This window comes from Sander lucioperca, chromosome 8, assembly GCF_008315115.2.
Source record: "Sander lucioperca isolate FBNREF2018 chromosome 8, SLUC_FBN_1.2, whole genome shotgun sequence".
Classification (NCBI taxonomy): domain Eukaryota; kingdom Metazoa; phylum Chordata; class Actinopteri; order Perciformes; family Percidae; genus Sander; species Sander lucioperca.
Window position 1 is genome coordinate 41,402,741 of NC_050180.1, and position 144,179 is coordinate 41,546,919.

Sequence of the window (144,179 nt, forward strand, 5' to 3'; positions counted from 1 at the left end):
CGCCCAACACTTTCCCACTCGGCCGAACTCAGAGGACACCGAGCAAGAATTTCGATACGGAATCCAAGATGGCTGCGCCCTGTGTGACTTGTAAGTATGAATTGGTTTCATTGTTTTTGGACCGCTTTGGTTGTTTAAATGACGATTTCAATCACTCGTATTACTGCAATACCTTACTGCGTCCCTATCACTGCCTGTGGGTGTGGGAATCCGTCTTGTTGTGAGTGCAATATTGAAGGAAGACTTGTTTCAAACGGGTGTTGCTAAATGTGGCTAGCGTTGCTAACAGAAGATAAACTAAAACATGAAATAAAGTGAAAATTTTAGAAGTTCAAATGGCTGCGTTTTGATAAGGTGGGGTAATAGTCATAATCATAATCAAAAAATGTAATGTAAGTGCTAGAAGCTTGTAGGATTGTCTTGCACCTAATTTACTTTAACCTGATAGTTATATGTAGCCTAAACTACATAAACAAACTACAGTTTTACTAGAAAAGTGCTTTATGTGGATGACTCAATGTTGCACTGTGTGTTGAACTGGTATTTGACTTTGCAGTATGATAAAGTGTGATAGAATGATAACTGTGTATTTAAGCATACTGCCCAAAAGATAAAGAGATAATATACAGTGTTTCATTTTTAGTGTTTATTGATGGGGACATGGAGCTGTACTGGGACCAGGAGAGGACCTGTCCCTTTCCTGGGCCCTTGTTTCAACAACAAGCCAACCCAGCGGCTGGTTACTACTTGGACCAGGGGCTCATGACCTCGGTTAACTTGATGTGCAGACCTAAGGTCATTTTTACAATTCATTGTCTGTCTGGTTTTATTTTCTAAAAAAGCTTGTAAAACATCAACCCTGTTGTTCACAGTCAATCTACAAACATTTTCAGGAAAAATTGGGCTGTCAGAATATTTGTGTTGCATTGATGTCACTTGAATGTGAAATAAGTTATGGGACCATAAAGACAAATGAAAAAATAAAACGGAAATTGAATCACTCAGATATTTATTGAAATCGCACACAAAAGAATAAAAGCTAAGCATATTTCCTCTTTAAAACAGTTGTCTCATGTCTTTGGAGTCTTGGAGCTCAGAAATGAACATTATAACTTATACAGAACTAAAACTATTTACATCTTTCCAAAACAGTCCAGGCGTTTTTGCCCTCATGACATTTATTGATGCCAAGCCTCAAAACAGGTCCTGTCTGCAATAACACAGAGGGCCTCATCACATGCTTTGCATTTCCAGGGGGTGGCCTGTTTGACCTGCCTTGTCTGCCTGCAGTTCACACATGATCTTCTACCATGTAAGGCCCTCTTGCTGGTCTCTGTTTGCTCAGACGTTGGTACAGGTACATGATCACTGTTGCTGAGTGGGGCATCAACTGTGACACCACAGAGCTGGGCTGTCAGCTCCTCCAGAAAAGCCCTGTGGGTCATGGGCTGTTGCTGCTTCTCTGCACAAACGTCCTTGTGAAGCAAGTAGCTGTTGGTGGCAGCAATGTCCAGAAAATGAAAAAAACAATGTCCTGTACCATCTCATTGTTTTGTGGTGAACTGAGTAGTATTGAATGAGTTGATATATTCCATTCCATATACCTCCCATGTTCCTGTTGTATTCTGTGACAGGGGTCGGGCATGGAATGGATTTGGTGGTCCAGCCTCCATCCTGAGTTTTTACCCTTCTCTGAACTGTGCTGCCAGAGAATGCCAGGTGAATTGTGGAGCCATAGATATAGAACAATAGATATGACATGACGTCATAACAAATGGCATAACTGTCCGCCATCTTACTAGGGTACTGTTTACAATTGTCACCTATGGCAGCAAGTATGGTTATCAGCTGTGCAGCTCCTAACTGCTTTACCAGAAGGACCGAAGAGACCCAGGAGGCTGGCATCACTTTCCACGTGTTAGTAGGAGTAGATAAAGTATTTTTTTCTCTTCTTTTTTTTAACTATAAATACAGAAAAGTTGGTGAACTAGCTAGCTAGCTAGTTACGTTACCTAGCAACTGTTAACGGACCGGCTGAGATGTCAGTTATTGGTGATTGCTAGCTAGCTCTTAACAGCATTTATGAACAGCAAACATTGTTTTAGTTGATTGATTTTTTTTTAGTTGATTGATTTTTGACCTCAAATAAGACATTTAGTAACGTTAACGTTATAACAGGTTTTTTGAACACGTCGTTAATATTACCCCTACATTGACTGCTGCGGCTGATTTCACTCAATCTGTGTTATGTTTTCAGTTAAATTAAAGTTAACGACAAGTACTCTTCTTTACTCCTAAATCTCATTTTATAATATCTCAAGACAAATCCAGCAAGCTAACGGTACGTTAAAATGTAACGTTACACATAAAGTTACGTTACACAAATCAACATTAGCCACATCCAGCAACACGGAGCCCTAACCGACCAGCAGCACTTAACGTTACATTTTCACCAGCTAACGTTAGCTCCCCAAACATTAGCCATGTTGAATCCTGCTGTCACTCATCATATATTAACATCTAGTGTTGTCAACTTACCTCATGCCTTTACACGATTTTCCTTTCAGTAAAGCAAATTAAAACTTAATAATCCATGTCTTGGTGAGGTAAAGTAACTTCAATCCAGAAAGGATTCCTACTTCAGCAGCAATGTCTCCGCATTACTATCGTAAATGTAATTTCCATAACATAACGTTAGCGCAATGAAAATTGCGACAAGTCCATCAGCAGTTGTGGTGAAGTCATTCTAGTCTTTATCAACAAAAACTCATTGAAGCTAGCGAGGCTCTTCAACTACTCCACTCATCGTCTAAACTAACTCCATGCCGGCCGGTTGACAGAGAGAAAACAAACACTAAACAGGAAGTAGCGAGGTTGATGGGAAATGTGGTCTTATAGTTGAGATAAAATCTACACACATAAATAAATGGATTAATAAATTACAGTTGGATGTTTCTCTCATGTGTCTTATCGTAACTACCGCTCTATAGACCATAATACTGAATCTGTTTAGGATTTCTACGTTAAAAAATATTGTTTAATGTATATTAGCCATTCAGAATACCAAAGACAGTTTTTACATATTAAGTTCAGGCAAAATTGAAAAAATAAAATTATTACCTGCAGTATAAATGCAAAATTATGAGCTTATCTTTATAATCGAACGAAATACTTGTTCTCTTGGAGCTATATCAATCAAAATTCCACCCAAATCTCTATTTTTGTTTCTTTCTAGAAAGGCACAGTTGTCTTACAGTCATTACTTTAAATTAAAACCACTATTGATGTATTGGTAGAAAAATATAAGGATTATAAAGACAACATGAGCCATCCTGGAATGGCAAGTATGAATTACATGTCATATCTATTGTTCTATATCTATGTGTGGAGCAGACAGAGACTTCCCGAGTGTCCATCCACTTGACAATAACCAGAGGGCCGTCACGGATCCACCTGATGGTGCCCCTCAGATCCTTTTTCTTTATGGCATTTGTGGTTGTGCGGGGGGGGGGGGGACATCCTCGTCTGTTGTCCCTGTAGGTGCCGCATGCTCCAAAGTTCATACTGTACAGATCCTTGAATAACATCATAAACATTGTAGCCACTGCCTAGGTGTGGTTTGTTTATGACGGACATATGCCAGTCCTTCACCAGAAGCAAACACAGACTTCCCTGTGTATACAACAAAGTCCAAAGTGTACCCAATGCTGCTGTCTGCCAGTACAAACATTTTTGAAGCCCCACTTGGTTGGCTTCGCCTTCATGTATTGTGTCATGCCTGTGTGGGCCTTTGTTGCCACCGTCCTCTCGTTCACTGAAAGGTTCTGCCGTGGGTGGTAAAATGCTCTGCATGACTGTCTGATGTCATCTAAAAGGGGCTTCAGTCGAAACAGCCGGTCATAAGCTGGTGTCCCTTTCTTCCTGTCGTTTTGGACATCTTCATCAGGGTCACTCATGTGAATGTTCCAGGAAATGACCTGATACCTGTCACGTGCCAGCACTGAGTGGGGAAATTGTATCTTTCCTCCAGTAGTCCCGGATATTTGTAAGTCTCACCAGTGCAAAAAAGAAAGTGAGTCCTAAATATTTGAAACATTCTTGAACAGTGAGGTTTGTCCAAGAATATGTTTTGCCACTGGCAATGTTTTTTGCAGGGTGTGTGTTTGTGTTATTGCACAAAGTGTTTGCTACATTGTCACTGATAAAAAGTTTGAAAATGTCCGGTGGTGTGTAAATGGATGAGGTGCTAAGCTGATTTCCTGGCTTTCTTGCTGGGATGAACCTTTTGGGCACTGGAGAGATGTCTGGCTGTCTCTCAGTGTTCCATGATAGGGTTAGGGCTGCTGGCTGTGGTGATCTAGATCTAGATCTAGAGGATTAAAGGACAATTGCAGCGCAAAACAAACCTACGGATTAATAACAGATGAGTACCCACTCTGTCGTTCTCTGGGACATGTTTTCATGCTAATTGATTGTGTTTGTAGCTTGAACGAAGCTAGCGCGGACCGCTGATTAGTGTAGTATTCTGGGCACAGGGAAAGTAAAAATAAATCGCTATTTTGTACCACTAAAAAGGCTCAAAATATCACTAAACTTCAACGGTAGCATAATAAGGTCCCTACATGTTAACTGAAGCATTGAGAACTTTGTAAGTGTACAGACAGTTAAACGCTAACGCTAACTTCGTTCAAGCTACAAACACAATCAGTCAAATTGTCAATCAAACTTCAAGGACAATTAGGAAGAAAACAAATAAAAAGCTTTTATGTAACTCAAATATTACATTTTATTTCCACAAATAGGCCGATTTAAAAAATGTTTTTTTAATATAATATAATAATAATTGAATGAGGGCCCAGTTCTGCCCAGGGTTAGGGTTAGGGTTAGCCTGAGGGCTGTGCTAACATTTTTCTTTTCTGATTCAGATATCAGCCAGGTGGGAGCCACCTGCCACTGCCTTCATACGCCCCACTGCCTGCCACTGCCTCACTTGTTGCCAACGAGACTTTCTTGAAGGACCAAACCTTATTGCTAATTGACCTCATGCAGCTGCAAATAGAGGCAGAGGATAAGGGCCCTCCCAGGTCCCTCCAGGACCTGAACCAGCGCCTGAAGCTGTCCAGGAAGTCCAAGAAGCTGCTGTGGGAGGATATTGCTGGCAAGCTGAGCGATCATTTCAAGGAGACCTTTGCAGACAAGGTGGCTCGCAAATGTAACACGTTGGTGGAGGACTACAAAAAAGTAAAGGACAACAATTCGTCCACAGGGAAGGGCCCTAGTAGAATTCAGTTTTTTGCTGAGATGGATGACCTCTTGGGAGGTCACCATGATATAGTCTTCCCTGTTGTGGGAACAACCACAGGCCTGGATGTGCGCAGGCCAGATGCACTGCAGGTTAGTGTGTCTGCACCAGACATCTCACCTGCACAGTCCACAGCGCTGCCTCACCTGTGCGTCCGACCAATGCCCCCTCTCCAGCTCCATCCAGCCCTCCATCACCTCCTCCGTCCTCCTGTGTTCCTCCTCCCACTGTTACCACCATGCCCCCTGAGACCCCAAGGAGGCCACGCAAGCGCCAGAGGGAGGATGACCTGTTCGCATTTCTTAAGGAGTCCGAGGCAGCCTCCAAAGCAGCCTCCCAAAAACGCCACGCTTGAGACCCCTGGCACAAAATCCCAGGAGGGATTCCAGAGTTTGCTTGCCCAGGTGGTGGGGAAGATGTTTTTTTTGTTTTTTTTTCAGTCATGTTAATGTTAATGTATGTCGGTATGGGTTGAATTGTATACATGCCGTTATACAGTTTATTTACTTTACTGTTACTTCCTCAGAAAAGATGAGATTTTATGAAATGTAATATTATATACGTTTATGTTATATAAATACTGTCTATTTACTGTTAATATTTGAGAACACTGAAAAAACAGGAAAGTTGAGGCACCCCTGATAATTATATAAAAAGCCTTTTTTTTTTAAATTAGCTTCATGCCAACACGTTTCAACTATTCAGTTTTCATCAGGCCATGATAAAAACTGAATGGTTGAAACACGTTGGCATGTAGCCAATTTTGAATGAAAGCTTTATATTTATCAGGAGTGCCTCAACTTTCCAGTTTTTTCAGTGTTCTCCTGTGTTTTGTTGTGGTTTGTCAGTGGTCCAGACTGCCAGGATGTTATTTGTGAATGACCCCAAAAAAAGGAAACAAAGCACAGTTCTGTGTAATTTAAATTATTTCAAGTCATTTCAATAAAATATTGTTTCAATCTTAACCAAGCCTTGTCATGGTTGAATTTTACCAGTCTTTTCAGTTGCAAAAAACACCTCACTGGCCTGTGAAGCACAATGAAGCATTAAGCCCAAAAAAGGCCAATTTCTTTTTAGGAAGGACAACACTGTTGTGGCCAATTTGGCCTTTGTTTGTGGTGTGACTGATTCACCTCTAGTCTCTAACTCTAACTCTAACTCTAACCTGACTGACGGACGGTCTACGGTACGACTTGAGCTAACCTGAGTGCGGACAGGGCAGAGAGGAAAGACGACAGAGTGTTGCCTGAGTAGGCCATCTGCTCTTGGCTTCGGTTGCACAGAGCAGTTAGCCGCAAAGCTAGCGGCTGGCTGCGGAGCTAGAGGCTGACCAGGCGTCCATCCCTAACACCAGGCTCGGGATCCGGGAGCAGCAGGCTAACTACCACCACAAGCGGCAGGTTACCATCAGGCCCAGGATCCAAGGGCAGCCATCAGACACCAGGCTGGGGATTCAGGAGCAGCCAGCTAACATCAGGCCTAAGCAGCTCAGTGTTCCAACTGGGATTAAGGTATCAAGATGGCCACAAAAGAAATTAAAGAAGACATAGAAGAGCTAAAAACAGCCATGAACATGATGGGTGAGGAATTGGCGACCATAGCCAAACAACAGCGTACTTATAATTAATCTTATGAATGAAATCTCTGAACTAAAAAAGTCGAATGAGGAACAGCAGCTCAAGATTAACTCTTTGGAAGCTTGTGTATCTGACTTGGAGCAGTACACTCGGATGAATGATGTCTTGATAACTGGATTGAAGATTAAGCCTTGGTCTTATGCTCATGCTCTGAAGGGGGATGTGAGAGTCGAGAGCGCAGAGCATGATGATTCAACTGAGGATCAGGTAACAGCCATCCCTCATGACAAAAACATATCCATAAACAGACACAACATTGAGGCATGTCACATTATTCCATCAAGAAACCAGAATGACAATCACGTTGTCATTGTACGCTTTCCTAACAGAAAGCATGAAACTGACCTGCTCAGACAGGGCCGCAAATTGAAGGGCACAAATGTTTACATCAATGAGCATCTAACCAAAACGAATGCAGATATTGCAAGAAAGGCAAAGTTCTTGAAGAAACAAGAGTTTATTCAAGCTACCTGGTCCTCCAACTGCAAGGTGTTTGTTAAACTGAATGGCCCACCAGAGCAGGCTAAAGTTATGTGTATCAGAAGCATTGAGCAGCTCGACAAGTTTGGAAGTACCTAGTTCAAATTCCTATCAGTTGGTTCATGTAGCTTTTATATTATTTTATTTTTCCATTGTTAAAGCTTTAGCTGTTTTATATGTTGTTGTTTTTTACCCTTATAGTTCATCTCAAGACAGTGATCTGTTCCACCACTGCTAGGCTCCCCCGCACCCCACTGTTTGTAGTCGAATGTGGATCCATCAGACCACATCCACACCCCCTCCTGGAGGAGAAAGATTGGGTCAAAGTCAAAGTGAAATCAAAAGAGGATCCTCCTTTTTTTCTGTTTTATTTAGTTATTTTCCTCTTTCTGTTCTTCTTCATCAAATTTCATTTTCTCGATAGCTCGAGAGACGAGTGACATCACTTCCTGTGATGATAAAAGTCTCACCTGCACTGAGTCAAAGCCTCCGATCCAGGAAGTTTGGTTTTCACCGGTCACTTGGTTAATGAAGGTTCTGAGGAATACATGTTCCTCTTCTGAGTGGACTGAAGCCAGATTCCCACCAGCGGCCTTGCAGAAGCTCTAATGGAGACAATATAATAGGTTAAAAACATTTAAGAAAAAAACAAACCTAAGCCCAATTTAGGACATCTCATTTATATACTGACATACCTTTGGACAATGCAGGACTTTTACTGTAACAAAGTATTAATACTTTTAGAGACTGTCCTCCCCAAAAAACAGTCCCATAAGTTGTTTGTTCAATCAGCAATTAGGACTCATATTTAGGTTTATAGTGGCGGCGCCCTCTAATGGCCGTAGTAGTTATGACAGCAGCAAAGCAGGAAGTAAAGTGATTTATTTTTTGCTCCTGTCATAACTACTACGGCCACTAGAGGACACCGCCACTAGAAATCTAAATATAGGTCAGGACAGTCCTGATAAAACTGCTGTACCTCTGCATCGACCCAACTCTTTCCCTGGAAGTTGAAGCTGAAACAGCGAGAGCCGAACTGAGTCCATCCAGGAGGGCAGGAACCTTCAAGACAATGTTGGAAATAAGAGAAAGTTAGATTCTTGTTACGTAGCAGTTTGTATTTTTTGTTGTGTGTGTGTGTGTTTGTGCCTCCTCCCTCCCTTCTCCAGCTAGTTGGTTATTGCTTGTGCTCACTCAGCTCCCTGGATAAAGGAGGGAGGAGACCTTCATTGTGCCGGCCGGCAGCAGACTGCACTGAGTGAAGCATGTGAAGTTGATCGACCTCTGCCTGTCTGTAGCAAGCTCGCTTTAGTTTTTTAACTTCTGTGAGGCAGTGTTGAATGTCTTCTGTTTGTATTAGTAATACATTATATAGATAAGTTTGCTACAAGCTCCTCCCATCCTTCCTTCAGAAACCTAACATCATTTTTTTCTCCCTAATCCCTATCAGGACGTAATATATCTTTCTACGTGATGCAATCAGTCAAGAGCAGATGTTAGTTAACATCTGGGCGTACAGCCAGGGACAGCGAGGTCAATGGCCTTATGTGGTATCGTTAGCTAATGTTAAACGTGTGATGTACTGATATGGACTCCATCCTCCCAAATGTATAAATGACTGGCATGCTAGAGAATGTCTTCAGTTCCTCTGCAGAGTAACTCAGGTCTTTGGTTGAATTAAGATCTAATGTTTTGCAACATCTTGGTCTCCCTGAAAATACCTTGATTAGTAAAATCAAGAAGTTGAAAAATCCACAACAAACCAACATGGAGAAGAGAGGAAGGAGGCGCACACACACACACACACACACACACACACACACACACACACATACACACACACACACACAACAAGAAATACAAACCCCTACGTAACATTATATGAACAAACAAGTCAAATACAATCAGAGCAACGAGTCAGAGATACTGTACTGACCTGGGCAGGAGGTTTGTCCACAACACTGTGATCACAAAAAGACGTATTAAACACGAGCAGTCTAATTACAGGACTACTCAACTCAACTTTATTGATATAGCACCTTTGATACAAACATGCAGCCCAAAGAGCTTCACAGAACAAACTTATCTAATGTTTCAGCTTACAGTTTGCACTCAGCCTACATTAAAACTAGTAACATTATTTAATCACTGTCTCATAATCTTACAGGTTAGGAAACCACTGCATTATACTGCATGTGCAACACATTGAGTTGTTTTTTTTTAAATTAATAGTTGCATAGTTCTTACTTACAGATGGAGCCAACAGTCCGATGGACAAACAGAGCAACAAAGCAAACTGAAAGCCTGATGCCATCTGTGGAGAGACGTTAAACAAAGTCAACATACTGCAGACAAGGACATAAATGCAGACAATTAATGGAGAACTCCGGGCAATTCTTATGTCAATCTTGATCGCTATAAGTATGTGAGTACTGTCGATAGCAAAACAAATGAGCCGAATCGGTGCTAGCAATATGGAGCTGCTGCAGCTAATGCCGAGAGCTCCCAATTAGCTAAAACATCAGTTTTGGGGGCATATCATAAAGAGTGCCTTTGTCCACAAAATGCAATTAAAATGTATGTGCAACATGAACAGGGCCCTTACATGACAACAAGATGCGTTTTCAACTCAGACATTGTTTAAATTCACCTACCCTGTTAGCTGCCGTCTGGGATGATGAGTGTTCAGCCAGGCTTCGGTAATAATCATCACGCAGCAGTTCTGTGTGTATTTGTAGCATATATATCTATTTTGTGTGCGATCCATCTGGCGTTGGTGAATAGTAGTCTCTGCAGTGGCGAACTGTGTGTTAGTTGCCTTAGCCAGGCTAGCAGGCCAGACCGGCATTCTTATACTTCCTCCCCGCGGCCGACAACAATCCACGGGCGCCCGCTGGTCTGGTGGATGTCCTCCAGAGGACAGTTCATGCTTTCGCGGCAAAATTTTTGCAGCGAAAAAAGTTTATTTCCCCCTCAAAAATAGGTAATTGAGCACTGTAGTGGTTATGATCATATCAGTGACTATGTAACTACATGGAAACGGGCAAAATGATGCCTGTTTCTTGTACAGTAATAGCATTACTGAAGGCTGGCTCTAGCTCCATAGTAACGTTACTCCAAGCTTCTTCCCTTGTGAACACCTCCACTCTTCACTCTTCACACACTACGCTCCGATCTGTTTACCTTTTCCTGCTACAATTGAATTCCCTGACTACAGCCAGCCTCCTGTAACGCTGTTACTTTACAAGAAACAGGCATCATTTGGCCCGTTTCCATGTAGTTACATAGTCACTGATATGAGCATAACCACTACAGTGCTCAATTAACTATTTTTGAGGGGGAAATAAACTTTTTTCGCCGCAACAATTTCGCCGAACACTATTGAAAATGGCCCTTCTGAATAATTAGTACATTTTGCTGATAAAAGTTTAATATTTTTAATTTAGTTCATTTTTAATGCAGAAATATAATGAGTATTTATATTGATGATGTTAATGGCAGCTGTAGCTTGCTTCCTGAGCTGTATTGGCCTGTACAGGAAGCAAACAAGTTTAAGGTGGCCAAAGCCTGGCCAAAGCCATGCCTGTAAAAAATCAAATGGCATCTGTACTTCTTTGTTAAGCGCAAACTAGCACATAAGGGGAGGGTTGTGCCTCATTTTCAAATCATTTTGGAGGGTCATAGAAAAATTATTACTGGCGAGGGGAGGGTCACGTCTTTTTAGCCTAAAGGTCCCAAAGCTCCTCCGGTGGCCCCTTAAACAAATAACGAACAGTCCCTTAGGTAGCAGACAATTAAGCACACGAGTCAGTTGTGCGCCATGGGCCGCAGGTTTTCTACTGTCTACACCAGTCATTCCCAAACTGTGGTCCGCGGACCACTAGTGGTCCGTGAGGGTACTGCAGGTGGTCCGTGAAAAAGCAAAATAAAATATAAAATAATAGTTTTTTAACCTTCATTTTACCAGTAATATCCCATAAACAACTTTTTTATTTTTAACCAGGAGTAGGCCTACTGTATTTTTATTAAATGTGTATAGGGCCAGAGGCAAAGAATGTTGTCATGATCACATCACACGAATAACATACGGCCTACATTAAAATGATGTACAGATTAATGCTTCCACTAATTATAATCCAATATAAATATACATTGTTCTAAAATGGGACATTCTGCATAATGAGTACTTTTACTTTTTGTACTTTAAGTATATTGTTGTGCCGTCTTCAGTATTGCTCTATACACTGACAGCTAGCTAAACTCTCTCCTAACATCAAGACTCTGAAGACAGTCGTTCCCACGTCCACAGATTTAATGACATTGCAAGGAAAGTGTGAAACTGTAACATACAAAGACAGACTGATCAATTCGATGCTAGCTTTTAACATACAATATAGCCTAATGGTCAGAATGTAATTTCATCAATTCAAATATGTTACACTATATAATTCATGACTATTAAACTGATAGTGAGTGTGATTATACTGTAAACAATATTACGTTCATTCAACAAGGAATAAAAAGACATGACCCTCCCCTATTTTCCTCTGGTGGTCCATTCCATAAATACCGAACGGTCCCTTACCAAAACAAAATGTATTGATTTGTGCAGCGTCATCCAGTCCAGAAAGAGCTCCATGTGTAGTGGTTCAGGGAACCAATTCGCAGAACCAAAATAATATTTTTCACTGGTAGGCCTACCCGTGTCTTGGCATTTTGGAATCGGTTCTAATTTGGAACTGTGTTTCAGTTCCTATCCCCAGGCAGGACATGAATGAGGATCAAATGATTTAATCGTGCGACTCTTCCAGAGTTTGTTTACACGCAAGGTTGAATTTTTTTTGTTTCTTTGCCATTGAGATTACATAACATCCTGGACGTGCTGACTAAGTAAGTTTGTAGAGGTAAGTCAATACATTTTATAGTTTTAGTCTGAACTTTGTTGGTTGAGCATGCTGTTTAGACAGTGTTTGGAAAGTCAAATTGTTGCTGTTTTTTCAGTTTGTATGTTTGTCCTTTTTGCTACTTCTAATTTTTATGTCATTTTTTCATAGGAAAAGATGGCCCACTCACTTTTGTACTGACCACCTGAAATCCAATTTCTGCCTACACCACTGGGGTAAGCATTCCTTTAATACAATAACATAATTCTGAAATGGATTAATGAGTATCTTTACTTTTGGTACTTTAAGTACATTGTAGAGTCTTCATTCAGACCTACGTTAGGCCAATGAGGTGCTAGAAAGGAAGAATTTGTTAAACCAATAAACCAATGTCCAATACATTGAATGGGGTGACCCATTATTTAATGACGGTGCATGCTTACATGCTCACCGTAGCATAGTTATTTCAGGTTTGTCCATTTCATCTCAGGTAAGTTTCATTCATCTTTCCAGTTAAACATATCAAACAATACCACTGACACGATAAAAAGCTGTTTGCTTTCCCCTTTGCCACACACCTGTACATTTCCTGTGTCAATGCTCCACCCAGTGGTCAAACACAAAACTGCAATATAAGCAAAACTAAAAACAATGTTACATTAACATATTTATGTTTATTTATTTATTACAACAACATATAACATATTTTGATGCTGGGAGACTTCAACACGCACATGGGTAATGATGGAGACAGCTAGAGAGGTGTGATTGGGAGGCATGGCCTCCTTGATCCAAACCCGAGCGGTCATTCTTTGTAAGACTTCTGTGCTAGTCATGGATTGTGTATAATGTTCGAAATAAGGATGCTCATAAGTGTACCTGGTACCAGAACACCCTAGGCCGAAGGTCAATGATCGATTTTGTCATCGTATCATCTGATCTGAGTCCCCATGTTTTGGAAACTCAGGTGAAGAGAGGGGCGGCGTGGTCAACCGATTACCATCTGGTGGTGAGATGGGTTTGGGGGTGGGGGAAGACTCTTGACAGACGTGGTTAGCCCAAACGGGCAGTGCGGGTGAACTGGGAACATCTGGAGGAGGCCCCTGTCTGACAGACTTTCAACTCACACCTCCGGCGGAGCTTTTCAGAAATCCCTGTGGAGGTTGGGGGCATTGAACCCAAGTGGACAATGTTCAAAGATTTCATTGCTGAAGCTGGGGCAGGAAGCTGTGGTCTCAGGATCTTAGGTCCCTTAAGGGTTGGGAACCCTCGGACAGTATGGTGGACACTGGTGGTCAGGGAAGTCGTCTGACTGAAGGAGTCTTTGAGGGTATGTTATCCCAGAGGACTCTGGAGGCAGTTGCAGGGCACAGACGAGCACAAATGGCTGCAGCCTCCATCATGAAAGACGCAAAGTATGGGGGAACCTGCCAGGACATTTGATGCTCTTATACTTGCTCACCTTACTTACTGCTTTGCTCCCATCATAACTACTATGACCACTAGAGGGCACCACCACTAATAACGTAAATATAGGTCAGAATTGCTGCCTGAACAAATGACTTTTGTGGGCATTTTTGTGTGGGAAGACAGTCTCTTAAGAAGATATTTTGATTCAGTTTTGGTGCTGTTAAACGTGGCATTTACTTCAGTGCATCAAGATTTTTCTAGAATTTGGGGATTCTCCGTTCACCTTGGTAACATGAGACAAAAACCAAGATTTATCAATAATTCAGGACGAAGGGTGAGTAATGATATACAGATGATCATTTTGGGGGTGAAGTATTCCTTTAATGCATCAATAATCCACATATATCCAATAATATAATTCTGAAAGTACTTTAGATCATTTTAATGCAGATACTTTTCTACTTTAGCTATATTTTAAATCCACGTCTCTTTAGACATATCTGTGGTTCTAACCCGGAGTTATGAATGACGTCACACCCGAGTTGAATGCGTTCCACTTACAAGTTGGATTTTTCATTGTGGGGTTAGCTCTAGCCAGGTTAGCCATTGGTAGCAATACCAGTAGATAACAACACATTACGTTTTTTGTGCATACAAACAGCGTAACAACATGTCCACAGATAGAAGTTAGACAGGACTGTGTGTATGACTGATTTAGTGAGACACAAATAAGATGGAACAGCTAATAACTTACTACAGCTTTCACAACTGTTGATGCACAAAAAAGAGGTTGTCCGACTTCTGAGCTCTGTAATCTGAGAGCAACGCATTGTAATACTTTCTCACCTTACTTCCTACTTTGCTACTGTTATAACTACTAAGGCCACTAGAGGGCGCCGCCACTATAAATGTGAACTCATGTGGTTTCTCAGGGTAGGGCAGTCTCTTGTAAATGGATGTTTTAATTCAGTTTTGCTGCTGTTAAATATGGCCGTCGTTTACTTCAATGCATCAAGACTTTCTCCATTGTTTTTTGCACTCAAATGTTTTTATTCAGTATAGTCACATAGGGTGGCAGAGCAGCATCACATGGTGCACTTTCAACTTACAAACAATATGCTGAGACATAAGAATGCATCCCAGGACCACAAAACACAGAGAGGAAAGACAGGAAGGAGGGAGACATAATTTGAATTTTGAATTTTAGAGAGCACTTTCTCCATTTTTTATTTTTGGTTTCTCAGTTCACCGTGAAGGCATAAGACAAAAACAAAGTTGTCTTCACGAATTCAAGACAACAAGTGGTAAGTAAAGATATACAAATGATCATTTTGGGGGTGAGGTATTACATTAATGCATCAATAATTACAATCCAAGAGAGAAAATGCTTTATGATCTCATTATTTAATATATTTATCAATGTGTTTATTTGTATTTTGGATTAGTATCCTAACCTTGTTCTTTTGTAATTATTCAAGAAAAAAATATTCTTTGTCCCTTTAAAGAAAACAAGCCCTCATTCATGAAACGTGCGTACGACAAAAAACAGGCGTAGGACGGGCGTACGCCGATTCCTACGCAAAGCAAGGGATTTATCAATTTAAACATGAGCGTAGGCTGCGATAAAATCTCACTTCTAGGGCCTGTTTCACTAAAGCAGAATATATAAATCCAGGATAACTGATAAAGCGAGGCTTGACCTAGTCTAATCTGTTCATCCTGGCTTGGTGCGTTTCATGAAGGCCAAGCCAGGCTGAGGAGGAGAGACTAGGTGGAGCCAGGCTGAGGAGGAGAGACTAGGTTGAGCCAGGCTGAGGAGGAGAGACTAGGTCTAGTCAGGCTGAGGAGGAGAGACTAGGTGGAGCCAGGCTGAGGAGGAGAGACTAGGTTGAGCCAGGCTGAGGAGGAGAGACTAGGTCTAGTCAGGCAGAGGAGGAGAGACTAGGTTGAGCCAGGCTGAGGAGGAGAGACTAGGTCTAGTCAGGCAGAGGAGGAGAGACTAGGTTGAGCCAGGCTGAGGAGGAGAGACTAGGTCTAGCCAGGCTGAGGAGGAGAGACTAGGTTGAGCCAGGCTGAGGAGGAGAGACTAGGTCTAGTCAGGCTGAGGAGGAGAGACTAGGTTGAGCCAGGCTGAGGAGGAGAGACTAGGTCTAGCCAGGCTGAGGAGGAGAGACTAGGTCTAGTCAGGCTGAGGAGGAGAGACTAGGTTGAGCCAGGCTGAGGAGGAGAGACTAGGTCTAGCCAGGCTGAGGAGGAGAGACTAGGTCTAGTCAGGCTGAGGAGGAGAGACTAGGTTGAGCCAGGCTGAGGAGGAGAGACTAGGTCTAGCCAGGCTGAGGAGGAGAGACTAGGTTGAGCCAGGCTGAGGAGGAGAGACTAGGTCTAGTCAGGCTGAGGAGGAGAGACTAGGTCTAGTCAGGCTGAGGAGGAGAGACTAGGTTGAGCCAGGCTGAGGAGGAGAGACTAGGTTGAGCCAGGCTGAGGAGGAGAGACTAGGTTGAGCCAGGCTGAAGTAATTCAGATAGATGAGCGTCCACGGCTTTCCTCAAAAGACCACGAGGTCGATCCCAGATTTACTGATGCTAAAATGGAGAATACGCATTGTTCATACTTTATACAGAGTGAGCAGCAGCTTCTTGTGGAAGTATGATGACGTGAAACACATTATTTGTATAAAAAGAAAAGAAACACGGCCGCTGTAATGAAACCGTGAGAGAAAGCGTGACAGACGATCACGGACCGACTGAATGTGTAAGCAGCCTAAATATTACCTAGACATTAACTGACCACTGCTCTGAACTGAAACCGTCATAATCATTCCATTCAAGGATTAGGCTACTAATCATTTGCACAAATTAACAGTTGTACTCTTTGCCTTAAAAGTAAGCAGAAGATAATGTTACTCAGGAAATTTACCATGAAGATCAATTTTCTACAACGCTAGAATATGATGCGTAAATATCTCTTTCACTCTGTTCCTCCCTCTCTCTCATGGGCTAAAATATAAATTTCCTAAGTCATATTAACTTCCACTGCTCGCTTTTAATGCAAAGTGTACAACTGTTTGTTTTTGAAAATGACAGTGACTCATTGAATGGTTTCAGTTAGGAGCAGTAGTTCATAAATGTATATTTTTAGACTATCATTCAGTCTGTCCGCTATTATCTGCCACGCTTTTTCTCGCGTTTTTTTTTTTTTTTATAGAGGACGAGTTTCCTTCTCTACATATTATATGCCTTGCTCCCTTGTGGACATAGAAAATAAAGACACTGAAGAAATTGGACTCTAAAATCTAGAAACTATAAAGATAATTAAGTGATAAATTCCATGCACACTGTAAACATGAATGGAACAGAGTATATTCATCAGTTATTCCCCCCCCAGCAAAATATAAGGTCATAAACCATTGGGGTGTCCTCTCCCTGTTGTTACATGAATGTACAGTAGCCTACATCACTAGATAGTTACTGGTCCAGTGAACTAAGACTATAATTTGGGAGGATTGTACAATTAGGATATGTTCTTTAAATTGTACAATCCTCCCAAATTATAGTCCCAGTTTACTGGACAACACAAATTGTGTGCTAAGAATGCCAAATACAATGCACATGGAAGAGGAACAAACATGATCCTTATTGTTAAAGAATTAAAAAAAATGTATCAACTAAAATAATTCAAGGTGCATTGGTCAACTATAGAAATGTACAGCGTTGTATGTATTGCCCTTAGTAACAGACTTCATTTAAAATACATTTTGCAACTGTATCAGCCTTTTCTAATTATTTCAACAACTGCCATAATATATTCATCAATCTTCTAACAACAATATGAACAGCAGTCTTCATACAGCAATATAACAGTAACAATGACATAAAAAAAAAAAATATGGTCCCAACTAAATAATAACAGTACTTAAATGAACAGCGATATGCACCTGTTGTATTTTAATGCAGGCTGATAACAATAGAGTAAAACCACTGGGTGATCAGAAAAGGCTCCAGGATTAAATAAATCCTGGCTGTTAGCCTGGTCAGGGGCAGGCTAGCTGTTAGCCTGGCTGTTAGCCTGGTCAGGGGCAGGCTAGCTGTTAGCCTGGCTGTTAGCCTGGTCAGGGGCAGGCTAGCTGTTAGCCTGGCTGTTAGCCTGGTCAGGGGCAGGCTAGCTGTTAGCCTGGCTGTTAGCCTGGTCAGGGGCAGGCTAGCTGTACAGAATAAATCTCCATGGTGATTTATGTGCCACCACTTTCGTGAAACCGAGTCAAGGCTTAAATCATCCAGGATAACTGATAAATCCCGGCTTAATCCCTTATCTTGGTTTTGTGAAACAGGCCCCCGGTCTGAACTCGTGTACGCAAGTTTTCGAGTCAGTGTGGACTTGCGGTGCAGCATATAATCAGTTTAACAGGAGAAGGAGAAGTCAGCATCAGCAATGGCAGATCTGGCTCTTTTAAAAGACCTTTATTCGCCGGTACAACAGTGCACACGTACGCGCACGGGCCACGGCAGAGCGCCCCATCGGATTGATTAAGGGAAGATGGCTCATGGTCTTGCATCAGTGGGGGGACCCTACTATACACAGCAGAAAACGGCGGAGGACACGCACTCTCCCTCACAACTGTTGCCTGGCTGTGACTCATGAAAAAAACACGAGAAAAATAAAAGACACTGCATAAACTCCGCTACTGTGTGTTTAGTTAAATATAGGTACACCATGTAGGCCTAAGAGATTGCAATATAAGCCTGTATATTACTATGGGGACTATAGCATACATATGTCAAGGAGGTATAAATTAAATAAACTTCAGCTGGAGTCCGATTTACCACGGCAACACTGTTGACCACATCAGTGATCTCTTTCCATTCCGCATTCTTTCTACAGCCTTTAATACCAGTTTTCAGGCTGCCAAATCTACAAATGTTAGTGCAAGTTAACCTGAGATATCAGGGTTTCAATCTCCACCTCTGAAAAGTGCCGCTTCTCAGCCGGATTACGTCTCTCCATGTCGTAAATTGTAGGGGCGAGGCCTCAAAACCCAGAATATATTGGGGCGTGATATTTAAATTACGATCGTTTCCAGCCGCTGCATTTATCAATGTACGACCATTCTTACGCTCTGATTGGTGTGATACGAACGTTTAAGGAATCACACATGAAGCGTCGTAAGAGAATTCTGCGCTCATATCTCGCTCATTTTTGGCCTTTATTTTTGACAGGACAGCTGAAAACATGAAAGGGGAGAGAGAGGGGGGAATGACATGCAGCAAAGGGCCGCAGGTTTGAGTCAAACTCGTGCTCGCTGCGTTGAGGAGTAAACCTCTATATATGGGCGCGCACTCTACCAACTAACTATCCGGGCGCCCGCTATTTGGACATTTTGGATGAGAAGATCGTCACCACTCATGTCTGGTAGGTAGATGTTGTTACCTCTGGACAGAGCCAGGCTAGCTGTTCCCCCCTGTTTCCAGTCTTTATTGTTGGGACCATCGAGGAGGTTAAACATTATCTTTTTCAAGCAAAGGGTTTTCAGCCAACATGTGACTCAAAGACAAAAGACCCAGAGACCATGTGGTCTTTCAAACAAAGGATTTCCGGCCAACATGTGCTCAGAGACAATGGGCCTGAGACAAAGAAGGGCCTACCTGGAAAATTTCCGATCCAGGTCTCCTCAGGAAAGATGGTTCATCACCCATTTTCTAACAACAGCCTGCATGCAGACCTTGCAGCCTAAAAGTCGCATCCAGGTGCTACTGCACAAAATGGCCGAAACACCAGGAGGTCCTGCATTCCCATTGGCTCCTGGGACCATAAACACAGCAGGGAGCCAGGTCTGGTGGCCTGACCTATAAATAACCTCTTCACCCCCCACTTCTCGTCTTTTGCCCTGTGACTTTGTCACTACAGCATGACACACAGAAACAAATGCTTTCCACCTCAACTCCGGTTGACGACAGGTCAGGACGACAAGTTTGTGCTAAAACTTCCATTTTTGAAACAAAGTGGATTTAATTTCGGTGCTGGGAGCACCGTGGATCCTCTGAAACCACTCGCCAGTGTTTTCATATCTGCAGGAGAAGGAAACAACGTTTGTCTTCTGAAGTCGACTCTAGCTCCCTTCCTTCTGCTCTTTTTGGAAGGAGAGCTTCCCCTGATCTGCTGACGAGCAGACACGGACCCCCGTTTCTTTCGTGGAAACCTACGGACAAACGGAGTGAACACACAGTAAGAAGGCTTACGTCTGGGCAGAGATAAATAGTGTGTTTTATTAATGAGTAATTTGCTATTGCTGCTACTTTGTGTTACCATTAATGTGATCTGATTAATACAGCGCTACTGCTGTGCGTGTAATGTATTAATCTAGGATTGTGACCGCTGAGTCAAATCTATTCTGTGAATGTACTCTGATCACGGTGCATTGTTGATATGTTGTGTTGAATATAATGTAGCTAGGGTAACTGTAAATGCTGTATCGCTAGCTCCTTCCACGGAGTTTAGGTGCTGTACACCAGAGTGGTTATAATGAACGTCCCCTCAGTCAGACGAAATTCTCAGAGTCTGCGCCTAATTCCACTTTAGTCCAGACATGAGTTGACTGAGAGGGTTGGTCATTATCGGTAACCAAGATCCAAGTATATAAAAATATATCTCTTTCTCTAACCTTTCTCTCACACACACATATATGAACACATAGCTAGTTACACACACACGCTAAGGTGAACAGCTGGCCAAACAGCGAGTCACACAAACTGCAGACCGCTCCACAGTTCTGCGCTCCTGTGTGTGTGTCTCTGGTCAGCCACACGTGTGCAGACACGTTAGCTTAGCAGCTAGCCTATTGTTGGTAGCACATAGTTTAGCCTGAATGAGCTAACGGCTAATCTTGGGCCTAGCCTATCAATACCTCCCTCTTGGGGTGAAACAGTTTTGTGCAGCTCACAGGAGTAGCCATTTTTGTAGTCTTTGGCTAGACTACACCTCGTCAACCCCTCCTAATCTTTCACACCCACTCTCTCACACCTACACACACACACACACACACACACACAGAGGGTCTCCCCACATGCTATTTTGTTTTTGCTTTGTTTTGTTGTAGTTCATAAAAACGTATATTGGTTTTAATTAATCAAAGGATTATTGATTGGCCATTGATAATTTTGAAGTTAATAAATTCTACTATACTTTAATTAGCAGTTGTTTGTGATTATTTGTGTATTATTGTATTAATTGCTGGTTAAACACAGGTCAGTGCTCGGATTTCACCCTTCCACTGACAATGAGACTATTCCACAGTTCAATATTGGCCCCTGAAGTTTCAGGGTGGTGCCCCGTTTTGATTGTTTGTTGATTTGATAAAGTTATTAATAACCATATTCATAACTTTATTAATATTGATAAACATCTTTGATAATTTGCCAATAATTGAATCTGTACCCCTACGAGTACCCAACATTATGCTAAGCTAAGCTAACGTTTGCTCGAAGGGAACTTCATAATTAATGTACAGACGAGAGTTGTATTGATCAGAACATTATCTTTTAGGGAGAAACCAAATAAGTGTTGTAGTAGAAGTATTTCAGGGCAGCAGGTATAGATGTTTGAAAATAGGAAGGTGAAACAAAACAAGGACCGTCGAAGACTCAACCATGTTAGGTTTTTGTATTTTATTAAGTATATTTGCAAATGTAGGAGGAACACGATTTCACGAAATGCACAGCAGCCCCGTGTGGAAAAATGTCTTCAATGAGTGAACAGAAACACTGAGCTTATATACACAACAAGGAAATGGGAGTGATAACCACACATGTTCTGGTCTAAACATGACTTGGCATTTCTTACAGCCATATCTGAACACAGGATACAATCTAAATCATAAGCGACACCCTGGAGCCTCTGCGTCTCTTCCCTCTTGCCCCGCTATCACCCTGGGGGTCACATACCCCGTACATCTCCAACTGGAAGGGAGCACTGGAGCTTCACAGAAAGATAGTTTACTGTGACCTTGTACCTCTATCGGTTCAAACAAGGCCTGGACGCATTTGTCTCCAGACTTTGTGTACGCAATCTACATGTGGGAATGAGATAAACTCCCTTCCAGCATTGTGAGAGAAACACAAAAAGAATTTATACGAATAATATAATCATGCTTAAATGTAATTTTTGCCATTACAGTGTGTTGACGTTTTTCTTTTCAGATCAGTGGACGCTGTATATAACAATATTCAGGAAACTAAAATGGAAAAGATTTCTGAGTATTTTAATGTTTTCTGTATTTCATTTTGTGTTATTCACTAGATTAAAAGTCCAGTTACTGATTATGTTTTGGCCAGTTTATAGAGTCAGACTGTGCATTCTTACATGGACACAGGTATATTTCAGGTTTGTCCATTTCATCTCAGGTAAGTTTAATTCATCTCTACAGTTAAACACAAATCAAATAATACTGCTGACACAGTAAAAAGATGATTGCCTTCCCCTTTGCCACACACCTGTACCTGTGGCTGTTGATTACTGTAAGCATTTCCTGTGTCAATGTTCCACCTGGTGGTCACACACAGAACTGTAATTTTATCCCATAAGAAAAAATTCATGACTCAAAAGAAAAAGAAACGCAACCCTTTAAAATAAACCTTATGTCATTATTTAACTTATTCATCAATGTGTTTATTTGTATATTGGATTAGTATCTTAACCTTGTTTTTATTGTAATTATTTAAGAAAAGAAATAGCATATTTGTCACGTTCCGCTCCTATGTCAAGTTATTGTTTTGTTGTAGATTCTCATTTTTTCAGGTTGTTTTCACATTTCCTGTTTTATTTTAAGATTCCCTGTTTTCCTTGTGTTGTCTTAGTTTTCCTTCCTGATGTTTCCTTGTCCCGCCGTTAGTGATTACCTGTCCCCGCCCTAATGTTTTGCACCTGTGTCTCATTGTCTTCTCTGTTTTGTGTATTTAAGTTCAGTCTTCCTCTTACCCCAGTGCAAGATTGTCTGCTTCCCCTGTGTACAGCCTTCGAGTGATTTTCCTAGTGTCCTGAGTTATCTACCTGATTGTTTCCCTTGGATTTTGACCACTGACTGTATTTTGGATTCTCCCTTTTGCCTGCCGTTTTGGATACTGTTGCCACTAAGTTTATTCTGACTGTTTTAATAAACTTTTGGCATTCAACGTACCTGAGTCGTGTATTTGTGGGTCCATACATCTGTGAGCCAGATAATATTATTCACAATGATATAACTATTTGTCACTTTAAAGAAAACAAGAGGACCAGACACTGTGACAATATGTCTTTTATTTTTTAATGCTTATTGATTATATAGTGAAGTAAAACAGATGAATAAAGAACCCAACACACCAGAAACTCCTCCAGAACGTTCGGACAACATTTGGATTTTATTTTCTATTTGGACATTTTGGATGAGAAGATCGTCACCACTCATGTCTGGTTGGTAGATGTTGTTACATTTGGACAGAGCCAGGCTAGCTGTTCCCCCTTGTGTTATTTATAGATTATGTTTTTGTCCAGCTCAGACAGTCAGTTTCCTTCTAATGTTAAAATTCAAATGTGAACCGTTTCCTAACTCTTCAGATAATAAACAAGTGAGAGTGAGTCTGTCAGCAGAGAGCTGTTTCTGTCTGCAGAACAAACTGAAAGAGAATCAATGATAGAGATTATAGATGAGCTGTAGTGAGATCATGATGGAGGGAGGCCTCACAGCTTCTTGGAGCACAGGAAAGGATATATTATGTTGCACGGCGCGTCGTTCCAGTCCCTTTCTGTAGAGAGAGTTTCCAGAGAGTTTTAATCTCATAACTTTTTATCTTTCAGACTGGAACATACGACCACCTGCTATAAGTTTAGAGATCATTTTTGGATCATCATGTTTATTTAAAAGACAAGATGTTTCATATGTTGTTATTTTTTACCCTCATAGTTCATCTGAAGACAGTTCTCCACTCCACCTTTGTTGTCAGGCTGCCCCTTATCCCAGTGTTTGTAGTCGAATGTGGATCCATCAGACCACATCCACTCACCCTCCTGGAGGAGAGAGATTGGGTCAAAGTCAAAGAAAATCAAAAGAGGATCCTCCTTTTTTCTGTTGTTTTAATTAATTTTCCTCTTTCTGTTCTTTATTTCTTTCATCAAATTTTTTCTCGAGAGACAAGTGACATCACTTCCTGTGATGATAAAAGTCTCACCTGCACTGAGTCAGAGCCTCCGATCCAGGAAGTTATGTTTTCACCGGTCACTTGGTTAATGAAGGTTCTGAGGAATACATGTTCCTCTTCTGAGTGGACTGAAGCCAGATTCCCACCATCAGACTTGCAGAAGTTCTAATGGAGACAATATAATAGGTTAAAAACATTTAAGAAAAAAACATAAACCTAATCCCAATTTTAACAGATGTGATCTCAGGACATCTCATTTATATACTGACATACCTTTGGACAATGCAGGACTTTTACTGTAACAAAGTATTAATACTTTTAGAGACTGTCCTCCCCCAAAAAACAGTCCCATAAGTCATTTGTTCAAGCAGCAATTAGGACTCATATTTAGGTTTATAGTGGTGGCGCCCTCTAAAGGCCGTAGTAGTTATGATGGCAGCAAAGCAGCAAGTAAAGTGATTTATTTTTTGCTCCTGTCATAACTACTACGGCCACTAGAGGACACCACCACTAGAAATCTAAATATAGGTCAGGACAGTCTTGATAAAACTGCTGTACCTCTGCATCGACCCAACTCTTTCCCTGGAAGTTGAAGCTGAAACAGCGAGAGCCGAACTGAGTCCATCCAGGAGGGCAGGAACCTTCAAGACAATGTTGGAAAAAGAGAAAGTTAGATTCTTGTTACGTAGCAGTTTGTTTTGCTACAAGCTCCTCCGATCCTTCCTTCAGAAACCTAACATAATTTTTTTCTCCCTAATCCCTATCAGGACGTAATATATCTTCCTGTGTGATGCAATCAGTCAAGAGCAGATGTACAGGAAGTTAACATCTGGGCGTACAGCCAGGGACAGCGAGGTCAATGGCCTTATGAGGTACCTAATGTTAAAGGGGTGATGTACTGATATGGACTCCATCCTCCCAAAGGTATAAATGACTGGCATGCTAGAAAATGTCTTCAGGGCCCCATTTCAGGAAGGAGGTTTAACAAACTGTGAGTCTAACCCTGATGTCTAAGTTGATTTACCCTGAGATGGAAACTCTGAGTTTCCAGTTTCAGAACAGCTGATTCGAGTTGGTTCAATCAACTCGGAGTTAGTTCACGCGCGTGCACCACCACAAGAAAAAGGCAGCATGAATCGAGCCATGATACTACGATTCACCATGGTAACAACCACAAACAAACAGGTCGGCTGAAATACTCATGCGCACATACAGCGACTTAAAAAAACAACACAGCGGCTGCTGCAAAAGAGAGAGAATTTGCGTGGGAAAAAATTGCTGCTAGAGTAAATATTCCAATATAGTGTATCATATTTAATCATAAGTATAGCCTAATATTACTGTTGAAATGGTATTGAACCTATAATCTATTTCATTTAGGTGCAATACTATGGGCAAAAAAGTACTACGCCTACTAATCCCACTGAGGCTGCAGCACCATCATCAACAGAATTCATAATCTTTTATTTCAAAGGGTTTACATCATTCACCTGCAATACTGTGGAACTCCTTTTTAATGGCTCTTACTGGTTTGTGTCCAGGGAACAGGGGTGTACGATTCAGAAAATGTCACAATCAGAGGTGTCAAAAGTATTCACATTCATTACTCAGGTAGAAGTATAGATACTAGGGTTTAAAAAGACTTCTGTAGAAGTTGAAATATCAACCCAAGATTTAGTACTGGTTTCAAAACTACTTAAAGTGTAAAAGTAAAAGTAATGTAAGGGGGAAAAAAATGCCATTAAGGACAAAAGCTTAGGCCAAGCCACAGGGGCATATAGTGCACTACCCTACCTCCACAAAAAATTTTTTTCTAAAGGCCATAATGACTATAATATTAAAATGTTAATGTTGAAAAATTTGGGATGCACCTTTTTCAGCCGCATTTATGCCCATTGAAAATCGCATTTTAGTACAATGCAAATACATTAAAGAACCATATATGTGTACTACTGAGCATTAACGTGTTTCATGGAGTGGAAGATATGATGACTAGTTGCCTATAAGTATTGTAATGGTGCAAAAAGCCAAACTTCAGAGGCATGTTATCAATAGCCTTTATTGGAATGTATATGTACATCCAAGCTTAGCTGCAGGAATCTGTGAGGGCAACGGATGTAAGATAACAAAACTGGACAAGAAAATTGGTGTACCCAGGGCAGGCTTGGTAACAATTACCCTTGTATGGTTGTCTATATAGAAGTAATGACGCTATTTTTAAAATGTAAGGAGTAGAAAGTACAGATGATTGCATGAAATTGTAATGAGTGGAAGTAACAAGTCTGTTATGATTTCATTGTTTTTGCTTTGTTTTCTGTTCTAATTTGTATCTGGTATTTTGGTTCTATGTCTTGTCTCCTTGTGATTGTGTAATTTACGGTCTTGTTTTGTATTATGTTCTTTTTCCTGTTTTATTTTGATAGTCTAGTTTTACTTCCCGTTTTTCCACCTTTTTTTGATTACTCTGCCTCTCCTAAGGGACTGTTGGTTATTTAATTAAGGGGCCACTGGAGGAGTTTTGTGGCCTCTAACCTAAAAAGACTTGACCTCCCCTCATCAGTAATAATTTTCCTATTACCCTCCAAAATGATTTGAAAAACAGGAATGACCCTCCCCTCGCGTGCAAGTTTGCACTTAGCAAAGAAGTACAGATACCATTTGATTTTTACAGCCATGATGTACAGGAGTTAACCTCTGCATTCTCATCTTACACATCACTCTCCTCTGTTATGGTGTGCTGGCCATTTCAGTAGATTTACTCACTAATATTGTTGTGGAAACACAATAAGCATGGAAACTAAATGCACACTTCATGCATTACTGCATTACTTCAAATACTAAGTTCCTCCTCTAGTAAACTAGTATTCACATGAAATAAAACAAGAAAACATTGAGATCATTCAGCAAAGGACGCTGGGATATAACCAATTCAACACTGGTTGCTATGGACTCGTCACTAGGCTTCGTCATTGTATATTTTAGCACATAGGTAAAGGTGCCGAAGCTGAACATTATATTCCAAAACACATATGTTTATTTTTAAAGCAGATTTTAAGTTACATTGTAACAATTTAACAATTCGCCCTTATGAAATCCAATCGCAGCACGGCTGTTTTGGAACGCAATAGACAGACGCTTAAATTCAACTAAAATGTAACGGTGAACAATCAGTGTTGGACCTCCAGTCTGTTGAGATGCCTCTCCAAACGCAGAAACCAAGCGCAGTCACACCATAAAACGTTAAGACACGTTGAGAAAAAAGATCCGTATTTTGCCGTAATCCAATGACACGGAAAAAAAGTAATCCACAGCGATCAGTAGATCCACAACCAGAGTCACGGTGTATCCAGCAAGGCCGAGACGAGCGTCACATTCACCAGCCAGCTCTGAACAGGTGAACGAGGCCTAGAGCAACAGTAAGTTTCGTTTTTTGCGTCTTTTCTGCTGCTCCCATCTTCAGCCAGGTAATATTTTTTTTCCTAAAGCAGTATATGAAATCAGATGTATTACCTATCACCATTTAGTTGTTTTGTGTTATTTAAGATATTTATGAAATATCTGGTCATGCCAGATGTAATTATTCCACTAATTTTTTAAACAATGCAATTACCTTTTTTAGCCACCAGGGGGCAGTGCTCCTCCTGCCCCCCCAGCAAACTCTGCGTATACGGTCAGACCATCTGCTAGGGGGCCGAGACTGAGAGCTACATGGATAAATATGCACCAAACAAGCCACTTTGAAATTTTGCTCTTTTCATGAATAAAAAAGTTGGGTGACCCCCCCACCCAGACTAAAAAATGTTGGATGACCCTCCCCTCAGCAAAAAATAAAAAGACATGACCCTCCCCTATTTTCCTCCGGTGGTCCATTCCATAAATACCGAACGGTCCCTAATGTGTTTCACCTGTCCCTTATTTGCTCATTACCTCTTGTATTTAGCCTGTGTTCCCTTTGCTTTGTGTCAGATCGTTTTTGTCCTTACCCGGTTAGTTTGTGTGTGTTTGTGTCTCCCTGTGTCAGCTCTCATCAGTTTCTGTGCTCCCCTGGATTCCCTTTGTTCACAAGTTCCTGGTTTTTTGTACTTCTTTTTGGAATAGTTTTTTTGCCTGCTGAAGCCTCAGGACTCCCTTGGTTTATTCTTGTGTTTTTGATCAAATAAATCCTCCACTTCAACTCTCGCCTGCCTGCCAGCCTGCCAGCCTGCCTGCCAGCCTGCCTGCCTGCCAGCCTGCCAGCCTGCCTGCCTGCCAGCCTGCCAGCCTGCCTGCCTGCCAGCCTGCCAGCCTGCCTGCCTGCCAGCCTGCCAGCCTGCCTGCCTGCCAGCCTGCCAGCCTGCCTGCCTGCCAGCCTGCCAGCCTGCCAGCCTGCCTGCCTGCCAGCCTGCCTGCCAGCCTGCCTGCCTGCCAGCCAGCCTGCCTGCCAGCCTGCCTGCCTGCCTGCCTGCCTGCCTGCCTGCCAGCCTGCCTGCCTGCCAGCCTGCCTGCCTGCCTGCCAGCCTGCCTGCCTGCCTGCCTGCCTGCCAGCCTGCCAGCCAGCCTGCCAGCCTGCCTGCCTGCCTGCCTGCCAGCCTGCCTGCCTGCTCTCTGCGTTTGGGTCCTATTTTTCCCTGCCACGTAAAAAAGTCTGCTGTAAAATAATTACTCCCGTAAAGTATAGCTACCCAAAATTTCTACTTAAGTAAGGTAACAAAGTATTTGTACTTCATTACTTGACACCTATGGTCACGATTCGATTCCAATTTTTTTATTTATTTATTTTTTGCTCACGATTCGATTCAATATCGATTTTCGATTCAAAAACGATTCACAGTATGTACATGTAGTTAGTCTGTCATACATCCCTTAATACATTCATGTGGTTTTTTTATTTAGTATTTTTTTGTTGTCCATATTATTCATGTGGATTTGTTTATTTGTTATTTTAACATCCTGTTATGATGTATTTTGTGTGTGTGATGTCTGTAAGCTACTGGGACCTTGAATTTCCCCTTTGGGATCAATCATTTTTATTTATTTTTTTTTAAATATGAATCGATTTTGAAATGGTAGATTTTTTTTTTTGCACACCCCTACCAGGGAACACTACAAAAACATTTAAAACATGTTTCAGAGCGAGTCACACTCTCCTGACGGCGCTACAGTGACTTTACTAAAATGCTCCGCATCACCAATGTTGTAAAGAAAACTGCCGTTTTCAAAAATAATTAATGTGACACAAATAATCTGCTGGGATGTAGAGCATGAACAAGATGGGTGACGTTAGTGATATGAGGACGGATAATGTTATGTAGCCTAGGCTGAATAACAGACTGGGAAGAAAAACGATACCGTTCAAATAGGAAGTTATCTGAACACCCTGCGAAGTAAAGCAGCTTCATCAACGGGATCGTCGACACAAGGAAATGCCGGTAACACTTTACAATAAGGTACACAAAAAAATAGGTAGTTAATGATTAGTAGTTACTGTCTTTGAAAGAGTAATGAATGATTAGTTACTGTTTTTCAAAAAACAGTATCTTGTAATGGCGAAAATTCTGTATGCATGATTTTCTATATACTTTTCTTTTCTATTTCTTTCATGTTTCTATCACAAATGTGAAGGGAGTTTATTTCACTGACTGATCCCACATGTAGACTTTTAAATCTTCTCCTTATAATGAGCTGACGCCTGGGAGTCTGCTGAAATTTCTTCTCAGGGCCATCCAATCTCTGTACGACCAAAGCGAGAGCTGTGTCCGGGTTCTCGGCAGTAAGTCGGACTCGTTTCAGGTGAGGGTTGGCCTCCGTCAGGGCTGCGCTTTGTCACCAATCCTGTTTGTAGTATTTATGGACAGGATATCGAGGCGTAGTCGGGGTGGAGAGGGGTTGCAGTTCGGTGGGCTGGGGATCTCATCGCTGCTTTTTGCGGATGATGTGGTCCTGATGGCATCGTCGGCCTGTGACCTTCAGCACTCACTGGATCGGTTCGCAGCCGAGTGTGAAGCGGCTGGGATGAGGATCAGCACCTCTAAATCTGAGGCCATGGTTCTCAGCAGGAAACCGATGGAGTGCCTTCTCCAGGTAGGGAATGAGTCTTTACCCCAAGTGAAGGAGTTCAAATACCTTGGTGTCTTGTTCGCGAGTGAGGGGACAATGGAGCGGGAGATTGGTCGGAGAATCGGCGCAGCGGGTGCGGTATTACATTCAATTTATCGCACCGTTGTGACAAAAAGAGAGCTGAGCCAGAAGGCAAAGCTCTCGATCTACCGGTCAGTTTTCGTTCCTACCCTCACCTATGGTCATGAAGGATGGGTCATGACCGAAAGAACGAGATCCAGGGTACAAGCGGCCGAAATGGGTTTCCTCAGGAGGGTGGCTGGCGTCTCCCTTAGAGATAGGGTGAGAAGCTCAGTCATCCGTGAGGAGCTCGGAGTAGAGGCGCTGCTCCTTCGCGTCGAAAGGAGCCAGTTGAGGTGGTTCGGGCATCTGGTAAGGATGCCCCCTGGGCGCCTCCCTAGGGAGGTGTTCCAGGCACGTCCAGCTGGGAGGAGGCCTCGGGGAAGACCCAGGACTAGGTGGAGGGATTATATCTCCAACCTGTCCTGGGAACGCCTCGGGATCCCCCAGTCGGAGCTGGTTAATGTGGCTCGGGAAAGGGAAGTTTGGGGTCCCCTGCTGGAGCTGCTACCCCCGCGACCCGAGACCGGATAAGCGGACGAAGATGGAAAACGAAAACTTCCACCTCAATTCACCCTTCTGAAAAACAGTAACTACCCTTTTCAAAAAACAGTAACTACACTTCTGAAAAACAGTAACTAATCATTCGTTACCCTATCAAAAAACAGTAACTACCCTTTTGAAAAAGAGTAACTACCCTTCTGAAAAAGAGTAACTAATCATTTCATTACTCTTTCAAAAACAGTAACTAATCATTAACTACCTATTTTTTTGTGTACCTTATTGTAGTTGTGTGTTACCGAAATGCCATGTTTTTAGGAAAATAAAACGTGTTATAGTCTGCCTAACATGGTTAATAAACCAATACAATTTTTTTTATTCATGCCGATAACAAACTGCGCTAAAATGTGCCTGATACAGACTGAATGAATGAATGAGGAAATGGAAGAGGGCTGTGTCAGAGGGAGGAGACTGAGAGAAGAAAACCTGCTCCCGACCAGGTTAGGTTCACAGGCTCAGTTACCATAGTAACTGACTCTGAGGTTAAGTTACCTCTCTTTCTGAAACAGAAAACCCAGAGTTTCCCTCATCTCAGGGTTAACAAACAGAGTTTTCACTAAACCTGCTTTCTGAAACGGGGCCCAGTTCCTCTGCAGAGTAACTCAGGTCTTTGGTTGAATTAAGATCTTATGTTTTGCAACATCTTGGTCTCCCTGAAAAATCCTTGATTAGTAAAATCAAGAAGTTGAAAAATCCAAGACAAACCAACATGGAGAAGAGAGGAAGGAGGCGCACACACACACACACACACACACACACACACACACACACACACACACACACACAACAAGAAATACAAACCCCTACGTAACATTATATGAACAAACAAGTCAAATACAATCAGAGCAACAAGTCAGAGATACTGTACTGACCTGGGCAGGAGTTTTGTCCATAACACTGTGATCACAAAAAGACGTATTAAACACGAGCAGTCTAATTACAGGACTACTCAACTCAACTTTATTTATATAGCACCTTTGATACAAACATTCAGCCCAAACAGCTTCACAGAACAAACTTATCTAATGTTTCAGCTTACAGTTTGCACTCAGCCTACATTAAAACTAGTAACATTATTTAATCACTGTCTCATAATCTTACAGGTTGGGAAACCACTGCATTATACTGCATGTGCAACACATAGAGTTGTTTTTTAAATTAATAGTTGCATAGTTTTTACTTACAGATGGAGCCAACAGTCCGATGGACAAACACAGCAACAAAGCAAACTGAAAGCCTGATGCCATCTGTGGAGAGACGTTAAACAAAGTCAACATACTGCAGACAAGGACATAAATGGAGACAATTAATGACTGTGATCAGTGAGACATTTATCACATTAAAGTATCCTGCTAGTTATACGTGTGTTATATAATATAAATATGGTTTGATATTAAATAGATTAATATTTAAAATGTCTAAATATTAAAGTGTTCTCAAAATATAAAATGTCCTCTTGATGAATACAGGATTAGTTATTAAAAATAAAAAATGAAATGTGGTAATAAATTGAAATATAATTACCTTTGCTGAGGTGATGATTGGCTGAAACAGAACAACAAGCTGATGACTGTCAATGATAGAAAATGTCCAGTCTTTATAGTTTATCAAAGCGTATTGAAAGTGCTGCAAGATCCTTCAAGTTACGCCCACACTTACATAGTTACATAATACTTCTTCCAGTAAGAGGTGGAACATTCGGGTATTTCCTTTTTTTCACTGTATACTTCTACTCCACTAAATCTCAGAGGTAAATATTGTACATTTTACTGAACTACATTTATGTGACACTTAAAGTTACTTTTTACATTAAAAAACGCTGATATGAAGCTGTACTAACACTACTAATTTTGTATTAATTGTTTTTAATTCTGTATTCATTTCTAACTGTTTTAATGTTTTATGTAAAGCACTTTGATTTGTATTGCTGCTGAAATGTGCTATATAAATAAAATTGTCTTGCCTTGCCTTACTAATCTACCCAGTAGTATACACAATATAATTAAGTAAATTATACTTTTACTACAAAATTAAAATGCTCCTACTTCATACAAAAAAATATGATAATGAGTGATTTAATCATGCGGCTCTTCTAAACTTTCCAAATGTTATCGGACTGAATGGGTTAAATTCTGATAGTGAAATGAGCCGTGTCTCCACTTCCTCCCGTTGTACAAAGTGAAGCCAAAATCTCCCGGATGCATTATTATGGATATTATATTTATATATTTCATTTATATATTATATATTTTCAGGGTGGCAGTAGCTAAGTCCATAGAGAATTGGGTTGTCACCAAGGTTACAATCGTTAATGAAAACGAACGAAATAGCAAAAACTAGTTGGGAAAAAACATTGTCGTTAACTGAAATAAACATAAAAACGAGGCGTTACAAAAGATGATAACTAACTAAAACTGTAATGTCTGTTTGCAAAACTAACTAAAATAAAATGATCGAGTAAATGTCCTTAGTTTTCGTCTTTGTCCATGCTCTCATAGAGCAAATAACGTTATATCTTTCAGAGTTAACATTTGCGACCATAGATCTCTTTTATACAGTCTATGCTGTAGACATTTATAGTTTCCGACTGGGAACCCAGAAATTCTGACATTCAATGTCAAATTAAACACAACATAGTCCGTGCCCCTCGCCTGGCATCATGGCGTTACCAGTATCCCTCAACCTTTATCCTTTTCCTTGATGGGGTGTAATCCTCCTGTCTCCGGGCGGATTTTTCTGTTGCCACATACACAAACTCACAGACACTCACATGGTTGGATCCTCTGTCTGGTGCAACTTCCTCTTCTTGTTCTCGTAAACTTTAAACAATTCACTTTTATGCCATATAAAGCCTAAACTATTTTGATGACTTAAGCTTAACCTTCTGTGCATCAAGAGGTCACCAAGAGTACTTTTAACCACTTCCTCAATTTGACTGCACACAGCTCTTTTGCAATGAGCACATACACACATACTCTTAATACAATATTCCTACAATACTCAGGAGCGGGAGGAAGCGTGGTTTAATATGTGTATTGATACCGGGATGTGTATGCTTTTTTTGGTGAAGGGGGCAAATAAACAGAAAGCAGCACTTTGAAACTGGGCAAAACAACCAGCAGTACTTTATTTGAACAACTATGTATTTAAGAAGAGGAAGACAGTACGATACAAGATTCAAGTTACAAACATAAACTTGTAGAGTTTTTTTAAACTCTACATTTAGAAATCTTCTGGATCAATGTTTGTGAGTTAATCTAGGAACATTTGAAAACACATGTCTGACTTTTGTTTTATTAATTATGGTTTATTGACTTATCCTTTTAGCTTAGCTTGTACTGATTTAAGGGATATGAAGATACTCCAAGAAATGACATCACAATAAGTTAAAATACCAATTTAGGCACTGAAGGATTATCTCTATTACTGAGTTCAAAGGGTTCATTTCCCATCGACTCTCCGCACAGTTCACAAAGATACCAAGTAGATTTAACATCAAAATTTGTTATTGAAATTAATGAGACTTAACACACAATTCTTCACAATAAAAGTGTACTGTTGGACACATTGTACATGTTAGCATAGCATTGACCCTTTTGTCAGACTGTTTCCCAAATGGCAGGGACATTTCTGGACTCGGGTGGATAAAATGTCCAGAAATATAGGTGACTCTTGACTCCCCACGCAGGATTTAGCTTGCGGTGCAGTCAGGGGTTTCGGTGGCATAAAGCCTGCGTGTCCACCACATTGTTACCGTGTTCATTTGTTCATGTTCATTTTTGGTGTGCCTGACTCCACCTGCAGGTGGATCACTGACTTCCTGTCTGACAGGAAGCAGCATGTGAAGCTGGGGAAACACATCTCCGACTCACAGACCATCAGCACCGGATCCCCTCAGGGCTGCGTTCTTTCTCCTCTGCTCTTCTCCCTGTACACCAACAGCTGCACCTCCAGTCACCAGTCCGTCAAGCTTCTGAAGTTTGCAGACGACACCTCCCTCATCGGACTCATCTCTGATGGAGACAGGTCCACCTACAGGTGGGAGGCTGACCACCTGGTGACCTGGTGCAACCAAAACAACCTAGAGCTCAACGCTCTAAAGACAGTGGAGACGGTTGTGGACTTCAGGAAGAACCCAGCCCCACCTGCCCCCATCACCCTCTGTGGCTCCACAATTGACACTGTGGAGTCTTTCCGCTTCCTGGGAACTACCATCTCCCAGGACCTCAAGTGGGAGCTGAACATCAGAAATCAGACCTGCCAAAGACAATGATGGTACACTTCTACACAGCCATCATTGAGTCCATCCTCACATCCTCCATCACCATCTGGTACGCTGCTGCCACAGCCAAGGACAAGGGCAGACTGTCATTCGGTCAGCTGAGAAGGTGATTGGCTGCAATCTGCCGCCGCTCCAGGACCTATACGCCACCAGGACTCTGAAGCGTGCTGGAAAGATTGTGGCTGACCCCTCCCACCCCGGACACAAGCTCTTTGAGCCACTCCCCTCTGGCAGGAGGCTGAGGTCCATCAGGACCAAAACCTCACGTCACATCAACAGTTTTTTCCCCTCCGCCACTAGCCTTATCAACAAGGCCCGGAACCCCCCCCCACCCGACTCTCTCCACACCCCACCTCTGGCTCCTCATGCCACTGTACCTACTCTGCTGTAGCGTTCCTTTTTTACTACTGTTTAACTTATGTTACTATTTATTTAAATGTATTTTGTCGTTACTAATACATACTGTGTGTATATGTTTATACTTATATTGTTTATATTCTTTTATCCTTCTTATATTTGAATGTGTGACATGCTCCAACAACACCATGACAAATTCCTCGTATGTGCAACGTACTTGGCAATGAAGCCCTTTCTGTGTTATGGTTGGGGTCGGCTGGCTGTGAGTTTTTGTTTTCTCCTTTGTTTCTCAGTACCATTTTATTCCCACTGTCAGTTTCTGTTTGTTTTGCCTCTTTCTGTGTCTCCTGTGTTGTTCCCCTCCTCCCGCCTGCTCCGGCCAGCTGATTACACGCACCTGTTCGTCATTCCACCATCAGCCTTCCCGCTGTACACACCTGCCAGCCATCTACTATCAAGCCAGTATATGAACCCCGGACCCACTCATCATCTTCGCTTGATCGTTGCTTCAGCCATTCTGGTGACACGCTACACAAGCTCTCTGAGAAAGACTTTGTACTTACCTGTCCTTGTCAGTCATTAACCTTTTGTTTCCTCTCCACAGTCAGCCTCTCCACTCGTTTCCCGTACCTCCAGTCAGCTGGCCTCACCATTCGGTCCCCCTCTCTCGGCTGGCCTCACCATTCGGTCCCCCTCTCTCGGCTCTCCACCTCATCCTGCTCTGCTCCTGCCCTGCCCTGCCCTCGTTCCTGCATCCAGCCATTCTCCACCTCGACTCCCCCTTTTCCCCGGACTCCAGTGCCTTCGCTTCGGCTCCCTTGGTCCCGGTCCTCCCGCGCATTCCCGCTAGCTCCCTCACCATCCTACCCTACAGCCTCCCTCTGCCTTCCCTCACCATCCTAGCCTCACCGTTTCCCTCAGTCTTCCCTCACCATCCTATTCCAGCCCCAAGGCCCCTTCTCCTGTCCCCAGCGTCCGCCTCCACACTCTCTCCTCTTCCCTACCTTAATGAAACTTGTTTATCTGCTGAGCCTAGCGTTTGGGTCCGTTCTGTCTTCACCATCACATTCTGATTCTGATTCTGATTCTGCCGTGTCCCTATACACGCCCATTCATTTTGGCTGACATTTGGGAAAATTTCCCTACAAAATAAAATGTACCTGTAAATGAAGGGAATTATGTCAATAAGCTGGAATAATGTGAAACATCTGGGAAGGAATTGTTGCGTTTCATGGACGGTAGCTTATCATTGATCTTAAATAATGGCAGAATGGAAGCAAATATAAAAACAGAACGGCTGTGCAATTAATACAATTTTGCTCGCCATTTTGATTTTGGCTCAAAATTACGAAAAGTATGAATTTGAGAAAACCTATTATTTTACACATTACGTTTTGCAATTAACTAAAAAGGTATAAAGGGGAATTTTACAGTTCAAGGTGTTTTCACTGTTGATTTGTTTAACTGTTTCACTGTTTTTAAACATCTTTACGAGCAAGCTTAAAGGCGAGGTTAGTTATTATTTTCAATATACACTTTTTTTATATATTGTTTGAAATGGTCTTTACGCCCCGACAGCATAAATAACTTATGGGCTCTGAAAAAGGTTTGAAAAAGATCTGTCATCTGTGGCTGCTGTAATCTTGTAAAACGGCCACCAATCAAACCTTGCAGGGCGCTTGGAAATAACCAATGAAATGTCTCTTTGACCCGCTGCGCGTACTCTTCCCCTGTCGTGAACAAGCCTGAGCTTGAAGAACGTTGTCGCCGGACTTACTGCAAGTCTACAGGAGAACGGAGGACAAAACTCAGCAAAAGTTGCTGCTGCCGCAGTTATTTATCAAGATATCAAAGCTCAACTTGAATTGAAAGCCAATGCATAGTAATGGGTCTGGTCTTAAGCAAGGACTTGAACGTTCCAATGGTCCGAGCTGTTCTTACATGAATAGGTAGACTATTCCAGAGGTTTGGAGCAGCCACTGCAAAGGCTCGGTCACCTTTGTTTTTTAACCTGGATCTGGGCACATCAAGGAGCATATGATTGGAAGACCTCTGTGCTTTGACAGTTGTGTGGACATGTAAAAGCTCTGATAAATAAGAAGGCGACAACCCATTTAAGATCTTGAAGACAATTAATACAATTTTAAATTCAATCCTGAAACAAACAGGAAGCCAGTGGAGCGTGGCCAAAACTGGTGTAATGTGGTTGTGCTTTTTAGTCCCGGTTAAAAGTCGAGCTGCTGCGTTCTGGACCAACTGTAACCGACGAAGGGATGACTGATCTAATCCAACATACAAAGAGTTACAGTAGTCTAAGCGGGATGTAATAAATGCATGTATGACTCTTTCGAAGTCTTTGCGTAGCAGGTAGGGCTTGACCTTAGCCAAGAATCTCAGCTGGAAGAAGCTGGTTTTAACAACAGAACCAATCTGTTTGTCAAATTTAAAAGCACTGTCAAAGATCACACCCAGATTCTTGGTAAAAGGACAAATATGGGAACCTAAAGTACCAAGAGCATCTACACAGGCATTAAAATGTACAGCACGACCAAACACAACAATTTCAGTCTTATTATCATTGAGACAGAGAAAATTCTGAACCAACCAAATTTTGAGATCAAAATAAAAAGAAACACAACACTTTCAAATTAACTTTATTATCTTATTACTTAACTTATTCATCAATGTCTTTGTTTGTAATTTGGATTAGTATCTTAACCTTGTTAGGGCCCGAGCGCCGACAGCGGCGAAGGCCCTTTTGAAACTGAAGGAATTATTATTATTATTATTATTATTATTATTATTACACCAAATTAATTGGCTTTTTGAGGGGCTTAACATATTCAAAAACTCACCAAATTTGGCAGTCGCATCAAGTCTGGTGAAAATGTACGTATTTTAAGGGTTTCGGGAATAGGCGCACAAAAATGGCTCTCTAGCGCCCCCTACAAAGTTAAAAAAATTGAGCCTCACGAAACTTGGTACACATATGTATCATATCAAGATGTACAAAAAACGTCATTGAAACCATACCCTAAACCCAACAGGAAGTCTGCCATTTTGATTTCAAAGTTCGAAATTAGTGCAATTTTGGCCATTTCCACATGTCGTACTTTAACAAACTCCTCCTAGAGATTTCATCCGATCAACTTCAAATTCGGTCTGTGCCATCATAAGACGTTAAAGATGAAAAGTTGTTAAAAGAAAAACTTTTCGTCATAGGGCGTGGCCGTGGCGGGGCGGCCATTTTGTGCGTTTCGCTGCCGAAAGTGGGTGTAACTCAAGTGTACATTGTCCGATTGGCTCGAATCTTTTCAGGATTCATAAGAGTCCAACCCTGAGGACAAATAAAGGCCGATATTTACTTAAAGTCATAGCGCCCCCTAGTGGCAACAGGAAGTAGGCCTAAAAGTCAAGGTGCTATACTTTAACGAACTCCTCCTAGAGATTTCATCCGATGGACTTCAAACTTGGTCTGTATCATCCCAACACCTTAAAGATGAAAAGTTATTAAAAGAAAAACTTTTCGTCAGACGGTGTGGGCGTGGCGTGGCGGCCATTTTGAGTGTTTAGCGATGAACAAAGAAGTTGTTGTAACTTGAGTGTACGTTGTCGTATCTGCCCGAAAATTCTCACGATTGATAAGGGTCCAGGCCTGAGGACACCTACAGGCCATATTTGACTTTTGGTCATAGCTGGCAACAGGAAAATGCGCCTTATATGACAAACATCATCCGATTTACATGAAACTTAGAATGTGTGGTCTACATGTGATACTGAGCCGGCCCCTATAATATAACCACGCCCACTTACTCAGGCCACGCCCCCTTTCATAACATTTGAACCGTTTAAGGTAGAGTCTTGTGTGAGGTGTCATTGAACTCAGCAGAGAGTTGCTTCTTCATTGGTGATGGTTTGGCCCGCCCCCTATGCTTAAGCCACTGCCCCTTCATAACATTTGAACGATTTAAGGTTGACCATTGTTTGAGGTATCAATGAACTCAGCAGAGAGTTCCTTCTTCATTGGTGATGGTTTGGCCCGCCCCCTATGTTTAAGCCACGCCCCCTTTCATAAATGCTGACCCATCTAAGGTAGAGTCTTGTGTGAGGTATCAATGAACTCAGCAGAGAGTTCCTTCTTCATTGGTGATGGTTTGGCCCACCCCCTATGTTTAAGCCACGCACCCTTTCATAAATGCTGACCCATCTAAGGTAGAGTCTTGTTTGAGGTATCATTGAACACAGCAGGGAGTTCCCTTTTCATTGGTGACGATTTGCGGTGTCTGAGTGCCGCGCAAATGCACGGTCGCAAGGAGCGGCGATCGCCGGTAACCCTGACGCGCGCAGAGGAGCGAGGGCCCGTCCATCGCTGCTTGCAGCTTTAATTTTTATTGTAATTATTTAAGAAAAGGAATAAAATATTATTCACAAATATGTAATTATTTGGCCCTTTAGAGAAAACAAGAGTCAATAAGTCAGGATGAGACACTGTTTGTGACAATATGTCTTATTTTTGAATTCTTATTAGGGGCTTTCCGACCGGAGAGATTTTTGCAGTTCTTAGAACTAAATGTTCCTAGAACACTTTTTTCGTCGTGTTCCGACAGGAAAGATTTGGGGATTTTTACGTTCCTCTGGCTTCAGTAGCGTACTTTTTTAGCTCCTACTTCAGAGCAGGATCTTTTCCCTTTTCCCTTTTCCTAGGTGTACTTGATTGGTCGAACTTAGAAGTCACACCCACTGCCAACTCGGAACTTGCAACAACCAACAACGGGACATTTTTAACAATTTTCACCATCTTATTCATCATGAAATTCACTTCTGACAACGTTTTAGGCGAGAAATTAACTGTTTAGATTTCGAATATAGGCAGTCTTGCGAAAATTGATGCCGAATTGACAATTTGCTTCAAAGTTTTTGGAGTTCAGAAGCTCCATCAAGTGAGGCGACAGCCAGCAAGCGCCTGCCCCAGCCTCTAGCTCGTCGCTCGGCCAGTCACGCTCAGAGACCCCACGATAAGCTGGAGGTCTCTCAGACTGCTCTCGTAAATAAGAGGCTTTTATTTCGCCGTTGGCGGTTCGTTTGTTTAAATATCACAACACATGTCCATCATAAGATTAACGGGAACCTGTGGTTAACTGTCTTTTTGGAGTTAAACTCCACAAGTGTGTCCTGCGGCTCGCCGGCCGTCACACACACACACACACACACACACACACACATCCACAGCACTGCAGGCAGAGGCGGGGTCTGTTCCGAGTATAATAAAGCCCCGTCTGTGTTGAGCAAAACATTACGTGAATTACTACGAGAATGGACGTGCATTTAATATAGGAAAAGTGCACAAGTATTAGCATCATTTGTTGTTGTTGTATGTGACGCTAAGGTCTAGTGACGATGCTATAAAGACCGTTGCCGTGCTTGCATCACTCCCTTACCGCTCCTACCAGTCCCTATGGCCACTTGGCCAGTGGGAATGTAAACGGAGAAAAATATTTTGGGGAAGAGTAGTTCTTAGAACTGCTTAGAAGTGTACTTTTCCTCCAAAAAGTACAAGTACTATCCGGTCGGAAAGCACCTAATAATTATATAATGAAGGTAATCAGATGAATAAAGAACCCAACACACCAGAAACTCCTTTTGTATCACAGAACATTCTGACAAAATTTTGACTTTTATTTGCTATTTGGACATCTTTAATGAGTAGATCGTCACCACTCATGTCTGGTAGATGGATGTTGTTACCTTTGGACTGACAGACTTTCAACTCACACCTCTGGCTGAGCTTTTCAGAAATCCCTGTGGAGGTTGGGGGCATTGAACCCAAGTGGACAATGTTCAAAGCTTTCATTGCTGAAGCTGCGGCAGGAAGCTGTGGTCTCGGGATCTTACTTATACGACTATGACCACTAGAGGGCACCGCCATTAATAACCTAAATATAGGTCAGAATTGCTGCCTGAACAAATTACTTATGTGGGCATTTTTTGATTCAGTTTTGGTGCTGTTAAACATGTCTGCCATTTACTTCAATGCATCAAGATTTTTCTAGAATTTTCTCCGTTCACCTTGGTAGCATGAGACAAAAACCAAGATTTATCAATAATTCAGGACGAGGGGTGAGTAATGATATACAGATGATCATTTTGGGGGTGAAGTATTCCTTTAATGCATCAATAATTATGTCCAGTAATATAATTCTGAAAGTACTTTAGATAATTTTAATGAGATACTTTTTTACTTTAGCTATATTTTAAATCCATGTCTCTATAGATATATCTGTGGTTCTAAGCCGGAGCTATAAATGATGTCACAGCCGAGTTGAATGCGTTCCATTTACAAGTTGGATTTTTCATCGTGGGGTTAGCTCTAGCCAGGTTAGCCATTGTTAGCAATACCAGTAGATAACAATGCATTACGCTGTTTTTTTGTGCATACAAACAGCGTAACAACGAACAATGTCCACAGATAGAAGTTAGACAGGACTGTGTGTATGACTGATTTAGTGAGACACAAATAAGATGGAACAGCTAATAACTTACTACAGCTTTCACAACTGTTGATGCACAAAAAAGAGGTTGTCCGACTTCCGCGCTCTGTAATCTGAGAGCAAGGGTCATGTTTCCAACTTTGACCTGGAAAAATCACACTTCCGAATACTGATGGAACGCACTATAATACTTCCTCACCTTACTTCCTGCTTTGCTTCCGTCATAACTACTAAGGCCACTAGAGGGCGCCGCCACTATAAATATGATTATAGGTTGTAATTGCTGCTGGAACAACTCATGTGGTTTCTCAGGGTAGGACAGTCTCTTGTAAATTAATTCAGTTTTACTGCTGTTAAATATGGCTGTCGTTTACTTCAATGCATCAAGACTTTCTCCATTTTTTGTTTTTGGTTTCTCAGTTCACCGTGGAGGCATGAGACAAAAATGAAGTTTTCTTCACAAATTCAAGACAACAAGGGGTAAGTAAAGATATACAAATGATCATTTTGGGGGTGAGGGGTCCGTGTACTTTTTCGTTCATTCGATTTTCATTTCATAAACGGTATTAAAAAACAAAAAACGAATGGTTATTTGATTTTCGTTTTAAAATACAAAATTTGAAATTGAAATACAAGGCATTTTTTCCTGGGATGGGAGAAATTTAAAATATATTTTCATTTTCATTTTCTATTTCAAATAACAAAAAATAAAATCACTCGAAAATAGAAACTAAAAAAGGCTTGTTTGTTCATATTCAGAGAACGGATGTTGTCATTTCCAAGGCAACAGCGCCAGTGTAGCCTACCAGTGGTGCTTTCAGCCCAGGCTAAAATTACTTTGGAAACCCTAATGCATATGTTTATATGTATAAATAATAATATGCATTCATGTATTTCATGAAATGAAAATCGAATGACCAAAACATACACTAGCCTACCATATTTGCTTTAACTGAAAAAATCTGACCCAACGTCCAATTATTATGGACGTTTTCTGACTGATAACTGACTTATATCTGATTGATCATTGTTTAGGTACATTAAACCATGTTAAGCTTTTTCACGTTAAGCGTTTTAGAATGTCCCGGCTGCAGTTGAGGGAAACTGTAGCCTATAACTTCCTGAGCAACTGATCATCCGTTTTTTGTCCCCCTTTACATTAATATACATAAATATGGCTATGAAATAGATCATGAAATACATATACAATAGATGAGGCAATACATATGAACATACGCATTAGTCATTATAGTTCAATAGCCTAAATACATATGTTTTACTTGTATTTATTTCATGGGACTTTTATTTATTCCATCTATATTTATATCCGTTATATTCAAAGGAAGTTTTGTTATCTCACAGACTTCGACTAAAAGCAACTAGCAAGCCTGCCTGACATCAGTGCATCATAGCATATCACTATCTGCAAACAAAAGAAAATATGACTAAAACACGAGCGGGGCAGATTCCCAGCTCAGCTAGAGCGGTAACGCCAGCTCTGCAGACGGACCAGAGTCAGTCAGCACTGGGGAGCGAACCGCGGGGACCGAGGTCACAGGGCTGGAGGCTATCTGCTAGCTAGCTGCAGCAGCTAATATTAGAATATTAGACCCAGCACCGGAGGTCTGATCCCCATGATCTGATCCTGAACCCCCGGTAACTCTCTGCCAGATCAGCAAGCAACAGAAAGTTTGCTGGGATTGGTAATGGTGGCGTAACGGTAACGTTACAGCCGTGAACTGAAATTCTACGAGGTTCGACTTCGGGCGAAGTTGTCTGCGGCGGGTAGAGACAGAGAGTCAGAGGAAGGCAGGGAGAGAGGGTAATAAATAAATGTGACATTATGAAATAAAATTCCCCCCAAGCATTATCAAGAGTATAGGTTTCCAGAGTAATTTTAGCCTGGGCTGAAAGCACCACTGGTAGGCTACACTGGCGCTGTTGCCTTGGAAATGACAACATCCGGTCTCTGAATATGAAAATAACAGGCTTTTTTCATTTCTATTTTCGAGTGATTTTATTTTTCTTATATGAAATAGAAAATGAAAATCACAGCATATTTTTAATTTCTCCCATCCCCTTTTGACCATGAAAAGGAAAAAATGCCTTGTATTTCAGTTTCAAATTTTGTATTTTAAAACGAAAATCAAATAACCATTCGTTTTTTGTTTTTTAAGACCTGTTTATGAAATGAAAATCGAATGAACGAAAAAGTACACGGACCGTGAGGTATTACATTAATGCATCAGTAATTACAATCCAAGAGAGAAAATGCTTTATGATTTCATTATTTAATATATTTATCAATGTGTTTATTTGTATTTTGGATTAGTATCCTAACCTTTTTCTTTTGTAATTATTTAAGAAAAAATGATTATTTGTCCATTTAAAGAAAACAAGAGTCAATAAGTCAGGACCAGACAGTATGTCTTTTAGTTTTGAATGGTTATTGATTATATATTAAAGGAAATCAGATGAATAAAGAACCCAACACACCAGAAAGTCCTCTTTTATAACAGAAAGTTCAGACAAAATTAGGATTTTATTTTCTATTTGGACATTTTAAAGATTATTTTTTGGGCATTTTTGGCCTTTATTTTTGACAGGACAGCTGAAAACATGAAAGGGGAGAGAGAGGGGGGGATGACATGCAGCAAAGGGCTGCAGGTTGGAATCAAACTCGTGCTCGCTGCATCGAGAAGTAAACCTCTATATATGGGCGCGCACTCTACCAACTAACTATCCGGGCGCCCGGTATTTGGACATTTTGGATGAGAAGATCGTCACCACTCATGTCTGGTAGGTAGATGTTGTTACCTTTGGACAGAGCCATGTTAGCTGTTCCCCCCTGTTTCCAGTCTTTATGCTAAGCTGACGTTTGCTCGAAGGGAACTTTATAATTAATGTACAGACGAGAGTTGTATCGATCAGAACATTATCTTTTAGAAAGAAATCAAATAAGTGGGTTGAAGTTTTTCTTTTCAGATCAGTGGACGCTGTTTATAACAGACAGTATTCAGGAAACTAAAATGGAAAAGATTTCTGAGTATTTTAATGTTTTCTGTATTTCATTTTGTGTTATTACCTAGATTAAAAGTCCAGTTACTGATTATGTTTTGGCCAGTTTATAGAGTCAGACTGTGCATGCTTACATGCTCACCGTAGCACAGGTATATTTCAGGTTTGTCCATTTCATCTCAGGTAAGTTTAATTCATCTCTACAGTTAAACACAAATCAAACAATACTGCTGACACGGTAAAAAGATGTTTGCCTTCCCCTTTGCCACACACCTGTACCTGTGGCTGTTGATTACTGTAAGCATTTCCTGGGTCAATGCTCCACCCAGTGGTCACACACAGAACTGCATATCCATTCATGACACCAACCTGCAATATAAACAAAACAAAGTTACATTATGGCTCCAACATGTATTTTGATGCTGATACTTTTAAGTAATATTTTCATGATTGTCTCTAATAACTAGAAGTAGTATTTCTGCACTGTGGTTTCAGGTACTTTTAGTTCCACCGTGTGTCAGGATACCTCGATACAGACCTACATGAAGTTACACTTGTTTTGGGTTTGATTGTTTTTCTCTCAAACATTCCATAAAAAGTCAAAATAAACTTTATCATCCCGTATGAGTAAATTCATGTGATCTTACATGTTTCCTCAAAAGAAAACACTTTCAAATAAACGTTATTATCTTATTACCTAACCTATTCATCAATGTCTTTATTTGTATTTTGGATTAGTATCTTAACATTGTTTTTATTGTAATTATTTAAGAAAAGGAATAAAATATTCACAGAATTGTTTGTCCCTTTAGAGAAAACAAGAGTCAATAAGTCAGGACCAGTTACTGTTTGTGACAATATGTCTTTTATTTTGTAATGCTTATTGATTACATAGTGAAGGAAAACAGATGAATAAAGAACCCAACACACCAGAAACTCCTCTTGTATCACAGAATGTTCTAACAACATTTGGATTTTTATTTTCTATTTGGACATTTTTGAAGAGAAGATCATCACCACTCATGTCTGGTAGGTGGATGTTGTTACCTTTGGACAGAGCTGACAGACAATATTCACTAAACTAAAATGGAAAAGATGTCAGAGTATTTGAATGTTTTCTGTATTTCATTTTGTGTTATTTATAGATTAAAAGTCCAATAACTGATTATGTTTTTCTCCAGCTCAGAGAGTCAGTTTCCTTCTAATGTTAAAACTCAAATGTGAACCGTTTCCTAACTCTTCAGATAATAAACAAGTGAGAGTGAGTCTGTCAGCAGAGAGCTGTTTCTGTCTGCAGAACAAACTGAAAGAGAATCAATGATAGAGATTATAGATGAGCTGTAGTGAGATCATGATGGAGGGAGGCCTCACAGCTTCTTGGAACACAGGAAAGGAGACATTTTGTCACACCGCCCGTCGTTCCAGTTCATTCCTGTAGAGAGAGTTTCCAGAGTTTTAATGTAACTTTTTTAAATTTAACTTTTTATCTTTCAGACTGGAACATACGACTACCTGCTATAAGTTTAGAGATCATTTTTGGATCATCATGTTTATTTAAAAGACAAGATGTTTCATATGTTGTTGTTTTTTACCCTTATAGTTCATCTGAAGACAGTTCTCATCTCCACCTTTGTTGTCAGGCTGCCCCCAAGCCCAGCTTTTGTAGTCGAATGTGGATCCATCAGACCACATCCACACCCCCTCCTGGAGGAGAGAGAGAGAGAGAGAGAAAGGATCCTCCTTTTTTTCTGTTGTTTTATTTAGAGTAATTTTCCTCTTTCTGTTCTTTATTTCTTTCATCAAATTTCATTTTTTTCGATAGCTCGAGAGATGAGTGACATCACTTCCTGTGATGATAAAAGTCTCACCTTCACTGAGTCAAAGCCTCCGATCCAGGAAGTTTGGTTTGCACCGGTCACTTGGTTAATGAAGGTTCTGAGGAATACATGTTCCTCTTCTGAGTGGACTGAAGCCAGATTCCCACCATCAGAGTTGCAGAAGTTCTAATGGAGACAATATAATAAATTAAAAACATTTAAGAAAAAAACATAAACCTAATCCCAATTTTAACAGATGTGATCTCAGGACATCTCATTTTTATACTGACATACCTTTGGACAATGCAGGACTTTTACTGTAACAAAGTATTAATACTTTTAGAGACTGTCCTCTCCCAAAAAACAGTCCCATAAGTTGTTTGTTCAAGCAGCAATTAGGACTCATATTTAGGTTTATAGTGGTGGCGCCCTCTAATGGCCGTAGTAGTTATGACAGCAGCAAGCAGGAAGTAAAGTGATTTATTTTTTGCTCCTGTCATAACTACTATGGCCACTGGAGGACACCGCCACTAGAAATCTAAATATAGGTCAGGACAGTCTTGATAAAACTGCTGTACCTCTGCATCGATCCAACTCTTTCCCTGGATGTTGAAGCTGAAACAGCGAGAGCCGAACTGAGTCCAACCAGGAGGGCAGGGACCTTCAAGACAATGTTGAGTGAAGCATGTGAAGTTGATCGACCTCTGCCTGTCCGTAGCGAGCTCACTTTAGTTTTTTAACTTCTGTGAGGCAGTGTTGCATGTCTTCTGTTTGTATTGTTAATACATTATATAGATAATTTTGCTACAAGCTCCTCCCATCCTTTTTTCAGAAACCTAACATAATGGTTTTCTCCCTAATCCCTATCAGGACGTAATATATCTTTCTGTGTGATGCAATCAGTCAAGAGCAGATGGTTCCTCCTCGGACAAGACTGCCATCGGCTCCTCGGTTCGGTATTCGGGTTCCTCACACCACTATCAGTGTCTAGACTCCATCGGGGGATCAGCTTCTGGCTTTCTAACCCCCTAAATATATATATTTATATATAGGGCTGTCAAACGATAATTCTTTTTTTTAATCGCGATTAATCGCTGAAGTTCTATAGTTAATCGCGATTAATCGCATTTTTATCACATGATTAAAATTCTATTTTGCATTTCAGAACAGTTTTTAAGTACATATTAACAATCAAAAGCAATTTTTACCAATGTATCTTGATTGGGAATCAAATTAATGCAAAGAAAGTTACTTTATGAACTTGATTTTAAGATTTGTAATTATTTATTTACTGTAAACAAAAGAAAAATGTGTGAATCTGTCATTATTGCACAATTCCTCCAAGTACCTAACTAAAAAACTAAAAATCCCTATCCTTACTAGAGTCAATATAGTGTTTAGTAACTCCTAAATAATGTTGATTACTCACTGACGTCCAGTGATCACCGGTTATGAGCTGCTCATTTCTGCACAAGTCCGTGTTAACACAGCCCATCTCCACTCTTACCCGGCGATAGAGAAACAGGCTGGATAGTCCGGTACACTGTTGTTTCCACAACAACAAAAACACAGCAGTCTCTGAACTCGCGTTGGGAGTTTCGTTGAAGTTGGATGTAGTCCAGTTTGTTGTCTAATGAGCGGACACTTGCAAGCAGGATTGATGGAACAGGTGGCCGGCTAGCATTAGATTTCTACCTAGCTCGGTTATACTCCAGCCCCCATTCGTGTTTCACCGCTGAAGATGTCCCCCCATGATCGCCCGCTCCGGTCGCTGCCTGCTCCGGCCGCCGCAGCTGCTCGCTCCGGCAGTAAATTAATAAATGCCGGCATGCGATTAATGCGCTTAAAAATAAATTAATCGTGTCGCGTCGGCCCTTAATCGCATCGCGATTAACGCGTTAACGCTGACAGCCCTTATATATTATTTCATAATGATGGAGTCTAATCTCCAAAGACTGTACATGTCATATCATGCATTCGTACAATAAATCTTTGCATATCTGCAACAAAGTCTCTCCTGATTGAAATGGCCTTACGTGGTACCTAATGTTAAACGCGTGATGTCCTGATAAATGACTGGCATGCTAGAGAATGTCTTCAGTTTATCTGCAGAGTAACTCAGGTCTTTGGTTGAATTAAGATCTTATGTTTTGTAGAGCTGGGGGTAAACGATTATTTATTAAACGATTAATCGGGCGATTATTTTATCGATTAGTCGACTAATCTAACGACTAATTGGACGATTAATATAACGATTATTTTTCTGTTGCTCGATTAATAAAAAACAATGTATGTCAAATAAATACCAAAAAATTCTTAATATATTTTATTAAACAATTTTGCACAGCAAAAAATCTTCTGCTTTACACAAAATAAAATAATTATTTTACTGTTATACAAAATGAAAGGCCAGCCTGTTTACTCTTTTACAGTACCAACATAACTCTCTTGTTCAAAAAAATCAAGTTGTAGTGCAAAAAAGAAAAACACTGTGCAGTGAACAGTACAGACATTCCTGAGAGTGTTTAACACAACATAACAGTCCCAACATAAAACCTGATGCATAATCAAACTGACTCTCTTAACTGCTATTCTGTAGGTTTACATGTTAATGCAGCTGTGCACTTTGGTGGTGCTAGGCTAACCAACGCATCTTAGCTCTCTGTGCAGTTTGTTCGTGCTAGGTTAGTAGCTAACGTTCACGTTAGCTAACGTTAGCTACTATAGATAGCTGTGTTCTGCAGCCGTAAGCTAGCTACCATTCAAGCCAACATTAGATGATAACTAACGTTAGCTAAACACAGCTGTCTAGGCGCCAGTAGCTAGCTAACGTTAACGTTAGCTACTAACCTAGCACGAACAAACTGCACGGAGAGCTAAGATAGTTAGCTAGCACCACCTAAGTGTGCAGGCTACACAACACACTACACAAACATGAAATTAATTTAGCTAACGTTAGTACTTGGGACTATATTTGAAGTATTCCCATACCCTCGATGATTAAGGGCGAGCTGTTTTTTTAGGACTTTTTCTTTTCATGGGGCTTTTTGCAGGGCTTTGTTGGGAATTCTGTGAGGAGGTTGCTGTTTCGTCCTCCATCCTGCAATGTTTTGGTCTCCCACATGTGTGTGTGGCGAAGCGTCGACGCAAAAATACGACGTCGACGTAATTTTGACGTCGATGCGTCGACGTCATCGACGCGTCGCTACAGGCCTAATGTTTTGCAACATCTTGATCTCACTGAAAATTCCTTGATTAGTAAAAAAGTTGAAAAATCCAAGACAAACCAACATGGAGAAGAGAGGAAGGAGGCGCACTCACACACAACAATAAATACAAACCCCTACGTAACACTGTATGAACAAACAAGTCAAATACCATCAGAGCAACGAGTCAGAGTTACTGTACTGACCTGCGTAGGAGGTTTGTCCCCAATACTGTGATCACAAAAAGACGTATTAAACACGAGCAGTCTAATTACAGGACTACTCAACTCAACTTTATTTATATAGCACATTTGATACATAAGTATTCAAGTATTCAGCTCAAAGACCTTCACAGAACAAACTTATCTAATGTTTCAGCTTACAGTTTGCCTTACTTAGCCTACTTAAAACTAGTAACATTATTTAATAACTGTCTAAGAATCTTACAGGTTGGGAAACCACTGCATTATTCTTTATGTGCAACACATTGAGTTTTTTAAATTAATAGTTTTTACTTACAGATGCAGCCGACAGTCCGATGGACAAACAGAGCAACAAAGCAAACTGAAAGCCTGATTCCATCTGTGGAAAGACGTTAACCAAAGTCAACATACTGCAGACAAGGACATAAATGCAGACAATTAATGACTGTGATCAGTGAGCCATTTATCAAATGAAAGTATCCTGCTAGTTATAAGTGCATTATATAATATAGATATGGTTTTATATTAAATAGATTAACTAATATTTAAAATGTCTAAATATTAAATACACTAAGTGTTCTCAAAATATAAAATGTCCTCTTCATGAATACAGGATTAGCTTAAATATGATAATACATTGAAATATAATTACCTTTGCTGAGGTGATGATTGGCTGACACAGAGAGAACAACAAGCTGATGACTGTCACTGATAGAAAATGTCCAGTCTTTAAAGTTTATCAAAACGTGTTGAAAGCCCTGCCAGATCCTTCAAGTTACGCCCCTCTTTTCCAGTTCGCAGAGAGACCTCTTTGAAAGCGACGTGGCATCTGAAATATTGAAACCTGAGAACATGTTTGAATTGCTGGTGGTGCATAAAAAAAATGAGGAAAAATGTGTTACATAAAACTTCTTCCAGTAAGAGGTGGAACATTCGGGTATTTCCTTTTTTTCACTGTATACTTCTACTCCACTAAATCTCAGAGGTAAATATGGTACATTTTACTGCACTACATTTATGTGACACTGTCAGGTCTCGTCCAGTGTCAAGTTTCTGTGTTTAGTTGGTTTCACGTTTTCTGTTGGTTTTCCATTTCCTATTTTCTTTTGTGTTGTTTTGTTTTACTTCCTGTTGTATATTTTCCCACCTGTGTGATTACCTGTCCCCGCCCTAATGTGTTGCACCTGTGTCTCATTGTCTCCCCTGTCTTGTGTATTTAAGTTCCGTCTTCCCCTTGCCCTAGTGTTAGATTGTCTGTTTCTTTAGTGTGCAGCAATCAAGCGGTTTTTCCCTGTGTTCCCGTGTTTCTATGTTCCTGGTTTCTGGTTCCTTTGGATTTTTTACCATTGCCTGTTTTTGGACTTCCCCTTGCCTGTCAGTTTTGGATACTGTTACCCGTGAGTTAGTTTTTTGACCATTGCCTGTTTTTGGACTTCCCCTTGCCTGTCGATTTGGAAACTGTTGCCCGTGAGTTTTGTTTTTGCTCCAAATAAAACGTTTTTGAATTCTACTTACCGGAGTCGTGCATTGTGGGTCCACTGCTTTTTATGAGCATGACAGACACTCAAAGTTAATTTTTACATTAAAAAATGCTGATATGAAGCTGTACTAACACTACTAATCTACCCAGTAGTATACAAAGTATAATTAAGTAAATTATACTTTGATAAACTACAAAAATGTTCCTACCTGATACAAAAAAATATGATAATTTATGATGAGTGATTTAATCATGCGGCTCTTTACATCCTGCCACTCGGAAATATCATACACAAACATGGTCTTCACTTCCACTGCTACGCCGATGATGTCCAGATCTACATCTCTACCAAATCCATCACCACAGCTATATCCTCCACCCTGACCAACTGCCTCAACGATATTCAAACCTGGATGCAAACCAACTTCCTCCAACTCAACTATAATAAATCCGACTTGATGCTCATCGGCCCAAAAGCCCTCACAAAGAACACCCATAACTTCGGTCTCACTGTCAACAACTCCACCCTGTCTCCATCCCCACACATCCGTAACCTGGGAGTCATCTTCGACAGCAACCTCACTTTTGAAAACCACATCAACCAAATAACCAGAACTGCCTTCTTTCACCTCAAAAACATTGCCCATCTCCGCCCATCACTCACCTTCTCTGCTGCTGAAGCTTTGATTCACGCCTTCATCATTTACAGAATTGACTACTGCAACAGCAACCTCTATGGTTCACCTGCAAAAGTCTTAAACAAATTCATCCAAAACTCTGCTGCCCGTCTCCTCACCCACACCCTTTCCTGTGATCACATCACTCCCGTCCTTCAGAACCTCCACTGGCTCCCTGTTTCCCAACGCATCCAGTTTAAAGTTCTCCTCCTCACTCACAAAGCCCTCCATAACCAGGCTCCTTCCTACCTCATAGACGTGCTCCACTGCTACATTCCCCCCCCCCACGGAACCTCCGCCCCTCTGACGCAAACCTCCTCTGCCCACCACTCAGGACCAAGCCCTTACCTGGGGTGACAGAGCTTTCACCATTGCAGCCCCCTCCCTCTGAAACTCCCTACCCATACACATCCATGACTGTACTGACCTGGACACTAATCAAAACACACCTCTTCAGATTAGCTTTCCACATACAATAGTCTTACATTTCTCACCTGATAGTTACTGGTTTTATTGTTTTTAATTGCTTTTAATATGCTTGTTTGATGTGTTGGTTTTTTTGCTTATCTGTTTTTAATGTGACATATGTGCTGGTTTTACTGTAAAGTGTCTTTGAGTACCATGAAAAGCGCTATATACATAAAATGTATTATTATTATTATTATTATTATAAACTTTCCAAATGTAAATCAGACCGAATGGGTGTCTCCACTTCCTCCCGCTGTACAAAGTGAAGCCAAAATGTCCTGGATGCATTATTATGGATATTATGGCACCAAGGTTATAAACGTTAACAAAAACTAACGAAATAACGGAAACTAGGTGGGAAAAAACATTGTCGTTAACTGAAATAAAAATAAAAACGAGGCATTACAAAAAAACAATAACTAAAATAAAATGATCGAAGAAATGTCCTTAGTTTTCGTCTTTGTCCATTCTTACATAGAGCAAATAACGTTATATCTTTCAGAGTTAACATTTCCGACCATAGACCTGTTTTATACAGTCTACGCCGTAGACATTTATAGTTTCCGACATTCGATGTCAAAATGAACACAACATAGTCCGTGCCCCTCGCCTGGTATCATGGCTTACTGAAAGTCAGAAGAAAATGGCAGAGTCCTGTTTGATTATGACTTTGTCAGATAAAAGCAAGTTCCTCGCAGTGGAAGGTGGTAAAATATGTGGACAAATTATTAAAGGGAAAAATCCCACGAATTTGAAAGTACATTTGAGAAGCGCGGACAAGGAGACTAACCTAGCTTACCTTAACAAGGTAAAGGAGAACGAAAAGCCCCCTTTCCCCGAAACAGAAGCTAACCCCGGTACAGGGCATGGATGTATGGGTACAGGGCCAGGCAGCATAACGGAGACAACTGTAGGACAGACAAGAGTACAGGCGTGCTTTCACCGGCGACCCGATAGCTGCTGGTTTGTTAATACTGAGGAGAGGGAATTTCGGCAAAAAAGAAACAGGCCCGAAAGCCAAAATATTTGACTCCCAACTATTCTAATTCCCGCGCATTTGTTGATAGGACTTATGGATACCAAAACTCAAGGATCAACTCTGAGATGATAGATTCAGCTTAAGAAAAGTTTACTGAGTCCAGCAGATAAGTTAAAATCACATATGTGGGTTCACAAAAGACACTGAGTATCCCTAGCTTCAGACAAAGGAGTCGGAGCTCAGGCTAGCAAAGTCTCTGTTAAGTTGTGAGCCCCGTTCTGCAATATACCTCAACCTTTATCCTTTTCCTTGATGGGGTGTAATCCTCCTGTCTCCGGGCGGATTCTTCTGTTGCCACATACACACACACACACTCACAGGGTTGGGTCCTCTGCCTGGTGCAACTTCCTCTTCTTGTTCTCGTAACCTTTAAACAATTCACTTTTATGCCATATAAGAACTTAACTATTTTGATGACTTAAGCTTAACCTTCTGTGCATCAAGAGGTCACCCGGAGTACTTTTAACCACTTCCTCAATTTGACTGCACACTCTCCTGTTTTTTTTTTTTTTGGTGAGGGGTGGGGTGACCTTTTTTAATCTTGGCCCCTGACAAATGACCCATATTACAAAAAAAGACTAACACGAAAACTAATCAAAGCTAAACTAAAACTAAGCATTTTCAAAAAATAAAAACTAAACTAGCAAACCCGCTTTAAAAACTAATTAAAACTAAACTGAATTTGAAAACAAAAAGTCAAAATGAAATAAAAATAAAAACTAATGAAAAATGCAAAACTGTAATAACCTTGGTTGGGAACCGGAGGGTCGCTGGTTTAAGTCCCTGTACGGACCGAAGTATGGAGTGTGGACTGGTAGCTGGAGAGATGCCAGTTCACCTCCTGAGCACTGCCAAGGTGCTCTTGAGCAAGGCACTGAACCCCCCCCAACTGCTCAGGGCGCCTGTTCAGCATTCACAGCCCACTCATTAGCCCTTTCTGCATAACAATGTTCATTAATATAAAAATGTTACACACTAAAGCTGTCTTTCCACACCAAACTCCATTGAAAAATCTGGCATTTTAATGATCATTTAACATTTAATACAACCCCTCTACATGACTTCAGTCCTGTAGAAATGTTATAGGGTTTGAATGAAACCCTACTCTCAACTTCTCATAACACTTCACTTTAAACAGACAATAACTGGAAACATTTAAAAGTGTACAGGAGTTGGTATATTATATATATACTATATTAACTAAACTTACCAGGGTTTAACTGACCTGGCTGACTGACTGACTGACTGACTGATTAACTATAGCCATTAATGTTTTTACTAGCCTGTCCATGGCTTGTGCTACTTACTGATGAATATGGAAATGTTAAGTTGCACAATTTTTCATTGGTATTCGCCATTATAGATGGAAAACTTTTTTAATCCCATTGGTGAATTGCAAATTTAGCTACTCAATGATGAACTTAGGGGACAACACTATGAAAAAAGATTTTATTAAAATATGTATGTCAAACTTCAGCAGAAGACAGCTGATGAAAGTATTTTCAAACAAGTTCATAGAGACGTACATGTATGTTTGCTGATGAATGGGATTCACCATAACCAGAATCAGCTATAATAGTCAAGTGTGTGAGCACAAACAGGGAATATGACTTTGTTTTTTGTGTTGCTCTCAGTGTACTTGAACAGAAGAAGACATAGACCTAAAAACAGGGAAACAAAGACAAAAAAAGCTTTGCCAGAACACACCCACTGTCTGTTCTTTTAACAGTACCAACTTGTCCTCAATGTGACTTTTGTTTGACAGCTTTGGGGCCCTATCTTGCAACTGGCGGAGTGCGGCGCAAAGCCTGATGCAAGTGTCTTTTAAATAGCAAATGCACCTGCGCCCATCTGTGCGCCCATGGGCGTGCTGGTCTTACAGGGAGGTGTGTTCAGGTGAATTCTTAGCGTTGTTGTGGTTGTGTATATTTTGTTGTGTATATTTCTGTTCCCTGTTGTGTATATTTCTGTGGTGTATAGTTCTGTTGGTTCCCTGTTGTGTATATTTCTGTTCCCTGTTGTGTATATTTCTGTGGTGTATAGTTCTGTTGGTTCCCTGTTGTGTATATTTCTGTTGTGGTTGTTTATATTTCTGTTTCCTGTTTTATTTTGATAGTCTGTTTCTCCCCCTTGTCTTGTCTAGTTTTACTTCCTGTGTTTTCCCACCTTTTTTAATTACTCTGCCCACTCCTAATGTGTTTCACCTGTTCCCCAGCCCTAGTGTCACCTGTTCCTCATTTTCTCATTTTCCCAGTGTATTTAGTCTCTGTGTTCCCTTTGTCTCTTGTCAGATCGTTTTGTGTTTGTTTCTGTGTAGTGTTTTCATGTGTCAGTTTCAGTCGGGTTCCATGCTGCCTTGTTGTCCTTGGATTTTTCTTTCTTCTCAAGCTACTGTTTTTGGATTACCTTTGTTTTTTTGGATTTCCTGCTCTCTGGTCCGCTACATTTTGGTATTAGTTTTTGCCTGCTGCACTCAGGACTCCTTTTGTTGGTGTGTACTTTGTTTTTTGTGAAAATAAATCCTTCAGCTCAAACCACTCTCGCCTGCTCCCTGCTTTTGGGTCCTCAAATTCTCTGAGACGTAACTTTGAGGCAGCGGGAAGTGATCGTGCCATTGTCCGACAAAAACCTGGTCTAAGATCAATAATGCAGCATTTCATTGTTATTTTAACAATGAAATGTTTAGCTATTCCTCTGTCTCCTTTAGTGATAATGATACATGTAGTTTATTCGCTGCTCTGGAGGCAAGGCTTAGTGAGTTTGAGGCCCGGCTCCGGAACATGGAATCAAAATCTTTTGCTTCCGTAGCTAGCCAGCGCCCCGTAGCTGGTGCGGGCCAACCTACTGTAGCTTCTGTTAGCAATCCCCCGGCAGGCCCCGAGCAGGAGGGCAAGTGGGTGACTGTCTGAGGGAAGCGTAGCACTAGCTCTAGACTGGGGAGTGCACATGACGGCGGTCACTCTAAACTGGATCATCTTCGCCTTTCTAACAGTTTCTCCCCACTCAGTGATACACCTGCTGAGAAGCCAACTCTGGTTATTGGGAGCTCTATACTGCGAAATGTGAGGTTGACAGCTCCAGCGGCTGCGGTCTTTTGCGTCCCTGGGGCCAGAGTGGGCAATGTGGATCCTATCTAAAGCTGCTTTATCATATCTTGAAGAGCTCATAATACCTTATTGTCCCACTACAGCACTGCACTCCCAGAATGCAGAGTTACTTGTGGTTCCTAGAGTCTCTAAAAGTAGAATGGGAGCCAGAGCCTTCAGCTACCAGGCTCCTCTCCTGTGGAACCAGCTCCCAGTCTGGGAGGCAGACACCGTCAACACATTTAAGAGTAAACTTAAAACTCTCCTCTTTGATAAAGCTTATAGTTAGGGAGTGAGGAGTTGCAGCATTCACCTAGACCGGTGGGGGAGGGTGTATATATATGTACAGACACAGCACCCATTCTCTTCTCTGCTTCACTTCATAGTTGTCAAATGAATCTACCATATAACCATGATATGGTTATATGATATAATCAAAGTAGAGGAAGGCAGGCCAGTACAGTCCGATCCGGCAGGGGAGAGTTCTAGCCTGACCAGGCTCCTCTCCTTAACCTGTCTCTCACCTGTGACTTCCTTTGACATACTGAGTTTCTCTCTTCTCTCTCTATCCATCTGTGTGCATCCTTGTCCCAGAAATGCTTGTTACTAACTTAGCTCTGGGGAGCTGATTCCCTGGGGTCCTTATGGGTTTCTTTTGCCCAGCATGTTTCCTTGGATTAGGGTGGCACCTAAATCATGGTTGCAGCTGTCCCAGTGGTCCTGCTCTGCACCCTGCTACGCTCTGCAGTGCTCTGCTACGTCCTGCTGTGCCCTGCCACGTCCTGCTACGCCATGCAGTGCCCTGCTAGGCCATTAAGTACTACAACTACTATTTCAGCGCCCTGCTTCGTCCTGCTGCATCCCACTGCGCCCTGCTACGTCCTGTAAGGCCCTGCCTTGCTTTGCTGTGCCCTGCTACATCCTGTAACGCCCTGCAGTGCCCTGCTGTGCCATGAACTACTACAACTACTATTTCTGGTCATTGTTCCATTATCTTTATTGTGACTATTATTGCCATTGTTCATCACACCCCCAACCGGCACCGTCAGACACTGCCTACCAAGAGCCTGGGTCCGAGGTTTCTCCCTAAAAGGAAGTTTTTCTAACCACCTGAGGTTTCTTCCTAAAAGGAGTTTTTCCTCGCCACTGTCGCATTAATTGCTTGCTCTTGGGTGAATTACTGGAATTGTTGGGTCTTTGTATATTTATAGTGTGGTCGAGACCTACTCTATCTGTAACGAGCCTGAGCTCAAAGAACATCGTCGCTGGAGTTACTGCAAGTATTCAGGAGAACGGAGGGAAAAACTCAGCAAAAGTTGCCGCTGCTGCAGTTACTGCTAAAAAGGCAAAGAAAAGAAGGTCTGACGCTGAAAAAGCGGCGACTACAAAGGCTGCAGATGCAGATTGAGGGGATAGACGGAGCCACCGAGGAGATGCAACTTTCAAATCTTGCTAGCTTTTCAACATTCCCACTCTGCCTTTACCAGTGAACTCAGGCAAGTTCTGCACTTATAGGGAGCGTATTTTTTCTATTATTTCTAGGCAGATTTAAGGAAGTTTATTCACCAGAGATCAGAGATAATGACATCACCTGAACACAAATTTGTTTTTCATGTCTGTGTGTTCAGATTTGACCGAGTAATGACTCTGAGAAGAAGTGTGTTTTTGACGCAAGTGGGGGCACAAGGGCGCTAAGGGTTTTAAAGAAAATAAAGCAATATAGATGTAAACTGAGCAGCTGGTGTCTAGAGTCGAGAGTGCATCCATACCTTTTTTTCTTCTTTCTTTAGCCACAGCGGGGATATTTTGCCCAAAACTTTTTTTTCATAAATCCCCAAGAGTCCAAGGAAATGGAATATCCAAACCATTATATCCAAAACGAGCTGTTCGCCTCACAATCTTGAAGTGTCTGGCCGAATCGCAACGGAAAAACGCTAAGCATGTTTTTCATTTCCGCACTTGTATCGCAGATCGCTTCTCACCCAACACTTTTACCAGCTCGATGTGGCTTCACTGTATTCTCTAAGGTCTAAAGGCCCGGACACACATAGCCAACGGCCAAACGTTGGCAAAAAAGGCAGTTGGGCTGATCTGTCTCCCCAAATTGGTCAAAAAAGTGCCTCGGAACACACCAAAGTGACGAAACGTAATAAGTCTCCATAACAGCAGGTGGCGCTAATCTATGTCACCCAAAAATGAAAACCAGCAGCTGATTGGACGAACGCGTCACATGGGTGTTGTTTCTCCGGAAATTCAAAGACAGACTGTCAGTCATGGCGGCTTGTTCAGAATACGATCTCATATTGTACTAAAATTGTTCACCGAAACGTGTTTCTGGAAAAACATTTTAAGTGAGAAATAGGCCGTGCAGTTGCTGAATCTGTCTTCATTTCAGATCGACAAAGGTCAGTTTAAAAGATTTTCGTCAGATTTTGAGAGACTCTAGTCACGCTAATCCCGCTCCCCGTTTCCGGATTAGCACTCCACCAATCAGATGGGTCATTTGAGTCCAACTGCCGGCAGTGCCCGCCCCACCGATTATACATGTCAAATAGGCCAAAATGAAGGACGACGGCCCCTTGGACAGACAATGGCACAGAACACACCGAACATACTCGAGTCACTGACCTCGCCACACTGTCCAATGGCCGATTATCGGCTTGGTGTTTGTCAGCGCCTTAAGGTTTCCATAGATACCTTGTTTGAGCCAATATGTTCAGTTTAGCCTTTGATAGCCCTATGGGAAACTGATGATCTCTCTGACGCGATGTCAGGCCCACGTGCGGCTGATCGACATTTGCTCAGACCAGTTAGACTCCCGTGTTACAGGACCCTAATATCCTTATAGCCAATGAGCAGACGAGTCAATAGACACCAAACTTGACACTGAATTTTTAACCCTGTGATGGCTGTAGCTGTGTCAAAGCAAAACAGGGCCTCCAATAAGCATATCACACCCTGTGCAATTTATAATTACTCATTTCTATATATTTATGTAAATAGTTATTTAAGGTTTGTGTGATTGATATGGGTGTGTTTGTGTAATTGAGAAGTGTTTTATTTTGTACTTTATTGGATTTTTTTTCTTAAATGGCCATTTTTGAGTCTTTTGGCTTCTGGGTTTTTTCTGTTGTAAGCTGAGACATGTGGCTATGGCCTTGTGTTGTCTGTATCTCACCAGATGTGTTTACTGCAGTGTATTTTAATCATTTTACAGATGTATGACTTGGACGGAAATAAAAAAAACAACTCCATTCTAGCCTCTCTAACTCTGTGTCAGTAAGACCTAGAATCACCCTGACACGTAATAAAACGTGAGTGTTACCTTTCCAATGACGTCAGGCTCACCCCAGAGTGTCAAAGTATATGGGAGCTGTACCACTTTTACCTTAAGAGGTTAAAGTACCTTAATCGCCTCCATGAGTGTGTTGCAACTGCTGCTGCTGTTGCTAATCGGGCTGAATCCCTTTTTATCAGCTAAAAAATAGATATAGTAGAGTTGTTTTATGGTCACTCCACTCCACTGCTTAAGTCGACAGCTGCATTATATTTTGTGTTGACGACTGCTGTAGTTTGTAAATGACTGTCATGTTAGTCCCGTTAAGTAAAACATACTTTAACCCTTGTGTTGTCTTCCTGTCAACCATGCAACGTTTTGTTTTTCTGGGTCAAATTTTAAAATTCAAACTTATTTTCAACATTTTGGTCGACTTTTCGACACTTTTGTCGTTTTTGCTGATGTTTTAGTCACTTTTCCCGATGTTTTTGAAGATTTTTCCGACATTTTTGTCACCTTTTTCAACATTCTTTTATGAATTTATTTTCAAATGCTATAAAATTGAATAAAACACCCAAATTCAATGAAAGTAGTGAACTGATCATTTATTTTACTTATGAAGAGCGTTGTAGGGAACCATCCATGTTATTTTATTTGACAATTCGGTTGAAAGAAATCCAAATTTCTGATATAGATACTTTTTGAAAATGGGTCAAATTTGACCCGAGGACAACAGGATGGTTAAACAAACTTTTTGGGACTTAGTTCTTAATTCAAACATTTACTTGGTGCATTATAAAACATGTGTAAGAGTTGCTTCTTACTTGTAGAATTTACAGCAGAAGTTCTCTGAGAATCTCTTTGGTAACACTTTACTTGACAGTACCGACATAATCGTGACATGACACTGTCTTAACTGGTGTCATGATAGCCAGTCTTATCCTTCATGATATCTTAATGACAAATAAAAATGGTACCACTTTACTTGAGGTCAAAATATTTATTTGTTACATTGTCATAATAGTGTCATAACAACAAGTCTTATCCACGATATCTTAATGACAAATAAAAATGGTACCACTTTACTTGAGGTCTAAGAATCTATCCATTACACTGTCATAATAGTGTCATGACAGCCAGTTTTGTGAAATATCCTGTCACACATCTATTTGACCAAGTGCTAGAATTGGTCTCTAACCTTGCACATCTAATTATAATAATCATTATGTCAACATGTCATGAATACAAAAAGAGGTTGATTTTCTTTTATGTCAAGTTGTTATGACAAAGACATCCTCTGGTAATGTAATCCTGGTTAATGTCAAGTTGTCATTACAAAGACATCCCAAACAAATTTAATGTCAACTTGTCATGACCAAGACAACTTCTGGTAATGTCACTTTGATTAATGTCAAGTTGTCATAATCAAGACAACCCAAACAATGTCAACTTGTCATAAACGTTTATGACTTGTTTATAAGGTTTATGACACATTCATGAAAGTGTCATGTCATAGTTATGACAGTGTCATGTCATGATTATGCCGGTACTGTCAAGTAAAGTGTTACCATCTCTTTTAAATCCAAGATGAACTGGTATTGAAACAGAAATTTCCCTAACCTGATTGATACCTAATTTGAATCGAAATCGATTCGGGCAATCATTGGCGATACCCAGTTCTAGTATTAAACCTAACTGAATGTAATGTGTTTTCGAGCCAGAGGACAAAACCAGAGTTACTTCAAACCAGGGATGCACCGAATCCAGGATTCAACTTCGGATTCGGCTGAATATTGGGCTTTTTGACGGGGTTCGGTTTCCACCGAACCTAACCCTACGCTTGCACTACGCTCGCTACACTGGTCAACGTAATGACGGCGCCGTTGATTACGGGAAGGTGTTTACGTAGGTGGAGCGTTCAATGCAGTAGGCTGTGAGAAAGTGAAAATGGAAATCAGAAAAAGTGTAGTTTGGCAGTACTTTCAATCAAAAGAAGGCCATTTAAGTCCAGCTACATGTTCAATTGGCAATGCCGATTTGTCTTGTGGTGGCGAGGACCCTAAACTATACACAACATCACCGCTGTTACAACATTTGGTATGAAACATCTGAAAGAATACGAGTTGTGCATTAAGGAATCTACAGACAGCAGCTAAAATGCAGCAACTTCAGGTACAGCAAAGGAAGGACAGTCACTGTTTACTTCATTAATGTGTTTACTGTGTTCATGGACTGAGGATGGGACGAGGATTCGGTATTTGGTTTCGGATTCGGCAGAATCTTAACCAGTGGATTCGGTATTCGGCCGAACCCCAAAAATCTGGATTTGATGCATCCCTACTTCAAACACCAGATGAAAGTGGACACAGTTGAGTCCTTACTTTTACTGCTTAAAGCAAGGGTCTCAAACTCGCGGCCTGGGGGCCAATTGAGGCCCATGGGCTGATATTTTGTGGCCCCCCTACTTGACATCAAAGTTTAGTGTCAGTGCGGCCCGCGCGTTGTTCTGAAACGCACCTTTTTGCTAAGTCGTTGCGTGTGCCGCGCTTTTATTTTATTTGTTTGGCACTTATGGGCTACCATAGCTAGTCTCGTGACTGCGGCATTTGTTGTCAACGGTTGTCAAGCTAGCCAACCGTGAAGTACCTGGGGAAATATCAACGTTAGTCACTTGGTTGAAACGTGTTCCGGAGTGACGGAAAATATCTGCCATCACCCAGTTCCAGTCATGTCTCTCTCAAAACGTGCCGTGAAGAGAAAGGTTGGCGACGAGCTCAGGCAATTTCAGTGAAAGTGGGAGACGGAATATTTTTTCTATCGAGCACAGGGGCACCCCTACATGTCTCATATGCACAGAGAAAGTTGCGGTGTACAAGGAATATGACATCAGACGTGATTACTCAACTAGACATGCTGAGGAGTATACAACATACCAGGGAGATGAGAGAAAGAACCGGGTCGCCAATCTTAAAAAATGTCTATTGAGGCAACAAGATTTATTTAAGAAAGCAAACAAAGAATACTTTTGTTGAATACTTGACGCGGCCCAGCCTGACCCACACTCTGCCTCGAGCGGCCCCCAGGTAAATTGAGTTTGAGACCCCTGGCTTAAAGTATATTTTACTGATAATACTTTCACTTGAGCAGGATCATTTTGAATGCAAGACTTTTACTTGTACTGGAGTATTTTCTACTTTTGTTGTGTTGGTGTTTTCTCACTGACCGCTTGTTACGCCCCAGTCTAGGGGTGCCTAGGACGCAACACAAAAAGGCCCCATCTTCCCCGTCTCCCAAGTAGCCACAAACAATTAGGAGGTTAGGTATCAACAAACTTATTTATTTTACAGAGAACGAAACAATATATACATAACATATGTTTGTTTAAGGCTTCAGGGTGGCCTACCACCAAAATAACAAACAAAATAATTCTGACTGGGAGATAAGACTAACCTAACAAACAAAAGGGCAAAACAAATTACAAAAGACTTATCTCCCTAACTAACAAAAACAGGAGAAAACAAGATTGGAGGTCCACCCTTACTAAACAAACCAAAAACAATATCTAATCTAAAGCAACGTTACACAAAGCAAAAGTGTGGCCGGTTGGGAGATGAGGAGGACGAGGATACGAGATATGCAGCGGCAGCAAACTGAAACGAAAGTCCTAATGTAGGACGTTTTTGAGGTTTTTAAACTCTCTGTATTTTGTGAATGGGAGCCTTTAAAGAAACATGACAAATACAGCTGTCCCACAATCATGATTATCTTGGTCAGAATCATCTCTGCACATTATATTATCTTACCAAAATAGGAGGAATGTTTTCCAACAGTATTAACGTGTGCTGTAAGTAGGGGTCCTCTGCTCCTAGACACTGTATTGTACTGAATTGAGTTTAGCCAATAAAAAGGTGACCGGCCTGCGGCGATGACAGTTAAGTTTAGACACCAAAACCATTGGTAAGAAAGATCATGAAAAAAGATGGTGGTTTGGATTAAAACACTCCTTGGACACAAACTCCTGTTTCCTGGGTGAATGTCTTGTGTTATCTCCTTAACTACTTCCGGGACATGAACTCTGCTCCCCGGCTTGAAAGCCCTGAGTTTTAGGAACCAAACATCCCCCCCGACCTCCTCCCTATGAGGATCTTCACACTCTTATACAGCAGCAGTCAATGTGCTGCTGATAGTAATAAATACGTGGAATACATACAGATTACAGTGCTTTACTTTTCACAGCTCTATGTACAAATGCTTCATGAGAACAGCCTGGATTGTTATTGTTCTGAATATTGAATACAGTGAAAGTAAAGAGTGTGAATACTTCCTCCAACTCTGTATATATATACTCTGCCACGTACAGAAACACTGTGACTGGCTGGGTGTGTCCCTCTGACTTATTAGCCCCAAAACATTAGTATGAAGTTAGCATGAAGCTTCACACTTTGTGTGTGTGTGTGTGTGTGTGTGTGTGTGTGTGTGTGTGTGTGTGTGTGTGTGTGTGTATAAATAGTCTGGCCTTGGATTTTGTCTCTACATTTAGAAATCTTCTGGATCAGTGAGATAATCTAGGAACATTTGAAAACACATGTCTGACTTATGTTTTATTAATTATTATGGTTTATTGACTTACATATCCGTTTAGCTTAGGTTGTACTGATTTAAGGGATATGAAGATACTCCAAGAAATGACATCACAATAAGTTAAAATACCAATGTAGGCACTGAAGGATTATCTCTATTACTGAGTTCAAAGGGTTCATTTCCAAGTGACTATATCAATGCTCCACCTGGTGGTCACACACAGAACTGCATATCCACTCCTGGCACCAACCTGCAATATAAACTAAACATTATGGCTCCAACCTTTTACAAGTAATATTTTCATGATTGTCTCTAATAACTAGAAGTAGTATTTCTGCACTGTGGTTTCAGGTACTTTTAGTACTTGGATTTTATTTTCTATTTGGACATTTTTGAAGAGAAGATCATCACCACTCATGTCTGGTAGGTGGATGTTGTTACCTTTGGACAGAGCTGACAGACAATATTCACTAAACTAAAATGGAAAAGATGTCAGAGTATTTGAATGTTTTCTGTATGTCATTTTGTGTTATTTACTAGATTAAAAGTCCAATAACTGATTATGTTTTTCTCCAGCTCAGAGAGTCAGTTTCCTTCTAATGTTAAAACTCAAATGTGAACCGTTTCCTAACTCTTCAGATAATAAACAAGTGAGAGTGAGTCTGTCAGCAGAGAGCTGTTTCTGTCTGCAGAACAAACTGAAAGAGAATCAATGATAGAGATTATAGATGAGCTGTAGTGAGATCATGATGGAGGGAGGCCTCACAGCTTCTTGGAGCAAAGGAAAGGAAATATGTCGGTATGCTGCGCGTCATTCCAGTTGTTTCCTTTAGAGAAAGAGGTTCCAGAGAGTTTTAATGTCTAACTTTTTATCTTTCAGACTGCAAAATATGACCACCTACTATAAGTTTAGAGGTCATTGTTGCATCATCATGTTTATTTAAAAGACAAGATGTTTCATATGTTGTTGTTTTTTACCATTATAGTTCATCTCAAGACAGTTCTCATTTCCACCGAAGTTGTTAGGCCGAACTTTAATACTGTTTGTGACAAAACCTGCATGAAGAAAAGTGTGTTTGCCTATTACACTTTCTTTCATCTTCAAATTGTATCTCAGGGTGGGGGGGTACCACTAGTTGATGCTGTGTTGGCAAGGTGTTAACAATCACAAATTGTTGTAAACATATAAATACTGCGGTGAACCCGTGCGTAATGCTGCATGATGGCACTGCTGGCCCTGCAGGAGGACTACGCTAATGGAAGAATCAGGAGAAAAAAAGACTTCAGGGACCATGACGATGACTGGCTAATATGCCAATTTAGATTCCCTAAAGCTGAGCTCTTGGATCTATGTACTGAATTGGGTCCAGTAGAGAGGGCAACGCACCGGAACCGTGCCATCCCGGTCCAAATACAGGTCCTCGCAACTCTGGGGGAAACCGGCTGTTTCATATCAAAGCTGTCCCCGAGTGCCGTAATGCCTGCCGTTTTGGACGTATTATTAATACATGTAGTTATAGATCAGGGTTCCATACACTGTGCAAGAACAGGCCAAAATTATGATTCAATTTGCAGCAATTCCTGAACGTCTGAGAAGTTTTTAGCTTTTTCTCCGCCAGTCATCATGATTCGGTGTAACAACTGCCAGTGTCATTCATATACTGATCAGCATTCACAAGGTGCTTTGCATTGACTATTTATGGTTAAAAATGGGCGGGATAAGAGGCTGATCCACGTACGCACACTTGTAGGTAATCTATGATTTATAAAGGGAACATTACTTACAGGTGTGCGTACGCACAGTTTTATAAATCTGACTTTTTTTTGGCATACGCCATTTTGGGCTTTTGGGCGTACGTACACTTATAGTAAGGATCCTACGCACAGTTTTATAAATGAGACCCCTGGCCCGTCTGTTTTCACCGCTCACTTGGTTAATGAAGGTTCTGAGGAATACATGTTCCTCTTCTGAGTGGACTGAAGCCAGATTCCCACCATCAGACTTGCAGAAGTTCTAATGGAGACAATATAATAGGTTAAAAACATTTAAGAAAAAAACATAAACCTAGTCATAATTTTAACAGATGCAATCTCATGACATCTAATTTATATACTGACATACCTTTGGACAATGCAGGACTTTTACTGTAACAAAGTATTAATACTTTTAGAGACTGTCCTCCCCCAAAAAACAGTCCCATAAGTTGTTTGTTCAATCAGCAATTAGGACTCATATTTAGGTTTATAGTGCCGGTGCCCTCTAATAGCCATAGTAGTTATGACAGCAGCAAGCAGGAAGTAAAGTGATTTATTTTTTGCTCCTGTCATAACTACTACGGCCACTAGAGGACACCGCCACTAGAAATCTAAATATAGGTCAGGACAGTCTTGATAAAACTGCTGTACCTCTGCATCGATCCAACTCTTTCCCTGGAAGTTGAAGCTGAAACAGCGAGAGCCGAACTGAGTCCATCCAGGAGGGCAGGAACCTTCAACACAATGTTGGAAAAAAGAGAAAGTTAGATTCTTGTTACGTAGCAGTTTGTATTTTTTGTTGTGTGTGTGTGTGTGTGCCTCCTCCCTCTCTTCTCCAGCTAGTTGGTCATTGCTTGTGCTCACTCAGCTCCCTGGATAAAGGAGGGAGGAGACCTTCATTGTGCCGGCCGGCAGCAGACTGCACTGAGTGAAGCATGTGAAGTTGATCGACCGCTGCCTGTCTGTAGCAAGCTCGCTTTTGTTTTTTAAAGGACTGTTCATTTTTTGTTTAAGGGGCTACCCAGGGCTTAATTTCACCTGGAACACGCCGGAACATGTTCTGGCACCTCCGACGTTGGATCCGGAACCTTTTTTATTGGATCCGGCACCTCCTGTGTCACCAAGAAAAATGAATCGCCTAAATGAAATCTATCTTGTTAGTCTTTATTCCCCATTGAAGTTCCACAAAAATCTTGTGTTTGCATTTTCGATGCGTTTTGAGGTGAATTTAAGACGGAGTGGGGAGAGGGACGGAGGGAGGGGAGACAGAGGGGGGAGCGGGACGGACGGAGAGGAGGCACTTCAACAGCGCGGCACTTCAAGTGACACAAGCGCTTGTGCTGGTTGAGATTGCTGTTATAGCCTCATTTCACTCAGGGGAAAAATGTCAAAAAGACAACAAAGTTTGCTTAACTTTTTCAAATACGCTGGCCAGTCGGATCCCAAACAAGCAAAAATCGTTTCTGCCGATCAAGAATGTGGAGACCACGGTGGGTTTTTTGGTTAATTTAATAGTCCGATGGATAATTGCTGCTTGTGAAAACGATTGTTGCAGTGTATTTTTTTTTTTTTACATTTCGCACTGATGCAGTGCATGTTCTGAAATAAAAAGAAACATTGCCCTGATGTAGGCCTACACACAGCGTTGTTTAGGTTTTTTTAGTCAGAGAAGCTACGTAGGCAGTGTATTTTCTTTTTTTGTTCCGTTACCTCCAACCCCGTTTTGAGTCGCCGGATCCACCCCCCCTCTACGCTCCGGGACCTCCCACTTTACAAATTAAGCACTGGGGCTACCGGAGGAGTTTTGGGATCTTTAGTCAAAATAGACTTCGCCAGCAATACATTTTTCTATGACCTTCTAAAATGATTGGGAAAAGAGGCATGACCCTCCCCAACAATTTATTGATGCCTTCTGTACTGGTTTGCACTTGGCAAAGATGTGCAGATACCCACTGTTTTTTACAATCATGACATACATGACTTAACCTCTTTTTTATCCGTCCTCTTCTTTCAGAAGCTGCAGTAAAATGTTCTCCATTGACGCCGACCCGTCGTCCAATATAATCCACTGCTTGCCTCTTTGTCTATATATTAAAACTGGTATCCCATATTCGGGATTCAGTATGCAGTCCTGGAACCATTCTTTTTCGATTGTTTGTCTCTCAAAAAATGACGCAAACAGTTCAAAGGCAAAATCCATATCCAAGACACCACATGGCTTGTCTTCATAGAGTACCAGCAACCACTCCAACACTCCTCGTAATTTTGGCGCGTCAATACTATCTATAAAAAAATCTATTTCTTTAATGTTTCCTCACCCAACAGGGTCTGGAGTGAAACTTAGGTTTTTGTGCTTCCAGCTAGCGGTCCGTATTTTCATCCTCCGCTCGCTGTGATCCATTTTATGAATCTTCACAGGAGCTTAAATAGCTCGTTGTTCACAATAGGCCTACCTGTGATCTTGGGGGTAGGGCCAGGTCTGGTGCATCATGGTGGTGGGGGATGTTGCGATTTTTGTTGGGTCAGACCCATCTGCTAGAGATGGGGGGCCGAGACTGAGAGCTACATGGAAAAATATGCACCAAACCAGCCACTTTGAAATTTTGCTTCAACAAAGAATAAAAAGACATGACCCTCCCCTATTTTCCTCCGGTGGTCCATTCCATAAATACCGAACGGTCCCTAACTTCTGTGAGGCAGTGTTGCATGTCTTCGGTTTGCATTATTAATAAATTATATAGATAATTTTTGCTACAAGCTCCTCCCATCCTTCCTTCAGAAACCTAACATAATTTTTTTCTCCCTAATCCCTATCAGGACGTAATATATCTTTCCACGTGATGCAATCAGTCAAGAGCAGATGTACGGGAAGTTAACATCTGGGCGTACAGCCAGGAATGGCGAGGTCAATGGCCTTATGTGGTACCTAATGTTAAACCTCACTGCATATCACACTGTATATAACACCACTTATTTTTTCATATGTATATAGTGTCTCAACTGTGTGCTTATTTTATTTCATGTTGTGAAAGCATCTGGTGAAAATGTCATTCCAATAACCCCATCGGAAATATATTTACTGGGAAAAATGTTGACGCGTTCAATACTCCCCGCTGTATATGTTGGCACTGGGAAAGTAGTTGCTTTTAATCTCATTGTACATGTGTATAGTGACAATAAAAGGCATTCTATTCTATTCTATCCTCCCAAATGTATAAATGACTGGGGCGGCCTCTAGCTCACCCAGTAACAGTACAGTAACCCCACTAATGTTTCAGCTTACAGTTTGCACTCAGCCTACATTAAAACTAGTAACATTATTTAATAACTGTCTCATAATCTTACAGGTTGCGAAACCACTACATGTACAACACGAGTTGTTTTTTAAATTAATAGTTGCATAGTTTTTACTTACAGATGGAGCCGACAGTCCGATGGACAAACAGAGCAACAAAGCAAACTGAAAGCCTGATGCCATCTGTGGAGAGACGTTAAACAAAGTCAACATACTGCAGACAAGGACATAAATGGAGACAATTAATGACTGTGATCAGTGAGGTATTTATCAAATTATAGTATCCAGCTAGTTATAAGTGCATTATATAATATAAATATGGTTTGATATTAAATAGATTCATTCATTTAAAATGTCTAAATATTAAATACACTAAGTGTTCTCAAAATATAAAATGTCCTCTTGATGAATACAGGATTATATTAAATGTGATAATAAATTGAAATATAATTACCTTTGCTGAGGTGATGATTGGCTGACACAGAACAACAAGCTGATGACTGTCACTGATAGAAAATGTCCAGTCTTTATAGTTTATCAAAGCGTATTGAAAGTGCTGCAAGATCCTTCAAGTTACGCCCACACTTACATAGTTACATAATACTTCTTCCAGTAAGAGGTGGAACATTCGGGTATTTCCTTTTTTTCACTGTATACTTCTACTCCACTAAATGTCAGAGGTAAATATTGTACATTTTACTGAACTACGTGACACTCAAAGTTACTTTTTACATAAAAAAACGCTGATATGAAGCTGTACTATCACTACTAATTTACCCAGTAGTATAATTAAAATGCTCCTACCTGATACAAAAAAACATGATCACTTATGATGAGTGATTTAATCATGCAGCTCTTCTCAACTTTCCAAATGTTATCGGACTGAATGGGTTAAATTCTGATAGTGAAATGAGCCGTGTCTCCACTTCCTCCCGTTGTACAAAGTGAAGCCAAAATCTTCCGGATGCATTATTATGGATATTATATTTATATATTTCATTTATATATTATATATTTTGAGGGTGGCAATAGCTAAGTCTGTAGGGAATTGGGTTGGCACCAAGGTTATAATCGTTAACAAAAATTAACGAAATAACGAAAAATAGGTGGGAAAAAACATTGTCGTTAACTGAAATAAAAATAAAAAACGGGGCATTCCAAAAAAAAACGATAACTAACTAAAACTGTAATGTATGTTTGCAAAACTGACTAAAAGTAAATGTCCTTTTTTGTCTTTGTCCATGCTTTCATAGAGTAAATAACGTTATATCTTTCAGAGTTGACATTTGCGACCATAGATCTCTTTTATACAGTCTATGCTGTAGACATTTATAGTTTCCGACTGGGAACCCAGAAATTCTGACATTCAATGTCAAATTAAACACAACATAGTCCGTGCCCCTCGCCTGGCATCATGGCGTTATTATAATATATACTTTATTATAATATTGGCAAAAGAGAAAGAGAGTTAATAATGAAAGAGAAAGCAAATAATGATCATATTACAGGAATACAGTTAGGGACTGTTTGTTTTTTATTTCTTTTTTATTTAAGGGGCTACCGGAGGAGTTTTGGGATCTTTAGTCAAAATAGAGTTGACCCTCCCTTCGCCAGCAATACATTTTTCTATGACCCTCCAAAATGATTGGGAAAAGAGGCATGACCCTCCCCAACAATCTATTGATGCCTTCTGTACTGGTTTGCGCTTGGCAAAGATGTACAGATAGCCACTGTTTTTTTTTACAATCATGTACATGACTTTGCTTTCTCATCTTACACATCACACTCCACCAAGATGGTGGCCATTTCAGTAGATTTACTCACTAACATTGTTGTGGAAACAATTTTGGAGCGTCAATATTTAAAAATCTATTTCTTTAATGTTTCCTCACCCGACAGGGCCTGGAGTGAAAGTCTTAGGTTTTTGTGCTTCCAGCTAGCGGTCCGTATATTTCTTGTTAAACAGATGGTTTGTTTTATACACATGTCTAATATTTATTTTGTGACCTTGCCTGAACCTGAGTGTTCACGATACCTTAATAAACTAAGGTTGTTCGCTGTCTTCCCCCGTATCAGTAGATCAATGACCCAACACGGTGGCGGCCATGGGCGTAAATCTGATCTAACAGGACAATAAACAAAAAATTTCTGAAGAGCAATTTTTGAAGGGGACACAAATAATACAGCCACAATTATACTCGTAGAGGACATGTGTACACAAGCCACAAAAATACCTTAAAACATAATGACTTATTTTGAAAAAGTGTCCCCATATAAAAGAAATACAATACTTTTGTACAGTTGTTAAATTAGCTGATCATAATGTAAATTAGTGAGCCACTAGTAAAGCTCATCAAATATGAATTAGGTTCATAGGTTCACCACGCGGTCATATTATAATTATAAAAATGATCTTGCGTCCTCCGCATAAATATTAGGTTTGGTCTGGGACAGAGGATATATATTTAACTGCAGCAAACCCACTGATCAGCTACTTAACATCATATTGAGCAAAACACAACCTGTAGATCTCCAATATTAACCCTGACAGTTCACACACATAACGCCGTGGTAACATTAGTTGTAGTGGGTGCATTTCTATCCAACAAGCTATTAAAAAAGCTAGGTAATGTTACATTATATTACACTAATATAGCAAACTTTTTGTCATGACTAATTCATTAATTACTCAGCATCATTTCCATTTGAGAAAAGAACAACGTCATCCGATGTTTAATGTGAATAAAATAGCCTTGAACCCATTGACATGAACCGCCTACTTACTAGCTACATTCCTGTCACTACCCGATGTGACTGTGAGTCGAGTGCAGATCCTAACGTACAGCAGGCAGTGGACCAAACCACTGTGAGGCAAGGGAGGGGGGACTCAAAATGTTCCTAAACTTAAAAAGCATTTTTTTGGGGTTTGTATTGTTTTACTACTTACACAGATATTTTAAGTATACATCATTATGTTATTAACAATACACAGCATTGTTTTAATGATATTTCTAGGGCGGGACAACCCTTAGAAGGGGGGGTCCTGACCCCCCCCAACCCCCCTGGGATTTACGCCCTTGGTGGCCACATACTGCTTATGTGGAAATACATATCTGATTAAATCAATATTGTTAGGCTGAGTAATCCGCAATTAATCAACCTGTTATTAATGACCAACTGCTCGATCTATGAGCTGAGATTTAGTTGGAGACGACAGTCTGATGCTGCTAAACTGTTAGCAGCCTTCCAATAAAGCTAACGTTAGCTATCCATCAGTAGTAACTGTCACCAGCATCATTTACCACACTGACTGACAATATTCACGTATCTTATGAGCCTCATATATCAGTGTGAAAGTCTCCATTAACCCGCAACACAACAGCTTTTCAGCATTTTCCTGTTTCTCTCTCTCCCTCTTCCCTCTCATTGGGAGCCTTGGCGATGCCGGTCCGGTCTATAGCCTGAAGCCAAAGCCCATCTATCAGGATCTATTTTAGGACATGGCAAGAGGACAAATCGAAGACCAGGGTTTTTGGATGTATTGTTGGTGCAACAGACTACTCAGCAACTTTACGGCATAGTTATTAATTTCAGCGATTTACATTTCCTCTGTTGTTTAAGCTGTTGTTGTCTATGGGGAATGCAGGATTGTTTTCCCCCAGAAAGGGGCGTGGTAAAGAGACCTTCCCTGGATGACGTATTGCTGGCCTAACGTTTTTTGTTGGGTCAGACCCATCTGCTAGCGATGGGGGGCCGAGACTGAGAGCTACATGGAAAAATGTGCACCAAACAAGCCACTTTGAAATGTTGCTGTTTTCATGAATACAAAAGTTGGGTGACCCCCCCCCCGACTAAAAAAATGTTGAAAAACTGACTGCCTTTGCCCTGCTGTCAATTGAGAATGGATTTCCAAGGACTTTGATATCATCAAGGACTTCACCTCATTAGGTAGGCTAGTACTAGTTCTTATTTAGTTTTGCTTAAATAAATGAACAATTTGCATTTGAACAGTTAAATATTGCCTAAATTAGATGCATTAAATACCTGAATAAATAAGTTAGCATAATAATCACGTGGCAGTTTAAAGTAATCTTGTTTATTCACCAAATAACAAAGTATCTGTTTTGGAGGGGGCCCAAAACAACGCAGCAGGTGTAATCTTTCCATTTAATATGGCTCTGCCTCCAGGTAAAGTTCAGGGTGCACAGACTGTGTGTGTGTGTGTGTGTGTGTGTCTGTCTGTGTGTGTGTGTCTGTGTGTGTGTGTGTGTGCGTGTGTGTGTATATATGTATGTATGTGTGCGCGTGCGTGTGTGTGTGTGTGTGTGTGTGTGTGTGTGTGTGTGTGTGTGTAAAGAGTCTGGCCTTGGATTTTGTCTCTACATTTAGAAATCTCCTGAATCAATGTTTTTGTGAGTTAATCTAGGAACATTTGAAAACACATTTCCGACTTTTGTTTTATTAATTATGGTTTATTGACTTAATATCATTTTAGCTTAGGTTGTACTGATTTAAGAGATATGAAACATTTGAAGATACTCCAAGAAATGACATCACAATAAGTTAAAATACCAATGTAGGCACTGAAGGATTATCTCTATTACTGAGTTCAAAGGGTTCATTTCCCATCGACTCTCCGCACAGTTCACAAAGATACCAAGTAGATTTAACATCACAATTCTTTATTGAAATTAATGAGACAATGAGACACAATTCTTCACAATAAAAGTGTACTGTTGGACACATTGTACATGTTAGCATAGCATTGACCCTTTTGTCAGTCTGTTTCCCATTTGTCAGGGTCATATTTGGACGCTGTTGGACATTTTGTACATGTCTGCATAGCATTGACCCTTTTGTCAGACTGTTTCCCAAATGGCAGGGACATTTCTGGACTCGGGTGGATAAAATGTCCAGAAATATAGGTGACTACTCCCCACGCAGGATTTAGCTTGCGGTGCAGTCAGGGGTTTCGGTGGCATAAAGTGACCCTAAAAGCCTGCGTGATGTATGACAAGTGGCCACCACATTGTCACCGTGTTCATTTTCTGTTTGTCCCTTTACACGCCCATTCATTTTGGCTGACATACAGGAAAATTTCCCTACAAAATAAAAGTATCTGTAAATGAAGGGAATTATGTCAATAAACTGGAATAATGTGAAACATCTGGGAAGGAATTGTTGCGTTTCATGGACGGTAGCTTATCATTGATCTTAAATAATGGCAGAATGGAAGCTAATATAAAAACAGAACGGCTGTGCAATTAATACAATTATGATCGCCATTTTGATTTTGGCTCGCAATCACGAATACTATGAATTCGAGAAAACAGATTATTTTGCAAATTACATTTTGCAATTAACTAAAAAAAGTATAAAGGGAAATGTTACATTTCAAGGTGTTTTCACTGTTGATTTATTTAACAGTTTCAAACATCTTTCTGAGCAAGCTTAAAGGCGAGGTTAGTTATTATTTCCAATATACACTTTTAATATATTGTTTGAAATGGTCTTTACTCCCCGACAGCATAAATAACTTATGGGCTCTGAAAAAGGTGTGAAAAAGATCTGTCATCTGTAGCTGCTGTAATCTTGTAAAACGGCCACCAATCAATCCTTGCGGTGCGCTTGGAAATACCCAATGAAATGTCTCTTTGACCCGCTGCGCGTACTCTTCCCCTGTCGTGAACGAGCCTGAGCTTGAAGAACGTTGTCGCCGGACTTACTGCAAGTCTACAGGAGAACGAAGGACAAAACTCAGCAAAAGTTGCTGCTGCCGCAGTTATTTACAACTGCCCAACCACCTGCGAAAATTATTAACATATGCAGATGATAACAAGCTGTTCCTTTATCAGAATTGCAGCTCTGTTTCAATCATCTTTCCAGTTAAACACATCAAACAATACCACTGACACGCCACGCTGACACCGTTTGCTCTCCACCTGTACCTGTGGCTGTTGATTACTGTAAGCATTTCCTGTGTCAATGCTCCACCCAGTGGTCACACACAGAACTGCATTATGGCTCCAACATGTATTTTGATGCTGATATTTTTGTACCTTTTACAAGTAATATTGTGATGGTTGGGGTCCGGCTGGCTGTGAGTTTCTGTTTTGTTTTCCACTGGTTATTTCTGTTATGCTCTCCTGTCAGTCTCTCTGTTGGCCCTGCCTCTCTGTGTCTCTGTTTTTCCCTCCTCCCCTCCTGCCTGCGCCAGCCAGCTGATTACACACACCTGTTCGTCATCCCACCATTACCTCTCCAGCCGTACACACCTGCCAGTCATCAGCTACAATCAAGCACAGTATTTAAACCCCAGATCCACTCACCATCTTCGCTTGATCGTTGTTTCTGCAACCTCGGTGATACAAGCTCCAAGCTCTTCAGAAATCCTGTATATTTCCCTGTGTCTGTTCCCTTGTCTAACTCTCTGTGTTTTTTTCCATTCTCTGCAGTTATTACATCCATCATTCTGTCTCCAGTCAGCTGGCCTCACCAACCGGTCCCCTCCTCGCGGCGTCCTGCTCCACTCTGCCTCCACGCCTGCTTCCAGTCTTCCCCTCGTCTGCTCCTCGGCTTCCCTGCTTCCAGTGCCCCTTCCTCAGCTTCCTCGCCCTCGGTCGCCCCGCTCCCCTGCTCGTCGCTCCCTGCTCCACTCTGCCTCCATGCCTGCTTCCAGCCTTCCCCTCTGCTGCTCCTTGGCACGCCTGCTTCCAGTGCCCCTTCCTCAGCTTCCTCGCCCTCGGTTTCCCCTGAGTCCCCTCTCCTTTACCCTTTCCTTTATTTTTCAAATAAACATTTTTGTTGAACCTTAGTCCTGCGTTTGGGTCTGTCCTGTCACACGTTGTAACAAATATTTTCATGATTGTCTCTAATAACTAGAAGTAGTATTTCTGTACTGTGGTTTCAGGTACTTTTAGTTCCACCGTGTGTCAGGATACCTCGATACAGACCTACATGAAGTTACACTTGTTTTGGGTTTGATTTTGTTTTTCTCTCATACATTCCTTAAAAAGTCAAAATAAACTTTATTATCCTGTATGAGTAAATTCATGTGATCTTACATGTTTCCTCAAAAGAAAAAGAAATACAACACATTCAAATAAACTTTATTATCTTATTACCTAACCTATTCATCAATGTCTTCATTTATAATTTGGATTAGTATCTTTACTTTGTTTTTATTGTAATTATTTAATAAAATGAATAAAATATTCACAAATATAGAATTATTTGTCCCTTTAGAGAAAACAAGAGTCAGTAAGTCAGGATCAGACACTGTTTGTGACAATATGTCTTTTATTTTTGAATGCTTATTGATTATAAAGTGAAGGAAAACAGATGAATAAAGAACCCATTTGGACTTTTATTTTCCATTTTCGTCACCACTCATGTCTGGTAGGTGGATGTTGTTACCTTTGGACAGAGCTGACAGACAATATTCAGTAAACTAAAATGGAAAAGATGTCAGAGTATTTGAATGTTTTCTGTATTTCATTTTGTGTTATTTACTAGATTAAAAGTCCAATAACTGATTATGTTTTTCTCCAGCTCAGAGAGTCAGTTTCCTTCTAATGTTAAAACTCAAATGTGAACCGTTTCCTAACTCTTCAGATAATAAACAAGTGAGAGTGAGTCTGTCAGCAGAGAGCTGTTTCTGTCTGCAGAACAAACTGAAAGAGAATCAATGATAGAGATTATAGATGAGCTGTAGTGAGATCATGATGGAGGGAGGCCTCACAGGTTCTTGGAGCACAGGAAAGGATATACTGTTTGACACGGCCTGTCGTTCAACTTATCTGTAGAGAGAGTTTCCAGAGTTTTAATGTCTAACATTTTATCTTTTTGAGACTGCAACATACGACAACCTGCTATAATATAAGTTTAGAGATCATTTTTGGATCATCATGTTTATTTAGAAGACAAGATGATTTATATGTTGTTGTTTTTTACCCAGATAGTTCATCTCAAGACAGTGCTCCACTCCACCCAAGTTGTTAGGCTCCCCCGCAGCCCACTGTTTGTAGTCGAATATGGATCCATCAGACCACATCCACACGCCCTCCTGGAGGAGAGAGATTGGTTTGAAGTCAAAGTGAAAACAAAAGTTTTTGTTGTTGTAATACTTATTTCAGCCACAGGAGGATCCTCTTCATTTTTTACTGTTTTTATTTTTTTTATTTTATTTGTAGTAATATTTGTTTTTCTGTTCTTTTGTTCTAAATAAAGTTTAATTTTCCCAACAGCTCAAGACGAGCGACATCACTTCCTGTGATGATAAAAGTCTCACCTTCACCGAGTCAAAGCCTCCGATCCAGGAAATTCTGTTTGCACCGGACACTCTCCTAATGAAGTCTCTGAGGAAAAAATATTCCTCCTCTGAGTGGACAGAAGCCAGATTTCCACCGGCGGACAAGCAGAAGATCTAATGGATACAATTCAATCAATTTAAAATATTTAGAAACAAACAAACCCCACATTATTATTAACAACTTTATGTATATACCACCTCTTAAAACAAGAGTTTACAAAAGTCAAAAGCAAGGTATTCACAGATGCGATCTCAGGGCAGTATTACAGTCACAGGGGACATTTTTATAAATTTGTTCAAGCAGCAATCAGAGGAGCATCTCGCTGCAGTCTGCGGGAAGGCGGGGCTTGACATCAAGACCCGCCCACATCCAAGTCAGTCATTTTATTTTTTTTTATTTTTTTTTTACCTACGTCGTCTCCCCATACACTCGAACGGACCAAGACGGTAGCAAAGCTGATATCCTCTTGTTTCACATTAGATGACAGAAACTGATGTAAGCTAAACACAAACGACATTTGATGCAACAACAGTGAACTGTAATTGGGCCCGTGTACTTTTTCGTTCATTTGATTTCCGACTTTGAAACGAAAAGAGTGGTTCGGAAATAACGTAAGACTGCTCCGGTGAAAGCCTTGTTTTTATGAGCTTCTGGGGCTAGCTGCTAGCTAGCTCAGAAGCTACATCTGATGGCAGGCTGGTTGCTAATTAGCCAATGCTAAAAAGTATGGAAGTAGCCTACTAGTTTCCCCTGCTTTCTATCAATATTCCTCAGTATTTGTCTTTTGGTGTAGTTTGCTAACATGCTCGTAGACATGTAAATTAACTGTTTGCGTGCTAGCTAAGTCAACGGTCAACACCTTTTATATTGTAACGTGAAAGCTCAGGCTGCGTTAGCTTCAGCTAAACCACAGCCGCAACTTGCACTGCCCCGTTAAAATGCAACTTCAACCCTCGGATATAACGGTAATCACGTAGCGATTTTACTGTATCTAAACATCTGTATGTGTGTTCGACCTTTTGAAATACTTAGATCAGGTGTGTTACTGTGCAGGTAATATCCGAGGAGCATCTCGCATGATTGTGAGTTCTACTGAACCAGACTGAGAGACCATTTAAAGACTCAGGAACCCTTTGCAGGTGTTTTGGATTAATTAGCTGATTAGAGTGGGACACTTTGAGCCTACAATATTGAACCTTTTCACAATATTCAAATTTTCTGAGGGTTTTTATAAACTGTAAGCCATAGTCATCAAAATGATAACAAATACAGGCTTGAAATATCTCGCTTTGCATGTAATAAGTCTATATAATTAGTTTTACCTTTTAAGTTGAATTACTGAAAAAATGAACTTTTGCACAATATTCTAATTTTTCGAGTTTCACCTGTATGCTTCTGGTTCACCTGTTAATTGTTAAAGCAAAATCGCCCCTTTGTACATTTGGTTGTGACTGAATTCTTGCTGTTAATATGAAAGTCCATAACGAAACAACACACCATTCTACTTTTGAGGGCTAAATTAAATTAAAATAGCTCGTTTTCCGTTTGAACACATTGTCATCAATATTAACAAGGTTTAAAATGACCCATTTTTCAAATTTGGATATCATTTCAAAATCAGAAATCAGTAGTAACTACATGAAAACTTCACTGTTGCATGAAATATCGTTTGTGTTTAGCCTACATCATCAGTTTCTATCTAATGTGAATCAAGAGGCTATATCAGCTTCGCTACCAGGCTGTCTTTTTTTTTTTTTTTTTTGTCTTCAAAAAACTTTATTATTCAAGTACAGATCCATAAACACAGTGAAAACATTAAATGCATACATACATACACGAAAAAGGGGCGCATTAAATTTACATTAAAGAGGTTGTAAGGCATTGTAAATGTTCAGAGTCCGGATGGCTTTCTTATTTGTCAGTCCTTTTTTAAAGTTTTAAAATATAATTTCATGTCATTTTTAAATTGGTGACTAGCCTATTCGGTTTTCTTTCAGATCATTTACATTTATAGATATAACATTTTCAAATAAAATTAAAAGATTCAAAATAAAAAACATGGCATTTATCCAAATAATTTTCTTCATAGTAAAAAATGCTACCAGGCTGTCTTGGTCCGTTCGAGCATATGGGGAATGACATAAGCAAAAACAAAATGCCTGACTTGGATGTGGGCGGGGCTTGATGTCAAGCCCCGCCTTCCCGCAGACTGCAGCGAGATATACTTGAGCAATCAGGACTCATATTTACGTTTCAAGTGGTCGCACCCTCTAGTGGCTGTAGTAGTATGACGGGAGAAAAGCTGGAAGTAAGGTAACTTACTTTTATTTTCAAACGGGACATGAACCCCGGTCTCCTCGGTGAAAGTCCCTCCCCCCAACCTGCCTCATTACGAGGACATTTGGCGCTCTTTTACTTCCTCACCTTACTTCCTGCTTTGCTCCTGACATAACTACTACAACCACTAGAAGACACCACCTCTAGAAATCTAAATATAGGTCAGGACAGTATGGAACTAAAAGTTAAATAAAGATAAATGCACACACTACATTCACATATGCACACACAGGATTCATACATGCACACACATGATTCATAAATACACACACAGGATACACAAATGCGCACAAAATTCACAAATACACACACAAAATTTAAAAAGCACAGAAGATTCACAAATGCATACAAAATTCATAAATGCACACACAATTCAGAAATGCAAACAACATTTACAAATGCACAGGACAAGATTCATAAATGTTTTTCTGATGCACACACAAATATATCTTGATTTACAAACTGCTTGCGGTCTGTGAACTTCACTGCATTTGACTTTCACTTTTTTTAAACAGGGAATGATCTACAACCAATCAGATATCTCCCTTGTTTTAGCCAATCACAAGAACGCACCCCACGTGGGGGATTGTTAATTTATAAGCCAATCACATGAACGCGTTCACACAGCGCTATATGAATGTGGGTGGAGTCATCCATTCTCGTAGTAATTCACGTTACGTAATGTTTTGCTCAACTTTAGGAGCTCCACACAGTCTGACGAGAAAGCGGCAAACTCCACCCAGTGAAAGTCACCGTTTCTCGGTTATTGGACGACCGGGGCTCGGGGCTCCGCGGAGCTCCGGAGCTGGCTGGCTGCCAGCTGCCGGCATAACTTTCGTATATTTACAGTTTGAATTTCGTCATGCCACTAATAGAACATCTACCCCAAGGTCTTATAAAGCTAACTATGGTGTCCAATTTCAATTTAATGCATTTTTGTGAACATTAGGGGTCTCCTTAGGAGGAGCTGCTAGCTAGGGTATGTGTCTCATTTAATCCTATGGGAAAGATCGTTGCTACACTTTCGGCATAATCTTCGTATATTTACAGTTTGAATTTCGTCATGCCACTTATAGAACATCTACCCCAAGGTCTTATAAAGCTACCTATGTTGTCCGATTTGAATTTAATGCTTTTTGTGAACATTAGGGGTTTCGTTTCAGAGGTCTAAGAGGAGGCTAGCTAGCTCTCATTGATAGAGCTCCATCCAGCCGCAGGCTTTATCAATGAGACTTGCGGACAAGAGGCGTTTATTTCCATGATCGTTTGTTTAAATAACTCAACACACATATCCATTATGAGATTAACTGGAACCTGCAGTAAGAGATTGCGGGCGTAACAAGCTCGCTGTCCGCGCTCTCACTCACACACAGCGGCCATTTAGCAGGAAGAGAGGAGCTGCAGGCCCTGGAGCTCTGTCAGGGCAGCGGCGTTTGGTAGTCCATTAACCCAAAAAACGGTGACTTTGCGCGGGTATGGAGTGTCGTGGGCTGCCAGCCGTGACGGAGCTCCATATACCTCCCAGCAGGCCGGGCGGCGAGGCAGCAACACAGGCAGCACCGGCCGCTGAACTCCCGACACACAGTCGGACAAAATTTGCAATTAGCCATCATTTTTCGTAAAATGGCCCATATTTTACCTCTACATAGTTGATTTCTCGCCTAAAATGTTGTCAGAAGTGAAATTAATGATGAATAAGATGAAAATTGTTAAAAATGTCCCGTTGTTGGTTGTTGCTTCGTCTGCAAGTTCCGAGTTGGCAGTGGGCGTGACTTATAAGTTCGACCAATGACTCCTACACCACATTCATATAGCGCTGTGTGAACGCGTTCATGTGATTGGCTTATAAGTAAACAATCCCCCATGTGGGGTGCGTTCTTGTGATTGGCTAAAACAAGGGAGATATCTGATTGGTTGCAGAACATTCCCTGTTTAAAAAAAGGCATTTGTGTGTCGAGCCAAGTCAGGGCAGTCTCAAAATTCACACACAAATGCAGTGAAGTTCACAGACTGCAAGCAGTTTGTAAATCAAGATATATTTGTGTGTGCATCAGAAATACATTTCTGAATCTTGTCCTGTGCATTTCTGAATCTTGTGTGCATTTGTAAATGTTGTTTGTATTTCTGAATTTTGTGTGCATTTATGAATTTTGTGTGCATTTATGAATTTTGTATGCATTTGTGAATCTTCTGTGCTTTTTACATTTTGTGTGCATTTGTGTATCCTGTGTGTGTATTTATGAATCATGTGTGTGCATGTAGGAATCCTGTGTGTGCATATGTGAATGTAGTGTGTGCATTTATCTTTATTGAGACTCTTTTAGCTCCATAGAACAGTCCTGATAAAACTGCTGTACCTCTGCATCAGTCCAACTCTTTCCCTGGATGTTGAAACTGAAACAGCGAGAGCCAAACTGAGTCCAACCAGGAGGGCAGGGACCTTCAAGACAATGTTGGAAAAATTAGTTAGATTCTTGTTACATAGCAGTTTGTTTTTGTTGTGTGTGTGTGTGCCTCCTCCCTCTCTTCTCCAGCTAGTTGGTTATTGCTTGTGCTCACTCAGCTCCCTGGATAAAGGAGGGAGGAGCACCCACGATTTACTCATCTTTTCCTTTGTTATTCCGGCCTCCAGCTTCAACATGGAGAAGAGAGGAAGGAGGCGCACACACACAACAAACAATACAAACCCTTACGTAAAATTATATGAACAAACACGCCAAATACAATCAGAGCAACGAGTCAGAGATACTGTACTGACCTGGGCAGGAGGATTTAGTTTCTTCACAACACTGTAATCACAAAAAGACATTCTTTTTAGCATTTACACGAGCAGTCTAATTAAAAGACTACTCAACTCAACTTTATATAGCACCTTTGATACAAACATTCAGCCCAACGTGCTTCACAGAGCAAACCTATCTAATGTTTCAGCTTACAGTTTGCACTCAGCCTACATTAAGACTATAAGTAACATTATTTAATCACTCATAGTCTCATATTTAGTCTCATAATCTTACAGGTTGGGAAACCACTGCATTATCCTTCATGTGCAACACATTGAGTTGTTTTTATTAAACTAGTTGCATAGTTTTTACTTACAGATGCAGCCAACAGTCCGATGGACAAACAGAGCAACAAAGCAAACAGAAAGCCTGATGCCATCTGTGGAGAGACGTTAAACAAAGTCAACATACTGCAGACAAGGACATAAATGCAGACAATTAATGACTGTGATCAGTGAGACATTTATCAAATTAAAGTATCCTGCTATTAAAAAGTGAATTATATAATATAGATATGATTTAATATTAAATATATTAACTAATATTTAAAATGTCTAAATATAAAATACACTTACGTTTTCTCAAAATATAAAATGGCCTCTTGATTAATACAGGATTAGTTATTATTTACAATAAATAATAATTTATAATAGCTGAAATATAATTACCTTTGCTGAGGTGATGATTGGCTGACACAGAACAACAAGCTGATGACTGTCACTAAAGGAAGATGTTTGCTCTTTATATAGTTTATCAAAACGCCTCAAGTGAGTCTGTCTCCCGCCTGCAAGTGACGCCCCTCTCTTCCAGTCCTCAGTGAGACCCTTATCAAGCACCATGGTATCTGAAATATTGAAACCTGATGACATGTTTGAATCACTTATTGACATTGTGGTGCTTATGACAAGGAACAAGGAACAAGGAAACTTAAACTTAAACACACAAACTACAGTCTACATGCCAATATACTTTTTATGGCCCTACATTTATGTGATACTTAAAATAGGGTGACCAGATTTCCCGGAACTAAAACCGGGACACTTTGCACGTGACCGTAGTGCTCGTGCACGCACATGGTTTTTAAGGTAACCATGTGCCAGCCCAGGTCAGACATAGACACAGACAGATTAGACACAAGTTTGCCAACAGCACACATAGGCCTACTGCTCACAACATAATGGGGTATCTCAGTTAATATTCATGAATTTTCTTGGTATGTACATACATATCTAAGAAATAATATTAAAAGACATTGAGTGAGCTTTGTGTGGGACCAACTTTATTTTTCAGAATTAAAGTATTCTTTTGGAAAATGCACCCACTGAACTTGTGAAAAACTTTGTGAAAAGGTATTTTTCATTGCATGGTACTAAACAAATTATTTGGAACTGCTGCCACAGGCTCGAACTAAAGTTATGGTAACACTACATGAATTATGAATTCATGCATGAATTAACTCATCATTTGTGCATTACTTCATTCCTTTTTATCTTATGAATCATCATGAATTGACACGAGTTCATAGCCTCTCATTCATGACCTCATGCATGAACAACACATCTACTAAAGCATTAGGTAAGTTTGGTACATTATTATGCACAAGTTGTGTTCAAATCAGAATTTGCGCAGTGATGATCACATTTTCTTGCAGAAAAATAAATAATCATGATTAATAAATCATAATTCATAATGATGTGCCCACATACCTAAAGCTTTAGTTGTGTTCATGTATGGTAACGAGTGACAGACTATGAGCACGTCAATTTCTGATGAGTCATGGGATATTAAGGAATGCAGTAACACATAAATCATTAATTACATAATGCATAATAATACATAGCCTACATCAATTAATTCATGCATGAATTCATGTACCCTTACCGTAAAGTGTTCCCAGTGTTATTCTAACCAACAACACACACACACACACACACACACACACACACACACACACACACACACACACACACACACACAAATGTAATCTCATTTGATAGAGCAGATAGCGTCCCTATTGGAAACATTCATTCCGTATATTTGTTAGAGGAGTGAATTTGCTCAAGAATCAATTTGTTGGCTGAAACATATTTTGTACATATCTGTACATACTGTCAAGATGTCTCTGCTTTGCTCGTTTATGATCGCCAAACACTTTTCAACATTCGAATATCTGCTGATATATTGTCTGAAAGACATGATTTGGGAGACTGCTGGACCTCGAGGCTTCCTCCTTTGCTGTCGGATATACCTGAGTACCTGCACCATTCACCTGTTGTTCTTCCCCGTAACACGCTACAGGCAACGGGGAAAGCGTGGAGGTGTGCTGGCCAGATTCAAGGCTTTACATTCTTGCTGCCGGGCGCTTGCTGGGGATGAGAGACCGCTGGCTCCGTCCCCTTGTCCCTGGATCACGGGTTATTTCCGAGGCCCACCTGCTGACGGCACCATCTTCTCCCTTGTGGGCTCGGATCCGCTGAGGTGGGGTGGGCACAAGCCCTACCTGCTACGCAAAGACTTCGAAAGAGTCATACATGCATTTATTACATCCCGCTTAGACTACTGTAACTCTTTGTATGTTGGATTAGATCAGTCATCCCTTCGTCGGTTACAGTTGGTCCAGAACGCAGCAGCTCGACTTTTAACCGGGACTAAAAAGCACAACCACATTACACCGGGTTTGGCCACGCTCCACTGGTTTCCTGTTTGTTTCAGGATTGAATTTAAAATTGTATTAATTGTCTTCAAGATCTTAAATGGGTTGTCCCCTTCTTATTTATCAGAGCTTTTACATGTCCACACACCTGTCAAAGCACAGAGGTCTAGGAATAGTCTACCTATTCATATAAGAACAGCTCGGACCATTGAAACGTTCAAGTCCTTGCTTAAGACCCATTACTATGCATTGGCTTTCAATTCAAGTTGAGCTTTGATATCTTGACCTTTTTCTACTGTTGGTTATTTTGTATTGTATATTGTGTATTGTCTGTGTGTATTATCTCTTTGATTTTTGGAGCTTGTTAAGCACTTTGGTCAACTGTGGTTGTTTTTAAACGTGCTATATAAATAAAATTGAACTGAAGTGAACTGAACAAACAATCATTTTAATGTAGTTTATCAAAGTGGAGTCACTTTGATAAACTACATTAAAATGCTTTTACTTGATACAGAAAAATGTAATATTCTATAATATAATACTCTGAAAGAGGCCATTCTGCATAATGGGTACTTTTACTTTTGATGTACTTTTGATTTGAAGAATATTTTCCTAATACTTTTACTTGAGCAACATTTTAAACAGGTTTTGGTTTTGTACCACAATCATTTAAAGTTGCTGTGCTAAAACCTCTGCTTAAAAAACACTCTTGATCCAGAGGTCTTAGCCAACTTTAGATCTATATTTAATCTCCCCCTTCTTTCTAAAATCCTTGAGAAGGTAGTCGCTTATCAGTTGTGTTACCTTCTACATAACAATAGTTTGTTTGAGGATTTTCAGTCAGGATTAAGAGAGCATCATAGCACACAGACGGCACTGGTTATTGCAGGACTTGTCTCTGTACTTGTCTTATGAGATCTTATGCTGCGTTCTATTATCTCTCTGTCGGAGTTCTGACGAGAAACACAGGACGTTGCCTAGCGACACGCACCAACACGCCCAACACTTTCCCACTCGGCCGAACTCAGAGGACACCGAGCAAGAATTTCGATACGGAATCCAAGATGGCTGCGCCCTGTGTGACTTGTAAGTATGAATTGTTTTCATTGTTTTTGGACCGCTTTGGTTGTTTAAATGACGATTTCAATCACTCGTATTACTGCAATACCTTACTGCGTCCGTATCACTGCCTGTGGGTGTGGGAATCGGTCTTGTTGTGAGTGCAATAGTGAAGGAAGACTTGTTTCAAACGGGTGTTGCTAAATGTGGCTAGCGTTGCTAACAGAAGATAAACTAAAACATGAAATAAAGTGAAAATTTTAGAAGTTCAAATGGCTGCGTTTTGATAAGGTGGGGTAATAGTCATAATCATAATCAAAAAATGTAATGTAAGTGCTAGAAGCTTGTAGGATTGTCTTGCACCTAATTTACTTTAACCTGATAGTTATATGTAGCCTACATAAACAAACTACAGTTTTACTAGAAAAGTGCTTTATGTGGATGAAATCTCAATGTTGCACTGTGTGTTGAACTGGTATTTGACTTTGCAGTATGATAAAGTGTGATAGAATGATAACTGTGTATTTAAGCATACTGCCCAAAAGATAAAGAGATAATATACAGTGTTTCATTTTTAGTGTTTATTGATGGGGACATGGAGCTGTACTGGGACCAGGAGAGGACCTGTCCCTTTCCTGGGCCCTTGTTTCAACAACAAGCCAACCCAGCGGCTGGTTACTACTTGGACCAGGGGCTCATGACCTCGGTTGACTTGATGTGCAGACCTAAGCTCATTTTTACAATTCATTGTCTGTCTGGTTTTATTTTCTAAAAAAGCTTGTAAAACATCAACCCTGTTGTTCACAGTCAATCTACAAACATTTTCAGGAAAAATTGGGCTGTCAGAATATTTGTGTTGCATTGATGTCACTTGAATGTGAAATAAGTTATGGGACCATAAAGACAAATGAAAAAATAAAACGGAAATTGAATCACTCAGATATTTATTGAAATCGCACACAAAAGAATAAAAGCTAAGCATATTTCCTCTTTAAAACAGTTGTCTCATGTCTTTGGAGTCTAGGAGCTCAGAAATGAACATTATAACTTATACAGAACTAAAACTATTTACATCTTTCCAAAACAGTCCAGGCGTTTTTGCCCTCATGACATTTATTGATGCCAAGCCTCAAAACAGTTCCTGTCTGCAATAACACAGAGGGCCTCATCACATGCTTTGCATTTCCAGGGGGTGGCCTGTTTGACCTGCCTTGTCTGCCTGCAGTTCACACATGATCTTCTACCATATAAGGCCCTCTTGCTGGTCTCTGTTTGCTCAGACGTTGGTACAGGTACATGATCACTGTTGCTGAGTGGGGGGGGCATCAACTGTGACACCACAGAGCTGGGCTGTCAGCTCCTCCAGAAAAGCCCTGTGGGTCATGGGCTGTTGCTGCTTCTCTGCACAAACGTCCTTGTGAAGCAAGTAGCTGTTGGTGGCAGCAATGTCCAGAAAATGAAAAAAACAATGTCCTGTACCATCTCATTGTTTTGTGGTGAACTGAGGATATAGATATATTCCATTCCATATACCTCCCATATTCCTGTTGTATTCTGTGACAGGGGTCGGGCATGGAATGGATTTGGTGGTCCAGCCTCCATCCTGAGTTTTTACCCTTCTCTGAACTGTGCTGCCAGAGAATGCCAGGTGAATTGTGGAGCAGACAGAGACTTCCCGAGTGTCCATCCACTTGACAAAAACTAGAGGGCCGTCACGGATCCACCTGATGGTGCCCCTCAGATCCTTTTTCTCTATGGCATTTGTGGTCGTGCGGGTGGGGGGGGGGTGGGGGGGCATCCTCGTCTGTTGTCCCTGTAGGTGCCGCATGCTCCAAAGTTCATACTGTACAGATCCTTGAATAACATCATAAACATTGTAGCCACTGCCTAGGTGTGGTTTGTTTATGACGGACATATGCCAGTCCTTCACCAGAAGCAAACACAGACTTCCCTGTGTATACAACAAAGTCCAAAGTGTACCCAATGCTGCTGTCTGCCAGTACAAACATTTTTGAAGCCCCACTTGGTTGGCTTCGCCTTCATGTATTGTGTCATGCCTGTGTGGGCCTTTGTTGCCACCGTCCTCTCGTTCACTGAAAGGTTCTGCCGTGGGTGGTAAAATGCTCTGCATGACTGTCTGATGTCATCTAAAAGGGGCTTCAGTCGAAACAGCCGGTCATAAGCTGGTGTCCCTTTCTTCCTGTCGTTTTGGACATCTTCATCAGGGTCACTCATGTGAATGTTCCAGGAAATGACCTGATACCTGTCACGTGCCAGCACTGAGTGGGGAAATTGTATTTTTCCTCCAGTAGTCCCGGATATTTGTAAGTCTCACCAGTGCAAAAAAGAAAGTGAGTCCTAAATATTTGAAAAGTTCTTGAACAGTGAGGTTTGTCCAAGAATATGTTTTGCCACTGGCAATGTTTTTTGCAGGGTGTGTGTTTGTGTTATTGCACAAAGTGTTTGCTACATTGTCACTGATAAAAAGTTTGAAAATGTCCGGTGGTGTGTAAATGGATGAGGTGCTAAGCTGATTTCCTGGCTTTCTTGCTGGGATGAACCTTTTGGGCACTGGAGAGATGTCTGGCTGTCTCTCAGTGTTCCATGATAGGGTTAGGGCTGCTGGCTGTGGTGATCTAGATCTAGATCTAGAGGATTAAAGGACAATTGCAGCGCAAAACAAACCTACGGGTTAATAACAGATGAGTACCCACTCTGTCGTTCTCTGGGACATGTTTTCATGCTAATTGATTGTGTTTGTAGCTTGAACGAAGCTAGCGCGGACCGCTGATTTGTGTAGTATTCTGGGCACAGGGAAAGTAAAAATAAATCGCTATTTTGTACCACTAAAAAGGCTCAAAATATCACTAAACTTCAACGGTAGCATAATAAGGTCCCTACATGTTAACTGAAGCATTGAGAACTTTGTAAGTGTACAGACAGTTTATTGAACGAAGAGCTGCGGGAGCTCAAAATAGCGATTTATTTTTACTTTCCCTGTGCCCCGAATACTAGCATTGTAAGCTAATCAGCGGTCCGCACTAGCTTCGTTCAAGCTACAAACACAATCAATTAGCATGAAAACATGTCCCGGAGAACGACAGAGTGGGTACACATCTGTTATTAACCCCTAGGTTTGTTTTTCGCTGGAATTGTCCTTTAAGGAGTGCATCTCTGTCGACCCCTCAAGCTGCCAGATCTGGATCTGGATCTGGATCTCGACCGCCTACTCCCTCGTCACCTTGACTGCATCCATCCATGACCCATTCCTAGCAGCTGCTGGGATGCTGCAGCAGAAGTTGAAGGACCCTCCTCATTAGAAGAATGGGAGCTTTCTTGTCTTGCTTGGGTGGGTGGGGTGGTGTCTTCTTCATAATCACCACTGTAAAACAAATAAATAAAGCAAAGTATTAGATCCTACATATCAGACCAATAAGTGTTTTTGTATTTTATTTCTCACACAACATGAGATAATGGCTGAGATTGCTTCTGTACCCCCAACCCCCCACAGCTAAAAAGTGATAAGTGTTGAAAGCCCTACCCCTACCACTACATCCTATGTGTGGTGTATCTCTAATGGCGTTTTTCCATTACATGGTACCTGCTCGACTCGCCTCGACTCGCCTTTTTTGGTTTTCCATTACGAAAAAAAATCCCTGGTACCTGGTAACTGGTACTTGTTTTAGTACCACCTCCGTCGAGGTTCCAAGCGAGCTGAGCCGATACCAAAAGGTGACGTGAAAGCGACAGACGGGGGTGTCCTGAACAAACCCGCCATTTTTAAATAGTTTATCCAGCTGTGTTTTTTTTTTTGCTGCCTACAGCTTCAATTGAAACTAAATGTGTCTTCTGGCTGTGGCAACAACAACACACCTTCGACATTCTGTGTGTGTCGCGCTAGGTCACAGCAGTTTCCTGCGGCGGCACTATGACTACCAGCCACGCTCGCCTCACGCATGAGGGGGAACTAAATCTGCAATGGAAAAAGGAGGACGGGGCACCGCGGCCGACTTGAGCAGGTACCATGTAATGGAAAAACGCCATAAGTAAACTCACTAAACCTCTGATAAAAAATTGCTGGGAGACAAGTTGAAATCCACAACTCTTACTACTCTGTAACAAACATTTCCAGTGCTGCATTTACATCCGAAATTCCATTTTTCTTTGTGTTTCTCCATATCTTCTCAAAACTACTTTGCCCTGGGTCTTTAGTCTCCATGTTATGACTGTGGTCATATTATTTCTTTGGTCTGCTGTGTGTGCTGTGTGCCCTGTGTTTTTTTCTCTTGTTCCAATTTCATATGCAAATAGGTGTGTGCCATAGCCGGGAGTTCATTGGTGGGAAGCTCTCATGCCCAGCTTCGTGATTGGCTGCAACTGAGGAAACCACCTGTTATAAGGAGTCAAGATGGCGGCCATCTGTGGGCAGCAGGCATTCCTCTTCCTCCTCATCTCCCAACCGGCCACACTATTGCGTTGTTTTGTGTTAGATTAGGTACTGTTTCTTTTGTTTAGTAAGGGTGGACCGCCAGGTGTGTTAATCTTGTTTTCTCCTGTTTTGTTAGTTAGGGAGGTAAGTCTTTTGTCATCTTTTTGCCCTTTTGTTTATTAGGTTAGTTTCTTATCTCCCAGTTAGAATTGTTTTGTTTGTTTGTTATTTTGGTGGTAGGCCACCCTGAAGCCTTCGTTCTCTGTAAAATAAATAAGTTTGCTGTTATCTAAACAAATTGTTTGTGGCTACTTGGGAGACGGGGAAGATGGGGCCTTTTCATGTTGCGTCCTAGGCACCCCTAGACTGGGGCGTAACACTCCACTATATTAGAGCTGTGGTTAATGCGCAATGACGCACACTCGCATGGATGACGGACCATGATTCCATTGGTTGACAAAACATCAACAAACGGCTAGCGGCAGAAATTACCGAAAAATGTATAAATTATGGACATCAAGTGGATAAATCTTGGATGTAAAAGTTTGGATTTATTGCTCAACGACCCCGAAAAAAGGCACAAGTTCCAGGCTGGATAGAAAACCTCCTGTAATGGCTACAGAGACAGCAAAGACACCAAAGACACCCCTGTGACGGATAGATCGTTGGCTTTTAGCTGCAAAAGACAGTAAGTTGCTATCTCTTATGGCTATGAAAACATGAATCAGAGGTGCCGTTTTGGGTCGTATACGATCCTTTAGGTCTCCGAGGGAAAGTATGCACAAGATAATCCACAATATGTATGCTCGAGCCAGGTATGGAAAGCAAAGATCCAGAAGCAGGCCTGGAAAGCAAAAGACCCACACCACACCAAATGGTTGTTCCCAAAGCTTCAAAGTTTATCACAGGAATCACCCAGCAGGCCAGCTGACAGTCTTGCCTGGGCCCAGGACAAGATAATCTTAGATGGGCCCCCCCGCGCCCAGATCTCTCCTTTTCCCTTGCTCTTCCTCTCTTCTGCTCTTCCTCTCCTGTTCCTCTCCTCTACTCTGCTCTTCTTTACCTCTCCTTTGCTCTTCCTCTCCTCTCTTCACATCTCTTTGCATTGACAGGCATTGACAATAATGGTTAACATTAACAAACTACACATAAGCTGTTGCCAAATACACTCTTCATATGTATTGGAATTCTGACACTAGCAGGAAATAAATGAATATTTACCATTGTATTTTAGGCTACTGCTGGTATGACATTAGATTTGAACTCCAAATGCCATGCGCCGAACTATCCTTGTGGCAAAATCATCTATGATGTCTTTAAAGTCCAGTTTCTTGGCAAGTTGACGCTCTATGGAGAGCATTGCCAAACCATTGAGCCTCTCCTGGGACATGTTAGAGCGCAAGTAATTTTTTATTATCTTCATTTTACTGAAGGCCTGCTCACCTCCAGCCACAGTCACAGGCAAGGACAGGAACATACACAGCAGGACACACAGGTCTCCATAAATGCTCTGTAGTCCCATTGTGTATATGGCATTAAGTAGGTCCAGAGGTCCAAGACCGTCTTCAAAAGTTGCACTATATATTTTCTTTAAGTGCTGAATTTGGTCTTCAAGTGACTCTGTGAGGTCATTCTTATATTTCTCAGAGAGCTTTGAGCATGATGCACTGATGCTGTCCTGTGGCATATCTCTGAATTTCCACAGGACGCAGAACTCGTCACATATCTGCTGCATTGATGAGAGCTGTACATGTAGTTGAGAGATTATGCTGTCCATTGCAACATGAAACACTATCTCTAAATAGGGTCTCTGGGCTTTGCTCCTCTGTCCCTTGCTTTTCTGACTCATCAAAGAAACGCTTCCTCTTCCTCTGTCTCATTTATAACTGGGATTTGATGCCCATGGATGTGGCAACAGCAGTTGCCTCTGTCAGAAAACTATCCCATGATGCACGCATGCAGGCAATCTCCTCCTCCAGTTCCTATATATTGACAGTTTGCACATCAAGTGAGATGGTTGAGGACTGGCTGATAAGGTTTCTATCCTCTATGCATTGTAACACTTTGATCCAAAATGTGAGGAGAAAAACTGCATTAAAGGACTGAAAGTATGTCTTTAGACCCTTTGCTACAGCTTTGGCTTCACTGGTAAGGTTACCTGTAGTGACAAAGGTGTCTAATGCCTAGATCACACTGGGCAAATGTTTTGCCACTGGGCGCACTGCCTCTATCCGTGCGCTCCATCGTGTGTCAGACAAGCTGTGCAGAGAACAACCCAAAACTCTTTGTAAGATTTCCCATCGGTGAGGGCTGCCACTGAATAGTTTGTACAGCTAATTGATGAAGCCAAAGAATATGTCTATTTCTGGGCAGGCCTGGGCTGCATCGACACCAACTAGGTTTAATGTGTGAGATGCACATGGTGAGTATGTGGCCAAGGGATTTTTATTCAGTATGCAAGCTTGCACTCCTCTCACTTTTCCTGCCATGTTAGCTCCATTTTTTTTAATTATTCCATAATTTAATGAGGGCCCAGTTCTGGGGGCCCCCCCCTACCCTGGGCCCGGGACAACAGACCCGTTTGTCTCCCCCGGCGGGCGTGTCACCCAGTATTTATACGTCTAAACAATCACTGATAAATGTATTACAATTAAGTTGACATTTGAAAGTATCAAACTACAGGACAGTGTCCCATGGGAATAATGAATTGAGCTCACATGATTTCTACCAATGATACATAAACGACCAATCACGTCCGGTACCTTCAAGGATAAGTGCATAACAACCGGAGTGTACTAATACAGCGTGTGTGTGTGTGTGTGTGTGTGTGTGTGTGTCTCCTTCAGTGTCACAGGCCTGTGAGTGAAGTGGAGGGGAGAGACAGAGAGAGAGAGAGAGACAGAGAGAGACAGAGAGAGAGAGAAACCTGCAAACATATATTCCATAACAATACTCATTATTGTACAGTACTGTTACCCTGAGGGCTGTGCTAACATTTTTCTTTTTTCTTTTCTTTTCTGATTCAGATATCAGCCAGGTGTTTCCAGAATTCAGAATGACAATCACGTTGTCATTGTACGCTTTCCTAACAGAAAGCATGAAACTGACCTGCTCAGACAGGGCCGCAAATTGAAGGGCACAAATGTTTACATCAATGAGCATCTAACCAAAACGAATGCAGATATTGCAAGAAAGGCAAAGTTCTTGAAGAAACAAGAGTTTATTCAAGCTACCTGGTCCTCCAACTGCAAGGTGTTTGTTAAACTGAATGGCCCACCAGAGCAGGCTAAAGTTATGTGTATCAGAAGCATTGAGCAGCTCGACAAGTTTGGAAGTACCTAGTTCAAATTCCTATCAGTTGGTTCATGTAGCTTTTATATTATTTTATTTTTCCATTGTTAAAGCGTTAGCTTTTTGTTATGTCTAACAATATGACTAGTTTTCATTGTTCTAGTTGTTCTGACAATGACCAAAGTATGCCTGATTTTGAACAGAACATTGATCCAGAAAATAACTTTTATCTTAACATAAATAACAACTATTACACAGAGCAACAGTTCAATAATAATACTAAAATTGATTACAGTATATCTATCATTAATTTTAACAGAAGTCTGTATTCAAACTTCCAGAATATAAAGGAATATTTAGGACAGTTCAAGAAACCCTTTAATATTATAGCCATTTCAGAAACATGGATTAATGCCGATAGGGGCATGGATTTTGAGTTACAGGGATATGAATTTAATTATGTGAATAGAGTAAACGGTTGTGGAGGGGGGGTGGCGCTTTTTGTTGATAAAGGGCTAATTTACAAGGTTGTTGAAAACATGACAGTAGTCATGGATGATATAATGGAGTGTATCTCAATTGAATTATGTATGGAAAAAATGAAGAATGTCATAGTAAGTTGTGTATATAGGAAACCAGGATCCAATGTTAAAATATTCACAGAAATAATGGAAAAAATGTTTAATAAAGTAAAGCATAAAGTCAACTATATATGTGGGGATTTCAACATTGACCTACTAAATCCCAACAAACACAAATCGACGGAAGAGTTTATTGAAACACTGCATAGTTTGAGTCTTTTTCCAACAATCACAAAACCTACCAGAATAACATGCAATGGTGCCACTCTGATAGATAATATTTTTACAAACAATATGGAAATCAACTCTTTAAGTGGAATATTAATTAATGACATAAATGATCACCTACCAATCTTCTGTATTGGGAAAAAGGAGTGCAATGAGACTATATTCAGGAGATTAAGGACTGAAGAAACCATTTCTGCATTTAGAAAGGAGTTAATAAAGTATAATTGGAAGGAAGTAAAGAAGGAAGCTGACCTTAACAATGCATATGAACTATTCTTAGACATATTTACAACTTTATATAATAACTGTCCAATAAAACAATACTGTAATAAAGGGAAATATTCAGAAACACCCTGGATGTCCAAAGGAATTCAAAATGCCTGTAAAAAAAAAAAGAATACCCTTTATAGGAATTTCATAAAATATAGAACAAACGAATCTGAGTTAAAATATAAGAAATATAAAAACAAATTAACTACCATAATGAGGGTATGTAAGAAGGATTATTATAATAAATTACTAGAAAATTACGATAATGTTAAAGGAACATGGAATACAATAAACACCATTATTACAAAAGGACTTAATAAATTTAATTATCCGGAAAACTTCAATGAGAATGACAAGACGTGGTCAAATATGAGTGAAGTGGTTGATAGATTCAACAATTACTTTGTTACTGTGGGTCCTAATCTGGCCAAAGACATAAATGACACAGGGACGAATTACTCTACACTAGATCTGAAAAAAGCTTTTGATACTGTTGATCACAAAATCCTGTTAAGAAAATTGGAAAGGTATGTCATAAGAGGTGTGGCCTTTAACTGGATAAAAAACTATATTGAAAACAGGAGTCAATTTGTTCAAATGGGTAATCACCGGTCAGTAAGTCTTAATATTTCCTGTGGCGTTCCACAGGGGCCAGTTTTAGGCCCAAAACTCTTTATCCTTTACTTAAATGACATTTGTAAATCATTATATGTACTAAAATTTACTATTTTTGCAGACGACACAAATATTTTTGGTTGTGGGGACAACTTGCAGCAGACGTTGGAAATGGACACTAATTAGGGATGCACAGATTGGGAAATTCTGGGCCGATACTGATACCGATGTTTAACATAACAACTTGGCCGATGGCCGATGCCGATGTTTTTTCTTTTTGTTATTTATTTTTGATGTTTGATGTTTTTTCTTTTTGGTCTTTGTTGTTTTAACGCTGTGGTCTGTGTCAGCCTGCTTACTCAGAAGACGTCTCAGGGCTGTCACAGAGGGGATGACATCTGCAGCTGATGCTTCTGATGAGCTAACTTCTCTCGTCAATTGTTCAAATGGGGAGAGGAGTGTTATAAAGTTTTCAATTAATTGCCACTGGTGCGCACTGAGAGTGGCCGGGAGGTCGTAGTCTGCGGCATATGTAGCAAGTGCGCGCTTTTGTTCCAGCAAGCTCTCCATCATATAAAATGTACTATTCCAGCGAGTGGAAACATCTTGCTGTAGCCTTTTTGGTTTCATTCCCAACTGGATCTGCACAGCCTGGAGACGTGAATAGGCGAGGGGTGAGTGTTTAAAGTGGCCGACGATTGTGCGCCATGCAGCCAAAACTAGCCAAACCACTGTCCATCATAGCTTTCGTCATATTCCTAGCATTTGTTATTTATTCCTTCTTTTGTGCCACGGAAACATACAAGTCTTTCGGCTCTTGATCACACTATCCTAGAATGAGCACAAATTCAATCAGACCAATTTATGAAACAAAAACAACCTTTAATGTCACTTTCTGGTTGACATTAGTTATAACCTTATTTATGACAAGTTCTTTTCTGAAAAATAACATTCAAAAACCTTTGACTTCTAACTAATCAATGAAAAGATTGTTTCAGTACATTGCCCAAAAAAATTATTTGAGTGGTTTTAGCCTGATAAACAACAACTTACTCAATGAGATTATTTTCATGGCCCAATAAAAAATATTTTTCTGATAAATAAAAAAAAATACATCAAGTGTAAATGCAAAAACAAGTGAAATAAATAAATTATGTTATTAAAATAAATAAATTATGTTATTCATAAATACAAACATAAATAGGGCTATCTTTCACCTTGTGTATTTCTCATACAGAATAAAACATTACAGAGTTTCAGAACTCACAGGCTGGATCATGAGGGCATCTTTTAAAACAAAAACAGTACCTCCACTTCTGATCATTAATGACACATAAGTCACCTGCTGTATCTCTGGCCTACTTCTTAATAAGATGCATGTTTTTCTTTACAAAGATAAGCATCTCTGCCTTGTCACAGCAAAGCCTATTTCTCTTTTCATCCAAGACATGAGACACAGAGCTGAATAACCGCTGACTCTCGGTGCTGGTGCATGGCACACTAAGGTATTTGCGTGCCATTTGTGCGAGTTCTGGAAAACGCAGGTGGTTATTTCTCCAATAGCAGAGTGCGCTCTCACCTCTGGGAATAGTGGTCTCTGCCAGGAAAATACCCAGTTGTTGGGATACAGAGGTACTTGTCCTCTCTGGTCCATTTTCTTCCAGAATCTCCTCAAACACATCATGCAGGGAGGGCCCTGCTCTGTCGGATTGTTGCCTCTTGCGCTCTGTGTGATGTGCGCGCTCTCCATCGCGCGTCCCATCCTCTGCACCGGCAGCAGGCAACAGGTGTGCCTCAAGTATTTCTCGAGCGCGTTGTTTAACATCCTCATCAAAGTAACGATCCTTGTATCTGGGATCCAAATACGTGGCAATGCAGAACATGGGATCGTACTGGATTTGATCGAAGCGTCTATTTACAGCTTCTAATAATGAGGTCTTTGTTGTTTTAACGCCGTGGTCTGTGTCAGCCTGCTTACTCAGAAGACGTCTCAGGGCTGTCACAGAGGGGATGACATCTGCAGCTGATGCTTCTGATGAGCTAACTTCTCTCGTCAATTGTTCAAATGGGGAGAGGAGTGTTATAAAGTTTTCAATTAATTGCCACTGGTGCGCACTGAGAGTGGCCGGGAGGTCGTAGTCTGCGGCATATGTAGCAAGTGCGCGCTTTTGTTCCAGCAAGCTCTCCATCATATAAAATGTACTATTCCAGCGAGTGGAAACATCTTGCTGTAGCCTTTTTGGTTTCATTCCCAACTGGATCTGCACAGCCTGGAGACGTGAATAGGCGAGGGGTGAGTGTTTAAAGTGGCTGACGATTGTGCGCCATGCAGCCAAAACTAGCCAAACCACTGTCCATCATAGCTTTCGTCATATTCCTAGCATTATCTCTCACAACAGCATGCACTCTGGTTTTGTCGATTTTCCACGTCTGGAACATTTTCTCAAATGCCTCCGAGATGGCAGATGCTGAGTGGGTACCTGCGAACTCCTGGGAGTGCAACACTGCCTTCACCAGGTTGAAGTCCTTATCAATCCACTGTGCCGTGAGGCTAAGCATGCTCACAGGGCTTACATCTGAACTCCATATATCTGTGGTGAAACTGATTGCAGCGATGTCGCAAGCCAGTAGCTCATGAATGTGCGTGGCCACAATGTTGTGGATTTCGGGGAGACAGACCTCGGCAAAGTGACGCCGGCTCGGCAGCGTGTAGCATGGCTCCATAAACTTCATCAGACTCCGAAAACCCACGTCCTCCACTACAGAGAAAGGCTGGTCATCTAAAGCGATGAACTCCATCACCTTGTTTGTTATTTGTGTCGCTTTGGTGCTGTCTGGAGGCAGCTGTTTGGCTTTATCAAACTCCGTGTCAATTGAAGTCTGAGTCTTACCGGGGGTTTGCGCTTTCTTGGCGGCTTCATTTTTCCGTTTTTGGTCAGCTTGCAGGTAATCGCCGTACACCGCCTCGTGCCTGCTTCTCAAATGTCCAATGAGATTTGTTGTGTTAAATGACTTTCTAACAGCCCCCCCTCTTGAAATTTCAATGGAACACGTATTGCAAACTGCAAAACGCTGATCTTTCTCTGAAACTGTAAAATATTGCCACACGACCGCCATCTTCTTTGTTTAATCAGAATGTAAGTTTTGGCTAGATGGAACGACCGTATGAAGTGCTTGAAAAGGTGGGTGATGGTAACTATAAGGTCAGGCAGCCAGGAGGTAGACATTTGACTAAAATATACCATGTGAATCTGTTGAAGAAATGGAATGCACGTGATGTACTCTATTGTTTTGCACCAAAGAAGGCTACAGCAGAGACCAAGCCAGCAGCGGTGCCAATGGGAGATCAGCTAAGCTCAGCACAGAGGCAAGAGCTAATGGAGTTGGTCGACCGGATGTGTTCTCTAGTGAACCAGGACACACTGATCTTGTAGAGCACAACACAATCACTGAACCCGGGAGAAAGGTGAAGTTGAGACCCTACCGCATACCGGAAGCAAGAAGAGAGGCTGTCAGGACTGAGGTGAAAATGATGTTAGAAGGGGATATCATCGAAGAGTCAAAACAATGAGTGGTGTAGCCCCATAGTGTTGGTGCCGAAACCAGATGGCACAACTTGCTTCTGTAATGATTTTAGAAAGGTTAATGAAATCTCCAAATTTGACGCCTACCCCATGCCCCGAATTGATGAACTAATTGAGCGGCTAGGGACCGCCCGCTTTATCAGCACGCTTGACCTCACAAAAGGCTATTGGCAGGTGCCTTTAGCTCTTGAGGCGTGGGAGAAAACAGCGTTTCTAACGGGCTTTTCCACTACAAGAAACTGCCCTTTGGGTTACATGGGGCCCCAGCTACCCCACACCCCTGGGCTTTCCACAAGGTGTAAAAAGACAATAGAAATGTGTTAGATGACAATAGTCACAACTACTCGTTGCCATTCTCCTCTCTTGGACATCCCTCTGGGTGTTCATCACAGCAATTCACAGCTCCAAGGGCAAGGTTGTGCAAGAAGTATGCAGCCATGATAAGCATTACCACAATATCCATCCTGGTGTTCTGCAGGTTGAAGGTTTTGGACCAGTTGTGGTCTGGCCCCAGTGGCCAGAGTCTCTCTTTTGGTCACCTCACTGACTGCACCTTTAAGTTTGTGTTCGTTGAATGGTAGACCAGAAATTAATACACAGGATTCGCTCAGTCTATAACAAACTTTAGTAAATGATATGGCAAGTAAAATGCAACTTATGCATAAGGAATTGAAACATTACTTTTAGCTTTTAAGTGCATCTATTTATAACGACAAAAAATGTTCAGTAGAAGAGCAACACTGCAAGGAGTTCAATATCACCTTTAGCAATGTCGCCACTGTTTGTTTTTAGCCCATTTCCTGCTAGCTAGCGCGCTAAAATGATCTACTATAACGCGGCTCAAACGTTTTCACTTGACCAAACATACTGAAATATGAGCATACCTTCTGCGTCTTATGTCCTCTTCCTGGGGTTCTTCCTCGATGTTGTGTAGGTGAAGCACATACTACACGTTTGTGCTGCTTTCAATCAAATTAATGAATAATAAGAGATAAGATTAAGTCTGTATTGGCTGCAGTGATGTATTTGTGACTAATACTGCTAAATAATATTTGTGGCACTTTTATGATCACTTGGATTATGGTCACTCAGAAGATCACTCAGATCTTCAACAGTTCACTGGAGCTATCTGAAGTTCCCTCCTGCTTCAAACGCTCCACAATCATCCCAGTCCTCAAAAAAACCTCCATCTCTGGACTAAATGACTGCAGGCCTGTCGCCCTGACATCTGTAGTCATGAAGTCCTTTGAAACACTGGTGTTGGCCCACCGGAAGAACATCACAGTCCCCTTGCTGGACCCCCTGCAGTTTGCCTACAGGGCTAACAGGTCTGTGAATAATGCAGTCAACTTGGGACTGCATTACATCCTGCAACACCTCGACTCTCCAGGGGCATATGCAAGGATCCTGTTCGTGGACTTCAGCTCGGCGTTCAACACCATCATCCCGGACATCCTCAGCACCAAACTCACCCAGCTCACTGTGCCAGCCTCCACCTGTCCGTGGATCACAAACTTCCTGACTGACAGAAGTCAGCAGGTGAGGCTGAGGAACATTACATCCAGCACCCGGACTATTAGCACTGGCACCCCCCAGCTGGGTGTGCTCTCCCCACTGCTCTTCTCCCTCTACGCCAATGACTGCACCTCAGGAGACCATCTGTTAAACTCCTGAAGTTCGCTGATGACACAACGGTCATCGGCCTCATCCTGGACGGTGATGAGTTGGCCTACAGATGGAGGTTGATCAGCTGGCTCTCTGGTGCGGTAAGGACAACCTTGAGCTTAACACACTCAAAATTGTGGAGATGATCGTGGACTTCAGGAGCCCCCCACTCTTCCCCCCTTCACCATACTCAACAGCCCTGTGTCTGCTGTGGAATCCTTCAGGTTTCTGGGATCCACTATATCCCAGGACCTAAAGTGGGAGCCCAACACTGACACCATCAAGAAGGTCCAGCAGAGGATGTACTTCTTGCGCCAGTTCAGGAAGCTCAACCTGCCTAAGGAGCTGCTGATCCACTTCTACACAGCCATCATCCAGTCTGTCCTCTGCACGTCCATCACTGTCTGGTTTGGATCTGCCACCAAAAAGGACAGGAGCAGACTACAATGGACAGTTAGGACTAGAAAAGATCATCGGTGCCAACCTGCCCTCCATTCATGACTTATATACTTCCAGAGTCAGGAAACAGGCAGGAAACATCACTGCAGACCCATCTCACCCTGGACACAACCTGTTCCAGCTTCTCCCCTCTGGTAGGCGCTACAGAGCACTGTACGCCAAAACCAACAGACTCAGGAACAGTTTCTTTCCACAAGCCATCACTCTGATGAACAGCTGACTTCTGACTCCTCTCCTTCTGACTTCCTCTGCAATAACCCAGCAACACTGTTTCTAATCAGCACCTGTTTACTGGTTCCACTTATTATTTATACATCATTCTCTATTTCAAAGCTGTTCATACTGTTCATGTTGTAATATAATACTTATATAATAACATAATACTTATTTATTCCAGCATCCTTTGCACTATGCTCCATAATTAAAATAATAATTTATCACAAAAATAATTTACTCCTGCAGACTTTGCACTCTTGATTGCACTACTGCCTCAACCTGTCTATATTGTTTCTGTTTATAGTGTGTGTATATTGTTTGTTTTTGTTGTTTGTTTTGTATGAGTAAACACATTGTGAGCAATGTATAATCCAAAGCAAAATCCCTCGTATGTGTCCTCATAACTGGCAAATAAAGCTGATTCTGATTGTGATTATAGGATGTGCAATGCCTGATAGGGTACTATATATATATATATATATATATATATATATATATATATATATATATATATATATTTGCTATGTTATATTTGATATGGTATTATGCAATTGGGCATTGTGCAATACAGAAGTTATTGACCACAGCATGGGTTAATGGGAAATGTGCAATCATTATCAAAATTAAGTGCAGTACGAGGGGGAGGATGTGTTGTGGGTTCTCTTCTGTTCTTCTGTGATTGTGAGGAAAGGTAGGGGGGTATTGTGTGAGGTTTATTAGATGTTCATTGAAGCATTGGATGAGATAATGCATGATTATGGTTCTATGTAGGTTAACTGTATGTGTGTTTATGCGCAATGTGTCGCCATTTCGTTTCTCTCGAATGCCCAAGATGAATTTCTCCTATAGGAGACATTAAAGGCTTATCTTATTATTTAATCATGCGGCTCTTCTAGAGTTTGTTTACATGCAAGGTTGAATATTTTCTTTGCCATTGAGATTACGTAACATCCTGGACGTGCTGACTAAGTAAGTTTGTAGAGGTAAGTCAATACATTTTATAGTTTTAGTCTGAACTTTGTTGGTTGAGCATTCTGTTTAGACAGTGTTTTGCAGTTATTTCAGTTGTAATACAGTATGTTAGAAAGTCAAATTGTTGCTGTTTTTTTCAGTTTGTATGTTTGTCCTTTTTGCTACTTCTAATTTTTATGTCCTTTTTCATAGGAAAAGATGGCCCACTCACTTTTGTACCGACCAAGGCCAATGAGGTGCTAGAAAGGAAGAACTTGTTAAACCAATAAACCAATGTCCAATACATTGAATGGGGTGATCCATTATTTAATGACGGTGCATGCTTACATGCTCACCGTAGCATAGTTATTTCAGGTTTGTCCATTTCATCTCAGGTAAGTTTCATTCATCTTTCCAGTTAAACATATCAAACAATACCACTGACACGATAAAAAGCTGTTTGCTTTCCCCTTTGCCACACACCTGTACATTTCCTGTGTCAATGCTCCACCCAGTGGTCAAACACAAAACTGCATGTCCATTCATGGCACAAACCTGCAATATAAGCAAAACTAAATCAATGTTACATTAAGGCTCCAACATATATTTTGATGCTGGGAGACTTCAACGCGCACATGGGTAATGATGGAGACAGCTAGAGAGGCGTGATTGGGAGGCATGGCCTCCTTGATCCAAACCCGAGCGGTCATTCTTTGTAAGACTTCTGTGCTAGTCATGGATTGTGTATAACGAACAACATGTTCGAACATAAGGATGCTAATAAGTGTACCTGGTACCACTGCATGAAAAGTGGGATTTTCGTCCCCGTAATTAGCATACGAATAGCAGCGACACCGCGCCTGTCGAGAGAATGTCTGGCCTGGCTTGAATTTCCTCACTCAGTATTGGCTGAAGCCACTACTTTTAAACAAGAACAATCACTCTGCCAACCAATCATATATATATATATATATATATATATATATATATATATGCTATTATGTTGTATATTCATGTCATTGTAATGCTATGGACTATTACCATCAACGACATGAATTTATTGAGGAAAGGAAAATTTGCCAGGAACGTGATGTTTATTCAAAAAAAGAGCTTTATTAGCACAGAACAAACACAGCCTACACAACAAATGGTAAACTGCTAAAAAATGTAACTGGCGGCGTTCTGTCTTAATTTAGTCCATTTTGCAAACGTCTGTGGTGCGTTGCCCTGTACTTCTGCTGGCTGCAAAAAGGACGTACAATCCATCCAGCACACTCTGTCTCGCTTCCAGCAGCTGTAAAAACAATCAATAAAGACAATCAGTACTGCGTGATGCACTGTGTATGGACACAACACATCTATGAATGCACCTGAAAAACATTTGGTCACATTGACCAAAACGGATCTAATCTTACCCTCTTTCTTCTCGCTGCACTCACTTCCACCTGCGATGCAAGACCTGGTTGTTTCTACCTGAAGCTCCTGCTTATTGTCTCGTAATTACAGGCAGCTGGAAAACAATTAAATGAGAGTGGTATGAATAAAAAAAAAAAAAACATTTATAAGTCACAGTAAAATTAAACAAGGAATGAGAAAACAGGAAAAGTTACTTACACACAATGCCGTCATTGTCAACATCATGTAAATCTGGACTTGCTCCGAGCAAATAGGTCACAGCCTCGTTATGAGGCGAGGTTAGCCAGTGAAAACAAAATGTACAGTTAAGATCGGTCTATTAACGTATCTATTTCCTTATACAGCAGAATGAAAGCATATTCTTTAAATCTTACCATTGCTCCGGTTCGTTGCGCCTACAATTTGTCTCCGAGTTGTGAAGACGGCGTACTGCTTCCTGTAAATTACAAGACCAAAAAAATACACTTTTATAAGCAACTTACACTGGTCCCGCTTATTAGCTCTGCCTAATAATGAATCGCGCTGAAAGCAGCCACCCAGGCACACAGCTGTGCTGCTCGCATATAAACTTGCGTGCATGGTGGGGTTTAAAACATTACTGCCAAAGTCTAAGGGGCCATCCACACAGAGACGCTTTTTGGTGCAAACGCACATTTTTAGCATCGTTTGGGCCCCTCGTCCACACGAATCCAGTAAACGCACTGCCTGAAAACACACTTTTTTGAAACTGGGTCCCAGGGTGAAAAAATTCGAAAACGGCTCCCTTTTGGCTTCGCTTTGACGGCGAAACCGCATATATTGTGTATCGATGACGTCATCGCCACACCCCTCGACCTTATAGCCTCCGACCTCTTACCCCTCCTCATAACAACAATGGCGGACTACATGCTTGTGTTTCTGCTGGAGAAGATATTGACCCCATTAGGGTTACTAGGGCAAAATATTATGCTCCTGTGCCACCACGCTGAGCAAAAAAGGCTTATGGACGACCGCATACGCCACATCATTTTAAATCCACTGCGAAGGGCCACCAGGAGGGCAACCAGGAGAAGATTTTGGGTTAGACCAGGTAGAACCAGCAGTTGGTGGGACGTCGTCGTCAGTGGCGTTGTTGTGGATGAAGAATGGAGGGAGAACTTCCGCAGGTCCAGAACATCTCTCCTCGCCCTGAGTGAAGAACTCCGGCCATACATCGATGGGCAAACAACAGTCATGTGTGCACCAACTGAGACGGTGAAAAGGGTTGCGTTGACACTCTACTACTTGAGCGACGAAGGACGGCTACGAAAGACTGCTAACGCCTTTGGCGTGTCGCGACAGGCTTGTCCGTCGTTGTCAGGCAGACCTGCAAAGCAGTTGCTATCCATCTTGGTCCAAAATACGTAAAGCTGCCTTTTACGGAGCCCGAGGCTGAGGATTTGGTTTTGGGCTCCCATCATGCTCATGGCATGCCACAGTGTTTGGGAGCGGTCGACGGTACCCACATCGAAATAAAGCAGCCATCTACCAACTCCATGGACTACATCAGCAGGAAAGGCAAGCATTCCCTTAATGTACAGGCTGTCTGTGACTACAAGTTCAAATTCATGGACGTCATGATAAAGTGACCTGGGAGTGTACATGATGCTTGAGTTTTTGGTAATTCAAAGCTCAACTCATACTTTAAGACTGGCAAGATCCCTGCTCTGAAAAAGCAGATTGTGGACGAGGAGGAGGACATACCCATTTTCCTTCTTGGTGACCCAGCCTACCCTCTGCTGCCTTACTTGATGAAGGAATATTCCAGTGGTGGCTCTACACCACAAGAACAATACTTTGGCCTATGTTTGTGCAGGGCATGCATGGTTATCGAGTGTGCTTTTGGTCGCCTTAAAGCCAGATTTGCTGCACTGAGAAGGCCTATGGATATCAATTTGCAGGACCTGCCCCACGTAATTTACGCTTGTTTTGTTCTCCATAACTTTTGTGAGGACAGTAAGGAGGCTGTGGCTGGTCATTCTGTGCCGGGAACAATACAATGTGATAACGACTTTCAGCCACCACTACAACGCAACAACTACATCACAGACTGTAATGAGGGGGAAGGAAAGAGAGTGAGAAGAGTACTCACAAAGTACCTTGACCCTTAACAAAAGACTGATAACGCAAAATGAACATGGTGGTTAATAACACATGTACTAATATATGTACTAACAAGGCTCAAAATAGCCCCACACTTTAACGGTAGCATAATGAGGGTCCCTAAATGTAAATCGAAGCATTGAGACATGTGTAAGTGTACAGACTGTTTATTTAAAAAGAGATTCTGAAGACAGTTTCATTCATGTTTACAAGTGGTGCGCCATCTTGAAAACAGTCATGAGCAATCGAACCACGAACACTGTGGTAGCACGCCGTTCGTCGTTCGACTGCTCATGACTGTTTTCAAGATGGCGCACCGCTTGTAATGAATAAAAAAAATACATAACTAAGTCACACTTAACTGTCACTACAAAATACAAATTGTTCAGATCATTGACTCTACATTATTTATATATATATATATATATATATATATATATATATATATATATATATATATAGTGTACTTATCAAATAATCTACTTCAATATACCAGATACAGTGAGAAACATATTTTATGCCTTTCCACAAAAATGTCATCAGTTCCTACCTGCTGCTCTTTTCTAAACTCCAGTAGGTCATAACCTGATTAGGGCAGAATAGTGTACTGATTGTCATTTTGAAAAGTGTTGTGAATAATGTGTGTCTAGTGAAAATAAACAAATGACTGCAATCACTTTCATTAAAAAGTACAGTTTTTAAAATGTGCAAAAAAAATCTTAAAATCTTAAAAAATCTTTAAAATAAATACAACAAAGGTCAGTCCAAATGGTCTTGCAGCATTGCTTTTCTGAATCAATACCTTTCATTCTCTGGGCTGCGTGTAGGTGTGTATTGTCCAGGTTGATTGGGTGTAGCTGTCTGCCGAAAGACCGGGTGTGGTGTGGAATGTATATATGATGGCAGGTACCCATGATATTGTCCGCTGCTGCTGTGGGGGGGTACAAACTGGGGTCTGATAAGCAATTCCCTCATCAGGGAAAAGCCATCCTGTATTGTGCTCGTTATATTTGCAATGTTGGTGTTTATTTGCGCCATGTTTTCGGTGTGGCTTCTTGCTGACTCCTCCATTAACTCCAACATCCTCCTCTTGATTTTAAGATCCTTCTCTGCTGGGTCAGCCTGTGCTTTCCTCTTTAATTGATCCCCTCTGTGGCTGTCCAGCTTGGCCTAGAATTAAGCAGAGCAGAGCATTAGCACTGTTATGGGTTTGGTGTATTTTGTCTTGTTTTGGTAATCTGTTTTTTCTGTTTTGCATTTTTGCCCTGTTTCCTTTTTTTATTTTGACGGTCTTGTTTTCTGTCTTGTCTTGTTTTACTTCCTGTGTTTTCCCGCCCTTGTAATTGCCCTAATGTGTTTCACCTGTTTCCCAGCCTTGTGTCACCTGTCTTGTGTTTCCTCGTTACCCTGTGTATTTAGTCTTTGTCTTCCCCCCTGTCCGGTGTCAGATCATTGTGTGTGTTTTTCGTCTGCTGTTTGTATTCCTGAGTGTTAGTTTTCCCTGTGAGTCTTAGTGTTCCTGTTATTCTATTTTTTGACTTGGACTTTATTTTGGATTCCTTCTACCTGCCTTTTCCAGGACTCCTTTGGTTTTGTATGTTTTTTCTATTAAATCATCAAACGATCCTCTGCTTCCATTTTTGCATTTTGGGTCCGCCATTCACCAACCCTCCGTAACAGAATGATCTGACCAACTGGACCCAGCAGAGAGGCTTCTTTTTTCCCGGTGGGTTCCCAGTTTTTGTTCCTACTGTTTGCTGCTCCAAGCTACCTGGAATATGGATCCTGCATCCTCCATGACTGATGAGCTCTATGAGGTAATTTGTGACCTAACTGAGCTTAAAACCATGTGGAAGGAAGCTGACAGTGATTACCAGAAGGAGGCTATTCTGTCGTTTGCTCGTGTTAAAGTGTCAGAAAAGCCCTGGCTCAATGACTGTATTCCAGACTGGGTTAAACGCTTCATTTCTACTCCAGCTCATTCCTCTGCTAAGGGTTTGTGTGCTTCCAAGCTAGCTAAATCCACCAACACTCTTCTCACGCCCTGCCTACCCCAGTGCCAGCAAACACCTACCAGCCTGTCTGTTGCTCAGCCCACTAAGACTTTAACTACTGGATTTTTGTCAGTCACCCAGCCTGCTCCTTTTCTTAGTACTCCTAGTCCTGTCGGTTCTCCACCTGGAGGAGAGCCAGAGACTTTCTTGACTGTCTTTCAATATATTACTAAGTGTGCTAGACGGACTGAGGAGGCCAAAGCAGCCAGCCTTCAAGCTGGAAAACAAAGATCCAGTACTCTTTCTAGCAGCTCCCCTGATCTCCTGTCTGTCAGCTCAGCAGCTGCCTGTTCAGCAGATACCCCCAACTGCAAGCAATCATTTGAGGGTACTTGCCTAGCCATATTTCCTGGGACCCGTGGATGCCGAAGACAGGGAAAGGGATGTCATGGCTCCCGTCACCATGCCCTGCATCACCCTCTCTTCAGCCCAGAGTCCTCGCTGTCCAGCGGCCCCGAGCCCGTGCTGTCCAGCGAGCCAGAGCCTGGGCTGACCAGTGTTACCAGTGTTCCTGAGCTGACCAGTGTTCCAGAGCTGATCAGTGTTACCAGTGTTCCAGAGCTGACCAGTGTTACCAGTGTTCCAGAGCTGACCAGTGTTCCAGAGCTGACCAGTTTTCCTGGGACTCATGGAGGTCGAAGACGGAGGAAAGGAAGACATGGCTCCCAGCGCCATGCCCTGCATCAACCTCTTGTCGGACCAGAGCCTGAGCTGACCTGTGTAGCTGAGCCTGAGCTGACCTGTGAACCTCCGCTGACGTGCAGCCTTCCAGAACCTCCGCTGATGTGCAGCCTTCCAGAGTTCCAGCTGACATGCAGCCTTGCATAACATGACATGACCGATGACAGCTCTTCTAGAGTCTTCCAGTCGTCCAGAGTCTCCGATGACAGCTCTTCTAGAGTCTTCCGGTCGTCCAGAGTCTCCAATGACAGCTCTTCTAGAGTCTTCCAGTCGTCCAGAGTCTTCGACGACTGCCCTCCCAGAGTCGACTGATCTCCCAGAGTCTACGACGACTGATCTCTCAGAGTCTATGACGACTGACCCCCCAGAGTCTATGACGACTGATCTCCAAGAGTCTACGTCGACAGACCTTCCAGAGTCTACGTCGACCACTCTCCCAGAGTCCACGTTGACCACTCTCCCAGAGTGTTCGCCTACGGGCAAGCCAGTGACTTTGCCAGTCACCGGCGCCCCAGAGACTGCCCCTGAGGCTTTGCCGGTCTCCGCCATCCCAGAGACTGCCCCTGAGGCCTTGCCGGTCTCCGGCGTCCCAGAGACTGCCCCTGAGGCCTTGCCGGTCTCCGGCGTCCCAGAGACTGCCCCTGAAGCTTTGCCGGTCTCCGGCGTCCCAGAGACCTCCCCAGTGACTGCCCCTGAGGCTTTGTTGGTCTCCGGAGCCCCAGAGACCTCCCCAGTGACTTTGCCGGTCCCCGGCGCCCCTGAGACTGTCCCTGAGACCGCCCTTGAGACCACCCCAGTGACTTTGCCCTTGTTTTCGGTCAGACCCACTCCTGCCTTTCGGCACCCCTGTCGACCTCTGTTCCCGTTGCCTGTTTGGCGGACCCCAACCCAGCTGACCCTTCGCCTGGCATCTGCCCAGCTGACCCGTCGCCTGGCATCTGCCCAGCTGACCCGTCGCCTGGCATCTGCCCAGCTGACCCGTCGCCTGGCATCAGCCAAGCTGGCCCGTTGCCTGTCTTCAGCCCAGCTGGCCCGTCGCCTGTCTTGGGGGGTTTCGCCTTTACAGACGGCCTCCTGTGAGATATTGTCTTCGCCGTCGGCGTCCAGAAGGAATCTGCCTTCACCGCTGGCCTTTAAAAGGGGATTCGCCTTCGCCGCTGGCCTCCAGAAGGGATTCGCCTTCACGGACAGCCTCCAGAGGGGTTTCGCCTTTGCCGTCGGCCTCCAGAAGGATTCTGCCTTGGCTGCTGCCCTCCAGAGGGATTTCGCCTTCGCAGACGGCCTCCAGAGGGAAATCGTCTTCACGGACGGCCTCCAGAGGAGTTTCGCCTTCGCGGACGTCCTTCAGAGGGGTTTCGCCTTCGCGGACGTCCTTCAGAGGGGTTTCGCCTTTGCGGACGGCCTCTAGAGGGACCCCGCCCTGAGGGGCTCTACCTTCGTCGACGGCCGCTAGAGGGGTTTTGCCTTCGCCGACGGTCACCTCTCTGAATCTTCGACGTCCTGCTCGGCCACCTGAGGGGCTCTACCTTCTCCCATCTGTTCGGCCGCCTGAGGATCTTCGCCGTCCTGCTCGACCTCCTGAGAGTCCTCGACGTCCTGTTCAGCCGCCTGAGGGGCTCTGCTTTCGCCGACAGCCGCCTCAGAGTCCTCGACGTCCTGCTTGGCCGCCTGAGGGGCTCTACCTTCGCCCATCTGTTCGGCCGCCTGAGGATCTTCGCCGTCCTGCTCGACCTCCTGAAGGTCCGCGATGGCCTGTTCGGCCACCCAAGGGGTTCCGCCTTCGCTGCTGTCCGCAGCCCTGGACCCCAGGACTAGCTGGCCGCAGCACCTTGGTGCCCAGGCCCCTCTGTCCCCAGTTCCCTGGGTCCTGCTGTCCTCAATTTCCCTTGCCCCGAGTGACTCTTGTGCCTTCCCTCGTCCCTCCAGGGTTGATTTATTTTGACTATTTGGGTATTTACCCTGTGTATTTAGTCTTTGTCTTCCCCCGTCCGGTGTCAGACTTTATTTTGGATTCCTTCTACCTGCCTTTTCCAGGACTCCTTTGGTTTTGTATGTTTTTGCTATTAAATCATCAAACGATCCTCTGCTTCCATCTTTGCATTTTGGGTCCACCATTCACCAACCCTCCGTAACAAGCACAAGTTAAGGACATTATGTTGTAAATTACGTACTGAAGCAACACACATACATAAACATGCATCCGTCCTAATGCCCACAACGACACGGCACTGTAGCATATAGATAGCTAGCTAGCTCGGACGACAACTCCACCAGGTCACCCGTCTCGAGGCTTGAGGCGATAGAGCATGTAGTGGGCGACCCACCCCAGATCTCCTGGCACAGCTCATAAAATATCATTACCACCCGTCCTTGGCCACTTCGACGTCCTGTGTCCACGGCCCGTCTGTATTTGCCACGAATATTCTTAAGCTTTGTGGTCACCTGGGCTTTGGAAAGTGCCGTGGCCTCGTGAGGGAAGTCCTCTGTTACCTCCGCCGGACACTGTGCCCAAAACGCGTTAGTTAAATCCATATATTTCGACTGGCACGACTCCCAGTCAACATTTTCTTGTAATTGACTCGCATTGTAGTCGAGTGTGAGTCGCAGCAGCAGTTTGACTTCACTATCAGTCCACACAAAGGAAAATATTCTGATTTCCTTGAACTAGCCATTTTCGTCATCTTCGCCTTGTGTTATGGTCTCATCTTCTACTTGTCTGTTTTGTATTCAGTGTGCAACTTCCTCTTCCTCTCTGTATACAGCGCGGCACTTCCTTTCCTCTCTGAATTTCTGCAATAACAGTGCCGCCTATAGGCATGGAATATGAAGTAGCGTGTTGAGTCATTTACAAGTGGATCCGTATGGACGCAACTATTCTTGAAACAAATCCAGGGAAGACGGGTAAAAAAAAGATCGTTTTGGTACGTGTGGACGTGGCCTAAGTAGCCTGTTTAACAAAAGACAGTCATTGTACTTCTCAAGAGTTAATAAACAGTACAGACTAGCTCACAATTTCATTAATAATCACATATTTACCTCTTTTCCTTTTCTGTGGGCGCATCTTTACGGAGCCCCGGAGGTGACAAGGAGGAGAAAAAAAAAAACGCTCCGTACATCTTGAACAACTCCTGTGTGTTTCCTTTTTAGGTGCGTGGTTGTACTCCAGTGATAAGCAAGTGAAGTTTAAAAGAGTGTACAGACAACTCTTTTACCAGTTGGCCTGAAATACTCCCATACTTTGGAAGCTTTTGCTCTAACTCTCGGATGAGTCATCTTCCTCCACTATTTTTCAAATCAAAGCAGTGAGGGCGAGGGTAGGGGCAGAGTGATAGAGAAAGACAAAGAGGAGCAGGTTAACCAGCAGGGCGCGAACAGCTGGTGTGGAGGTGAATTACAGTGAGTTTTAATGGAATACTGGGAAAGTTTAATAACAACAATAGGACAATTGAAGTCCAGATTATGAGGCCATTTCATGAGCGACAACAGCTTCATATGCCATGGACATGTGAATATGGTGCTGAATTTGTCAGTATTTTAAAAAGACAAACGGTTGGGACCTTATCATGCAATGACAAAGCTGATATACTTTACGTCAGGGGTCACCAACCTTTTAGAAACTGAGAGCTACTTCATGGGTACTGAGTCATAGGAAGGGCTACCAGTTTGATATACTCTTCTGAAATAACCAATTTGCTCAGTTTGCCTTTAGATATATATGATTATTAATGATTAATGATACTCACCTATGTGAAGACACTGATCACGTTAATGATTTCTCACAATAATTATCAACAATGACTTAACAAGGTGGGAAACAGATAATGTCAATATTCAATTTTCGTTTTTAGAACAGGCCTGAGGGCTACTCATGTGGTCCTTGGGGGCTACCTGGTGCCCGCGGGCACCGTGTTGGTGACCCCTGCTTTACGTGAAGCACAGTGTTTTGGTGTCAGCAGAAAGACTTCTCTTAGAAAACTGTACAGTGGTGCCTCTGTCTCCATTCCACCAGACAATCTTGGATGAGCAAGACCAAAGAAAGGTCACTGTAGTCATGCCACTATGTACAGTGGATGAGCTCTAGGAGACTGTGATGTTGTTTGCATGGAATGCACATTTTATCTTTGTGGCAAAGCCTGATAAAAACTAATTGTTGAAATAAAGTGTTACGACCTGATGTCTAGGGGTAAGCCGGACGCAACATAATGTGTGCCCCCCCCCCACTCTTCCCACTCCCAAACATGGCCAGGACAAAGAATTGCAAAGTAACAGTCTTTTTATTTTGGAGATGAGGCCCCAAAACAACAAACAAAACAATTCTAAAGGCAAACTAAACTTACCTAAGCCAAAACAAAACGTAAATAAAAGACAAAGCTCTAACCTAAGCTTCTAATAACAAAAACAGGAGAAAAAGGGAACCAACAAAAAAAGGACTTCTCACTCCTACCAAACTGCTACTAGCAAATAAGTCAAAGAAATATGTATTCACAGATAAAACAAAATGGTTGAAGGATAACAAATCCAAGAACCCAAAACAACCATTTTGACTGAAGGCTGTTAACATTACTCACAACAACTGCAAACACAAGACACAGGTTTACACAGGCACATGTTGGGAATGGCAGAGTGAAGAGAGGGGCAGAGCTCCTGTCCAATGAGGCTTAAAATGGCTGCTGTCCTCCAGACGACCAATCAGGAGACAGCAATCAGCTCTGCTGGACCAATCCGGTGTTCACACCTGTTCTTCATTACCTGTGTACACTCAGGAAAACAACTGATAGAGCAGGGCACAACAAATCACAAAACATGACCCCAGGGTCATAACACCTCCCCACCCAAGATCAAACATTTTCAATAAAAAGTTTGACTCAAGAAACTCAATATCTCAATATTAAAATCTTGCAGTAACAAGGACCACCGCATGAGACGCTGGTTGCTATTTTGCATCCGAGACAGGAACACAAGCGGATTGTGGTCAGAGAAAACAAGGGTTGGCACAGGACTAGACCCGAGGTACACTTCAAAGTGTTGTAATGCTAACAGCAAAGCTAAGGCCTCCTTCTCAATGGTGCTGTAATGTAGTTGGTGTTTCTTGAACTTTTTGGAAAAATAACAAATGGGGTGATCAATGCCTCGCTCATCCTCCTGCAGGAGCACTGCGCCCGCACCAAGAGCGCTGGCATCTACCTCCAGCTTAAATGGTCGAGTGAAGTTTGGGGCTGCGAGCGCAGGCGCACTGCAGAGGAGAACTTTGGCAGCTTCAAAAGCCAACTGACAGTCCTCTGACCACTGGAAAGGAGTTTTGGGACTCACCAAACTAGTCAAAGGAGCTACCACATCTGCAAAGTTTTTGCAGAACGCACGGTAATACCCAGCCATCCCCAAAAAACGGCGGAGCTCACGCCGCATTTGAGGAGCTGGGAAATCTAAGATTGCCTGCACTTTGGCAGTAACTGGGCACACACAACCTTGCCCCACTTGTTTACCTAGGTAGGTCACAACAGCCTTCCCAAACTCACATTTGGCCAGATTGAGTGTAAGGGAAGCAGCGCACAGACATCCAAAGATTTGACGGAGTGTTCTCATGTGGTCAGACCAGGTTGATGAATAGGCCACTATGTCATCCAAATAAACCTCACAATTTTCCACACCACATAGGACCGTATTCATCAACCGTTGGAAAGTAGCAGGGGCATTTCTCAAACCGAAAGGCATGACTGTATATTGGAGAAAATGATCCGGAGTGACAAAAGCACTTACCTCCGAGGCGCGCTGAGTAAGTGGGACCTGCCAATAGCCTTTTAGTAGGTCCAACTTACTCACATATTTAGCGGACCCTACCCGATCAATACAGTCCTCCATACGGGGGAGTGGAAATGAATCTGGTTTGGTGACTGCGTTGACCTTTCGATAATCATTACAGAAATGCGAGGCCTGGTCAGGTTTGGGGACAAGCAGTGAAGGGGAACTCCAGGAACTGCTACTAGGGACAGCGAAACCATGATCAAGGAGATACTTTACCTCCTGCTGCATTAAAGCACGTTTTGTCGGATTAACGCGATAAGCATGCTGTTTTATTGGTTGATGACCGCCCACATCAACATCATGACTTAACACTTTGGTCTGCATGGGAATGTCCCCAAAAAGGGTCGGATACACCTCAATGAGCTCAATAACATCAGACTTAGCAGAATTGGACAGATGCACCAAATATGCATCCAAGTCCGTCAAAATTTGAGAGTTTCTAAGACGCGCACAGGAAACAGAACAATGCCGATCATCCAGCCCGTCATCACTGGGACTGTATGGGGGCGGAACGACTGATACTGAAGGCACAGGTGCAACCACAAGGGGCGATTTAACAAAATGCTCACGGTCAACATAAGTTTTGAGCATCAATAAAGGCTTTTCTGGAGGAGCTGACAGCCCAACTCTGTGGTGTCACAGTTGATGCCCCACTCAGCAACAGTGACCATGTACCTGTACCAACGTCTGAGCAAACAGAGACCAGCAAGAGGGCCTTATATGGTAGAAGATCATGTGTGAACTGCAGGCAGACAAGGCAGGTCAAACAGGCCACCCCCTGGAAATGCAAAGCATGTGATGAGGCCCTCTGTGTTATTGCAGACAGGACCTGTTTTGAGGCTTGGCATCAATAAATGTCATGAGGGCAAAAACGCCTGGACTGTTTTGGAAAAATGTAAATAGTTTTAGTTCTGTATAAGTTATAATGTTCATTTCTGAGCTCCAAGACTCCAAAGACATGAGACAACTGTTTTAAAGAGGAAATATGCTTAGCTTTTATTCTTTTGTGTGCGATTTCAATAAATATCTGAGTGATTCAATTTCCGTTTTATTTTTTCATTTGTCTTTATGGTCCCATAACTTATTTCACATTCAAGTGACATCAATGCAACACAAATATTCTGACAGCCCAATTTTTCCTGAAAATGTTTGTAGATTGACTGTGAACAACAGGGTTGATGTTTTACAAGCTTTTTTAGAAAATAAAACCAGACAGACAATGAATTGTAAAAATGACCTTAGGTCTGCACATCAAGTTAACCGAGGTCATGAGCCCCTGGTCCAAGTAGTAACCAGCCGCTGGGTTGGCTTGTTGTTGAAACAAGGGCCCAGGAAAGGGACAGGTCCTCTCCTGGTCCCAGTACAGCTCCATGTCCCCATCAATAAACACTAAAAATGAAACACTGTATATTATCTCTTTATCTTTTGGGCAGTATGCTTAAATACACAGTTATCATTCTATCACACTTTATCATACTGCAAAGTCAAATAGCAGTTCAACACACAGTGCAACATTGAGATTTCATCCACATAAAGCACTTTTCTAGTAAAACTGTAGTTTGTTTATGTAGGCTACATATAACTATATCAGGTTAAAGTAAATTAGGTGCAAGACAATCCTACAAGCTTCCAGCACTTACATTACATTTTTTGATTATGATTATGACTATTACCCCACCTTATCAAAACGCAGCCATTTGAACTTCTAAAATTTTCACTTTATTTCATGTTTTAGTTTATCTTCTGTTAGCAACGCTAGCCACATTTAGCAACACCCGTTTGAAACAAGTCTTCCTTCACTATTGCACTCACAACAAGACCGATTCCCACACCCACAGGCAGTGATACGGACGCAGTAAGGTATTGCAGTAATACGAGTGATTGAAATCGTCATTTAAACAACCAAAGCGGTCCAAAAACAATGAAACCAATTCATACTTACAAGTCACACAGGGCGCAGCCATCTTGGATTCCGTATCGAAATTCTTGCTCGGTGTCCTCTGAGTTCGGCCAAGTGGGAAAGTGTTGGGCGTGTTGGTGCGTGTCGCTAGGCAACGTCCTGTGTTTCTCGTCGGAACTCCGACAGAGAGATAATAGAACGCAGCATAAGATCTCATAAGACAAGTACAGAGACAAGTCCTGCAATAACCAGTGCCGTCTGTGTGCTATGATGCTCTCTTAATCCTGACTGAAAATCCTCAAACAAACTATTGTTATGTAGAAGGTAACACAACTGATAAGCGACTACCTTCTCAAGGATTTTAGAAAGAAGGGGGAGATTAAATATAGATCTAAAGTTGGCTAAGACCTCTGGATCAAGAGTGTTTTTTAAGCAGAGGTTTTAGCACAGCTACTTTAAATGATTGTGGTACAAAACCAAAACCTGTTTAAAATGTTGCTCAAGTAAAAGTATTAGGAAAATATTCTTCAAATCAAAAGTACATCAAAAGTAAAAGTACCCATTATGCAGAATGGCCTCTTTCAGAGTATTATATTATAGAATATTATATTTTTCTGTATCAAGTAAAAGCATTTTAATGTAGTTTATCAAAGTGACTCCAGTTTGATAAACTACATTAAAATGATTGTTTGTTCAGTTCACTTCAGTTCAATTTTATTTATATAGCACGTTTAAAAAATGGAGATCGTAGATTAGACGTAAATCGTAGCGGTCTGCATAATCTGTGCAGCCAGCGTTACAATGTAGGCTATATTTTTAAACATTGTTGCAATGCCTCTTCTTATGTTTCTTGTTTTAACCAGTCACTCCAGGTCCGCTGGAAAGTCAGCGGACTAGTGCTGGGTGGAAATGGGGACATTCTAAAACGGGAAAAAGCTTAATGTGGTTTAATGTACCCAGGCGCGTAACTATCAGTAAGCAGGGTAAGCGGTGTTTACGGGCCCGGACCAATCAGGGGCCCGCCCGACTGGAAGATATTGATTGATAGCCGGGGGCCCCTATCGCATATACATCACTCGCGACCGGGCCCTTTCACTTTGACTGTAACAGCTAGGTTTCTGCTCAATGGTGTGTCCCTCTTTAAGAATGTCATCCGACTATATAAATACATATATAAAGTAATTAAGCAAATTTATTTGAATAAATTCGCAACAACATATTTTACTGATCATTAAATACATGTTTGAAACGAACAATGATGGATTTTGATGTAATTTGTTTAGAATTGTGACGGGGATTGTGGGATATGGTAAGTGAACATGCGTATTGCGTGCAAAACAGTAAAAACATTGAACGTGAGACAGACAATGTCAATATGGAGTCGTCGTCAAATTACAAACACAAAAGTGGCTTTCAAAAGAGAAAACGAAAAGAGGAATTGGAGAAAGCAAGGAGTAAAATACCAAAAATAGGAAGCTTCTTTAAAAAGATAGCACAGGAGGGGGAGAGTGAAGCACCTGCAGCGACCGTTGGCAGTAGCAGCTGCAGCTCCCTGGCTAATGCTAGCACCAGTGGATCAAGCAGCATCGATGTAGAAGGGGAAAATGTTGAAGAAGGGAGTGAGGCACCCGCTGCCAGCATGGTGGCCTGTGCTAACACTAGCGGGTCATCCGACGACAGCATTGAGGAGAACGAGGTAGATTCTATGCCCATCACTGCTAATATATCCTCTTTGCATGAGTATCCAACCGACATGGGTCATTATCCTGAGTGTCTAGACTCAAATGCCAAACGTTATATATTATCTACGGGGTCCTGCCAACCTATTGGCCCTTTCCCACGGGATCCCGCACAGGATAACCGCTCCTTTACTACGGCATATTACCTTTACAAAACAAAGTCTGGTTTGGAGATACTGAGGACATGGCTGTGCTACTCCCCCACACTAGATGTAGCCTACTGCCAGCCCTGTTGGCTTTTTGCCAAGTCAACATGGTAAACAAATACCTGGCGTAATTTATCAAAGAAAATTCAACAACACGAGTCATCCACTCTACATAAAGCTGCATGTGTGACATGCGACCATTGGCGAATGGAACTATGGATAAGGATATGGAGAGGGACATACTTCATGAGGCCAGCTTTTGGAGACAGGTACTACACCGTGTGATTAACGTTACGCTCACTTTAGCTATGAACAAAAAATGGGAAAAAATAGGGGAAATGAACAATGGTAATTTCCTTTCTGTCATTGAGCTCCTGGCAATGTACGACCCAGTGCTTAAAGATCTGATTAGCCGCCCTGCTCGCTCGATCAAGTACCTAAGCCCACTGATACAAAATGAGCTTATCGAAATTCTAGCAAAACACACTCAGAAAAACATTCTAGAAGAAATACGATCAGCTCCATTTTTCTCTGTGATTATGGACACAACACCATGTGACAACATGGGCCAGATCTTCAGATATGTCATAGTTGAGCGAGATGCTGTCGGTGTTGCCACTGATGTTACGATCAAAGAGTCCTTCACTGGATTTCGTGAAGTTAAGGACTCATCGGCCAGTGAGCTTACTAGGGAGATTGTTGCGTCTGTGGAGGAAAATGGCTTAGACCTTTCCAAGTGCAGAGGGCAAGGGTACGACGGTGCTGCAAATATGCGCGACATATACAGTGGAGTCCAAGCAAGGATAGCTGCCAAGGAGCCAACTGCCGTGTATGTACACTGTGCCTCACACAATTTGAATCTCATCCTTAATGATGCGGTGAAAATACAAGAAGTAAGGCAGTTTTTTGACATTGTTGAGCGCATTTATGTTCTTTGGGCACAGCATAAAGAGATGGGCAATGCTCTCAAATAAAACACACAGTGACGACACAAACAATGACTCCAACATAACACTGAAAAAGTTATGCCCGACTAGATGGTCCTCACGTTATGATGCAGTAACCGCTCTGAGACATCGGTACAATGATGTGATGAAGGCATTGGCAAAACTTTCACTGACAAGCAGAAATAAAGATGAACGGGACGAGGCTGCATCGTTGAAACAGGCAATGGAGAAATTCTCATTTGTTTGTCTTGTTGTCCTCCAAAGCAAAATCCTGGAGCGAACTAATGTGATATCAAAACTTCTACAGTCCAAAGACATGGATCTCGCTACAGCAGTCCAGCTACTGGACAGCGCCATCAGAGACCTAACTGTGTTCCGACAACATTTTGAAGATGCCAAACAAACAGCGAAGGGCCTTTCAGAGAAGTGGGGAGTGAGCAAGGCATTTGAGAACACTTGGCTGAGAAAAGTGAAAGTGCATTTTGATGAGCTGTGTCAAGATGAACGTTTAGCAGATGCTGAGTCTTACTTTCGCGTCCATGTGTTTAATGCCTGCCTTGATATTGTCATCTCTCAGTTGACCCAGAGATTCACCGGTTTACGATCAACAGTTGACAATTTTAAAGTTCTACTGCCCGAGACCCTTTGCACTGCAACAGATGATGAACTGTTTTTGCAAGCAAACAGGCTGGTGGAGATTTACAGTGATGACATTACCACTGATTTCCCAATGCAATTGTTATCATTCCGTGCATGCTTGAAAGACAGTATCTCACAAATGAAAACAGTGCAACAGCTGACGAAGATGCTGATCGTCGAGAACAGCTGCATCACTGTGAGTTTCGGGGAGGTTTGCACTGTTTTCATGCTTTTTCTGACCATCCCAGTGACAGTGGCCTCTGCAGAGCGTTCTTTTTCAAAACTGAAACTGATAAAAAGCTATCTCAGGAGCTCAATGGGACAGAGTCGTCTCTCTGGACTTGCCATACTGTCAATTGAGAGTGCCCGTGCACGCCATCTGGATCTTGAGGATTTAATCCACAACTTTGCACAGAGGAAAGCCCGGAAAATGCCGCTATAATGTAAGTGAGCATCTTTTTTCATGTATTTAGACCTAGGCCTATGTGTGTGTAGTCATAGCAGTGAGTAACAATGTGTTATGGTGCGATATGTGCAATGTAGTAGCAATTAGACAGTTATTAAATAATGTTACTAGTTTTAATGTAGGCTGAGTGCAAACTGTATCGTGTATGTGTGTCACGATACCTCGATACAGACCTATGTGAAGTTACACTTGTTTTGCGTTTGATTTAGTTTTTTCTCTCATACATTCCTTAAAAAGTCTAAATTAACTTTATCCCATAATCGTAAATTCATGTGGTCTTACACAGTGCTTAATTTGTAAAGTGGGAGGTCCCGGAGCGCTGAGGGGGGTGGACCCGGCGACTCAAAACGGGGGTTGGAGGTAACGGAACCAAAAAAAATAATTACACTGCCAAGTAGCTTCTCTGACTCTGACTAAAAAAACCCAAACAGCGCTGTGTGTACATCAGGGCAATGTTTATTTTTATTTCAGAACGTGCACTGCATCGGTGCGAAATGTAAAAAAAAATAAAAAATACACTGCAACGATCGTTTTCACAAGCAGCAACTATCCATCGGACAATTAAAACAAAAAACCCACCGTGGTCTCCACATTCTTGATCGGAAGAAACGGTTTTTGCTTGTTTGGGATCCGACCGGCCAGCGGATTTGAAAAAGTTAAGCAAACTTTGATGTCTTTTTGACATTTTTCCCCTGAGTGAAATGAGGCTATAACAGCAATCTCAACCAGCACAAGCGCTTGTGTCACTTGAAGTGCAGCGCCGCGCTGTTGAAGTGCCGATCCCCTCCCTCCGTCCCTCTCCCCCCTCTGTCTTACCCTGAAAATTCACCTCAAAACGCATTGAAAATGCAAACACAAGATTTTTGTGGAACTCCAATGGGGAATAAACTAACAAGACAGATAACAACATTGAACACTACACAAACAGTAGCTTATTTTTTTCATTTAGGCAATAATTTTTCATAGTGACACAGGAGGTGCCGGATCCAATAAAAAAGGTTCCGGATCCAACGTCGGAGGTGCCGGAACATGTTCCGGCGTGTTCCGGCTCAAATTAAGCCCTGGTCTTACATGTCTCCTCAAAAGAAAAAGAAACACAACACTTTCAAATAAACGTTATTATCTATTACTAGCTATTACCTCACCTATTCATCAATGTCTTTATTTATAATTTGGATTAGTATCTTAACCTTGTTTTATTGTAATTATTTAAGAAAAGGAATACATTATTTACAATATTATTTCCCCTTTAGAGAAAACAAGATTCAATCAGTCAGGATCAGACACTGTTTGTGACAATATGTCTTTTATTTTTGAATGCTTATTGATTATATAGTGAAGGAAAACAGATGAATAAAGAACCCAACACACCAGAAACTCCTTTGGACATTTGGACTTTTATTTGGACATTTTTGAAGAGAAGATCTACACCACTCATGTCTGGTAGGTGGATGTTGTTACCTTTAGACAGAGCAAGGCTAGCTGTTTCCCCCTGTTTCCAGTCTTTATGCTAAGCTAAGCTAAGCTAACGTCTGCTTGAGAGAGCTTCATATTTAGTGTATATACGAGAGTTGTCTCGATCTGAACATTAACTCTCAGAGAGAAATCAAATAAGTGTGTTGAATTTTATTTTATTGGATCAGTGGATGCTGTTATAACAGACAATATTCAGTAAACTAAAATGAAAAAGATGTCAGAGTATTTGAATGTTTTCTGTATTTCATTTTGTGTTATTTATAGATTAAAAGTCCAATAACTGATTATGTTTTTGTCCAGCTCAGAGAGTCAGTTTCCTTCTAATGTTAAAACTCAAACGTGAACCGTTTCCTAACTCTTTAGATAATAAACAAGTGAGAGTGAGTCTGTCAGCAGAGAGCTGTTTCTGTCTGCAGAACAAACTGAAAGAGAATCAATGATAGAGATTATAGATGAGCTGTAGTGAGATCATGATGGAGGGAGGCCTCACAGCTTCTTGGAGCACAGGAAAGGACGTATGTCGGTACACGGCCTGTCGTTCCAGTTGTCTGTAGAGAGATTTTCCAGAGTTTTAATCTAACTTTTTATCTTTCAGCCTGCTATAAGTTTAGAGGTCATTGTTGCATCATCATGTTTATATGTTGTTTTTTACCCTGACGGTTCATCTCAAGACAGTTCTCATTTCCACCGGCGTTGTCAGGCTGCCCCACATGCCAGTGTTTGTAGTCGAATATGGATCCATCAGACCACATCCACACGCCCTCCTGGAGGAGAGAGATTGGGTCAAAGTCAAATCAAAAGAGGATCCTCCTTTCTGTTGTTTTATTTAGTTATTTTCCTCTTTCTGTTCTTTATTTCTTTCATCAAATTTCATTTTCTCGATAGCTCAAGAGACGAGTGACATCACTTCCTGTGATGATAAAAGTCTCACCTGCACTGAGTCAAAGCCTCCCATCCAGGTAACTTTGTGTTCACCGCTCACTTGGTTAATGAAGGTTCTGAGGAATACATGTTCCTCTTCTGAGTGGACTGAAGCCAGATTCCCACCAGCGGCCTTGCAGAAGGTCTAATGGAGACAATATAATAGGTTAAAAACATTTAAGAAAAAAACATAAACCTAATCACAATTTTAACAGATGTGATCTCAGGACATCTCATTTATATACTGACATACCTTTGGACAATGCAGGACTTTTACTGTAACATGTATTAATACTTTTAGAGACTGTCCTCCCCCAAAAAACAGTCCCATAAGTTGTTTGTTCAATCAGCAATTAGGACTCATATTTAGGTTTATAGTGGTGGCGCCCTCTAATAGCCTTAGTAGTTATGACAGCAGCAAAGCAGGAAGTAAATTGATTTATTTTTTGCTCCTGTCATAACTACTACGGCCACTAGAGGACACCGCCACTAGAAATCTAAATATAGGTCAGGACAGTCTTGATAAAACTGCTGTACCTCTGCATCGGTCCAACTCTTTCCCTGGAAGTTGAAGCTGAAACAGCGAGAGCCGAACTGAGTCCATCCAGGAGGGCAGGAACCTTCAAGACAATGTTGGAAATAAGAGAAAGTTAGATTCTTGTTACGTAGCAGTTTGTATTTTTTGTTGTGTGTGTGTGTGTTTGTGCCTCCTCCCTCCCTTCTCCAGCTAGTTGGTTATTGCTTGTGCTCACTCAGCTCCCTGGATAAAGGAGGGAGGAGACCTTCATTGTGCCGGCCGGCAGCAGACTGCACTGAGTGAAGCATGTGAAGTTGATCGACCTCTGCCTGTCTGTAGCAAGCTCGCTTTAGTTTTTTAACTTCTGTGAGACAGTGTTGCATGTTTTCTGTTTGTAATATTAATACATTATGTAGATAAGGTTGCTACAAGCTCCTCCCATGCTTCCTTCAGAAACCTAACATCATTTTTTTTTTTTTTTTTTATTGACAAAATGCAGTTTACAAAAAATCAGGTAAGCAATGATAGCACGTGAACAACAAGTGGACAATAAATATATATATAGAAACATATGAAGCAATACAAACAAGAAATAACAAAAATATAAAAAAGAAATAACAGACATTACAAACAACAAAAAGTACAAGACATAAATTTACAGTTAGTCAGAGGTTTCAGGGAAAAAAAGCTCTACAGTTTCCACAATTTTAATAATTTCTGCTTGTGAATATAGAATTTTGCATATAGAATAACAAAATGTATTAGATACTCAAGAGCACCATTACCTGAATTATCGTAGAAACATATGATATCTTTAAGGTTAAAGGAGTAGATAAAGTTGGTGGGTTCAAAAAAGTAAGACTTTCCAAATCTGTCCAAAATCTTTTGTCTATCAAGTGAATAGAGTTACATAACTGGTTTTTGTCCTTTAAAAAAATCGTAGTGTCATCTGCCAATTGGGACATTTTTAACTCCTTACCAAATATTGAGATTCTTTCAAAATTTCTCTCAGATGTAATTTTAAGCAACAATAATGCTGCTTGCTCCTGCCTCTGCTTGCATATTTCTGCTCATAATCTTGCTTTTCCTCTGAGAGAAACTATGAGCAGCGGCTCTTAGATACTTATAAATCACTGGACTATACATTTTTTGTAGACATAGTAGGCTATTGCCATATTTCAACATTTTTCTGCGTAACCGGCAATTTCCACTGGATGCGGAACGTCTGCGGAATGTCTCCGGAACGTCTCCGGAACGTCTGTGGAGTCATTAGGTTTCCATTAAAGTCAGTGTGTGTATTTCCACTGACTGCAGAACGTCTGCGTCCCGACTCCGTCCCAGCTCCGTCAGTCTGCAGCCCTCCGGACCAGATACGCAGAGCTTCTATTTTTGACGGACGACGGAGAGCTCCGCAACAGTTCAGCACAATTCAGATTGTGCGGGACAGGAAGTTGAGCACAGAAACAAAATAAAACATCCGGTTACTTTTCAAAATAAAATACACCATGCTCACGGCAGGTCATTTTCCCTGCACTACACCTTGAAAACACAGCACAGAGTTGTTTCCCCTCTACTCCTCTGGATGGAAACACACTGTTGTTGGTTTTGTAGTTCTGTTTATAGAAACTACATCCTGTTATATCGCTCGAACATACGTCAATTCGCGAGATCTCGTGGTCGGCTGGCCGCAGCCGTTACGCAACAAATCCGGACCTGGTGGGTATTGACGGACGGCGGAGCACGCAGCCGTTCCGCAGCGGAGCCGGTTCGCAGACGTTCTGCATCCTGTGGAAATCCACAGTAAGCGTGGCCTACCAATAGCTCAAGCCTGTCCTAAAGTGACTGTAGCTAAAGCTAATTAGCAGCAAGATGCCTCCCTTCTCTATGGAGGACTACTACAAACTCCTTCAGAAGATTGCAGTTCTGGAAACCAAAATTTACCGGTTAGAAGTAAACCTGGAAGTGAACGGATCATGTGGAAATGACACCACTTTACCATTGACCCAAAACAATGGACAAAAGCATGCTAATACACGGCTAACTAGCACCAGCAAGACTACAAACAAACAGGAGGGCTGTGGAATGGGTAATAAATCAATAAGTGGTAGTGCTCCCTGGAACACTTTTGGTGCAAAGCCTAAGAATAAATAATTTTCCTGGGAAATGGGAGGACGACTAACAGGCAGGGCACAGCGCCCTGAGATTTGTGATACAACCGGCTGGCCTGCATTATCATCCAGGCAGAGCGCCTCTTCAACCCCTGTACTCAGTAGGACACAGCCGTGGACAGCTATGGACTTGATTATCTTGAAGGGTTTGAACATTTCCAAGGTTGTGGTGACTGATGCTGCTCTCTCTGATCATTCCTGTGTTTTCTTTAATGGCAATGTCTCTGTGCACAAAAGTGTCCAAACAAAGTTAATAAGAAAACGGTATATCACTGACAACACCAGTGAAACATTCATTCAGCTTTTCTCCACCACACCCACCCTCTCAGGGGTCTCAGTCACTGAGCCTGTAGACAATTTCAATTGTAAAATTACAAATGTTATTGATGCCATTGCTCCCACTAAGGTCAAAGCTGTCTCTGGTAAGAAAAGATCTCCATGGAGAAATGCCATACTGGTAAGAACAGGAAAAAAAAGAGTGTCGAAAAGCAGAAAGCAGGTGGCGAAAAACTAATCTCCAGGTCCACTACAACACCTATAAAGAGAGACTTCGCATTTATAATTTGGAACTGAGGAATGCAAGGCGGTCCTTCTTCTCGGACATTATTGCCAAAAACAATAATAATTCACGTGCTTTGTTTGCTACTGTCGATAAGTTAACAAACCCTCCAGTACCAGTAGCATCTGAACTTTTATCCACCAAGGCCTGCAATGATTTTGCCACTTTCTTCAAAGACAAAATTCAGAAAATTAGACAAACAGTCAGTCCTTCCATATCGAGTACAGGCTATGTGTTGTCACAGTGTCCAGGCAAAACAAATTCCAATATGACCCAATTCCATATGATTAACCATAAAAACCTGGAGGACATTATACAACATCTGAAAACCTCCTCCTGCTGCCTTGATAGTCTACCAACGGGCCTTTTCAAAAATGTTGCAAATTGTTTGGCTCCAGATCTTCTACAGATTGTAAACATGTCTCTTCTCTCAGGTATCTTCCCACAGGCCCTGAAAACTGCAGTCATTAAGCCACTCTTAAAAAAGAACAATCTAGACACGTCACTAATGAGCAACTATAGGCCGATATCAAACCTCCATTTTTAAGTAAAATCATTGAAAAAACGGTTTCCCAACTCAACCTTTTCTTGTCACTAAACAACAGTTTTGATGCCTTCCAGTCGGGTTTTCGACCACATCACAGCACTGAAACAGCTCTTGTTAAAGTCTTTAATGACATCCACTTAAACACAGATAGTGGCAAAATTTCAGTCTTAGTATTACTTGATCTCAGTGCTGCATTTGATACGGTCGACCATGACATATTACTAGACCGATTGGAAAACTGGGTTGGCCTTTCTGGCTCAGTTCTAAACTGGTTTGAATCATATCTAAAGAATAGGGACTACTTTGTGTCTATAGGGAATTATACATCTGAGCATACAAATATGACGTGCGGAGTTCCCCAAGGCTCAGTTCTGGGGCCTCTTCTGTTCAACATCTACATGCTTCCACTGGCTCAGATTATGAAAAACAATAAAATAAGTTACCATAGTTATGCGGATGACACACAAATTTATATAACCTTATCACCAGGGGACTATAGTCCAATACAACAACTGACTTAGTGTATTGAACAAATTAACAACTGGATGTGCCAGAACTTTCTTAAATTAAATGACGAAAAAACTGAGGTGGTTGTTTTTGGAGCAAAAGAGGAACGATTAAAAGTCAGCACTCAGCTTCAAACGACAATGTTAAAAACAACAGACAAAGCCAGAAATCTTGGTGTAGTCATGGACTCAGACCTGAATTTTAACAGCCACATTAAGACAATTACAAAGTCAGCCTATTACCACTTTAAGAATATATCAAGGGTTAAAGGACTTATGTCTCAGCAGGATTTGGAAAAACTTGTCCATGCTTTTATCTTCAGTAGACTTGACTACTGTAACGGAGTCTTTACAGGTCTCCCTAAAAAATCAATCAGACAGCTGCAGCTGATTCAGAACGCTGCTGCTCGAGTCCTCACTAAGACCAAGAAAGTGGATCACATCACTCCAGTTCTGAAGTCTCTACACTGGCTTCCAGTGCCTCAAAGAATTGATTTCAAAAATACTTTTGCTGGTTTATAAATCACTAAACAGTTTAGGGCCAAAATACATTTCTTTTTTTTTTTTTTAACATATCTTTATTAAATTTCTTCGGGGCATATACAACATAAAGGAATACAGTTACTGAGTAAAGAACAAAGCCCTCCTTTTAACCCACCCGCAACCCCTTAAATTAAACAACCAAAACAACAACAAAAAAAAGTATAAAACAAATACAACTAAACAAAAACAAAAAACAAAAACACAGAAGGTTTGCACATTTGAGGCATACTCAACGTAATCAGTCAAATTGGGTTACTTAAGCTATTGTATGTCACCTGGAAATGTACTTCGAGATCTCAGACCATGCTAAACCATAGAGGCCACTCTGAACGGTCCGTGCACCATCCTCCCCAATATAGTCCAAGAAGGGGTCCCAGATTTCGAAAAAGCGAAAAGGCATGTCTCTGAGCCAGAAGCTAATAGCTTCTAATGGGAGAAGTTCCAACACACTTCGAGTCCATTGTGAAATCGTGGGAACAGAGTCCGAGATCCACAGAAGAAGAATGCATCTCCTTGCATTAAAGAGAAGCACCTCCAGTAGCTTTAGTTTGGAGGAGCCGAGACCCAATGCTTTAGGATTTAACCCCAGGATACAGCTGACGGGAGTAAGAGCTAATTTTTTCTTGAATATCACATCAATTTCCTTACATATTTTGACCCAGAAGTCATTAATAAAGGAACATTCAAATATACAGTGGAAATATGTACCTTCAGAAATCATACATTTATTACAAAATTTCGCGAGCAATGGGTTGAACCTATTGCGTTTCACCGGTGTGATTTGGAGCCTGTGTATGACCCTAAATTGCATCTCCCTGGCTTTGTTGGTAAATATGCTTATAACCTGCAGGGCCTGACCAAACCCCATTCCACACATCGTCCAAGATAGTCTCCCCAAAATCCGCTTCCCAGAGAGATCTGACGTGAACCGTACAGTCACTGGTTGAAGTTGACAGGGCCTTGTAAAACCTGCTAATAAGTTTTCTGGAGTCAGGCTTCAGGAGAGCCTTCACCAGAGCTGAGATGGAAAACCCATTAGGATACAACTTAGTATTAGAAAGAATGAAACTGCATATTTGCAAATACCTACCTAAAAAAATTATTCTGCGGGAGATTGTATTTCTCTCTGAGCTGATCAAAAGACAACACAGTGCCCTCTGTCAGCAAGTCACCCACAGTCTTTATACCCCTACTAAACCACATTAAGAAGGCTTGATCGGCCAGACCAGGAGGGAAATCTGGGTTTAAATGGATAGGTGTAAGGAGAGGAAAAAAAACATCTTTGTCTTCTAACTTTCTTGTCATCCTCCAGACTTTTAAAGTATTCTGTTGAATAAAATTGTCCTTTAAGTTGAGGCGAGCCCACCCCTTAGATGCATATAATATATGGTGCAAAGGAATAGGGGCCAATGGGGCAGCCTCCAAACCAAGCCAGGTGGATTCGGCGCCTTTGTCAAACCAATGCCAAATATAGGTGCAAAGAGATGCTAACTGATAGCGTCTAAAATCCGGCACTGCCAAGCCCCCTTCCTTGAGGGGGCCCTGTAGCGTAGTGAGTTTCAACCTGGCTCGCTTGTTCTTCCAGAGAAAGGAAGTCATGGAGCTGTTTATAACAGAAAGAGATTTTCTTGCAAAATACATTTCTGATCTGCTACTACACTATGAACCACCCAGACCTCTCAGGTCGTCTGGGACAGGTCTACTTGTTGTCCCCAGAGTCAGAACTAAAGCAGCGTTCAGTTTTTATGCTCCACATATCTGGAACAAACTCCCAGAAAACTGCAGGTCCGCTGTAACTCTCAGTTCTTTTAAATCAACGCTGAAGACGTATCTTTTTGATGTTGCCTTTCTTTAAGTAACTGTTCATTTGTTATACTGAAGTTGCATTGATGACCCTGTATGACACTCGATAACTGCTCTTCAATGTTTAATTTCTTATACTGCACTGTAACTTTTATTTGCGTAATTTATCTCTCAGTTCTTTAATTTCTTCATTTTTAGCTGCTCTTTAATGTTTTAATTTGTTTTTTAATCATTTTCTAACTGCTCTTTAATGTAATGTAAAGCACTTTTGAATTGCCCTGTTGCTGAAATGTGCTATACAAACAAAGCTGCTTTGCCTTGCCTTGCCTGGAGATTTGCCTTTTTTCATTGAAAATAGTACATCTTTAATTTCATTGACTGGCAGGTCAGATTCACATATCAACTCATCAAATAAAGGGATGGTAGCTTGAACATTATTCAAGAAATTTACACAATCACTTGCATTAAATTGTGATTCATATAAATTCCTATAAAATTTGGTGACAAAATTAGAAATTAGCTTTGGATCTTTAGAAGGAACTCCGTCAATATTAAGGGCAGATAACGATTTTCTTTTAAAATTTCTTTTCTCAAGAGCAAAAAAGTAACTGGTGTTCTTCTCCCCTTCTTCAAGCCATTTGGCTCTTGACCTAATGAATGCTCCTTTTGCCAAGTCTAAATAAATTTGGTCCAACTATAGCTGGATTTCGAGTTCTTCTTCCAAATTAATGTTTACTTTTGTCAGTAAAAGGTCAAGTTTGTGCATCAATTCAGCTTCTACCTTACTTTTTTCTTTTTTTAGTTACTTCTTTTAACCGCAACACATCTGGCTTTGTATTTAAAGAATTCCCATTTTATCCTGTAGTTGTCGTTTAGGTCGTCATTGAGGAGTTCTTCTGCTAGTTTTTTTGATAGAGTCATTAAAGGAATCATCCTTCAAAAGAGAGTTGTTGAATTTCCAATACCCTCGAAAACCTGAGGTCTCCTGAGTAGCACTTCATTTCAAAATAATTTGTTTATGGTCAGTTAATGGGGCGTAAAGATGATTAACTTCTTTCACAAATTGAAGGATAGATGATGAAATCAAAAAAATATCAATTCTAGATTTTAAAGTAAGTCTTCTGTTACACCAAGTGAAGTCTTTGGTACTGGGATTGAAGAAACGCCATGCATCGGTCAAGGAAAGGTTGGAGCATAGAAACGACACAAGGTTATCTCTGTGAAGATTGACTAAGCCAAGGGGGGTCTCTATCTAACTCGTCATCAGGACATTCATTAAAGTCTCCACAAATAATTATAAAAGAACCCTGGTACTTAATATTCAGATCTTTCAATTTGGATGCTATTTCATTAAGGGTGAGGCTATTTGCACCCCTGGTACAATTAGCAGTGTATGCTATTCGTACCCTGGTGCAATTAGAAATGAATGCTATTCGTACCCCGCCGGTGCACACAGCAATGTGTTCTATTAATACCCCGTCTGGTACAAATATCAATGTATGCTATTTGCACCCCTGTGCATTTACAGTACCTTGGCATATATTTACACACAGTTATCCATACTAATCATGTACTACACCTTTTTGGAATATTATCGTTGCAGTGTCCAATATTTTGCACACAGAGAGACGCTAATACATACACTTGCGTGGTCCGCGATATTTTTTTTTTACAGGGTGGTAGGGGAAGATTCATGAATATTCATTAGGGAACTCATCACTGATTGGCTCGCCCTGACATTCTTACCCTAACCATAACCAATCCCACTCCTCTTGCCTAAACCTAACCAACCCAACCAGAGCAGGCAACAAGTACTAGCCATTCAGGGATGAGTCCCCTAATGAATATTCATGAGTCTTCCCCTACCACCCTGCAAAAAAAATTTCGCGTTCGCGGGCCCTGACTTGCGCAATGGCATGCAAATTATCCAGACTCCCAAACCAAAGCTCAGTGTTCTAACCACTCACCTAGCAGTTGTTACAGAATGTTGTACAACTGTTTACCACTTGGTGTCTTCAAGCCTCGGTTGCTAGGTAACCATACTGTATACAAAAAATAGGTACTAACAAACTAACGGTTGTATGCTTTCACTGAAGACAGAAAGCGCAACCGTAGTATCCATTTTCCGCTAGAAATTCAATTGTTATAAACTTTAGAGACAAAACTTTCCTAATATGCCAGTTTCTGCTGTCATGGAAGATGAACGTCCGCCATGATATCGGTGCACGCGAGCAACGTGTTTTTGTTGTTACGTCACAGGGTGTGAATAGCTCAGCTGTGTGGCCGAGGCTATTCGTACCGGGGGTGCAAATAGACACTCCATTTCATTAAATACGACCTTGTTAGAAGCGTGGGAATTAAACCCATATATATTACAAACAATATAGCATTGTATTGTTTAATTATCAGTGTAATCCATGTACCATTTTGAGAAGAAACCGTTTCAAGAATGTCCCCTTTAAATTTATGTAATAAAATTAAAACCCCTGCTGAATGATTATTACTATGGCAAAAATGAGCTGAATTACCCCATTGAGTCTTCCAGAATTTGGCATCTGATTCACAAGAATGTGTTTCCTCAAGTAAAATAAAATCAGCCTCAGTTCTCTTGCACAAAAAGATTGCTTTCCTCTTAGTAATATCCCTAATACATCTGACATTTAAAGACATAACATTTAGAGAATTAAACATCAAATCCATACAAACACTTTTATGGAAAAAAGGAATACGTGTAAATCACTTGAGCACCAAAAAACTTGAAAAGTGCTAAGAAAATCCACCAAAAAGGAGGTGGAGATTAACAACCATTTAACTTGGCATAACAGATAGTGACAGAGAAGGCAATGTTATAGCCATCACAATTTGTTTTCATCTTAAAGATAAGTATTATTATAGACCAAGCCAGTCAAGTAAATGACCATGGAGTTTATTTCTAAATATGCTAACAGAGATTTGGTAGACAATTACTTTAAACAATTAAAGTAGAAAATAAGGGGTAGCCTATAGTAGAAGTGGTAAAAAAAAGAAAAAAAAGGTCTTGGGTCAAACTCATATCTGTATTATAAAACAACAACAACCAACTATCCAAAAGTATAACACCTTAGGTTGGACTAATCAAGTGTTTGTTTTGTTTTTTTTTGCCTGAAAAGAGAAATATAGCATTTTAGAAAAAATAAATAAATAAAATCAAGGTCCCAACAGAAAAGAATAGGGCTAAAGTTCATTTTTCTTGTGCCCATGAATATAGCTTCTATGACAACTACATCAAAATGATCTTGATGATAAACAACAAAAAAAGAGCACAAATAAAAGTTTTGGCTTGGCTCCATAATTAACTAAGTCAATAAGGTGTGAATTGGGCTACCTTCACTGAGTTGATAAGGTGCAAACTGAAATTTCTTAAATAGCATACTTGCTAGAAAAGATATTTTTTAGTAGCCTAAGCATCAAACAGCTTGAATGACCATTCTCAGTATTAGAACTTACATCTGCATAGACATTCTATGTTACCTCTGAACAATCAATCTTCTTTCCGTTTATGAAGACGAAAAGGCAGCAAAAAGAGGCTTTTTTCGCTTCTTCTCTTGCTTTCTTCACCAAGGGCCACAGCTTCTCTCTGGCTGCTGTCTCTTCAGGGGACAGTGCTTCGGTGAGCCTTGAGTTGTTGTCCAGAAGAAACTTTGAGCCTTTCACCTCCTTCCAGACAGCATCACGAAAACGTTGCATTGCAAAAAGGATGATGGTTGATCTACTTGAGCCGTCTTGTCATCGCTGCCCGATGCGATGGACGATGTCGAACCCATCCTTCAGGCTGTCACGAACATTAGGAACCACTTTACCCAGGATCTCGATGATTCTGCTCCTGATATTTTCTCCATCTTCCTCCTTCACGCCATGAATCTTCAGGGACCACCTTCCACTGTAACTCTGGCAGTCAGCGATGTTTGCCTTCAGAGTTTTATTTTCTGCTTGTAAGAAATTGATCTCTTTTTTCATGCCTTCCAGTGTGTGTTTCTGTTGTTTAACATCCAAAGTAAGCTGCTGAACGGTCGAGGTTAGCTTTTCCATCTGTTTCAAGTCGTTTTTTTCTATAGCAGATATTTTCCGAAAAGTCTCATCATGTTTCCCAGATAACACAAGGATGGCTTCTAAAATATCTGCAGTCTCTCTGTTGTCACGTTTTACCTTTTTTGTTGGAGGTTTTAATGGAGTATCTGGCAGTGGAGTTACAAGGGCCTCAAATTCAACTTGTGTGTCTGGACTTGCCTCAAACCAGTCACCATCCTTTTCTTGTCTGCTAGTTTCATCCACATCCCGCATCTCAATAGGATTGTTGCTAGCTTCCTCCACGTGTAGCATGTTTGGAGTAACGTTAGCGTCGTCAGCTTTCTCCAGTCTCAAAGTCTTTTTGCTTTTCCTTTTGGCCATTCAGGTTCGACTTATCTCAATATGTCTAAGTTGTCACTTATCTGTGTTGCCTTCTAGTAATATTTAAAGTTTCATTGGTTAGTTCAGGGGTGGCGAACCTGTGGCTCTTGAGCCGTATGCGGCTCTTTGCCTGCTCCTGTGAGGCTCTTACTGTGTGGCTGGGGGCTGTGTCATTGGTTGATTGTTGTTTTTAACTTTTCTGAAACATACAGTATTTCAGATAAGTAAAAAAAAAACACATTTGAATGCATCTGCCAATACATTTGCCAATTATTTTAAAATGGAAAATAATGCAGCAGAGTTCTGAGGACAGATTCTGCAACCTGAGGAAAAACAGCGGCCACAGATCACCTTCCTCGTTAACCCTTTCACTGCTGAATCCGATTGTTTGAAAGACCCTCTAGTGACAAATGAGTGAGAGAGTTCTTCGAGTGGCCACAGCCGAGTTCAAGCAAGACCTGAAAAGGACTGTGGATAACAAAGACTGTCAGGTTTCCCACTGAGTCAATCTAAGTGAGAAAAAAAACTATGAAAACTGCTATATATTATGACTGTCATCAGATCTGGAAGACACTGTTGCTGTTGTAGTGTGGACGTGCATGTGTTGTGTGGCTTTTTGCTATGGTGTGTTTTTTTTTGTGGCTCTTTATACCTAACTGGTTGGCCACCCCTGGGTTAGTTAAACTCAAACCCTCCGCGTTACCTGACAGAGCGAAAAAACGCACACCCACCTACATCGCCGCCATCTTGGCTCTCCCTCCCTAATCCCTATACGGACGTAATATATCTTTCTACGTGATGCAATCAGTCAAGAGCAGATGTACGGGAAGTTAACATCTGGGCGTACAGCCAGGGACAGCGAGGTCAATGGCCTTATGTGGTACCTAATGTTAAACGTGTGATGTACTGATATGGACTCCATCCTCCCAAATGTATAAATGACTGGCATGCTAGAGAATGTCTTCAGTTCCTCTGCAGAGTAACTCAGGTCTTTGTTTGAATTAAGATGTTTTGCAACATCTTGGTCTCCCGGAAAAATACTTGATTAGTAAAACCTGCAAGTTGAAAAATCAACATGGAGAAGAGACACACAACAAAAAATACAAACCCCTACGTAACACTGTATGAACAAACAAGTCAAATACAATCAGAGCAACGAGTCAGAGATACTGTACTGACCTGGGCAGCAGGTTTGTCCACAACACTGTGATCACAAAAAGACGTATTAAACACGAGCAGTCTAATTACAGGACTAATCAACTCAACTTTATTTATATAGCACCTTTGATACAAACATTCAGCCAAAAGAGCTTCACAGAACAAACTTATCTAATGTTTCAGCTTACAGTTTGCACTCAGCCTACATTAAAACTAGTAACATTATTTAATCACTGTCTCATAATCTTACAGGTTGGCTGCATTATACTGCATGCGCAACACAGAGTTGTTTTTTAAATTAATAGTTGCATAGTTTTTACTTACAGATGGAGCCAACAGTCCGATGGACAAACAGAGCAACAAAGCAAACGGAAAGCCTGATGCCATCTGTGGAGAGACGTTAAACAAAGTCAACATACTGCAGACAAGGACATAAATGCAGACAATTAATTATCAAATTAAAGTATTTTGCTAGTTATAAGTGTGTTATTTAATATAGATATAGTTTAATATTTAGTTTAATATTTAAAGTATTGTCAAAATATAAAATGTCCTCTTGATGAAATTGTGATAATAAATTGAAATATAATTACCTTTGCTGAGGTGATGAGTGGTTGACACAGAGAAGATCAAGCTGATGACTGTCAGTAAAGGAAGATATTCCCTCTTTATATAGTTTATCAAAGCGCCGCAAGAGAGTACGTCTGCAGCCTTTAAGTTCCGCCCCTCTATTCCAGTTGAGAGAGACCCTTATCAAGCAGCGTGGCATCTGAAAATCTTGATACCTAAAAAACATGTTTGAATCACTGATCGATATTGGTGATGCTTGGAATGGATCAAGGAACAAGTAAACACTTTTATTACACAATTATTTTCCAGTTAGAGGTGGAACATTAACAAATTGCAGCCTACATGCCAACATCCTTGTACTTTAATCAGGTATTGCCTTTTTTTCACTATATACTCATACTCCACCAAAACTCAGAGGGAAATATTGTACTTTTTACTGCAGTACATTTATGTGAGTTACTTTTTTACATAAAAAAACTATATGAAGCTGTACTTATACTACTAATCTACACAGTAGTCTACAAAGTATCTAACTAAATTGACTCCACGTTAATAAACTGCATGCAACATTGACCATCGCATCCTATTACATTAACATAGAGACATTTAATTGGCATTAAAAGAACCACACTAAGCTGGTTTAAGTCCTTATCAGCAGATCGATCTCAGCTTAATGTCTGATCTAACTGATACAGACATTTGCATTCTGACCATCGATGTATAAAGAGAACTGGATACAGCGTAAAGCTTGGATTGGGCCCAAAAAATCAAGCCGTAGGGTCACCTGCCCGAGCCCGTGCACGTTGTGTCCGAGCCCGGCCCGACACATTAACTGGAATTATGAGCCCGAGCCTGATTTAAACCCGACATTGTTTTAATACGTGGGCCGTTATAACTGACGTTCTCAACTACAATTCTTTTTGTTGTTTGAACTGCAGAAATCTGTTTAGAAGGGGTATGCTTGGAGAAGTAACAAAAGAGGACGTTGAAGGCTGTCATAGGCGAGCAGCGTGCCGCACTTAATGCACTCGACAAAGCCGACACATATGTTGTCACTGCCCACGACTTGTTTAAAATTGTTCCATACCTCTGACTTTTCTCCAAACTTGCTCAGAGGTAATTCTCCTGTTTTTCTTTTTTTCTTTACATCCTCAAGCTCCATGCTACACACAGCACAGCAGGCCCGGTGTGACGTGTGTGAGAGGAGGAGACTCCCTGCATGACACCTGTTGCATTTTGTAACTGTAGTCTAACTTTTTTTTTTTTTTTTTTTGTAGTGTAAAAAAAATTATGGCAAAACTTTCTCCCCACCCAATTAGGCTAATAAAGTAATGATTAAAAAAATAAACACAAATGCAAGGGCCCGGCCCGGCCCGAGGATAGTGGCGGAAAATAACAGCCTGGCTCGGGTCGGGCTCGGGCAGAGAATCTAAACTCTAATACAGCGTTAGATATGGAGCCCCGTTCATTCCTATAAGAGTTGCTCAGTAGCGTGTGAAGCCCAAAAACTCTCCTCTCCACTTCTTCCCACTGTATAAATTGAAGCCAAAATCTTCCAGATACGGGCGCTGCCAGAGTCTGCGTAGTAGTGATCGAGTGGTGGAGCGGCTGCATCGATGAATACAAGGCAGATAGCCAACGAAGTCGAGTGAAGAAAGTACCGTTCAGTGAGACTCATATGTGACTGTTTGTCACAGAAATTGCAAAGACATAAGGACGCGTACAAAAATGTGTAGGAGAAATTTGGTTTCCTTACCAAAGCCAGTCATGGACATGTATCAGAAACTCAGAGAGCTTGGCCTAAAGGATGCTTTTCCTAACGTGGATACATTTCCAATAACAAAGTGTTCCAGAGGACTTTTTCTTTGTTAAAACGTGAAAACATACCTGAGATCGACCATGAGGGGGAAAAACTGACTGCCTTTGCCCTGCTGTCAATTGAGAATGGATTTCCAACCTTCCAGGACTTTGATAACATCATCAAGGACTTCACCTCATTAGGTAGGCTAGTACTAGTTTTTAGTTAGTTTAGCTTAAATACATTTACAATTTCCATTTGAACAGTTAAATATAGCCTAAATTAGATGCATTAAAATACCTGAATAAGTTAGCATAATAATCACGTGGCAGTTTAAAGTAATCTTGTTTATTCACCAAATAACAAAGTATCTGTTTTGGAGGGGGCCCAAAACACTGAAGCATTCCTAGTGTAATTAATAATAATAAATTGAATTTGTATAGCACTTTTCATGGACTCAAAGTCGCTTTACAGGGCAGGGTACAAAACAAAACAAAATGAAGCAGAACAAGACAAAACAAAACAAGATTCAGGCACAGATGAAAAGGGAGGGGGGGCGTGGGGCTACGGATAGGCAGAGGTGAAGAGATGGGTCTTGAGGCGGGACTGGAAGATGGGAAGAGACTCAGAGGTGCGGATCTCTTGGAGGAGGGAGTTCCAGAGGTGGATTTGAGGGACCGTGAGGGTTGGTAGGGGGAGAGGAGGTCAGTGAGGTATGAGGGGGCCAGATGGTGGAGGGCTTTGTAGGTGAGGACCAGGATTTTGTAGGTGATCCAGTGGAGTTGTTTTAGGACTGGAGTGATGTGGTGCGGGTGAACGAGTTGGGCGGCTGCGTTCTGGACCAGTTGGAGTCTGTTGATGTGGGTAGAGCTGATGCCGAGGAGAAGTGAGTTGCAGTAGTCCAGTCGGGAGGAGATGAAGGCGTGAATGAGTCTTTCAGCAGCGGGGGGGTGTGAGAGAGGGTATGATTTTGGCGATGTTGCAGAGGTGAAAGAAGGAGGTTTCTCTCGGAAATAAAGTTCTTCCTGTTAGGGCACCATGCAGATACAGGATCCACTCTCCTGTCTACTGAAATATTAAAAAGTCCAGAAGGTTTAAAGGCGCTGCGGTGCCAATCCAAACGTGGTCAAAACAGATCTCTGCTAATGTTATGTAGCAGTTCAAACCGTTACGAACAACCCGCACACGTTCTTCTTTTTCTTCTTCTGAAATTAATGAGACTTAACACAAAATTTGATAACCATCTGTTCCTTTATCAGAATTGCAGCTCTGTTTCATTCATCTTTCCAGTTAAACACATCAAACAATACCACTGACACACCACACTGACACGGTAAAAAGATGTTAGCCTTCCCCTTTGCCACACACCTGTACCTGTGGCTGTTACTATTATTACTGTAAGCATTTCCTGTGTCAATGCTCCACCCAGTGGTCACACACAGAACTGCATATCCATTCATGACACCAACCTGCTATGTAAACAAAACAAAGTTACATTATGGTAATGGTGTATGAAATCACCGTATAAACATAAGATCTTATGTTTTGCAACATCTTGGTCTCCCTGAAAAATACTTGATTAGTAAAATCTGCAAGTTGAAAAATCCACAACAAACCAACATGGAGAAGAGAGGAAGGAGGCGCACACACACACACACACACAACAAAAAATACAAACCCCTACGTAACATTATATGAACAAACAAGTCAAATACAATCAGAGCAACGAGTCAGAGATACTGTACTGACCTGGGCAGCAGGTTTGTCCACAACACTGTGATCACAAAAAGACGTATTAAACACGAGCAGTCTAATTACAGGACTACTCAACTCAACTTTATTTATATAGAACCTTTGATACAAACATTCAGCCCAAAGAGCTTCACAGAACAAACTTATCTAATGTTTCAGCTTACAGTTTGCACTCAGCCTACATTAAAACTAGTAACATTATTTAATAACTGTCTCATAATCTTACAGGTTAGGAAACCACTGCATTATACTGCATGTGGAACACATTGAGTTGTTTTTAAATTAATAGTTTCATAGTTTTTACTTACAGATGGAGTCGACAGTCCGATGGACAAAAACAGAGTAACAAAGCAAACAGAAAGCCTGATGCCATCTGTGGAGAGACGTTAAACAAAGTCAACATACTGCAGACAAGGACATAAATGCAGACAATTAATGACTGTGATCAATGAGACATTTATCACATTAAAGTATCCTGCTAGTTATAATTGTTATATAATATAGATATGGTTTGATATTAAATAGATTCATATTTTAAATGTCTAAATATTAAATACAGTTTTCTCAAAATATAAAATTTCCTTCGATGAATACAGGATTAGAGTAAATGTGATAATAAATTGAAATATAATTACCTTTGCTGAGGTGATGATTGGCTGACAGAGACGAAAAACAAGCTGATGACTGTCAGTGATAGAAAATGTCCAGTCTTTATATATAGTTTATCAGTGTGTTGAAAGCGCTTGAAGATTGTTGAAGTTACGCCCACACTTACATAGTTACATAAAACTTCTTCCAGTAAGAGGTGGAACATTCGGGTAGTTCCTTTTTTTCAACGTATACTTCTACTCCACTAAATGTCAGAGGTAAATATTGTACATTTTACTGCACTACATTTATTTAAACGAGTATGTGTTCGTTTGCGTTTGTGTTCTCACATGGAGTGGTGAGGAAAACTTCCTTTTAGGCAGATACCTCGGACAGACCCAGGCTCTTAGAAGGCGGTGTCTGACGGTGCCAGTTGGGGCTGTGATGAACAGTGGCAATAATAGTCACAATAAAGATAATGGAACAGTGACTAGAAATAGTAGTTGTAGTAGTTCATGGCATAGCACGGCACTGTCGGCATTACAGGGTGTAGCAGTGCAAATAACTCCTAAATTTCTGACAGTAGTGCTAGAGGCCAGGGCAATGCTATCTAGAGTAACTATATCTTTAGATAATGAGGTTCGGAGGTGTTGTGCGATCAGATCAGCTAAACATGTAAACATCCCCCTTGTTAGCCAAGTTTCTCAGACCCCGGCCGTAACATCACGTTAGGCACGGAATCCTGAGTGAACGAGAGGAGTATTTATTTTCAGAGCCCCAAAAATCAAGATCCAACATGTCTTTTCTTTTCTCTCTAAGCATGTTCTTTCTTGGTCCTCATGCTAACCTACACACACACACACATTTACACACACGCACCTTTCTGAACAGCTGGCCTTGTGAGCTACGACAGCCACATACACACACATACGCATACATGTGCGTTGAATAGCTAAACAGCTAGCCGATAGCGAAGTAGCCTATTGTGTACCCCTTTGTGTCTGTAAAACGTTAGCTGGAACGAGCTAACGGCTAGCTCATAGTCTCGTGGGGCTGCAACCAGCTCCACGACCCGCCATCTGGGGTTAAGTAGCCTGTTTTGGCGTATCTCTGTTGTCTGTAACACGTTAGCTTGACCAGCTAACCAGCTAACTAGCCACACGGTCTCCCCGACCGCCATCTTGAATATTACAGAGTCTCGGTCCGCCTCATGATATCGCGCTGTTTAGCTACCCCTACGGTCTCCTCACCTCCCCCCTCCTCCTCACACACTCACACACAGACACAGAGACATGCTCACCACATGCTTGCTGTTTGTTTTGCCTTTTTGTTGTAGTTTGTAAAAGGTATATAGGTTTTGATGATTTAAGAATTATTGATTGGCCATTGATCATTTTGAAGTTGAATAAATTCTGTCATACTTTAAATAGCAGTTTGTGATTATTTGTGTATGTGTGGTAATAACTGCAGGTTAAACAGGCCTGTGCTCGAATTTACCCTTCTTTTGTTCCTTCAAAGATACTAGAGAAATTAATCAAATTCATTCAGATCTGTATTTTAAAGGGAACACCACCAATGAGACTATTTCACAGCTCAGTTATCGGTCCCTGATTCCAGGTTATGATTGTTTGTCAGTTTGGTAAAGTTAAGTTGAATACACATATTCATAATTTTAATATTGATAAAACATCTTTGATAATTTACCAATAATTGAATCTGTACCCATCCCAATTCCCAACAGCTGTACTAACACTACTAATCTACCCAGTAGTATACTGTCACGGCCCACCAGCCGTGACCCTATGTACCTAATGTGCCTGCTGTGTGCTTGGTGTGTTTTGGTTTGGCGTCCGTCTCTGTGTTTTGCTCTCTCCCACATGCTCTGGAAGCCACGGGTGGGCGTGGTCACTGGAGTTCCTGCCTTCACATCTATGGCTCATCACACCACTCAGCACTCCTGTTCCTCATCAACTGTCAACTCCCCTTTATAAGCCAGGCCAACCTTCCAGTCCCTGCCGGATCGTTGAATCAACTAGTATGAGAACACGTCAGCCAATCTGAACTTTCACTATTGTGAAATACCTGTTGCTAACTTGCTTTTTTCCTGTCTCACCTCAGACCATCTCGCCCTGAGCCTGGACCCAGATCTACCTGCCAGCACCGCAAGATCCAGAGCACTGGAGCCCGGGAATTGGGTTGCCACCAAGGTTATAAATATATATAACGAAAACTAGGTGGGAAAAAAACATTGTCGTTAACTGAAATAAAAATAAAAACGAGGCGTTACAAAAAAACGATAACTAAAACTGTAATGTCTGTTTGTATGCCGTAGACATTTATAGTTTCCGACTGGGAACCCAGAAATTCCGACATTCAATGTCAGAGTGAGCACAACATAGTCCGTGCCCCTCGCCTTGCGTCATGGCGGTACCGAAAGTCAGAAGAAAGCGACAGTCCGTTCTACTTTACCTTGTTAAGGTAAGATAGGTTAGCCTCCTTGTGCGCGCTTCTCAAATGTACTTTCAAATTCGTGGGATTTTTCCCTTTAATAAATTGTCCACATATTTTCCACCTTCCATTGCAAGGCCCTTGCTTATTTCTGACACAGTCATCAAATCGGAAAGCCCCCTTCCCCCGAAACAGAAGCTAACCCCGGTATAGGGCATGAATGTATGGGTACAGGGCCAGGCAGCATGACGGAGACAACCGTAGGACAGAGAAAACTACAGGAGGGCTTTCACCGGCGACCTGATAGTGCTGGTTAGTAAATACTGAAGAAAGGGAATTTCGGCGAAAAAGGCACAGGCCCGGAGGCCGAGATATCTGACTCCAACTAATTCCCGCGAATACGTTGATAGGACTTATGAATACCAAAACTCAGTGATCAACTCTGAGATGATAGATTCCGGTTAAGAAAGGTTTACTGAGTCCAGCAAATAAGTTACAATCACATATGTGGGTTCACAAAAGACACTGAGTATCCCTAGCTTCAGACAAAGGAGTCGGAGCTCAGGCTAGCAAAGTCTCTGTTAAGTTGTGAGCCCCGTTCTGCAATATACCTCAACCTTTATCATTTTCCTTAATGGGGTGTAATCCTCCTGTCTCCGGGCGGATTTTTCTGTTGCCACATACACACACACACACACACACACACACACTCAAAGGGTTGGGTCCTCTGCCTGGTGCAACTTCCTCTTCTTGTTCTCGTAACCTTTAAACAATTCACTTTTATGCCATATAAGAACTTAACTATTTTGATGACTTAAGCTTAACCTTCTGTGCATCAAGAGGTCACCCGGAGTACTTTTAACCACTTCCTCAATTTGACTGTACACTGGCCTTTTTTCTTTGGTGGGGGGGGCAAATAAACAGAAATCAGCACTTCGAAACTGGGCAAAACAACCAGCAGTACTTCATTTAAACAACTGTATTCAAGAAGAGCAAGACAATACGATACAAGATTCAAGTTACAGACATAACTATATCCTCCCACCCACTACCAAAAATCATGTTAACTACTTGAACATAAATTTTGCTCTCCTTTCCTTCTGGCCAGCAAATTTCTCAATGACTCTCTGATTAAAGTCAGTCATTTCAGTAACAAGTCTCTTTTCCATGGACAGCATGGCCAATGCATTCAGACTCTCCTGGGTCATGGTGTTTCTGAGAAAAGTTTGTATTCCTTTCAAGGTTGAGAAGCACCTCTCAGCTTCAGCTTGGTGGCTGTGGTCATGGGTGTGGTAATGACAACTTTTACTAGAAAACTTTACTTTTGAAAAGACTTCTTTGAGATTGACAGCTGGAATAGGTCCACAGCACCACGGCAGGCTTTGAACTCTTCCTTGCTGTAGATGAGACTGAGCTCTGTCTTCAGCTTGCT

General features: G+C 41.5%; 4 protein-coding genes and 1 long non-coding RNA gene across 14 annotated transcripts in view; 1 reads left to right on the forward strand and 4 right to left on the reverse strand.

The window, feature by feature from the left end:
- Nucleotides 1–7,633, reverse strand: part of LOC118495607 (galactose-specific lectin nattectin-like) — a 25,270-nt gene extending 17,637 nt beyond the window's left edge. Inside the window, exons 1-2 of one of the 2 annotated variants that reach the window (XR_004898087.1) lie at nucleotides 7,613–7,633; nucleotides 5,821–5,823 (exon numbers count right to left, since the gene is read on the reverse strand). The gene's annotated coding sequence lies outside the window, so the exon portion shown is untranslated. Of the gene's footprint in view, nucleotides 1–5,820; nucleotides 5,824–5,938; nucleotides 5,951–7,612 lie in introns of those variants that run through there. The other variant, XR_004898088.1, reaches the window with a different exon arrangement.
- A 15,593-nt stretch (nucleotides 7,634–23,226) lies between these two features.
- LOC116046623 (galactose-specific lectin nattectin-like) lies at nucleotides 23,227–70,201 on the reverse strand. Of its 7 annotated transcripts, none has more exons than XM_031295025.2 (8): nucleotides 70,076–70,201; nucleotides 69,742–69,804; nucleotides 49,967–49,991; nucleotides 49,211–49,214; nucleotides 47,133–47,223; nucleotides 46,606–46,740; nucleotides 46,330–46,441; nucleotides 45,612–46,169 (listed from the first exon to the last, which is right to left on the reverse strand). In XM_031295025.2, the coding sequence occupies exons 2-8, from the start codon at nucleotides 69,802–69,804 to the stop codon at nucleotides 46,105–46,107; spliced, it is 495 nt and encodes a 164-aa protein (XP_031150885.1). In that variant the 5' UTR covers nucleotides 70,076–70,201; the 3' UTR covers nucleotides 45,612–46,104. The 7 variants fall into 7 exon arrangements, with proteins under 7 accessions (XP_035860299.1, XP_031150884.1, XP_031150883.1 ...); XM_031295026.2 differs by lacking the exons at nucleotides 69,742–69,804; nucleotides 70,076–70,201 and adding exons at nucleotides 50,280–50,342; nucleotides 50,616–50,790; XM_036004406.1 differs by lacking the exons at nucleotides 45,612–46,169; nucleotides 46,330–46,441; nucleotides 46,606–46,740; ... (3 more) ...; nucleotides 69,742–69,804; nucleotides 70,076–70,201 and adding exons at nucleotides 23,227–23,482; nucleotides 23,633–23,744; nucleotides 23,906–24,040; ... (2 more) ...; nucleotides 31,777–31,839; nucleotides 50,616–50,814.
- Nucleotides 70,202–75,868: 5,667 nt separating this feature from the next.
- On the reverse strand, nucleotides 75,869–83,814 carry LOC116046620 (galactose-specific lectin nattectin-like). 2 transcript variants are annotated; one of them, XM_031295020.2, is made up of 7 exons: nucleotides 83,722–83,814; nucleotides 83,370–83,432; nucleotides 83,029–83,059; nucleotides 82,628–82,710; nucleotides 77,912–78,046; nucleotides 77,575–77,686; nucleotides 75,869–76,031 (listed from the first exon to the last, which is right to left on the reverse strand). In XM_031295020.2, exons 2-7 carry the CDS (start codon nucleotides 83,430–83,432, stop codon nucleotides 75,907–75,909), a joined length of 549 nt encoding a protein of 182 aa, XP_031150880.1. In that variant the 5' UTR covers nucleotides 83,722–83,814; the 3' UTR covers nucleotides 75,869–75,906. The 2 variants fall into 2 exon arrangements, with proteins under 2 accessions (XP_031150880.1, XP_031150881.1); XM_031295021.2 differs by lacking the exon at nucleotides 75,869–76,031 and adding an exon at nucleotides 77,058–77,420.
- LOC116046626 lies at nucleotides 82,623–89,166 on the forward strand. The gene is made up of 3 exons (XR_004104186.1): nucleotides 82,623–82,722; nucleotides 88,111–88,117; nucleotides 89,151–89,166. It is a non-coding gene; the product is annotated as an uncharacterized LOC116046626 (long non-coding RNA).
- Nucleotides 89,167–122,364: 33,198 nt separating this feature from the next.
- On the reverse strand, nucleotides 122,365–136,375 carry LOC116046616 (galactose-specific lectin nattectin-like). Of its 2 annotated transcripts, XM_031295011.2 has the most exons (8): nucleotides 136,185–136,375; nucleotides 135,916–136,009; nucleotides 135,613–135,637; nucleotides 127,260–127,263; nucleotides 123,900–123,990; nucleotides 123,373–123,507; nucleotides 123,094–123,205; nucleotides 122,365–122,989 (listed from the first exon to the last, which is right to left on the reverse strand). In XM_031295011.2, exons 1-8 carry the CDS (start codon nucleotides 136,358–136,360, stop codon nucleotides 122,928–122,930), a joined length of 699 nt encoding a protein of 232 aa, XP_031150871.1. In that variant the 5' UTR covers nucleotides 136,361–136,375; the 3' UTR covers nucleotides 122,365–122,927. The 2 variants fall into 2 exon arrangements, with proteins under 2 accessions (XP_031150871.1, XP_031150872.1); XM_031295012.2 differs by lacking the exon at nucleotides 127,260–127,263 and having other exon boundaries at nucleotides 123,900–123,982.
- Nucleotides 136,376–144,179: the final 7,804 nt, after the last annotated feature.

Coding starts and splice junctions, on each gene's coding strand:
- LOC116046623 (XM_031295023.1), bottom strand. CDS start 31,869: ATGTTGACTTTGTTTAACGTCTCTCCACAGATGGCATCAGGCTTTCAG. Junction 23,745..23,905: donor GAGGCTCTGACTCAGTGCAG/GTGAGACTTTTA, acceptor TCTCTCCTCCAG/GAGGGTGAGTGGATGTGGTC. Junction 23,483..23,632: donor TCTTCAGATGAACTATGAGG/GTAAAAAATAAC, acceptor CTCTCTCTACAG/AAAGGGACTGGAACGACGCG.
- LOC116046620 (XM_031295020.2), bottom strand. CDS start 83,432: ATGGCATCAGGCTTTCTGTTTGCTTTGTTGCTCTGTTTGTCCATCGGA. Junction 83,060..83,369: donor TCGGACTGTTGGCTGCATCT/GTAAGTAAAAAC, acceptor TTGTGATTACAG/TGTTGTGAAGAAACTAAATC. Junction 76,032..77,574: donor TCTTGAGATGAACTATCTGG/GTAAAAAACAAC, acceptor ACAAGGGAACAG/ACACAGGGAAATATACAGGA.
- LOC116046616 (XM_031295011.2), bottom strand. CDS start 136,360: ATGCCACGCTGCTTGATAAGGGTCTCTCTCAACTGGAATAGAGGGGCG. Junction 123,508..123,899: donor AGAGTTGGACCGATGCAGAG/GTACAGCAGTTT, acceptor TGTCTCCATTAG/ACCTTCTGCAAGGCCGCTGG. Junction 123,206..123,372: donor GAGGCTTTGACTCAGTGCAG/GTGAGACTTTTA, acceptor TCTCTCCTCCAG/GAGGGCGTGTGGATGTGGTC.